This window comes from Pleurodeles waltl, chromosome 5, assembly GCF_031143425.1.
Source record: "Pleurodeles waltl isolate 20211129_DDA chromosome 5, aPleWal1.hap1.20221129, whole genome shotgun sequence".
NCBI classification, from domain to species: domain Eukaryota; kingdom Metazoa; phylum Chordata; class Amphibia; order Caudata; family Salamandridae; genus Pleurodeles; species Pleurodeles waltl.
This window is the reverse complement of record NC_090444.1, coordinates 443,182,441-443,326,619: the sequence shown is the minus strand read 5'-3', so window position 1 is coordinate 443,326,619 and position 144,179 is coordinate 443,182,441. Positions and strand designations below refer to the sequence as shown.

Below are 144,179 nucleotides of genomic sequence, written 5' to 3'. Positions count from 1 at the left end.
CGCACAACAGCAATCTGTCCCACAAACAGTCAAAGATCAGTTGGAGAGAGGAAAGTCACCAGGACAGATATGGCAAATTGATCAGGTTTTAGGGGGAGTGATTGCTGCAGATTACCAAGGAGAATTCAAAATTATGCTGATAACTGGAAAAGAACCTGATTTATACAAATTGGAGACAGAATGGCCCAACTTGTCAAAATTGCAGTGAATGGAGGTTTGGTAAAGAAGGAGTCTGCCCCAGCCCTTCTGACAGTGCAAGGAAAGGGAAGCTGTGGTGCAGCAGATAAAACCCTCAGTGCTAATGTTTGGTTGAATCCCCAAGTAACCTTCCAGAACCTGCAGAAATCATAACAAATGGCCCCAAGATTATAAAACAAGGAAAGGAAGAGGAAGGGAACATTTCAGATGACAAATGTTATTTGCAAGAAAAGTCATACTTTTTTCTTTTGCAGATCCTACCACGACTCGCCACTGACCATGAGTGTGCTGTGTGGTCTCCCTTTGGGTGTGTGTGTGTGGGGTCAGGGGAGGGACCGAACACCCAACCTGAACCTAATTGAGTAAAGTACAGACCCCATGGATCCATTTTGCGCAACTGGCGCCTTCAGTTCAAGTTCAACTTGTTTGATTACATTCTTCCACTGGAACTAAGCAACCTTACCAGTTAACTGTCTGTGTTTTTTCGTATGGAACTCTGACTTTCACTTACATTCCAGCAAACCTTTCAGGTGGACCGTGTACCTTTACATGAGTAGAATTCATGCTACATCAAATTGCTATTTTAGAGACACTGTTCAATCAGTTATTATCCCAATCAGAGTATATACGTTTCAGTCTTTTCATTGTAGATGTATCTGATGTGAAAGGTTAGGAGATCAATATGTTAATCCACTTTCATTGCTTTACAGTGATTGCTTTGATCATTCAAATCTGATTTGCTTGTAATGTTTTTTGTGTTGATGTTTTTGTTTTTGTTTGAAATAAGAGGTATGTAAACAAAAATTCATTGGTCATAGGGTGGAATGTGATGATATTAATTGTGTTTGACCAATGACTTTGTGTTTCACCACTGCGCATATTAGTTGCTCAATGTTCACCAGTAGCACATTACATGGTGTGTTCAGTTTAGATGCCTATTGGCTTTGACATGGCATTAGACATTACATTTGGTATTTGGGTTAGCTGCCTATTGGCTTTAACATGGAGTTAGCCATTACATTCTGTATTCAGTTTAGCTGCCTATTGGCTTTGACATGGCATTAGACATTACATTTGATATTTAGGTTAGCTACCTATTGGCTTTCATGTGGAGTTAGACATTGCAGTTGAGGCATTGTAGATGAGCTGTGTTTTTCCAAGTTGTGTTTTTCCACACGGGAGACCAAGCTGTGTTTTTCACACCAGACCTTAGCTGATAAGAGCACGTAGATTTTGGGGGTGATTATGACGCCGTCCGCCAAGGTACCGCCGCCAAATGACCGCACCGCGGTCAAAAGACCGCGGCGGCCATTCACACATTTCCTCTGGGCCGGCGGGCGCTCTCCAAAAGAGCGCCCGCCGGCCCAGAGGAAATGCCCCTGCAACGAGGACGCCGGCTCAGAATTGAGCCGGCGTAGTTGCAGGGGTGCGACGGGTGCAGTTTGCACCCGTCGCGTATTTCAGTTTCTGCATTGCAGACACTGAAATACACAGTGGGGCCCTCTTACGGGGGCCCCTGCAGTGCCCATGCCATTGTCATGGGCACTGCAGGGGCCCCCAGGGGCCCCGCGGCACCCCCTACCGCCATCCTGTTCCTGGCGGGAGACCCGCCAGGAACAGGATGGCGGTAGGGGGTGTCAGAATCCCCATGGCGGCGGAGCGCGCTCCGCCGCCATGGAGGATTCCCCCGAGCAGCGGGAAGTCGGCGGACTTTCTGCTTCTGACCGCGGCTGAACCGCTGCGGTCAGAATGCTCGTGGGAGCACCGCCAGCCTGTTGGCGGTGCTCCCGTGGTCGGTGGCCATGGCGGCCACCGGCCGCCAGGGTCAGAATGACCCCCTTTGTGTTTACCTCTCAATCCAGTCTGAGAACGAGTGAGGCTCGGAGAATTGGCCACTCTCCAAGTTTCTTCGGTTCTCAAACTGAGTTTGCCTTTAAGGATGGCTCTGGACTACAGCAGAGTTAGATTGAATCTGCTTTGACTTCAGACATGGACGTCAGCTGCCTGTCTCCCGTTTGGGTAGAAAATCTCTTTCTCGCAGTTGAACGGAGTCGTCAACTTGAAGCCCCAGAAAGATGAAGCTGAGTTATAGGCCTCTACGGTGATGCAATTTTGACTTTTATGCTTTGCTTGGAAGTTATGCTATAATATAATCACATGTATTTGCTGTGTACATTGCAACTGAGAAGTTCTTTGATATATTTTGCTTTCATTGCTGCAACTACTTTTAAACGTGTGCTTCCAATCTACTAATTTCGTCTCTCAGGAACCTCGTGGTGAAGTAATAATAACAATAAGGGGGTGATTCTGATTCCGGCGGGCGGCGGAGGCCGCCCGCCGGAATTCCGCCCCCATAATACCGCTCCGCGGTCAGAAGACCGCGGAGGGTATTATGAGTTTTTCCCTGGGCTGGCGGGCGGTCTTTTGGAGAAACTCCCTTCCCACGAGGATGCCGGCTCGTAATCGAGCCGGCGGAGTGGGAAGGTGCGACGGGTGCTACTGCACCCGTCGCGTATTTCACTGTCTGCAAGGCAGTGAAATACATTTTGGGGCCCTCTTACGGGGGCCCCTGCCGTGCCCATGCCAGGCCCCGCGACCCCCCCTACCGCCATCCTGTTCATGGCGGCTTTCCCGCCATGAACAGGATGGCGGTAGGGGGGGTCAGAATCCCCCATGGCGGCGCAGCAAGCTGCGCCGCCATGGGGGATTCTAAGGGCAGTGGTAAACCGGCGGGAGACCGCCGGTTTACCCTTTCTGACCGCGGCCAAAGCGCCGCGGTCAGAATGCCCTGCGGGGCACCGCCGGCCTGTCGGCGGTGCTCCCGCCGACCCTCGCCCCGGCGGTCGAAGACCGCCGGGGTGAGAATCACCCCCTAAATGTCTTCTTTAAACTCAGAAGTGCATTCCAGAGAGGTTCTGTAAGCTCAGTTATGAGATAAGAGCAGGAAAGCAGGACACCCTTCCACCACCCGTATTTTACCCCTGCACCTGGCTTGGCCACGCTTCTCCAGAAGCATGGCTGGAAGGATCAAAAAACACCTCCCGGTCCGCTGTTGAGTCAGGGCTCTCCACGCAGGTACGGTCCTCTGGTTCCCGGCGTCCGAGGGAACCCTCCTTCACCGCCTGCTCCAGTCGCAGCGTTTCTTCCTCTGTCTCAGTTTCTCCCGTTTCTTCTGCGTTGTCGACTCCGTCTGCTGGTTCCTCTTCCTTCTCGACGTCTCTGGCGCCGCGGGCTGCTCTTTTCTGCCATCTTCTCCCCGGAAGCGCTAAGGGATTGGTGAGTGCCTGATCCCTTTCCGGGTTGGAGGCGGCAGAGTCAGCACCATTCGCCTCCCCAGACGGGCTTGACAGCAGCGGCCCATCACACCATCACATAAGGTTCATTATGCTCACCAAAAATGCCTTCAACTCCTGGAAAGCACGCTGAGCCTCTTCCACCAGCAAAGTCAGCGAAAGTAGAAAGCTTAGAACATTGGCACCAAAAGGCCCCCTTTTCCCAGGCCAAGCACAGCACTGTGTCACAGTCGAATCAATGATTCAATGAGGAGGGGAGCACAAAGCACTGGACATGAACACAGAGAGCGATGAGCACACTCCACCAGGAACCATTTGAAATAGGAGTCAGGATCAAACAAGTCGGAAAGCAATTGCTCAATAAAAAGCGCCCTTATCCTGGTGTTGGCAGACTCCGGGATGCCTACCAGACACAGATTGTTTCGCCTACTGCAGGCCTCCAAGTCCTCATTCTTGGCTGCTACATTGAGGAGTTCAGTAAAAAGCTATTGACAGTTGGATGTTGAGACAGTGTGATCTGCTTCCAAGGTGGATTTATGTTGTTCTACATCGGTGACCCGCATTTCCTGCTTTGCAAGATGAGATTCCAGCTCATCCAGTGGGCCTGTCAAGTTGTCAGTTTTAGTATTGATATGCTGAAGGCTAGCGTTCAACTGCAGCAGCAATGCATGAGTGTCTGGCTTGCCGGAGATGCTTCCATTATTCCCTATCAACCCCCTCTGATCCTCTGTTCTGTAGGTCACATCTTTACAAGGCTCAAACTCTATCTTGAGTTGTTTTGGATCTGCTTTACCCACGATGGGTGTGAAAAAGAGGTGGGGGCATAAACTCAGAAATGATCAAGGCAAGGCCCTCCCAAGCAAATGGACCAATATACAGCCAGTAGAACCAGGCAATCTTGGCAGGGTGATATGTAGGCCAACAAAGACAGTCAGCAAACACCAGGGGGCAAATGCAGCAGCGGGACACTCCCTAGCACATCCCTATAGATCGGTTTCCAGGCAGCACCACTCAGGGCCAATTCTTCGCTAGGTTTCCCATCTAATCCTGTAGTAGCAAGTGAACAGGTAGCACAACTCACTTTGATCAGAATCCTCAACACCGCAAAGCCTGCAATCTGCCAGGATCCTCAGTCGCACAAAGACAGTAGTTCAGAAATAGCAAAATCCACGGAGCAGGACTCCATCGCCACACATTCCCGAAACAAGCAGGCCAAGGGAGAAGGCAGTACCTGCAGACCATGCCGACCCTCCAGTCCAAGATAAGTGGCCACCTCCCCACAGCCATGAGGCACAGAAAGATGAGGTCAGCATCGATTAATTAGGGGCTCTCAGCACATCCTGCATGTAAAGCTTTAAGCACAAATGGCACTAGGCAGCTATCCATACCACACTAGCACTGATCAAACCCGGAAGTCAACCCCAGCCGACCCAGACCAGGCTGCACCAAGTCCACAGCCCTAGGCCAGCTGTTCCGCTGCGGTCGCCCCCACACTCTCCCACAGGACCCCCAGCAGAGAGCACCCTGAGCACCAGATATAGAGCATGGCAGGGGAGAGGGCTCCTGGAGTAAACCCTAACCTGCCTACACCTCTGCCACTGCCTACCTGAAAGCATTCTGACTGCGGTGTTGCGTGTCCCACCCCCACTCCACTCTGATAAGGCACACAGAGCAGTTCGGCAAAATTTCAATAGAAGTAGGCCGACACAGGGCCACTCCGATGCAAGGCCTGGCACACCGCACCATCAGGATTCATGAATACACAAGGCAAAGCATATTGGCTTTGTCAAGAGGTCACCACATCATTATCTGAGGCTAACCTACTGGCTTTGTCAAGACTGACCACATTAATAAACAAGGCATCAATATATGAAGGCAAGGGTGGTGGCTTTAAGAGGTCACCACAGTAATAAAATAGCAGGATGTTATGATTAAATATCAAAAATAACAGAATCCAATACATTATTCAAAATCATTTATTACTAATAACAAGCATTGTAATGTTTGCCAATAAACATTTAAAGTATTGGTATTCAAATCAACATTAAACAGGTATCAGAATCATTTTTACACTCCTGAGACCTCAGAATGCTGGCATAAAACCAACAACAAGGGGGCCCCTGCAATCCTCAGCTGAAGAACTATAGATCTAGCTCTGAGAATGTTTAAAAACACTATAACCTTTTTCTGGTGTTAACGTTGGATACACCTGAGGAAACATAGGGTTACGTTTAAGAATGATTTCTAGGGAGCGGCTGCACACCCTGCAGCTCCTCCTCCCCACAACAATTTGTAACATATTCGTAGTTCCCCTGTCCAGATGGGGCACCACAAAGCAGGAACAAATATACAAATTAACCCACGAAGGCTATTATGAGATGCTCTTTGCTGGGAGCAGTGAAGAATAAATGAACTGCCCCGGCTACTCATATACTATGGCTTTTGCGGCCTTCTTTTCTTTTGTGGGGTGGCCCAGAACCATCTGAAACACCCACAGCTTCTACATTGTTGGGGTCAGCGAGGAAGCACCAAGGCCCCCGGAGCCCCACCAGCTCCCCGCACTCAGCCCCTGTCCTCTGCGTGGGAGTCAGCAACAAATTGTTTGTGCGGATGGGAGCAGCCTTCTCTCTTGTCTCTCACCAGGCTGGAGCGAAACACAGTTTCCTCTGCCTGCAATGAGAGCAGACAGGCCACTGTACAATCACTCTGTCCTCACTCTGTAGATTTTGGCCCCGGGGGGAGGCCATGCACACAAGCGCTAGTGGGTCAGCGTATCCTTACCCTGTCATGTCATGTTATGTTATGTTGCGGATTTGTAGATCACACTATCACCCAGGATGCCATCCTGGTGCTGGGCAGGTGCGAGCCTAGCCAAAATCTAGGGACGAGCGGGACTCCCTGAAAAACCAGGTCTTTCACTTTTTCCAGAATTCAAGAAGTGAGGAGGAGGCTTTTACATGTAGTGGCAGGTCGTTGCATGCTTTAGGAAACATTTAGGAGAAGGCTTGACCACTGGATGTGTGGAATGTGTACAAGTAGGTGGTGTCTGGAAGGTTTGTGAAAGCAGAAGTGATTGCTGAGTGACGATGGGCCTTTGTTATGTAGTGCCTTCAAAGTGTGGGTAAGGAGTTCAAATTGTCCTCGTTTATGTTTGCAGAGCCAGTGGACCCCCTTCAGGTGTGGTGTGTTGTGAGTGAGGTGTGGCAGATTGAGAGTGAGTCCTGACGATTAATTCTGCAGCCTTCTGGTGAGCTTTTTGTTGATCCAAGCATTGAGGTCGTTCACATAGTCCAGCTTGCTTATGATAAGGGTGTGCATAACGATTTTCTGGGTGCTGACTGGCAGCCATTTAAAAATAATTCTCATAATCTTCAGGGTATGGAAGCATGATGTGGTGACAGTGTTGACTTGGGTGGTCATGTAGGGTTTGCTGTCAATCACGATCCTGAGGCTCTTGGCTTGGGTAGTGAGGGTAGATGTTGGCTAGTTCTGTTGGCCACCAGGTGGAGTCCCACAGTGAAGTGCTCTTCCCGAAGATCACCATTTCGGTCTTGTCAGTGTTCATGTTCAGACAAATGGTCTCATCCAGTGGGCGATTTCAGTCATGCAAGCACTGAACTTCATCCAGGTACTGTCTATGAGGAAGAGAATGAGTCAAGCATTGTTTGCAAAGGACAAGACATTGATGTCATGAGAGTGAACAGTGATGGTCAGAGGGATCACGTATGTCTTGAAGAGGATCAAGTTCAGGAAGAATCCTTTCAGAACTCCTCAGATGAAGTTGCAGGGTGTGAGGTGTACAGTATCAAGCTGCCTAACTGGGTCCTTCTAGTCAGGAAGGAGGAGATCCATCAAAGTGTGTGTCCTTGGTTTCGATGTTGTGTAGATGTTGGATGAGGATGTGGATGGAGACCTGTCAAATCATGTGGAGAGGGCCAGGAGGATGAGGGCTGCTATGTCTCCTCCTTTCAGAGTCATGCCGATGCCAAGCTTTGACAAAGACTTTTGCGGTCGAAATGCGTCAGCCAGTTCATTAAACTCATTACTGAAGCACCATCCCGGAGTGCCAGCTTTTCCTTTGTGTGAACGCGCCGCAACGGGTCCTTGGATATAATTAGCCACTTTGCCTCTGCTACCAAACACCATCCCTGCCCGTGGAAGCAGTCGGAAAAACTGCAGGACGATGTGTTTGTATAAATACATACATATATATTAATTGCACCGTGGCAGTTACCTCTGTGTAGTTATGTAGTTAGGTCAAAGTTTCCATAGGAACGGCATTTTTTATTTTGCTAATAACTTTGGTGCCATTTGATGAATCTGCACACAACTTTCCAAAAAAATAAAGTTTATCCACCTCAGGTCCTTTCTGAAAGGCTTTGAGTTGACCCATCACACAGGTCCAAGAAACAAAGAAGGTCTCTAAACATTGATTTTCCATGATAATTCCAACAAGAAACTTTGCTCTCCACCACAAAAAAATAGCTGAACAGAATTTCACAAAACTTGGCAGAAAAGATGAACTTTACTTGGAAAACTTGTTTTTCGTTATTTGGTGTGAATATATTCAGCAGTTAAAGAGGTGCTTGGGGTAGTCATGAAGGGGTTAAAAAGTTAGGTATGTCTAGATGGCTGGTCCTGCAGACATCCGTCCTACTGTTCATGTGAATGAAAAAAAGATGGCCCTTTGAGTGGCAGAGACACCTTTTTCTCCTGTTCACCATTTCAGTACATGAGAGCCCCGCCTGCAGAGGGTTGGCTGCAGGGCCTGACTGGTGGCCAGTCAGCATTACATAAGGCATCACACAACATCATTGGCATCTCACATTGCAACCTGTGATCTACTAACCCTATCAACAGATAATACAGCTCATACTTGAGCTTGACTTTGTTGTTTTAAGAGGAAGTGGGTTATCAACGTTTACACTTATCTTAAAAGGCCCTAAAAAATAAAAAAGGTTGCACATGACAAGCTCCAAAGAGCACGAGCATCTGAGAATACACAGAGAAAAGTTATTTTATACGTCCTCAGCATTCCTGTAAGTTGTATACATACAATTTATTTTTATTTTTAATTCACAAATATCTCCATTGACCTTATAGCCTCAGCAATACCAGAAGACTAACACTGCCATTTGTTCCTGAAGGTAAAGAGCACAGCTGCTGTTGCCACAATAATGCCCTCTCAGTCCAGGTACCAGTCCTGAGGTAACCCATGAAACAACACAGGTTGAAACGTCCACACTACCTCACCGTGGGCAGGCTCAACATCTTTGCATAATGTGTCACTTCCCGCAGGGACTTTTCTTTGCTTTACCCACGCCCGGTGCCCATCAAATCCTATTGGAACAACTGGATTGCAGTGATTGTGTTCCATTCTTACTGAAACTGTTTTGTACCTGACATTTAACAAAGAGTACATCATTTGGAATGAGATATGAGATTATTTTTCAAGACCTGGAATTGATTGAATGATACCAAAATGTGAAAGCAACTGCTCACAGATTGGCAAAGCACCTTCCTCACACCTCAGATAATGCACAGAGTCCTCCCCACAAGAGCCCAGGCTTGTCTGGGGTGTACCGCAAGGACTGCAGTCTTTTTTGCATATGACCTAGACATGCAGTAACTTGAAGGACTATTGGATCACAGTGGTGGAGAAGTTTAGGGGTATGATTGCAGTACCGTCAAGCGTGACAATTAAACAGTGCCTATTGAGGTTCAAATCCCAGCCTAAAAAGAGGTCACAAAATCCGAAACAGAGTTGCAGCTCTAGGATTACTGCTGGCTAAAAAAAGAACAGCTATACATTGGCTCTCCCAGGTCACCCCAAGATGCCAGTCCTGGAGTGCTGACCTGCTTGAATGGACTGTGGCAGAGGAACGTCGACTACTCAAAGTGAGAGTGGATTAAAACGTAGAAGAGCACTTGGGACCCTGGGGGAGTTGATCAATCGACTGTTGAATAACCCAAATGAACGTATCAGTAAATACCCAGTTCACTCGTTGGAGGCTCATGAGAAGCACGTGAGGAGGTGGAGCCGAGAGGGCGCGAGTTTTGAGATGAATTATGTGACTGGGTATAGATTTATTGACTAAAATGGAAAACGTATGATGTACCTGTATACCCTAATATCTTTCACCCCTACTGAAAAAAGTGCAATATCAACCAAATTGATGGAAGTTACACCGACTGATCTTATGGTACAAAGGTGGGTACCATAAGCTGGGTTTTCTTGTATGTTTTATATTACTTTGTTAATTAACAAAATTATCGATACAAGTTTTTTAACAAAACTACTTCATAGAGCGCTCACTATATACTCACTAGTGACAGTCTTCCTTCACTTTACATGGCTTAACACAATTTGACAACGTGTGATTGTTAAAAAAATGTTGATGACTTTCGATTGCATAAAGTCAATTAACGCCTTACTAAAATAATGTTTTCGAAATCATATACATGAACAAAAAGTACAGGAATGTACGATTGCCCTGACTGTCTTGGAACATTTTTTATTTGTACCACTGTTCCATAAATGTATGAAATAGTTGCTAGGGAGTTATTTTTTTCTTGTTTGTGAACATTACAACACCGCATCCCTCCTGGAGAGAGGTGCCAGAAGATGTTCCGCAGCAGGAGCAGGGTAAGACTGATCCCTGCTTTGCAATGATTCGCTTGCTTTGTTTGGTGTGCAGCAGTGTCATCTCTTGCAGAAAAAATAAAGTGCTTCTCCACCAGCAGACATGCAAGAAATATTTTTACCCAGTTCTTATCCCATTGCAAAAGTCACATGTTTGTTTTGTTGTCCCCAAAAAACGCAAAAATACAAATAAATAAAAAATTATCTTAAATTATAACAAAAAAATATTTGAAGTTCCTACTTTATTGGTTTAAAAAAGGATTAAAAAAAAGTATGCTGTCTTGTAACTAGGCTGCCTCTGAATATGCCCTTTGCTCAAATGCCACAGGCAGGCAGCCCTGATGTGCACAGCCTTCATCCATGTACAGCATGCGTTGCCCTCGTCATGGCCTACTTCCAGATCCTGCACCTATCCTTCCACAGCTGGCCAGCACCTGCAGGACACCGCCTTTGGCTGTGCACCGTGTGTGTGGACCACATGTTGTGTTCTCCAGCCAGGCCCTGGGTTCAACCTGCTGAGGGCCCCCAATCTCTGCTGTTCTCGACATTTGGACATCTGCAACAGTAGTTGACAGGAAGGTCTGGCTTCCTGCAAGGCTCTGAAGACAACCTGCTGTTGGCAGCCAACCCCCACTGTGCTTAGCCTTCAGCTAACTGCAGGAGGGATAACCTCGAGGGCCTAGTCCCCAGACATGCTCTGCACTCAATCCCTGATATGCATGGTATTTAGCCCTGCTCCCTTATATGGTTTTGGGACCTTGCCCTACATAGTGAAATGACTGCTGACAGAGTATTTTGTCTGTTGCGTCAGTTAATCAGATCAAAGTCCACAGTACCAATTCTGGAACTGCATATTCAATAGGGGTGATGTGAGAAAAGGCTCCCTCATCCAAATGGACTCCTTTATTTTTTTAATTTCTGAATTCACTGAGGATCCAAAGATCCCAAACGTCCAAGATATATAAAAATGTTAACCCTTTACAACCCATTATGCTTGTTTATCCCAAAAACTACTTGACAGTTTCTAATAGGAATCTACTTTCAAGCTAGGTTTGTTGTAAAACTGGCCAGCTGTTTGGGCTGAGGGCACAAGCAAAATTTCCTCTAGGAGCTAGTGAGCTGAAAAGAGTGTGTAACATGGTTCGTAATAATTTGAAGGTGGTGGATAAATTGTACATGAAAGTTATAACTACAGGGGTGTGGAATTTATTAAAATATCTACTTGTCTATTGGGACAGGTTGCTTCCTAAATCTACTTGTCCTGTAATAAAATCTACTTGTCCTTTTGGTGCCATGCAGTGTGGCGACACATTATGGCAGCAATGTAATTATGTAAGACCTCTGATAGCCTCTCTGATTATGCCAGGGCTACTACTATAGTAGTGCTTGAATACTTGAAATTTCAATCTCTACTATGGCAATTTCTTTATTTTGCTACCTTCCCGCAGATCTACATACTGGGGATGGAGGAAGCAGTAAGCAATAGTTCCAGGGCTAGAATGCCTTTGAGTCTGCAAAGCAACTAACTTGCATGTTTTAAGGATTTTCACAAGCTCTTCTTTAATCTTTTCCCATAATGAGAAAGGTTAGAAATTTACTCCTGACAATGGTATAAGTAGAAGTTCTTCCAGGGTTGGGAAACAAAGTGGTTGGAGGGAAAGTGAACTTGTAAACGCTCAATATATTTTCACATGAGCAAATCTACAAGTGCATATTTGCTCGTGCTAAAATACAGTTCACAAATATTTCCTAGAAGTACGATTTCCTGGTCTACTTCTGTAATTGCTTATGAATTCATGAGACAAATACCAAGGGTGCACTTTTGTGACTTTCTTTTTAGATTTGGGTCCCTAATTAGGGCTGGCATTAACAAAGACATTTTGTTTTTTATTAAACTTCTAGTTCTCTTTCTATCGGCTGGCTTTACTGTGAGTGATCGCATTCTGCTCTTCCACAAGGAGCATATTTGCACATAAAGTAGTTTTGTTCGGAAAGAGGAACTACTGTGGCAATCAGTGGCGTAACAACACTGGAGGGAGCTCCCTTTCAAAGAACATGGATGCCCCCTACAGTCTCACTGCGGGCAGATGTTGTGCTGAGGGGGGCCTCTGGAGGGGGGCTGCATGGCCTTTCTTACACCACTGCTGGCAATGTGTACTTTTTGAGACCAAAAACGTTTTTTTCTGCTAGTGTTTCTTAAAATGGTGAGGGCCTGGCAGCTCCCACAGCAATGAAGTGTTACAAAAACCATGTCAAAACAAGACACGCATTGACAAAACCAAAAGACTCACAAAAATTGTTGGATCGGTTGCCTTTGCCAGTGCTTGTTTATTTTCATGCTTTCCATTATCTTGTTGAAAATGACTACACTGATTTTCCATTAGGAATATTTTTTAGAAATACTAGCATGCATCCATACATTTTTACTAAATGATGCTTCAAAGAAACAACACCTAAAGTTTCATAGTAGCGAAACGTTTTTTCCTACTTGCATGTTTTTCTGAACATTTTATTTTGAAAGCAAAGAATCATCACTCTTTCTTGCAAGCTTATGCAAACGTTTGCATCTAATCAGACAGAATTCGGGGGGCATTATACTTATCCTCATATTGTTGAACTTTTCAAAACTTGTGTACACTTTTTTAAATTAAACTGGAGCCATTGTCAGTAGTGCAGTGTGACCTTAAAATGTGTATTTACAGCGCTCACCCTAATAACGAAGACTTTTCATTAATGGACCATAAATACAAGCTCGAAAAGCATTAACATGTGGACACTCATTACCTCAACTGCAGACAGTTCCCTTCTCTGTAAACTGGCAGCCAAAGGGTTTGTGCTGCAGAGGGTTGGGCCCCCTTGCCCCATGGACAAAATAAACATGAAAACTTGTTGCCTTGACCTCAAACAATAGGTCCCAGCCGTCAGGCGATAGGAATTCCACATCCCTAAAACTTTAGAATTTTTAAAGTCTGTCTAGTTTAAACTTGGTTTGTATTGGGAAAATAAGTTTTCCTAACTATATCTAAGCTTTAACCTTTGTTTTTGCATTGAATTCCATTTTTTAAAAATTTTCAATAAAGATGTGTTTCAAATCATTGAGTCCAGTGTTACAAGTGGAGAGTTGTTGTGTGGAGTGTTGTACAGTACAGTGAAAGAGAGTGTTGTAAAGTCTATTGTCATAGAGTAGAGTACTGTAGATTGGAAAAGAGTGGTGTGGAGTAGAGTGTAATAGCAGATCATAGTAAAGTGTTATACAGTGTAGTGGCATGGTGTCTCATATAGTAGAGTTAGGTACTTTAGACTGGAGCAGCGAGTCATACAGTGGAATGGCATGTTGAACAATAGAGTAGGGTGTTGTAGACTGTCAGAGTGGGCCAGGGTGATTTAGAGTGCAGTAGGGTGAAGTAGGGTGTCAGAGTGCAGTATTGTCAAATAGAGTGTTGTAGGATACAGTGGGGAAGAATGTCATAGAATGGAGTGCCGTGTCATATTGTGGAGTGGCGTATCATAGACAGAAGTTGTTTGGTGTGTCATCAAGTATCATACAGTGTAGTACAGTGGCATAGAGTGGATGGGCATAGAGGGAGTAGAGTGTCAAAGTGTGGCATAGAATGTGGTACAGTGTTGTAGAGTGGAGTTGCATACAGTGGAATAGAGTGCTGGACAGTGGAGAAGCAGAGAGTAGAGTAGAGTACAGTGGTGTAGAATGAGATAAGGTGTAGTAGAGTAGAGTATAGTGGAGTGGAGTACACTGGAGTGAGGTAGTGTAGAGAGGAGTAAAGTGTAAAAGTGGAGTGGCGCGTCGCAGACTATGGTGGCATGGAGTGCGGAAGAGTTGAGTGGCATAGCATACAGCTGAGTAAAGTGTCATAAATTGGAATACCATGTTGTACTGCAGAGTGCTGTGGGGTGTCGTACAGTATTAGAAAGTAATGCAGACTACAGTAGAGTAGAGTGGCATACAATCTAGTTGTTTTTTTGTACAGTAGAGTGGTGTACAGTACTGTGCTGTATAGTGTAGTATAGTGGATTGGCATAAGTGTTAAAGAAACAATGGAATTGAGTGGCATAGAATGGAGTGGCGTACAGTGGAGTAGAGTGGAGTAATGTGTCAGAGTAGTGTGGTCTAGAATGGATTGGTGTTCAATGCACTAGCATAAAATGGAGTGGTGTAGATTGGAGTGGTGTACACTGGAATGGCATTGAGTGGAGCAACATACAGTGGAGTGGCATACAGTGAAATGGCATAGAGAGGAGTGGTATACAGTAAAGTGGCGTAGACTGGAATAGCATATAGTGGAGTAGCATACAGTGCACTGGCATAGAATGAAGTGGTGTAGACTGGAGTGGGGTGAACTAGAATGGGGGTAGAGTGTGGCAGTGTACAGTGGAGTGGCGTCCAATGGAATAGCGTAGATTGGAGCAGGGTAGAGTGGAGTAGCATAGAGAAGAGTGGCACATAGTGGAATAGCATAGAGTGGAGTGGAAAACAGTGGAATGTCTTAGAGTGGAGTACTAAAGAGTGACGTACAGTACAATAGTGTTGAGTGGAATAGCGTAGAGTAGAATAACGTAGAGTGCAGTGGCATACCATGGAGTGGTGTAGAATAGAGTGGTTACAGTGAAATGGGGTAGAATGAAATAGCATACAGTAGAGTGGCGTAGAGTGGAATGGTGTCCAATGGACCAGTGCACAATAGGGTAGAGAGGAGTGGTGTACCCTGGAGTGGAGGAGCTTATAGTGGAGTGGCATACATTGAAATAGTGTACAGTGGAGTGGCATAGACTGGAACAACATATAGCGGAGTAGCGCACAGTGCAGTGGCATACAGGGAAGTGGTGTATACTGGAGTGGTGTACACTAGAATGGGGTAGCATGTAATAGAATACAGTTGAATGGTGTCCAATGGAATAGTGTAGATTGGAGTGGCGTAGAGCGGAGTAGCATACAGTGGAGTGGTATACAATGGAATAGCACAGAGTGGAGTGGCATTCAATGGAATAGCGTATATTGGAGTAGTGTATCGAGGAGAAACATACAGAGGAGTGGCATACGTTGAAGAGGCATAGTGTGGAGTTGTATACAGTGTGATAGCATAGGGTGGAGTTACATATAGTGTAACAGGGTAGAGTGGACTGGCATAGAGTGGAGTGGTGTAAAGCTGAATGTTCTACAGTGGAGTAGCTTTGTCGTTGTTTGATTCTTGCTCTAGGCAAGACTGCTGGTTTAAGGATGACAGTACTTATGTTTGTAGGCGACTATGCCAGTCCTACAACAAGTCGCAACTGTCGTCCCAACCCTCCCGGCTCACAAGCACCTCACCCAAACAGTAAAAGGTGATTTATGGCAGCATTTACACATGGACTCAAGAGTATGACATCTCAGGGAGTGTCGTGGTTAAACAGAGATTACCCCTTTCTCACATAAACACCATGTCTCAATCAAACACAGGCAATGAAGAAGATGCAGTAAGGTTTCAATAGGTTTTATTTAGCAAAACTGTAATGTGCGATAAGTTGCATGGGCTGCAATGATTAGGATAATGAACAGTGCAAGAAACAGAATGGTAAAGACAAGAGTTATTAATACAAAGACCCCCATCACCTTGCAATAACATGAAATGACATAAAGTATTAGATATGTCCTAATACCCTAGCATAATGAGCCTAACCTCTAACCTGAAAGAGAGCTAGGTATATTAAACCTAATCTGCCAATGTCATGTCCATGAGAAGAGCCCTCCACCCTTGTTACCTTGGAATTAGGTCTCTAGCTCAGACTTCGTAGGGACAAGAAGACTGGGTCAGCGTGAAGACGACATGCAGCATCGATAGCATTGATGGCATCTGGTCGGAATCCCTCTGACTATCTGTTTAATTGAGGAGTACTTATACAGATCTGCTTGGATCCCTGACATAGGTCTGTTCCCAAACAATAGATAACAAGACATGCTTGGGACAGTAATTTATGTAAACAATTCACTTGAAAGCGTGAAGAGGAAAAGTACCCACAGTTTGTCATCTTTGTCGCTTGATATTGACACTTTAGCGCTGTGGCACTGATAGCAGGAAACTAAAACATAGGCCATAACTAAAACAAGACAGCCATCTTAAAAGATATAATTAAATAAATGTGCTAAAACAGAGCCAGCTAAGTAGGGTAAAAGTCACTAGGTGACGGGGGCACGAGTCTGCAAGCCAAAGACTAAGCTAAATCCTGTATCCCATTAAAACAAACTAGGATTCACTGCAGCTTAGAGTGTAACAGTGTATAGTGGAGTAGCGTACGGTGGAGTGGCACATAATGGAGTGTTGTAGACTGAAGTGGCGAACAGTGGTGTGGTGTGGAGTGTAATAGCATACAGTGGAGTGGCATACCATTGAGTGAGGTCCAATTGAATATCTTAGAATGAAGTCGCTTTGAGTACAATACACTGGTGTGGTGTAGAGTATCATACGGTGGAGTGGCATACAGTGGAACAGAGTACAGTGGAGTGCTGTAGAATGGAGTGGCATACAGTGGAAGAGAATACAGTGGTGTACAGTGGAATGGCGTAGAGTGGACTAGCACATAGTGGAGTAGCATCCAGTGGAGTGGCGTACAGTGGAGTGAGATAGACTGGAGTGGCTTAGAATGGAGGTGTGTGCCGAGTAAGAGCGTATTGTAGTGGCGTACAGTGTAACAGAACACAGTGGAATGATTACAGTGGCGTGGAATATGGATGTATGTGAAATTTATCAGCAATGTAGATTATGGAGTGCCGGGTAATGCAAAACAGAAAAATGCACTGCCTTGCCTTTCTCCAGATTTACCAATCAATGCAGGGCCACGCATGGTGACCCTGCGTTCCTTTGTAAATCTGACTTGAGTATTGCATTGCCCATGTGACACCATGCGTGCCGCAGGGGTATCGCAATCCAGTTACACAGCTAGGCCTTAGTTATATTTTGGGCTATGGTATACACGATAACTTTGCACGATACCGTAGTACATGGCGATGACAAGCCAGTACATAATTGGGTAAAGGATGTTTTTACAAAATGAAAAGGCGGCCATATTATTTTACTACCTTTTAGCTGTGTTCAGCATTACCACTTTATTACAGTGGTAATAGGTAGGAAAATGTATTTATATGTTTTATATATTTTAAAAGAAGTTTATGGACATGAACCGTGGTAGTTTCATAAAATGTTGTGAAATTCAGCTAAAGTGCTGCATTGACAGATATCACGAAGTTTAAATGCCTTATAACTTAAAAAATACTTACCGTACTTAACTTCAGTACCCAAAAAGCATCATCTCTGCATCACAATGTATAATCCTGCCAAATGTCATGTAAATCCATTTAGCATTTTTGCACTACAACAAATACACTAGTCTATGGAAAATGCTTTGGTGGAAGAACACCTTATGGAACCCCCATTTATCTTTGCATACCCTTAACAGTTTACCAGAAAAAATTACATCATCTCAAAATGTAGAAAATGCTATTGGTCTAGAAAGTTTTGTGGTGATTCACCAAACGGATGAAAAGTTATTAGGGAGCTAATTCTGAGAAAATTACTATCTTTGTGATTACTATAACTATAGTGGCAATCAGATTTAATGTGATTTCTTTCTTTTTATCTCTTGTATTTTTTACGTATTTGTTTATTGGTTAACATAATAATGTGCCCACAGATGTGTCCTTAAGTTGTCATGTAATGATTTTGAAACTTCACATATACAGTCTAGTTTATTTTGTGGGATTCCTTGCTACTTTTACAAGGAATTTGCCACATTGAAGCCCAAAGTGAATGAAAGCCAATAGTTGTTATAAGGAATATATGTTTTTTCCCCCTAATGGCCAATTATCACGCCCTACATATAGTAGTTTGTGTAGCTCACTGCTAGGCCACTTTTCCATTTTATTGCACTGGAGTACCTAAGGAAGTTGTTTTTTGTTTGGCTTGTTTGTGCACAGTTTATTTTGCGAGCCAGAGAGCATGCAAGGAAACCTTATGTAGATAGGTTACCATTAGCACTATACCATAAACGGTTCTTTCAGTTGTTCATGCAGTAAATCTGAAGCATTACATATGCAGTCTAGTTTATTTTTTGGGCTTTCTTGCTACTTTTAGTAGCTTTGTGCTACAAGATATGGCTAAGTTGTTGGCCCTTATAACTTCACAACCACTTCAGAACATCACTTGCAATAGCAAAAAGAATCATCTACATAGTCTATTGTACATTGCTGTGAAATGTCATTAAAATCCGTTAAGCCATTTTGCCACTATGTGAAATGCATAAGTCTATGTAAATTGCATTGGATTTCAAGAGTATTTTGGAATCCCCCTTTTTTCTTTGCACCCCCTTGAGGAAATGCTGAAAAACTTTCAATCCTCTGACAATGTAACTGGTGCAATAGGTCTGCAAAGTTTTGCGGAGATTCGTCAAACAGGAGCAAAGTTATTAAGGAACAAAAATCCATTAAATCCTTCTCTCTGGTAACCCTAACTATAACTACAGAGTGTCTGCTGCCACTCTGTAATTTATCTATATATATATTTCTTGCATTGCTCCCGCCATAAGAGAGGCTTTGTATTTTTATATTTAATAAGTACAAAATGTCCGACCCTCTGTAAGTATGAAGTGGTTGGGTCCCACCCCGTGAGTATTGCTCCCCGATTGTCCCAGAGTCCACCTGAGAAGGACCAAGGGGATATATATATATATATATATATATATATATATATATATAGTGACATGGAGTGACCATACTCTCCTCCGTTAACATTACTAATAAATAATAACATATTACCCTCTGCGCATCTATGTGTATAGTTTATGCCATGCTGTTCTTTGATCAGCCTTTTTTTATAAACATAGGTGTTCAAGCCAAACCAAAGAACAATCCCATTGCATAGGTCCATAGTGTAAAATAGTGATGGCATAGAGTATGATTTAGATCCAGAAAACCAAAAAGATACTGCTCTACTTGCGATACTAAACTATTGCACTGTAGCAATAACTGTTTGAATTTGCATTCACTACACTCTCTACTAATAACATATATTCATTGGCCACATTATTTTTAGACATCACATAAATATATATTCATGCAAGCCAATCAAAATAAATGTGGTCCAGCAACATTTGGGTAGAGCAACTGTACTAATAAATGCATCTACACATGTATTCCTACACTGCAAAGATCACAATTCTTGTTATTACCACCATACAGTGAAATTAGCATGAGAAAAGAACTGTTTACTTCCTCATATGTTTCATGTTACACTGAAAAACATCTCTGATAATACTCAGGAGGCCTTTCATTCTGATTTTACCACACTACTTGAATTTAACCTCTCTCGGAATTCCTGGTACCACTCCCCCTCAACCACGGCAATAAGTAACACATGACACCATTCATCTACATACATGCAATTTATATGTACATATATTGATATACACACACAGACGCGATGCATTAATTGTATCAAAACATACTTCACTTTTTTCTGTTCATCATTGTTAACCCTATTAACATCTACAACCTGGAAGGGGCACTTCACTAGAACTTGCTTTTATATCATAGTACAACAGAAATAGACCTTTAATGTATATAAGGCCACTGGAATGTCACAGATTTTCCTCTTACAGGAGGGCACTGGAAATTCAACGTTTGTTTAAATGTCAGCAGCGTGCACAAGCAATAACATAAGGCATTAATGTCTCTTGTGGGTTACATTTTTTCAAACAGAGCTCTCTTGGACCAGCTCACCTAGTGTCGACCCCTAGATGATGGCCACTCTTCTAGTAAAATATCCCTGAACTGATAAGCAGGTTCTGGTGTCATATCTCTCTTTCCAATAACATGGACAAAGGGGTGGTTGAACACCATCCTTAAACTGCTTGGGAATGGAACTATATTCCTGATGCTCCCGGTTCACAAAATGAATACGTGTCTTGCAAGGAATTTTGTTTCACTTGGAAGTGTTTTAATGTTGCAGAGAATAATTCATCCAGAAGTATTTCAAAGTAGTTAATTTCGGTTTCATTTCTATTGCATCCACCATTAGCTAACTCGAATTTCTATTAAACATGTCGCCTTTTGTATCTTCTACAAGCACTATGGAGAAGATCGTTTAAGAAAGTTCGATACATATGGGTCCTTATTCTGTGTTGTATCCGAATACCCGTGTCATAATATCGTCTGACAGAAATAGAGGAGACATTTTAAGGTATGGGGATAGGTGGGCAGTTGCCCAGGTCTCCGACCGCCTGGGAAATGGCATCTTCTTTCTATCACACTTTTGTCTATTTCTCTGTCTCAACTGTTTATGTAGTATTCACACGTACTTGGTATCATGGGGCTTGAATAAGTAGAAATAGGTGATAAAATTCAATTTTTCGGAACAGGGCCCCTAAGATATGTTTTGTTGGGGGTTCCAAATATCCTTATGATGGCACGGATAAATATGTCTACAATACCACCTGCAAAAACGTCACCCCAACGGAGTTAAGAGAAAATATGCACATGATGAAACAATATTTTTGTAAGGAATATTTAGGACACATTACTTATGCCAGATGACATTTCTGTGCACGATATTCTAACATACAACTTATGTCATCATATTATTTATCTTGTCCTGACCTTTCCGTCTCTCCTGTCCCATTCAGTGCTTTTAGGTGTCTTTAAGGCGGCACAAATTGATATATAAAAATCCAACACATCAAAAAATGTTTGGGGTCCAATTCACAAAGAAATTAGAATAAACTTATAGGTTTACACTTAAGTTTGGATGTGTATATAGGAATTTCAGGATTTCTAATTAGTGGCCAGGAATACGTTTGGGACACTTTTTAGAGTTCTTCTTTAAGCTAATGCAAAGGCATTTCTGTTTGCGTTATTCTACTGCGTTTAACAGTATACATGCAAAATTGCCTTGCAGCAGTGCAATTGCAGTTTTTGACTTTTATCCTTCTCTCTTTACAGGCAATATGTTTTCCCTGGGGAAGCCATCCCCATTCCCGTACAACTCCATTAATTTTCCCACTCCAAACCATGAAACACACATTTACTCAGGTCATAGATAAGAGTACATTTGCACATATTTCTAAATTAGGAACAGACCAAGGAAAAGTGAGAATACCCACAATCACGTCTCCTCCCACAACCACGCCTCCCCAAACAGAAGCAGATTTACTGCATGAAGCAAGTAACATTACATATGCATGAGGGGATTGAAAAGTGTAGATTCACACGAAAGGCACTCGTACATCAAGCTATCGTTTTGATAGGTAGGTGGGAGGAGGGTGGGAGTCAAACCACGCGTGTTGTGTGGAGTAAGATGAATGAAAGTTGTCATTCATATGCGAGAACATGCAAAAACTGTGTCATGTGTACGTCGCCAGTAAAACAATCCTGACGTGTCCAGTCATGAACATAACGTTGTCTAGTCATGCTTCCTGTTCGTTGTGTATTCGGGCGCTTGTTTGCCCGATGCTGCGTGGGGGCATCGAAACACTGCAGCCGCGGCACAGCTCACGCTGAGCTGGTGTTTCACACTTTTCAGAAAGCGAGCGGGGCGCGGATGACTCGCGCCCAGAGACCCTACCGCCCCCTCAAGGCACAGCCCGGGCTCCTCCAGCTAAACAAAACAGCAGCTGCTGGCTCTCGAGAGCCGGGAGAATCGCTGTTTTAGCGAACACGCGCGCGCGCACCGCCTGGCCCGGGACTTGTTGACCAGCCTCGAGTTGTCGAATACCTCAAATAGCTGTCATATTTGCGGTTGCTGCTGTTCCAATTCAGCGGGGCTCGTTTTTTTTCCTGCTGTGTTGTAAACGGAGTGACTAGTTTTTGTCACCCTTGGTTGCCTCCCAGAGCTGCTTGAAGGGGCAAGAGACCAAGCCCCCACTCCACCCAGCTTTCCATTCCCAGGCGCCTTAAAAGCTCGGGAGCCTTGAAAACTTAGTTTGACAGCAGAAACACCGGTGACAGATGCCATTATATGTCTAGATAATGGCCGATAGCTCTTGAAATGTGCATATGTCGTGAGGTTCACGGTTTAGTTTGATATTTATTAACGGTCATGTGAACCAGGCCCTCCTCTTAAACAAATAACCTGGCAGCACAATAGCCGAGGGGAATCCCAAACCAGACACTTCTAGATGTCAAAGGCACTTGACAGCAGAGCTTCCTTGATTTAAGGGACTTGTGGCTAGGGCTTCTGTGTGTAAACTGGGGCAGTACCGGCCATTTGCAGCAGCGTTCTTGTACTCTTAACAGTGCAGCGGTAGAACTTTATTGCGGAGTTTTGAGACAGTGTCTGTAATCCTTACCAGTTTGTCCTTTCACGAGGACAATGCCGCATCTTATCTGGAAAGCTGCAGTGTCATTTTAAGGATTTTTGAGACCCCAGGCAAGATATATATTTGGAGACCATGTTCCGTACATTTTTAATTGTATTGTCCATCTTCTGCCAAATGACGCCCAATGATAGCAAACACTATTTTATGACACGTTAAAGGTTGAGCTACAGAAATATCGGTGAGATGGGGCGCGAGGAAGGTTTCTTTCCCTGGGCCCGGTGTGAAGGTGGGGGCCCTGGACAACTGATCACTTTGTTCATGCCTTAAAACGTCTCTGCAAAGCTGCTGCCTTGCTAAAGGCACAATATGGCATCTAGTCAGCAGAGCTAGTGCCTTTTGTAAATTTAGAACTCACACTCCTCAGTGCGGCTCTTGCACTATCCAGAGGGCATTGATGTCATTCCTAAGCAGCATCGGAACTTCCCAGCGAATCTGCAGTACTTTTAATGTGTAGTACTAGTACCTCTTATTCACTCTAGTACATCTTCAAGGGCGCCGAGTCTCACATCCTATGTGTTTTTATTAAAGTAGTTACATTCTTCTTGGCACTCACTGTTCAGCACAGGTGTAGTACTTTCAGTGAGTGGACAGCGGTGGTATTTGATTTCTCACCGAGTGGTGTATTTTAAACAGACCTTACTGGCAATACTTGACAATGTTTTTAGTGAAACACGAATCTTGGTGCTTAGAGAGGCTACTACGCGCCCAAATGGTCAAGTTAGCACTTCTCAGTTGAGGAGCTATACTTCCATTGGTAGAGTAAATGCACCTGGCCACCTTTGGCACTTCTCGACTGAAGAGTTGTGCTTCCATTGATAGAGAACATGCACCTGACCAACTTCGGCGCTTCTCGGTCGATGTGCTATACTTCCTTTGGTACAGTACATGCACCTATCAAACGTCGACACTTCTCGAGTGAGGCGCTATACTTCCAAGGGTACAATAAATGCACCTAGCCAACTTTGGCACTTCTCGATCGAGGAACTATACTTGTAGAGAAACCTCGCGGCAGACCTGATGTACTTTAAAAAAGAGCAGAAGTCTCGCGCTGCAACAAAGCTGTTTAAGATTGCGCAGTCCCGGCGCGTGCTAGCAGAGATGGTATGCTGCAAAACAGGGTAACTGGGCACTTCTTAGAAATGTACCTATCTTTAAGCGGGAGGGCAGCACTGGCTCGATTCGGCTGTACATTTCATAGGACAACGGTGCCACTTTTTAATGCAGTACCCGTCTCAGTACAGGGTCAGTACTTGTCGTGGGGTAATTACTGGTGCCTTCAGGCAAGGCACAGGTACTTTAAAACTGGACTTTAACTACACCACTTGGTGGCGGCCACCACGTTGAGAATGACGAGACCGGCGCTTGTGTTGTTCACACTTTTGAAAAACTCCGGGCTGGAAACGGGTGGCCGGGGCTTACGGGCACGCTGGAAACAAGAGCAGCCGCCACTTCTTAAGGAGGTGCCTCGGCGGCTCACGAGGGTTCAGCTAACAACTTGGAGGGCGTGAAAGCCTCCGCTGCCCGCCACGCTCTGCAGCAGCGGCCCCGAATTACCAGCTCCGACCTCCCGGGAGGGGAGTACGGCGATCCGCGAGACCAGGGCAGCGCGCGCCCGCCCGCCCGCCCGCCCGGGGAGAGAGGGGGCGGCCCCGGCGGCCGCCATTGGTCAGCGGAGGCGGCTCCCCGGCGGAGGGGCGGGCGCTCCCCTGTACCAGCGGCTTCCAGCGCGCGAGGGGCGGGGGCCGGCCGCGGGAGGAGGCGAGGGGGAGGGAGCGCAGACACTGGGAAAGAGAAACAGGGAGGGCCGTCGACGCGGGGCGCCCGGGGGCAGAGAGGAGCTGCCTGGGCGTCATTCTGTTCATGGCAAGTGCGGGGCGCGCTGCTCGCCGCAGGCCGCTGCCGCCGCCGCCGCTCCTCCGCCCCGCTCGCCTCCATTGTACGATGCCGCGCGCAGTCCTGCCCAGGGGCGCCGGGGAGGCTTGAGCGGCAGCCGGCGGGCAGCGGCCCCCGAGTCCCATGGAGCTGCCGCCCGAGGCGTGAGGGGCCGCCCGTCCCCATGCTCTAGCGCTCAGGTGCCGGCTGCATGCGGTAAGTTGGTCGCGCCCCCCGTCTGTGACAGTAACTCGCGTGGAGGGAGGGCTGGGGGGATGTCAGCATGTTTTACGCCTGTGCTCCCTGGTGCTGCCTGCGACCGAGCTCTGTGGGCGGCAGGGATCGCGACACACCGCGCTGCTGTCGCTGACCCGGGGAGGTAGCCCGGTTTATCGTGACAAGTCGATCCACCGGGGTTGGTGGGTGACTGTGTTGCAGGTTACAGTGGGGACTTGGCAGAATGGCCCTAACTTGGTCCCCTATGTTTTCCATCGCCCCTTCTGCTGCAGGACGCTGTGAAAGGGAGCGAGTTTGTCCGCTTCTGGGAAACTTCGGTTTAAAGGGAAATCCGCAGGCGCCAGCGCCTCGCTCTGTCACCGTGACTTTTTGCTTTTCCCTTCTGTCGAATAGCGAGATACAGAAGGTACTGCGGTCTGCTCAGCCCGCAATAAATCAAGCGAGTGGAGGAGCCGTCACGAGTGTCCGAGGCGGAGCGGCTGCCTGTGTGTTTTTTTTTTGTATTTTTTTTTTTCCTTCTAATTTCGTGTAGCTGGTTGCGGGCGTGCATCCTCCGGGCCCCCTTGGCAGGTGTGTATTGTCACTCAGGCCCATGGTGGTGCGGACAGTGGAAGACCCCTCCCCCTCCCTTCCCTCAGACGGCACAGTGAGAGCCCCCTGCTCTGGCCACGGTGGCGCCCTGTCTGCTGCGAGGCCATCCGAGGTAGCATCCTCCGCGTGTCCTCCTCCCCTTCCCGCACCTTCACAGTTCTCAGCGCAGTGTCTAGCCCACACTGCCGCTATCTGGAGAATAGTGTACCAGTACCTGGTTCTTAGCTGACTCCCCAGCGAGTAAGGAGCCCGCTCGACACCGGCGCAAGTCGGTTAAGAAGTGGTAGTTGTTTCCTGGTAGGAATCCCAGTTGACCAGTAACACGCCGTTTCTATTCTAACCATTTGAAGCTTTTTAAAATAACTTGTTTTTTTTGTATACTGCTTGATACCACACTTCTGCCATTTTTAATCACTGTTAATAAAAATGTTATTGTGTAATTTAAGGGTGATATTGTTCCACACCGGAAGAATGGACAACAGCGTGGGCTTTGCTGAAAGTAAACATCATGACTTGTTTGCGCATATTTTAGGGGTGATCGTGTAAAATCACGGAACATTTTGGCTGCCCCAGAAATAAGTAGACTTTATCAAGTGTAACTATAAGACACAGTTAAACACTGTAAAACGTTAATAACGCCACTGGCGGACCCTAAGCTGCTGCTGGAAGTTTTTCCGTTAGTGCTTGTGCCAGTGAAACTATACGTGGCTCAATAAATCATGATATTCTATTAGTGTGCCAATAAACTCTGATTCATACATTTAGTTTTACAATGCAAATATTAAATAAATAGAATATTTGTACATCTGCATACATGGATACATATTTGCGTACATACACATCCATACTCAAATACCCTCACACTGTCTCTTAAGAGTGAAGTGCACAATTGCACATGTACACACAGCAGACCAACAAAACCTTTTGGCTTTAACCCTTCCCACTTGGCTGACATGATTCCACTTCAGTTTGAAGCCTCTAGGGTAGTGTTGCTGAACTATTATTATTCTTGTAGAGCATGCACCCAGGACTTTCGTTTCATATCAGTTATCATTTATAGGCTGTTACCATTGCCACATCTAGTAGTGGGTAAAACTTGGGTTATAAATAGAATGTAAAGGGCCATGATTTACATCTATTTTCCAGATGGTTCATCAAGGTTATTAATCTTTCTGTTTTGTACTAACGTGAAGTTACAAGATGTGCAGAACATCACAGCAAGAGATCACACTGCCTGTGTTACAGCACAGCATTCACCCTCACAGCAAGGTCTTTTAGCACTGGTGAGGCCCAGATGAGGAAGGTTGGAGGAAAATACTCTCTGAAAAAAGCGTGCCTTATTCCTGTGACTCATCAAGGTGTACTGCATTAATTTCCCAAGTGCACTGTGTAGTCATTTGTACCTGGACCTAAAATCTCTTGTGAATCTCCAATTCACGCCAGATCAGTTGCTTGTTCTACAGTGGAGTGGCCCAAAGCTGCCTTCAAATTTACATAAGTTAGTGCAGCTCAAGAATAACTCACCTCAGTCCTCCATATTAGCGCCACCCAGGAGCCAGATTGATAGCTTCCAAGTTTTTGAAGGGCAACATTTTTTAACCAATGTTTATTGTTTACCTTTTACCAGGTATATATAAGTCCATGCCACAGTGCATCTGAACAGAAGAGTAAGGGGTCTCCCGTAAGTGGTTTGGTGACTTTCAGGGCTTAGGCAAGAGATTGTCATATCAGGTCATATTGCCAAGGATAAAAGTCCAAAGAGATGCTCTGGCCTTCCCCCAAATGTTCAAACACACAAATGTTCCCTGGGATGATTTGTAACATGGTGGAGCCACTATACACAACATTTTTAATGTGAGTAGTTTTTGAGGGTGTGAGGCCTACCCTTTCTTTTACTGCAAGAAACCACAACGACTGGCTTTTGCTGGAATTTATAGTGGTTTGAAAATCATTGAAGTATGTACAGTTTTACAAAGTTGTGTGATCAAGAAATAGATGTCACAACACCAGATGAAAAGATGTAGGGATAAGGGTACTGGTGGGTGCTGTTTGCATGGTGTGCATATATCATTAATACTGTATGGAGTCATCTGTTTGATGGTGCACCTGGTATAGTGACAATAGACTGATAAAAACATTTGAAAACGGATCATAGGACTAATTCACAAAGTAGTACCTTTAGGAACTGAAGTGTATGCTAAAAATGTTCTTAGAGTTACTACTTCTTAAAGACTTACAATAATCTATTGATCTGTAGAACCTAAATCTGTTAAAACAACAGGTGTGTGTGTGTGGTTGCCTAACCTAACAAATTTTCTGTTATTTTACAATGCGAGTTAAGGTGCGCTTTAGATAATTTTTCACTTGGAAAACAATTTTACATATGAAGAAATCCCTTCTTCTAGGCTACATCATAGAATAAGTACGTGTTTGGTTCTTTTCACACATACTTTGCACACTCAACCTGCTTTATTTGCCATTTGTCACAGAGTATAGGAGAAAACATCGGATATGGGGTAAAAAAAGCTTTGGCGAGGTTTGTGAACATCCTTAAGGCATGATATTTTTGAGAGTTCAGTAGGTTCTCACAAGCACTTCCTAGCCCTCTCTGTGGAGCCGTCACGTTCCCACACCTATATCTAAATTTACAATTGTGGAAAGTCTGTCATACTTATTGTTTTCACCGTTGTGATTTCTGTTTGCAGGTCCAAATGGTAGACCCTGATTCACAGAATCCGGTTTTTAAGGCATTTACACTCGCAGACGGAAATTTTAACTTTGAAAAATCAGTGGATCCTCCCCCACCCAACCTAGATCATACGTTGTGAGCTCCTAAGTCAGTTGAGTGCTCAGTTACTTTTTACATTCTCATCTGCACATATTGTTTAATTATATAGTACACACCATAAAGACAATGGCTTTTGCTCTTAAAAATAGATATTACTAGGCTTCTCAATTGTACATATTTGCTCAACCTTGAAACATGGATCATCATGTGATCCTATTGGACCTGCATTTGACAAACGAATCTCTGCTGTACACATTCATACCAGTGTACTACCTTGTCAGCTGTAGGGTATGATGGTAATGTATGGCACTGTTACCCCCAGGATGGATATCCAAAAGCAGAGATCACCTAAGAGTTGACAAGGAGACAATGGAAGAGATCTCTTAGGGGGTAGAAAAGGAGTGTTTTGGGGGTTCTCTTCAAGGGTAGAGGTTTGAGTTGTGACAAAAGTGCTGGGGCGACGAGACTTCTTTCAGATTTTATTTTTCCACATACAGTTGTAATCCTACTAACCCTTAGGGTTCCTGGCGTAGGGTCTGGTGTTTCTACGTGTTTGTGTAAACCTCAAAATTAATTGGATCTGCTTTATTTGGATACTTTTCATATGGAATCATGTAAAATTGTTTTGAATGCACCCTTTGCTTCCATCATAAGTTAATATTGTGATGGAGTGAGGAAATCTGCACACAGGCTCTGACAGCTCCAGAGGTCACGTCGCTGTCTTCTTGTAACAGATATGGAAGACTCAACATTCCAAGTAATATCTGGACAGTTCAAATATTTTAAATACGGAAGTCCAGGACAGTAGCATACCAATAAATGCAGTTCATCATGCTTCATCTACTTAAAACCATCCATCTCACTAGGTCACTTTTAACAAATAGAATTCCTGATACCTTTGAAACAGTTGCATTCAGTAAAGGCAGTATTGAGATAACCCATTGATTACCAATTCTTACTAAATGATTAATACCGCAAATTCTTTGTTTGTTTTTTAGTACAGTCCTGATGTATGTAACTAAATTTTAGGTAGCACACGTGTCCTACCTGCCTAGGTGTTATAGCTGAATGGAATCAACACTCCAAACACCACTGATAAGAAGATAACTCTGGTCACAAAAGAGGACACAATGATGACAGTGGGGGTTTGGGGCGCTACGGATATTCATTAAACATAAGCACGTCTTTTGCTGTCCTGGGAGGCCTTGCATTGCATATTTTTGGCCTATATGGTTAGGGAAAGATTTACTCTCAACCTGAAATCTCCCTTCTGGAGCGGGGCTCTCCGTGGGAATGAGGAAGAGGATACCTCTACGAGGATGTGAGGATGATGATGATGTATCTCTCCTAGGGTATGAGAGTACTCTGAGGGTGTGATGAGGATAACACCCCAAGAAGATATCTTTCTGAGGGCGTGAGGATACCTCTTTGAGATATGTGGATGAGGTATCTCTCTTCAGGAATGAGGATGAGAATACATCTTAGATACGAGGGTGGACTTCTGGATGGACCCTGGTAATTTTTTCTGCAGTTATAAATAAATAAAACCTTGGCTGTTACCCTTGTTATGTCTCCATCTGCTCCAGGGGTCCCTTCGATAGGTGGCTGAATGGGTGCATTTTCACAAAGGGACGTTATTTGCAATGCCTGTGTGGGATGCACTCTTTGTGTGGTAGTAAACTGTTGTTGATGCAGACAAACTAGGATCAGGTGCTCATTTAAGGCTTGCATTCTGTGCAGAACAGGTCAGTTATATGATAGCTATTGCTGTAAAAAACTAGAGGTTGTAATATTTGGATGCATAAGTGGTATGTACGAGCTCTGCACATTCCTAAAATAAAGCTTCTTATTGACGTACTATTTGCACTGGCCGACTATAAAAGACAGTCCTTAAAATCGTCGATTTTTATTGACATCGAGGTTTTTCTGGTTGAAGTCTCTTAGACAGTTTAATTACATGGAATTATACGTTCAGTGTGCAAAGCATTTGATTCCAAGCACCCCTCATTCGCTATATGCAGCTTTAAGTCTTCCTCAGTGTCGCACGAATTGTAAATGTCAATATTTTAATATGAGATAACTAAGATGCATGCACTGCCATTCAGCGAAGGGGAATTTCACTGCACATTTGTTTGGTCCCTTCGGTCTCTCTCCATGTGGACTGGTTTTGGCTGTCTTTTTTTATTTTTTTATTTATTATTTAATGTAAGCACACTCACGTGAATTATTGTATACGAAGCAGCCATCTTGGACAGTTTATAGACTTCCAGTCTGCCCTGGGTCACGTAAAGCAGGATGCCCCAGCTCTTCCACATTGGGACTGCAAGTAATAACGCACTTCTAGGATGCTTTTAAGCAAAACATGAGAACTCCCTGTCAGTCTCGCTTGCCCACAGCATGGGCTTTAGATATTGAAGAATGAAGTGTAAGGGTGGTGTTTACTCCCAGTACAGCGGGAAGGTACTGGTACATTCACTTTGCAAGCAAGGACGTGGTGTCAAATAAATATTATGTTATCCTAAAACACTGCAACACAGAAAAGCTTCTGTTTGTGTTCTCTCGTATATTTTGTCCCAATCCACAAGCACTCGTGACTGTCACCAGCTTCCATGCAGCAGGAAGTGTGTCATCATCAGAAATGTAGAGCTTCTACACTGACCCAGTGAGTTGTCTGCACCTGTTTCCCAGTAGCCGCACTGATGCTTAGTTAACTGATGTGTGCCCATGACTCACGCTGTTATGCAGCAAGGGCAGCCTGTGGTTCAAACTTGATACATATACACTAACTTCAAACACAATTCAGTGTAATGGTAAGTAATGACAAAACCAACAAATGTAAGTGATTAAAAATCACAAGAGGTGTTAAAGTACACCTGTAGCATCTGTTAATTTAAAGCTGTAATTGCTGCAATTATTTACTGGGTTGGTGGCTCAAAGGACTAATGAAACCACTTCAGGGATCTGTGTTTGACCTCATGGTCACAGGTTCGAATCTTCACAGGTTCACTCAGCCTGTCATCCTTCCTAGGTTGATAAAATGACCATTGAGGTTGGTAACTTTAAACTTATTTCAGCGCCAAGAAACCAAAGACTTGGGTAAAAGTGTGCTTTACACGGTGTTATTCGGATTCCTCTTATAAGATGCAGCTCATGTTGGCTGCTTGCTGGTCAAGTTTACCTCGGATCGTGAGCCGCAGCCGTACGGTGTAGTCTGACCAGTGCTCATCCACTCCTGTCCCAAGGTCTTCTTACCTTTACACCGAGTGTATCTGAACACCAATTGCGTCCAGAGGGCTCTCGGTGAATTGTCTGCTGGGCGTTTTCAATTTGTAGGGTCTATTTGGTCTCTTTCTACTATAACACAAATTCGACTCGGCTTGATCAGAAAGAAAAGTCCTACGTTTTCCTTAGTACTTGAGTGACTACAGAACCTTGAGTCTATTACAATTTTAAGGTTATGGGGCTCGGTAAGGGTCCTCTGATGCTTCCCTGGGTTCTTTAGTTTCTTATTTGTTTGTAATAACAAATGTTAAGGCGCATTTGAAAACGGGTGTACCTCATGTACTTCAGGGTGGTCTGACCTGATGCTCAGTAAGTGCGGAAGCCACATGATCGGATGGTGGCTTATTTGCCACATAAGGTAGTCATGGCGTGGGCAGAAAAGGAGGCGTGAGCTAATGGTAGGGTACCTGGATAAAAATGGCAGACCTCTTCCTGTGTTTCCTCATGGCTGAGCACGCCTGCTGTATTGCATATGCTGCTGAATGGATGAATCTTTCTGCACCTTGTTTGTGTGGGTGTGCCTGTATACTCAATTAAAAACACACAAAAAGGGCTGTTATCGTTGGGAAATTAAACCGAAAAACCAGTGAAATTCACAAGTTAAGGTCAGGACCACAATCCATAACTCACTCAAAGCATAACTTGCACACCAAATGCATTGCTCACGACCTTGCTCTTCATGAAACAGATGTAATTACAAATATTGTAAACCACGTTACAGATTGGAATACATATCACTTTACCAAGTTGACAGACGACAAAGATTGTAGTAACCTCACCGGTTTGAGTATGTGTTGTTGTTTACTTACACTTTGCTTGTAGGTGTTATTTATTGACATAAATATATTGAGGTGAACCACCCCGGCTCACCACATTAAAACACATATTGCTGCTTGCTCAACCTGACTGGCAGAAAATAACTCAAATGATGGGGGAAGGTAAAGAACCACCCAGTCTCGGGTTCAGCAGAAAAGAAATTCTCTCTATTAGAATCTAAATACCATCAGAGATGCTGCTACCAATTGATCATACTCCAGAAGCAAAGTACAAGCAGACAGCGCAACCACTGTCATTTTGTATTTCTACAAAAGAGCGCCTGATGTTTAGCGTCAGTGGTTACAAATCAAAGCGCTTGCCAACGTTCAACTAAATGCAGTACCACGTCTGCCATACCTGGATAAATGAAGAGAATTTTTTTTTTGAGCAACTTTCACTAGAATATACTTGCAGACTTTTATTCTTATGGTTATGGATTTATGGGATTGCCCTGCTTGATGTTAGATGTCATATTTGGAACAACTTTCTTTGGTTACATACAGCAAATAGACTGGGCTCTTGGACGTCTGACTATCGATAACAAAAATATTGTAATACAAAACTATTGCGTGTTGAATTGTACCATTACCAAGCTATTGTGAACATAATTGTTAATTCCCTACTTTTAACTCCACATCTAGTATGTACCCTGACGATATAGGTACTGTCAGTGGACATAGGTCTATTCTAACTTCACAACTATGTGCTTTGATGATACAGATATCATAAGGGATCTGGAGATGTGGAAATAAGAAAGGCAAAGCTCTGTTAGCTTATCTACTAATAATTTTGCAGGACAAGATTTACAACTCCGTATTCCGGTAGTATGCCCTCGTGAGCTCAGCAGACAGTAGCATTTAGTTGTTTTTAGGAGATCCACTAGGAGTGCACAAGTGACAAAATGATTGCCAATGAATCTCACTGGAGACTTTGGGCTGATATACTTCTGTATATGGGCAAACGCGTTAGTACATGAGGTCCTATGTGTGTATTTGTTGGTCACTCTGCAAACCTGACCGGATTTTAACATTCGGTGGATTGGCAGGCCCACCTGTCCTGCGCGGCAGATGTGATCGCTCCTTTCGCTCCCCACAATTGAAAACTCTCCGGCACTGGGGCGTCCCGGCCAGGTGCTTGAAGGAGCCCTGACTTCTCACTTCCTGCATTTGGTGTGAATTGAAACAGTCTCATATCAATGCTTTACCTCTGGATTTTGTCCCGTATATTTGGCCTTGTGCACATGCGCTTCAGCGCCCCGCATAGGAGCGGTAAGCGCTATATAAGTGCTGCAGTACAGTGCGGTGGCGCGACGCAGTGCTGGGATAGGGCACGCCTGCAGAATGTGATGCTGGAGTCTCGGTTACCCTGAAAGCAGTTTTCCGTCCTGGAGTAGATCGGGCCTCTACACCCTGCGTTAGTTATTCCCTGGTCCTCGGGAGCCTGGGAGGCGCTGCGGCGGCTTCCAGACGGGTGCCCCAGAGCGCGGATCCCAGGACACCTCTGTGGTGTCCAGACAGGCATCCCGCGAGAGCCAGGCTGGCACTTTCTGTAATTAGTGGTAATAACCTAGGCCTCACACATGCTATTGTTTTAATTGACACGTGAGCCCCGGGTGTGACGCTGCGCTAAAGATGTCTTCAGTCACCGGAAGCTGCTGCGGCGCCCTGCCCTTCCCAGGCCCACACCCGCGGCGACGCGACTGCGATGCTCCATTCGTGGCGCATGAAAATCGTACCATCGGGTCGTGTTATATCCCCTGTATACTGGGCAAGAAAACTATTTTTTTAAGGTTCATTTTATAAACCTGTTCAATAGTAACACAACGCCGGGAGGTATAGCTGCGCGTGACTTCGTTAACAATGTGTGCATGCAATTCTGCTGGTAAAAGTTTTGGACACACTGAATTTAAAGGGAAGTTGTTCTATTGTATGTTGGAATTATTTTATCTGAGCGCGTATTCTTTGATAAGGACTGTTGCAGACATCACACACCAGCTCTTGCACTGATGTGTACCTCAATTTCCGCTCCATTTTAATAACTAAGTAAACCCCAACTTTGGCCTGTAGCTTTGAGACGGGTCTTGGGGTGTGTTTTTACATTATACGTATTTATTTATTGAAGGTTTTTGTTTTGCACGTAACGCGTTCCCTTCCGGACGCTTTGAAACTGGTTTGTCCAGTAGCTCATTTGGCTCACCATTGTTTATGCAGGAGCCTAATAATTATAATAATGTGTTTTTTATATAGCACTTCATACTGCAAGTGGTGTAAATAACCGGTGTTGCTGTTATCTAATTTAATAGTAGTTCATATGCTGACCTCCAAAGGATGGAAAGCTGAGGGAGCCTTGTCAACAATGAAACTCCTAAGAACCGCACTTCTCAGCAGCGAGCGCCTGATTAACTAAGCCATCCTGCTTCGGATGGGTACTTCTGTTTGATGCTGGCATACTCCCCACCCGGAGGCAGAATGTATAGTATGTGGTGCACGGTTTTAAATACGCAGTCACTGTCCGTTTGTTTATGCTCCTAAAAGGATGCAAAACTAAACTTGGTCGACACTAAATACTACCAGTCACAAAATAGCCACCAAGTTTATAGCACACACAAAATAACTGCCAAATACCTACTTAACGTATCACAATAGCCACTAAAAATATCTCAAGCGTACTTTAAAAAAAAAAAAAATTAAATCTTAAGGGAACTCCCCCATTTCATCTTGTGTGAAAAATAATTTTTGAGGAGTTCCAACTGTACTGTAAAAAAAAATCCTAGTGTGTACCCCAGAGTTTGACCTGCTATTTGGAGATGTACCTGGAGACATCTTTTATACTAAGGCCAAGATTCAGTGTGTGGAGCAGAAATTCTTATTCCTACACAAACACAAGTTTATGAGACGTATGAGTTCCAAGTATTGTTGTTAAACACTGCACCTCTGCAATGTCCCCCTTATAGAGATCTGCAGGTCAAACTTGCCAAAATATAACAATTGTTGAAAATGTGTGGGTAATCTCCAGTAGATTATATTGTATTGTGGCATTCCCACAGTGCTTTTGCGAAGACTACAAAGTCCTGTCCAACTGGTCCAGCATGTGGTTAGTCAGTATGCCAGTGCATGCAGAATTTAGTGTGGTTGACACGGATTCTGACTGTATTTCTCATTTTTTCCCCCGCAAATTTGCAGTAAGGGTCATTTATTTACTTCATCCATTAAATAACTCATCCTAGGGTATCAGCATTTGGGTTGTGCAGGAAATGCTACTTCTCATTCCAACGTAATTTCTTGTTTTTTGTTGTTGTTTTTAATACTCCTACGGCTTCTGGACTGTAGGTGTGCTGAGGTTTTTTCCAAAATGCCCAAGGTTTAAACAACTGATTTTTAGATTCCTTTAGCTTAGATGTTCTTTTCATTTTCAGAGTTGTTCCTTCTTGAAAGCCTGTAAAAGGAGGAGTCCGTTTTAGTTGTAACAGTTTATGGGCAAAAAACGAGTCTGTTCCAGAAACATCAACCTCTCGATTGCAAAGTCCAAAGGTCACTCACTACAGGAAAGAAAGGCAGAGGCCAAGGTCCACTTTAAACCGAGGCAGGCTGGCAGTGGGCACTGGGCCAGGAACAGTGTATCCTCTCTCTTTTCATAGATGGAATGTCCTCCTTTTTGCAGCTCTCCTTCACTAATTTTATGGGTGGATTCCTACAATTTGCATTTTTTATTTATTTATTATGCAAGCACGAGTTAAGTGTCGAAGCTGCATAACACAAGCCCTGAAAGGAGCGGAGGATCCCCGGACTGAAGCTGTGTCTCCTACCCAAATTGAGGAAGGCGCTGGATATCTGATTTCTCTCTTGTTGCTTTTTCTCAGAGTTTCTCCAGGAAGTAGCTCTGCAACGCAAATAAGGCTGAGTTGTCCGTGTGAGGTCAAAGGGAGGTCTTGGGTAAAAAGTATTGGTGATTTTTGAGGTTGGGCTACATACAGCTTTATTTGACCTGAATGCCGCGCCGTGAAAAATGTTTAAGAATATCTGCAAATTCTACCCTTGTGGTTCTTCCAACTAAATTACACGATTGCCTAACATCCATCAATCCCCTAAACTCCTGTTCAAGTTACAACCCCCAAGTCTACAACTGTAGAAAATTGTCTTTTCGTGCAGATTGTTCCAGGCTGGAGTGAAACGCCCGGATGCAAACTCTGATTCTGTGATTTTACATTACAGTTTCCAGCCACATTATCTTTATGCTCCCTCAAACTGAAACTAGGTGAACATATTTTTGGTGACTCGGATTATTCATATAAAAAACAATATGCTGCTCTACATATTCGTTACATTGTTTGCAAACACATTAACACATTTTAATGAAAAGTTCCATTAAATCTGTTGCCACTGAATAATCAGTCTTGTTTGAAACTAACGAGAACAGGCACTGGCAAAGCCACTAAGTTTATAATCGTAAAGAGGAAATGGAAGAGAAGAAAGAAACACAAGCACTCCCACAGAGGGCCTAAATCAAATTTGTAGGCAGCCCAGTAAGTTTCATCCAGTCAGAACACTGAGACTAAAATACTCCTAAGCGGGACCAACACAAGAATAGTGAGGAAAGCAATTGAATCAAGAGCAGGCAACTGGCTGGACTATAAAACCACCCATTCATAAGCAAGGGACTGCCACAAAGCCCACTCTAGTGTTTGTTAGGGACCAGCCCTACAGTAGCTAAGCTGTATGCTTCAGAGACCTAAAAAGAAATTGGTAATCATCCTGGCAACGTTTCCGTAAAAACACAGATACTTTCTACTCAAACAGCAATTGATACATTAAAAAATGTTCAAATGCAATTCGTTCACGGTCCTTCAATTAATTGTGGAATGACTTCCAAGCTGATGTTGATATTGGACAAAATGTCTTTCACAGATTTAAGTTCAAAAGATGCAATCCCTAACAAGGACGTGCTTCGATAGTATGTAGCTTTTAACTTTACATGAGGTTGGCCAGTCAGTTGTCCATGCTGTGAGCATCTGTAAGAGTCGGGAGTTGGTTCCACAGTAAGAATCTGTTGAAAAGTCTCATTGGTATTGGTTTGTCGTGGCTATCCTGGAATTATTTTTGTTTTAAGACTCATTTCGGAATAGGTTAGCCAGCTCTAATATAAGTTTACATAATAGTTGGCCGGCTTCACTTTAGGTTTACTTTGTCTGTTCTTTTTCTGCTTCAAGTTCATATTTAAAAATAGGAAAAAGTACCGGCTCTTGCGAATTTAATTTTTTTTTTCTACTGATTATGACCTGAAAATACAGGCCATATCAGTACAATACTGGACAGGTGTCAACCCAAGCTGCACTGCGTAACTGACTAGGCCCCAACTATATGCATGTGTACTGTTAGGGAAGATTTCCCTCAAAGGTTTAGAAGGGAGTTTGCCAACCAAACATTTTTCGGACACTTTTCTGAAAAAGGAGCTAGTATCTGCTGCTTTTTAGGTCGAGTACGCAGGCACTGTGGCATGTTGTAATCTATCTCTGGGCTTTTACCCACCACACGCCTATCACTATCATTCATTCTTGGGCTTGCCTTTCAAAAATCCTTTGTCATTGGTAAATGCTTTACGTTTGTCCCTCCTTAGGGGAGTTTTGTAACCACCTTGGCTATCGACACTGTTACATGGATAATTGTACGTTTGCCGAAGCGTTTGACTGCGAGCAAACTTCTTTTTCCTTTTGTGTCTCTTCTTCATGCTCAAAGCGGTTGTGGCGCTTTGAGTCGGCTTGCTTATGTCAGCTGTTTTACTTTTCATTTTCCATTTATGTGGCAAGAAAAGTCCAGCTAGGAATTTAGAGCACTAATGGCTCTAACTCGAGCAAACGCAAGACCCATTGCATTGCAAACGCTTGTTACTCTTACGTAATGCAAACCAAGCAGCAGATTAAGTAAGATTTTTGCTCTGCGATGTAGCGTGGAAAAGCAGCTGAGGTCCTTGGCTTGTGGAAATTCCCAAATTTAGAGCAGAATTATATGTTAAATAGAAGCCGGGCAGGAATGGCACCTTCCCCAGCACAAATAACGTAGCTGTTGTGTGATACACAATGCTGTCTGTTTAGTGGTATCTTGTGTGGCTTTTGTACTCCAGGCATAACCTAATGTACAGCTGTCTTCACAGAGGCGATAGCTCAGATATTGCATAATATGTACTTTTCATAATTGTTACTCGTTTTAAGATATGAAGCTTCATTGAGTGTCTCACTTCAGCTTTTGCCCTATGTCTGTTTTAATTTGTTGTTAGTGTTCTATTCAATGTAAAGTCTTGCTACTTTGAGTCTTTTTTTAGTAGGTAAAGATTTATGTTCACGCCTTAGTTATTTCCGTAGTTCCTATATGGTAATACTCACTTTTCCATATATTTTCAGGGGGTTCTTTCTATGTGACACACTGCCATTTGTCTCTGCACTCACACAGACTTTCAGCGTGAAAAAGAAATGCAAGATGAGTTTCCAATACCATAAACCTCGGGGGGGGGGGGTGTTAATTTTATTATTGTTATGGAATCCGGACCTCCTTTGGGGAACACGGTGAGGAAGCCACAGAAACACTTCAATAACAGAAAAGAACCAACAAGAAACACATGCCTGGCTGCAGGGCCTTGCACACTGACTTAAGCCCCTCAGTGTCAAGGTAGTCCAGCATGCTTACTATTGCCTTCCCCGATCCCAATTGAAGGTTACCAGTGAGTAATTGGACCATTCTCTGGAAGTCATGATCCACATCAAGGCTTACCAGTCACTTTCTACTGATGTACCAGTCTTTTCCTCACCTCTGGTGAGCATGTCCATTTGCTACTCGAGGCCTGCCTTTGGGCCTATCATCCTCTTTGTTGTTGTTCAAATTTATCGGTCCTCTGATGAGCTTGCCTGATCACAAGACCATGACTGGTGTACCACAGAACCCTTGTGTGCCTCCAACAAAGCTACCTCCAACAAACCTACCTCTGCTTTAACAAGATTGAGCGTAGCATTTCTCCTCCTAGCAATTGGCACGAACAGTCCCCAACATCAAGTGATTACCACAAAAACTTGTAAAATCTTACAAGTCCGCTACACATCCTTCCCTACCTTGTTGAAAAAATAAAAGTACCCCCCACTCTCACTCAAATGTATGGAGGGTAGACTGATATATTGCAATGAAGTCACCTACCAGCCAATATGCTGATGGAGATACAGTCAGTGGCTCCTCCTGCTCGAATCAATTGTGCCTGGGCTGAAAATGATCCAGGGTGGACTACTAAATGCAAAATGTTGTGCTATTTATTATCAATCCATTCTCTGAAGATTAATTACTAATATTTAGGCAGAGCATGCATTATATGTGGTATCTTACTGAACTGAATGGTGCTACTTTTATTGACCTTGGAAGGATGAAAGGCAGTGGTGCTGGAACAAATTTAAGAGGCTGGTGCTGCCATCAGTGTTGCATTACTGAAGTCATAGGGACTGTGAAAAATCCAAGCATCCCACAAAGAAGCAAATGAGCCACACCCATTCAGCTGTAACGTTGCTGGGAGCAGTCGCGGCTGGCGCTAAACAGAAGGGGTGGCATGCGCGGGGGGGAGAATTAAATAAAAAAATATTAATTACTTTTTTTTAAATACCTCCTCCGCTGCACGCCGCTTCTCTGTCCCTCTGCGACTGCAGGCACAGGCTCCCAGCCTGCCCTGCGGCCAATCCTGAGGCTGCTCAAAGCCTATGCAGAGAGCCCTGTGCACACGTGTGTTGGGCCGGCCTGAGTCGGCCAGCCAAACACACATGCGCTCAGAGGAGGAGTGCTGTGCACTCCCCTTCATTGCTCGTCACCCCCAGCCCACCCCTTTTCCCAAAAAACAATCCGTTTATGATCGTTTTTTGGGAAAAGGTTTTCAGCTGCCACTGCTGGTGGGAGGCCAACACTCCTGCCCTTATGGAGGAGCCGCCCCTGCCTGGGAGTAGTATGTAGCAGGTGGTGCACTTAATATTTTACAATAGTGTGGTGTGGTGTGGTAGTGCATTGTCATTTAAACAGCACATTTTCCATTGAAATAGACACAAAATTCGCACTGACATGCAATTTTACTGATAGGACTATATAGTGCTATAGTGCACAAACATTTGTGGAAATTAGGTTTCGGCAAATATTTATCATCTGCACAGCACATCAAGTTAAGTGACTTGGTATGTTGTGAAATTTTCAAAATCTTTGTTTTCATTGCACTTTGGAATTTCAAAAAAGTGCTTTGCTCATGCTTTCCTAACTGCTGATATATTTGTACATTTCATTTACTGGTATTTAAATATGTGTTAGAAAAAAGGTTGACATCTTATAGAATTTTCATACTGCCTGTACCCTAGCAAAATTGCCAGAATGTTCACTTTGCAAAATACTCTAACCTTGTAGTCGGAGAAAGAAAAGTAAGCCCATATCTCCTCCATGTTAAAAAAAAAAAAAAACGGAAGATGCAATTTGTGAGGCAGTCTTGTGACGTGTGACCACTGTTTTAGAACACACGGCACACATGATGAGAGAAAACCTAAATGTAAACGCATCTTTATTGCTGATTCAACCTTCTGAACTCGTGTGGTTGTTTTGGGGGCGACGCAGCCCCAATGATGAAAGGTGGAGTCAGCTCCATTCGCCATGCGAGCCTCGGACCTACAAAGATCTTTTCAGCAGGACCTCATTACAGTGCTTCCTTACACAGGTTAAAGATACATATTTTTACAATATTTGTAACAAGTTGATGCTTCGGATGAAATGCGCCCAGTGAAGGGAGCTGAACTCATTCAATCTCGTCTGCTTTGAATCTTTGCTGTTCTTAATTGATATTACCTGCTAGGATTAACTAACGCGCAAAACATTTTTCTCTCCTATGGTTTTAATCCGCGGCATGAACCAATTGTGCCGGGTCGCGGGGGTGTCCAGACAGCACTTGTGAACACTGCTGCCTCTCCTGCAGTCCACATTGATTCCAAATCCTCACGCTTCTGGGGTTAGCTGAAATGTGGGGCGTGTTGTCGGGGGGGGGCTGCCTCAAAGCCCGCCTTCCCTTCGCTGTGGAAGCACGCCGGCGGGAGCGTCAGGCGCCGCGGGAACGCCCCCGTGACTGAGAGTGAACCGCGTGGGTCGGGATACGTGTGGACGACAGATAGAAAGCAAGCAGCCCGGCTGCTACAGCTGGTCTAACTAGTTTTAATGGCCCGGGGCAGCTTTGTCTTCGGCACTGTAGCTGCAGATCCGAGGCCTCCAGTACTCCAGCGGCAGCGCTTACTGTCTTTCGGGACAGGCGCACAGCCACATTTTGTTTCGTTTCATTTCTATAGTGAATCACTGGATAGGCTGCGTATTGGTAAATATTCCTTTTAAGTGACTGACCTAAGCATGTCTCCTGTTTTAAACTTTAGTTTTGCCATTTTTCCTAATTTTACACCATATAAGTAAGTGTGTGTGTAATAGCTAAGATATGCTGCAGTGCACTTCACCCCCTTCTTGCAGCTGCTTATCATGTCACTCCATATGCAGAGAGGTTCAGCAGCAGAGCCAGTGTCCCCTCCACCCCCTTAAATTAGCCAGCACTCGTCTGAAAAACACTACATTAGCTGGTAGCTCCACCTGCTTCCGAAAAAGGCTTCGCAGTTGGGTTGATATTATACTGCAACGCAAAACCAGACAACCATTGCCTGAGGGACTAATGAGGTGCTCTATGAAGGGCCAACTGCAGAACAGCCACTGAACTCTGAAAATATTTCCAGTTTTTACTCTATTTTGGCTTTAGGTAAAGTGGAACAATCCAATTGTGTTCCCTATTTGCAGTAGTGTTGACGTATTGTTCTTTACATTTCTAGCTAAGGCTGTTTGGTCCAGCCTTTCTTTTTAGAAGTGCATGTGGAGATTGCATAGCAGAACAGCCCAAGACTGTCTATTGCTTGTGCAAGGGGATTTTCCAAAATCCACTAGCTGGGGTGATTTCTAAAGTTTAGTCATACCTATGCCCCGTAATATCAAGTTAAGAATTTCGATGTCACCAAATATCGTGGACACAATATCAACAGGTAAGTAAGCATAGGTTTTCTATAAGAACTCCACAGATATGTACCTTGACGATATGTAAGGAATAAAGTGCTCCCTGCTTTACAATACGAGGATACTGAAAGTCATGGAAGAGTTCTGTAATCATATAGAGGAACAAGGCTGAAAGCCAGAGTTCCTTTACAAGTTTAGGGAACTTCGAGGTGACAAGCAATATCCTTATCATGTATAGGAGGGGTTACTTTATCCTATATAATACATGGTCACACCATCACCTTTCCCACAGACCACTTAAAACCTTGATGCTTAGCTCTTGCATATGAAAGAGAACGCATGTTTGCAAACATGAAGAATAAAAATAGAACCTGCACAATAAAACACACAAAAAACCTGTTAGATATTCGTTGCAAACCGATATTAGAAACAGTTCAATACACATCAGTTTTTTGGGGAAAAAAAGCTACAATAACTTGGAATTTGTAGAAGCATTCAGAAATATTGTAGCTTTTCTCTAACTATCTGAGTGCCAAAAATAAACATCTCTCTTCTTGTGATTGTAAGCTAGACAAGCATTTACAATGCAACGGGTCTTGCGTTTGCTCATGTTAGAGCTGATCGCGTTGTAAACTCCTAACCAGACTTTTCACCTATCGGGCAAAAGTGCATTTATGTACACAACCCGAAAAAGTGAAATTAAGTATGTAAAGTGCTCGACTTCTGGCAAGCGAGATCGCGCTCGTAAATTAGAGAAAAAGAAGTCCACAAGCCCAATGGAAAACAGCGAGCCTCGCATGTTTTCTGTACTTGGTCGCTGCGCTCGAGGAGGGCTAGCCACCGGAAAAGGCATGACGTATGCTTGCCTTCGACTAATGAAAGCAAGCAGATTTTATTAGGCAAGCCCACGAACCAATAAAAAACACTGACGTGAAGTTGACAGGGCTCCGAGCCCTTTTCTAAATACAAAAGCGTCTCGCTGCGATACGCATGCCCAAGTGCATGCAACGCAGGCTCGACCCTAAAAAATAGAGCAGAAGAAAGAAAAGGAACATTTTGCTTTGTTGCTAAACAGCTGCTCCAAAATGCATCAAAGAGAATATAGTACGGACAATGGGTGGCCCCAGTTAAATTTAGAAAAGCCCCTACTTTCCACTTAAAAGGAAAATGTTGATTTTTTTTTTTTTTCTTTCTTCTTTTATGTTTGTATTAAATTGAATATATCATCACTTGTGTTTGTTTGTTTGTTGCAGTACTTTTGTGTATACTTGTGAGGCTGAACTCCTGGAAATTGCTTGAGCCGTGGTTCTGGCTTTGGTTAATAACTCAGTGGGGGCCTGGATTTCAATAATAAGGGGGAGGGCAGTCACAAAAGTCAAAAGGTTGAGAATCGCCTCTGTACATTGTGTCTCGATATTCCTAGCCTCGATTCATAGTACAGTCGTCTGTAACTATTATACTCACCAAACCTCATTTGGGGTGAAAAAAAAAATGTCAAAACTGTACAAAATAAATCAGTTGTTCAAGGTGGATTATGGCAGCCTCTGAAAGCTCCCCCCCCCCCCCCCCCCCCCCTTTTTATTTTTAACACTCCCGGAACTGCAAAAGAGCACCAGTAGCCAGCTTGACGCTTGACCCTTGACACCTGTTGTATTAGAATTGCTCTTGTATAGTACTTCACACTCCATTGTAAGGTGCACATTACTGGGTGGGTAGTATGCTACAGTGTGGGACTTTGCTTGCTACTTATTGTGGGCCTGTGTGAGAAGTGTTTTGGTGTTTTGCGTGAGTGGCCAGAGTAGTGCTCTTATGCATGGGTGTGAAATTTAATAAAAAACTTGTCCATGGGACAGGCTGCTTCATAAATCTACTTGTACTGTAAAAAAAAATATATATATTTATATATCTACTTGTCCTTTTAGGGCAATGTAGTGCGGCAACAAATTAGCAATTCTTAGCAGGGTGATTAGAAAAGATAAGAAAGAAAACATACTGCTGTTACAACACGCTAGCTGCTGTAGGTTACTCTCCATGGTCCATACTTTAAGGTGATTACTGAAAAACGTTCACATGGGCTATGGAGAACATCTTTGATTTCGTTGCATCTTCCAGTTGGTGATTAGCTTTTGATGACATTTATTTTTAGTTTGCAGTTTTATGTAACCACTTATTTTTTTCCACATAGTATATACAGTCCAATGTCAAAATATGATGCTAGTAGATAAGTACAAAATGTGGGGCGTCCAGCGGGAGGCATTGTGGCTGAATCTTTGGCACGTTTTCCGGCCTAACATATTAATCATTGTCATTGCGCATGAAAACTATTCTGAATGTAAATCTCGAAATTACGGCCTGCAGCGTCCCTTCGGGGCTGATGTTATAGACCAGCTAATATGGTCCTCTGTTTTTATTTTTGTTTTAACCAGGAATTGCCCCGGTATACTTATGTTTGGGTAGACACGCGCTTTCTGACTCCTACCGCTTTCAGTGGGCGATGGTGGTTAAACGAGCTCGCGCCGCTCTGTTGGGACATTGGTCTATGCCGTCAGTGCTGCCCCAAACAGGCGCGTGCCGCCGGGGCCCAGCCTGCCTCAGTTACAGCATCCAGAATTCCTTTCCCATGCCATGCTCGCGCTAAAAATGAGCCCGCCGCACGAGGACCCTGCTCGGAGTGCATGTGAGGAAGGCTTTCTCTGGTTCGCCTCTGCAGATGCGGGAGCCACTGCAGACAAGTGTGGGCAGGACAGAAAGTAAATATCAAAACTATTCAAACCATCCTCGACACTGGAGGAGGCCACGAGCAGAATGGGCCAAAGGGGCTTGGTTGGGTCAGCCCATCCAGGTCTGAAAGCATCCCCCAGCTTGCAGCCCACCTGGAACATCCTACAGGTGGCCCAAGGAGCAGTCCAACTATGGCCGTGGTGGTGTTCAGACATGGCACAGTGCGGTGTGTCGTTGGGCCTTCTGTGCAAAAGCGCTTCGACGCCTGGTCAGGGGTAGTAAGGGCTATATAAATACAATTACAGTTACTTGTCACTGTGCAGCACTTGCCACACTGCAGATAAAATGTGATCATTTACTGAGCGCTCGGAGCTTCCGTTTGAAAGGTGGGTTTGGGGAGTGGGGGCAGTTAGTGCCGTTCCTGTAGGCTCGTCCTTGGAAATATGGGGCGGGGGACCTCGATAAACGTGTTCCAGGAGTGACAGTGATTCAGATGTTCGAGCAAGTTCTGTAAACCTTCCAAAAGTTTTCTGTCACTTGACGTAAGTGACAAATGTAGCGGAGAAGAAGAAATGTAGGTGTTGAGGTTGGGGGGGTGGGGGGTGATGCAAGATGATGAGGTACATAAAGTTCAGTGGTCGTGCTTAGTCTGTGCCCCTGGGTGTAGGTGGCGGGCATCGTCGCTTATTTATGGGGACACGAATGTATTTGTCAACATCAGACTGAAGTAGCGCAAAAGAGAAAAAGAAAAGGGGAAATAAGGAACAGAAAGGTAGGATAGTAAGAACAAAGAGAGAAAGTGGGGATGAAAACAGCCGCACCAGCGAGATAGAGAGTCGAAGTGTAGGGTGGTGGAAGAAAAAGGCAAGAGGTGAAGTCCGGACTAGGCAGTGTTGGCAACCCTCGGGCTCCTTGGTTTATTAGTATATTATTCAAGGCAAGCACCTCACGATGGCCTCTTCAACATGCACGTAAGATCTGTTCTCCTAACATTTTCTCTGTGTGTATCTGTGCTTTGTAAAGTGTGGAAGAGCTCTGCCGTTCGTGACTCTCTGTGCTATTCTCAGCCTCGGAGTAATGCAGCTCTCCTCCGGCATTCAAGCTACTGTGGCCACTGCAAGGGTCACGGTAACTCGGTGAGCTGTTCTCCTGGCAAAAGTGCGATGATTGGGGACTTGCTTGCTAAAAAGTTTGGAGACCTCTGGGTTAGAGTGTGACATTTGCAATCACGCCGCACTGTTGCGACTGATGTTTCTCATTCAGCAAAAAAACACAAAACAGTACTAATATGAAGGTTTTCACCCTTTTATTGCCAAAGGAAGGATACATTTTGTCCACGTTTTCCTCCCACACGCTGCATTTGAAAAGTGAAGGGACATTTTTAAACATTCACTTTTTGCTAACCGGCAGAAATACGTTTATTATCCGCGTACTCACTTTTGAGCAGTTATATTTCCCCAGCTTAAATTCATGGCCTGTAAGTCAAGTCTTGATCTGAACTGTTTGATATAACATCCCACCCCGTACCTACATTACATAACACCAGGCAGTATAGGTAACTGAAAACGATACTAATAACCTGTTCTCTGTATACTGAGTGCAAGGTATTTTTGATGGGGAAACTTCATCCACAGTCCTGTGGCATGCTTAATCACTGGCGCGACCACGGATGATGTTGGAAGAATAACAATTCCAGCTTATTGCCAAGATACCTTTAACATTACCATTGGAACCAAAAATAAAGACAATAGGTCAAGGGCATCTAGGAGATAATTCTAACACAAGGCATTCTTTTGTGATTGAAATCCTATATCAAGAACTCCCACACTAGGCTCAGGCCACCCTTTTCACCAGCCTTCAGGTAAAGACTGGTCATTCCTTTGTGTCACATAATATAAATATTACGTGGTCTTAAGTATTGTATTTGGTGTGTGAGTTAAGGTATGAGAGTTATAGTTTGCATATTTTTTGTGAGATGTGGATTGGTCTAGCCATGACTTGTGAACTTCAGTTTTTCTTGCTTTAATTTGTAATCATAATTGCAGTTTGTTTTACCTGAATTTCTGAGGATTAAAAAAAAAATCATGTTTAAGGTGTAATAACCAATGAAAACTAAGTGAAGGCACTTCCTTTAGTAAAGTTCTATTTTACATGCCAAGTTTGGTTCAGCTTTTTTTTAATTTTTATATATATATATATATTCATGAGCAAAAAACCCTCTAGGTTAACATGAAAACTGCTGCTTTTTGGACACCGCCTTTATTATATTTGCATGTATGTTTTGTGCAAGTTATGGAATGTGGTCCTAACCATAACTTACATATTTGCAGTGGTTTAATCAAGGCTAACTATAACCCCACTTTGACATTTTGTGTGCATTTTTTTATTTTATGTCGTATGTAGTCACCCACGGGCAGCCAGCACCTCCTGCGCATGGCCTGAGGCTGTGTACAGTGGGGCTGCCCACATAGATTAGCCTTTGTCCAGGTCCTGCAACCAGCCTCTTGAAGGCAAACACCGCTTCGCACAGCCTTTGGCTGGGAGGGTGGCCTGCCATACACCCAACCTGTGGCTTGTGACCAATCCCTGCTACACTTGGCTTCGTACTGTGATGGCTGCAAGGTTACAACTTTTAGCGGGATGCCGTGCCTCACTGTGTGTAGTCTTCGGCCATTCACAGTCTGATGGCAGCCTGGAACTAGACTGCAGCCACGCCTTGCTCCCCACCTAATGCATGTGGCTGAAACCGGTCCTTGGCAACTGTCCATATGCAGTTGTAGTGCATTTACTTTTTTCAGCATAGGATTCATAAATGATATGATAAAAATTATGTATTGATACTTATTTTACAGCTTTGGGAAAGATCCCTTTGTGGCCCATCCCCCCCCCCCTCCCCCCCTCATGGCCATTGGATGGAGGTGCAGGGTAGTTTCACTCTGACCCCCACGCCTTTATCTTCATTTTTCCCAGCATAGTGCACCATGCTACATATTGGTGGCTGCTACTGAATTTTTTCTGTGTGACTGCCAACCAAACCGAATATGGTGGATGTGCGAATCCTCGATGGACGCTGGAAGAAAGCACTCCATGGTCCTATGGTGCACCTTTTTATTATTATTTTTTTATTGCGTTCGCAAATTAGTGGTTCAGATAACTCTGAAGTTTAACCTGTCAATGCTCAAACTTTACACTTTCTAAATAGTGTATTCTCAAACAACTGAACAGATTTACACAAATCCAAGTAAAGGCGCTTGATTGAGTAAAGTTCTCTTTGAATGTCCAGTTTGGTGTAACTCCATGTAGCTGTTGTTTCTGTATCAAGGAGCAATGAATCCCATCAGAGTTAAAATGGGAATGGACACAGGATTCCGGCCACCCCAATACTGTTAGGTTCCCGATTGTCAGATCTGCAAGAAACTTGCCACAAAGGAACCAAAGTGGGTGTACTTTTTTTTTTTTTTTTTATAAGTTTCATGCAGATTTAGTTGAATAAAATACAGTGGTATACAACCCATGTTTCACAGGGAATCATGGAATATGGAAAATATGGCATAGTTCCCTCTGAAAAATAGATTTCATCTTCAAAGTTACGCACACACACGCCACTCTGCAGATCATTACCATTGTCATGGCTACTAAAATTATGCAGCAGGGAGTGCCAAATTAGTTGATGATCTATGACCACCCCCAAAAATATCTAAGGAGGTAAAAAACCTTGGAATTACTATCGATGCCAAACTGTCAGTGGCTCCATAAGTGGACAAGGTAGCCAAATAGAGCTCTCTCACAATGAAAACACTGCAACACATCTCCCCCACACCTTGGATTGCAATACAAGGTTCAAGCTACCATCTCTGTTGTCTTATCAAAAGTGGACTGCGCTAATAGTCTGAATCATGACTCAATTTCGTCTACTATGAGAAGACTACTAAGAATTCAGAACACTGCGGCTAGACTCCTTCTACATGTAAAGCCTCAAACACACATCTCCCCTACTTTGAGGGCACTTTACTAGTTACTATTCGCAAGAAGATCCTCTTTCAAGAACATCAGCACATACATAGCACAAAGGTACCAATGCTCAAAAATGGCTCCCCAACTCTTCATTCCTATAGACCAGAAAAAAAAACCTGGGTGAAACATCTTTCTCTTTTTAAGCAGACAAACTGTGGAATGTTCTACCTTCAAACATAGGATCTACAAGCCATTTCAGAAGACAAGTCAAGGGCTAGCTCTTTCCCACATAATGACTATTCTCACAATTCAAGAATATTTCAGACTGACAAACTGTACATCTCACAGGATGGAAAAAAGCTGTTGTTATACAAGTACATGTCATTGCACTTCGAACTAAGCCTCCTGTTTATTGTAGGTATATTAATATAAGGGAAAACTATATATTACACCCCAACATACATGTGTACATCAGACCATGTCAAAATTGCTGCTTCTGGCTACATATAGGTGCATCAATGGAGGTTTACGCCAGATACTAATAACTACAATAAGTGGCATGTGTATATATAAGATAATTACAGTTACTTGAAACCATAAAAATGTACCACAAGATAAATGTGGACCGCAAACCATGTAATTATTGCCGCTTCACAATGTACATACGGGAATTTATAAGGAGTGGTTTAATGAAGCAGACATAACCAAGGGGGTGGGTGTGTGTGTGTTTTTGTCCTCAAACTTTTACCCCTCCATTTTAGCCATGCTACCCAACTAACAGGCACACACAACCACTGCTTACAAAAAAAGTACTACTTCCTTTTTCAATTCCATTTATATCCCTATTCCAAAATCTACTAAACACACATGAAATCAAAAGCTCAAACCTAACACAATTAATGCACAAGGGGGAAATAAATGTGCTAACTACTAATCTTGGGTTTTGGAGTAGTGTGCTACTCTCTGAAAAAGTGCTTTAGTGCCTTGTCAGGAGTTGCAAGCGCTATATAAATAAATTTACTATGCAATACAAGAGTGGCTGGAGGGTTGGATAATTTTAATGACCTAAGTAGCCCATATATTCCTCTAGAAACTGTGGAAGAGGTAAAATACAATCTACATCACAGTTACAGGATGTAACAAGAAAGTTTCTTACTTTAAGCAGGTCAGAACCTCTGTCGCCCCAGTAAGGAGGCAGAAGATCGTAGAATACCCATTGCCTATTTCACCTCGTCAGGTTCTTTGACGCTACAACCAATACACCAGAAGGTAACTAATGAACAAAAGCAGAGTCCACATATACAAAACGGAGACTCCGCCTTGATGCAACAGTTCTAACCAATCTTTTCACCCAAATCCATAACTGAGGCACAAACTTTGTATGGGAGATACTGGGAAAAATGTTATGGGTTTCTTTGTCTCCGCCCACACGAGTGAAGAACAGTCTGCATTTTAAAGAAAGACCAGGTGCTCCGTTATTGCAATTTTAAAATACACTAATCACATTTTATGAAAAAAATCACAATTGTATGTAAATCCTCACTACATGATCCGTTTAGCAAAACGGGAATGTGGGAGAAGACCCTAATAACAAGGTTTCTTTTAAGAAATCGAGCATTGCAGGGATTTAGGCATGAAATCAATAGTTGATGTAACATTCAAGGCATTTTACAGCACAGCTTCTCGTTATAGGGAAAGAGGGGCAAGATATTGTAGCTGACAAAGGCTCGGCAGGCTTTAAAAAAAAAAAAAAAAAGTTGAATTAAAAAAAAATATATATATATATATGATTATCCACTTCCAAAAGCCTTGCCCTGAAACTTTGTGACCTAACTTAAGAAACTGCAGCATAGTTCATTTTTGAATACAAGGTAAGTTTTTATTGCCTAGTCAAGTACCTAAAATGTCATACCAGTACTGACCAGCCACAGCAAGGAATTTTAGGGCGCAACGTGCACCTACATTTCAGGGGATCAGATTGCTCCCGTGACTAAAAATGTCTCTGAACTAAGGAGCAATCTGAGGAAGTTGCAGATCTCTTCCCATTAGCCATGTGGTCATCTCTAACCGCTAAGCAAATGAAGTAGCGAATAAACGGTCAGTATTTAGACAGGTGTTCAGAGTATTGGTCTCCCCAATACACACATAACCCAGAGATACTAATTGTTCCTATAATTTGATGGAGTAGACCAGGAATTCCTCATGATTGATTGATTTGCAAAGAATGCTGCAGTTTCTCCCTTTTAGGTACAAAGCGCTAAGGCTATTTTTTCCTATTTCCAGACATCTAGGGCCATATGTACGAAAGCTTTTTCCCATAGACACAGAATAGGTAAAATCCTTTGGTACATCTGGCCCTAAGAGCCTTGAAAACGTGCATGCTTCTCAATATTCAGAGCCCAGACACTTAAGACAGGCAATGCTTCATAAGACACAACCTTTATTGAAGCAACTGCCGGCAGGGCAGTGTCTTTGCCTGCTGCAAGAGGATGTGAGTGAGGACCGCAGTCTAGTGCTGGATTAGGACGACTGGGAGGAAAGATGCATCCGAGTTTAGCAGGAAGGAAAGAGTACATTGTACCAGGAACGGGGAAAGCCAGACCATATCACTTCCACGCACTCCAGTCAAACCAGGGAAATGAGTAAAATTAGGAAGATTAGCAAATATGGAACAGTGCGGCTAAAATGCTAAACTTCCTAAGAAAGAGGTTTGCAGTGATGCACAGGTGGTGTTGTTTCTTGGACATGCGTGGGTGCTAGAAGATGTAGGACCGCACTTCCTTCTTCCTGTGCCTTCGAGATCCCTGACTAATGGTGTGAACTAGATATCTGGGGCCAGCAAAGAAAGTAGGCCGTGAGCATAGAGCTCTAAAATGTGAACACAGATGAGATTCACCAGACGCATATATGGTGTTCCAAAATTCTGCTGATATTCAAATATCAACTTCCACTTATGTCAATACCACAGTATCGACTGCTAATGTATCGTCAAGGTGTGCAGAAATGAAGCTAGAATAGCAAATCTCTGTTTCCCCATATGTGCTCCCTTTGATTGTCTTCTCTTAGTTTACATTGTGGAGTGGATGTATCTCCAGGTTGGCGCCTTGACCTCCATATTGTGACATGTAGTCTGTCCTTTTCTACAATGAATGTGTCCATATATATTGGTGTCCTGGTTACTGGTGTTCACCTTGCAACAAGCTCTGTCCTTTACAACTAACTTGCATATTTATTGCTAATAAGAGCTACAAGTCCCTACCCCATCTCCCCGCTCCTCTACCTTTTTGGCAGTATGAGATCACGTGGTTCCTGTGTGTGCCCCAACATTGTCTAGGATGCTTGTAAGGTATTGTATGAGAATATCGAGGTATACACATCATGCTGCTAAAATGTCATAGCACAAATATCAGTGATGAAAATCTTAACATGGTAAGCATATATAGAAGTAAATGTGGGTCTAGTAAATGAAGTATAGTAAACCTACATTTACTATATTTCGTTCTACATATATCTACATACATATTTTATACGTATATATAGTGTGTGTATATAAATCTTCAAAGTACATAGATAAGGAGTTAAGATAAGTAACTAGATATTTAAATCTATTGAACTGGTCGATATTTTGGATGTTGACTTTTGTGCTACAAATTTTTGGTAGCACAATATTTAACATTCGGTAATCTTACCTAACCTTCTTCTAATGTGTACGCCCTCCACGTTCAGATGTGTCTGCGCTCGAGGATTCTCTCCATCCTACCACTGAAGGACTCGGCACCACAGGTACATTTGGCCAACTGTTTGCAGTGGATTCTGGGCGTTACTAGTCTTCAGCTGAGACTTGCGTTTGCGTAGCGGTGTTTTATGATTGCTATGCAGTATTTTGCAGTATTTCTGTTAAGTACTGCGATTCTCCCTGTAAAGTCTGAGCCCCTAAAGCCTGTACCCCTGCATCACCTGTAGAGTGCTGTGCTCAAGCAGGATCATGGTAGACCCTTTTGCGCCTCCCCTAGCCCCCGCCTGTGCCCCTGGATCACCTGTAGAACGTTGAGGGGCGAGGGTTGGTGCCCGGGTACCTCGATCGCCTGTAGCAAGCTGGTGGACAGCGCCAGTGCAAGGTCAGGGGTCAGGCTGCGGTGCCTCGACGCGGCCTGACAATTTAACAGTGTGCCCGTCTATTTGACGTCCATTTGGAGAAAATAGCCACAATGAAGTGTTCATTAGCAAATTGAAGCGCGTGCGGGATATTGAGTCAATTAAATACGGAGATGCTGTAATGGCTCGCGGCAGTTACTCGCGTGATAGACTTGATTGGTGGTGGGCATAGTATATACAGCTTTAAAGAGAGAGGTTGCAAGGACATTTCCTCCCAGGATGGTCTCGAGGTTGTATGTTGGTTGTGAGAAGCAGCAAAGCTTCAGTATGTTTTTTTAATCAAATACTGGGAAACGGGTGTCGGTTCCCACTTGGAACGCGATGGGCATAATTTAATTTACTGAACATTTCACTACCTGTTAGTCTTTTAAGCTGCGGATCTACCCCTCACGCAAGACGCCGTTACGCAGGCACTTCACATCAGAAGTGCACGTCCAGCGTTTCCTATCCGACTACCCTTGCTGCCCTCACCTGTCCTTAAACCCAGTACTTGAAGTGGGCAAGCAGTGAGTACCTACACCCTTAATTTGAAAGGGAGACTGCCTGCACTTCTCAGCACTGTCACAATAGTTTTAGTGGAAGAATCTAGCACTTCGCAGGGGCAAGCTGGTACTCTGGGGTAGCACCTGAACCTTTGTCCATTTAAAGCACTACTTAAAACTATCCTAATAGTGGCGCCACAAGGCTCTACTAATGGCAGACTGCGCACCAGGGTGATCATGTGTTGTACTTTAAATGCCAAGATTCTCAAACCCCTCTTGTGCCAGTCAGTAAGCACGAAATGGCCCAGGCATTCTTGTGCTTGCAGAGAGACACAGAATTGTCGTTTAGACCAATTTTTTTTAAAAATGCACCTGAGAGGTAATCATATAGGTATAACTGTTTTTCCACGCATCCGTGCGCTTATAATACAATTGTTGTATAGCACGTGCCACAAACCTAATTGATGGCTTGATACATACTCACTGTATCGAATTGCTAAAGGTGAAAGGCAGATTTCTCTCTCCTGGGACTTGAGACTTAGTCCCTGGATCTCAGGACTAGTTCTCAACCCACAGAAATGTTTCACCGGCATGTAGGCTATCACACATTCAATTTTGTAAGTTTCTGGGTATTACCTTATATCAGAATGAATAAATCGTACTCTGACAGAAAAAAAACACCATCATTTAAGGCTAATATGTTCTCTAAATTATGATCAAGTACTATCCTTAAGTTCACATCTTGTGTGCTGGCATCTACATCTATGTAGATTAACATTTTTAATTTGTCAGACTTCAGACAGGTGACAAAAAGAATTTTAAGAAATTGGTTTCTAAATTAAGAATTGGTCACCGAAACCAACTGATCTTTAAGAGTCTATCATTAATTCACAATAATGCATATAATTGTGTGTTGGTATTCATGTAGCATTAACCTAGCTAAGGAGAAACTCAGCACTGTATTTTAAGAGGATGTGAGGGAGACTATACAAGGTTGTATACATAAAGTACGGAATCACACACTTGAATTACACAGTTATGGCGCAATCTGTTGCAAGAAATTAGATTGTGGCTTTCCAAGAACATACAGAGGCTTGGAGCCAACCCATTGCCAGACTTTCCTGACACCAAAATTTGCCTGCTTCCTATTTGTGTCCAGTCTTGTCAGTCTTGTGTTTATCCGTCCCATGGAGCATTGCCTCTTTACCATGTATTTGTTTGGCTGCTATCTCAGCTACCACTACTTATTTTTCAAGCGCTACTTTCTAGGGTCGAGCCTGCGTTGCATGCGTATCGCAGTGAGACGCTTTAGTTATTAGAAAAGGGCTCGGAGCCCTGTCCACATCACGTCAGTGTGTTTGATTGGTTCGTGGGCTAAAATCTGCTTGCTTTCATTAGTGGAAGGCATGCACACGTCATGCCTTTTCTGGTGGTTAGCCCTCCTCGAGCACAGCGACCAAGTACCGAAAACATGCCAGGCTCGCTGTTTTCTGTCCGGCTCGTGGACTACTTTTTCTCTATTTTCCTAGCGCGATTTCGCTTGGCAGAAGTTGAGCGCTTTACACAGTTAATTTCACTTTTTCGGGTTACGTACATAAAAGCACTTTTGCCGATAGATGAAAAGTCGGGTTAGGAGTTTACAACGCGATCAGCTCTAACATGAGCAAACGCGAGACCCGTTGCATTGCAAATGCTTGTTTCTTTTGTGTTGTGTCATGAGAATGCATGTGTCTGTGAGCTGACTTCCTTGTGTACTTCTTTCCCCCTGAATTCTGTGTTCATCTGTGGCCCATGTGCTTCTCCCGCCCCTTCTGTCCCCTGCTGCGCTTTCCTGTGTGCTTCTCCCCGCTGCTTTTCCCATGTCCTCTGTGTTGCTTTCCCACCCGTGCTCTGTGTACCTTTCCCGTACCTGTGTTGCTTCCACCTCAATCCTCCCTTGTGCTGCTTCTGCACGACCCCCCCACCTCTCCGCTGTGATGTTTCTGCTTCCCTTTTGTTCCACCTCTGTTGCTTCCATTTCCTCACCTGTTTTCAAAAAAACAAAAACGCTTTTGCATCCTTTTTCTTTTTAGTTGCTGATCTGACTCCGATTAATAACTAAAAATAAAGAGCCTGTGCCTTTTTGTAGGTCTGCTCAGACGTACTGCTACAAAATGACAGTCACATCAATTTTGTTATTCTTATATTAATTTAGCCATGCTGCACCACAGCGAGGATGATGTGCAGCATGGTTAAAAACATCATTGGCAAAGCCAATAGGTCCCAAAGGGTTAAGCCTGTTGGCTTTGCCAATGCTTGTTACATTTCCTTTTTCACATATTTACTAGTTTAGACAACGGGAGATTAAGTGATTGGCCAGAATCACACGAGTATGAATCAAGCGCCGAAGCCGGGATTGGAATCGGGGGTTCCAGTTTGCTATATTTGTTGCTTGGTGAGGCACAGTGGCGGTGAATTATAATTTTAAAAACGTCACTAAACTGGCCGTGGCGAGTGGTGTCAGTGTTAGTCACAGCGAATGAGCACACCCGGCCCTTCCGCTCCGGGGTGTTTCTGTGTCCGGCCTGTACCATGTTTATCAGTTGTTCTGTTTGATTTCATGAGGCCCGGTCTCTTTATTTCGGACTCTTCCATTTGTTTACGTCTCCGACCTACGTAGACCGTCAAAAGATGACACAAGCGCTGGCAAGCTGAACTTATTCCTCCTTGCAGGAATCTTTGGTAATTGTGCTCGCGAGGAAACAAAACATAAAAAATCCCGCAGCTTGAACCTAGCCAGTCTTGTTCCAAGCAACGAAGAAAACTAATAATTCCTGGCCTGAAGTATCAAGATCAGAACAATGCCTGCACCAGCCCCTGATAATATTTTTAGTAAAACCGTAGTGTCTACGAGGGGTATGCACTCGAGAGTCCCCCAGCCTGGCTCGGGTGAGGCTTCCCAGAATGCCACGTGTTGTGAGCCGATTCAGGGGCGAGATTCATGTGGATAAACTGTGAATGTCACCCTACTCTGCTGAACAGAGCCGTAAATCACTATTTATTGATTCCCATATCAGTAGTTGTGTATGCTCCCTTTACCTTGCAGATCTGACAGTCATTTTAGTACAGGGGGATTAATTACATCACAGGTACGTTTTCAGTACTTTACATAGTAGGTAATTTATGTTTTTTTTTTTTTTTTTTTTAAAGCTTGAAGTTCTCTATATAAACAGTTCGTATTTGTATTTGCAAACAAATGTAGAAATATATATTTAATTACATTTACACATTTCAAATGTTAAGGTGACTTTAAGCTTTATTTAAAATGTATGTCTAAAATAATTGATGGCCAAATTAAAGTTCATACGTATATTTAAATTAATGTATTAATAGAATGTAAAGTTATTAAATACATAAACTAAGATGGAACTGAACATAGGAAAATAATTGATAACTATAAATTGATGTTAGGTTAAAATATGTGACTTAAAATATATGTACGGATTTCTCTTTTTCTTTTTTTCTTGTTTAATTTCAGGTTTAGGTTTGTAACGATGGTGAGGGGATTGTAGGCTGCAGGGAAGGGTGATGTTAAGTGGTAGTAAGTAGTTTTTATAGGGTTCAAAGAAGGATAGCTTTAAGGAACAGTAAGTGTTTTATGGATTAGGTGTGGGTTATGTTTAGATGTAGCAAGGATTTTTTACGGTTTAGGGGAGAGGCGTAACATGGGTCCACTCAGACCATGTGGTATGGGGGTGGCAACCCTTCTGGGGCTCATGAGTATCCTAGGAGGGCCCCTTCAGCCCGAAACCAATGCATATTGGTGAGAGAGAGAGGAGTCTATTGGCCTCTCCTTACATTCTAAAGCGAGTTCATGATTTTGCATTATGCCACTGGTTTAAGGAATAGTAGTAAGGAGCTTTTAGGGTCCAGGCTTGGGTAGATTAAAATTAAATTATATTAAGTAAAAATATTAAAACATTAATAAATATTTAGATTTAAAATTCTTGTATTTTTTAAAATACTATTAAATGTAAAAAAGATGTGTTAAGAATTAATAAAATACACATAAACATATTTATCGCAACAATTGCATATCTATATAAAATGTGTGACTGAGGTTAGAATTAATACTCCTCACCTTACCTTTAAAGCAAAGGCACTCCGGATGTAAAGATCATGATGTAAAGGTACCTTGTTAAGGACTTCCATTGTAATGTCTTGTGATGTACCATCCGATATTGCACTGGTTGCTGTATGCTTGCATGACAGTTTGCAAGACTGGATCTCTGATAAGCATCCTGCCCACCACCCCAATTTTTAATTCTAGTACATACGTTCATAGGTGCTTAGATAACATTAGAAGAACTCTCATGGCTTAGCGTGATGCGTGTGTGCAAAGCGCTTCTGCACCTTGTGGAAGGTAAGACTTGCTAAATAATCGCAACTCTTATTTAAAGAAACAGTGACATCACATCCCACCAGTTCACACTACTGTATTGTGATTGAACCCTTTCTCTCCCCCCCCCCCCCCCCAAAATCTCTGCCTCTGTCCTAATTTTTATTAAAGGTACAGCATACATACACATGATTTTGGTTTCTGCTGTGCAGCAGCAAAACATATACAAAGACTGCAAAATACAATGAAATATATATTTTTCCCCAAAAAACTTACCATAACCTTAGCATGTCGCACTTAGCATCTTTTGCTAAGTGCTAGAAAAGCTGGTGTACACTATTTCTGTTATTAGCTTCATTTGTTTCTCATGGGTAATGTGGGAGGTACAAGTGTTGTGGATATGAGCCAGTTAGATATTGTTGATACATTGTCAACATTCTCATCCTCTACACGATCTCTATTCAGGGAAAACATACTTTTGTGCCTAGCACTGCATTTTACTTTGCAAATCCTTTGCCTATTTGTAAAGGCTGCAAAATAGGAAAAGTAATACTTTCCAACTGAAGTCAGAAAAGGAAAAATAAAACCTTAAAGGAAATTGGGTGTGATTATTGTGCCTTTTGGTATTGTTTTCAGGTAACTATAAAACTCTTTTTGTTATGGCACAATGAATTATGGGCAAGCTAATTACCTTCACCCATAAAATGAGAAGTAAACAGGCAATATCCATTGGTAAAAAAGCTTAGGAAACCTGGCTTGTCCTCTGGAAAACATTTTTGCATAAAGATCTAAACATCCTCGGCACTGAAGATTAAAGCTCTGTTGAGAGAAGAAGCCAACAACCGTTCAGACGACCATACTAAGAATTTAACTGACTTAACATGTCTTCGTTCCTTTAACTATTCTACATAAGTAAGATTTAAATCTGCCATTTAAGAAGATTTTTGGTGTGTTACATATATATATATGTAAGATTCAAATCTGTTCATTTGGAAGATGTTTGGCATGCTATAAATTCATAAAAAAAGGAAATTTGGCAATAAGAATTTTAAAGGCAGTGAAACATTTTCCATTATTATGAATAACTATGTCCGTAGCATGGAAAATGTAGGTGCCATTGTCCTGCCAACTTGAAAAGTTTTATGTTATTCCAGCTTGAAATTGTAGTCCTTGCACCCCACCTGAGCTACTGAGACCTGGCTGAAAAGTAAGCCCTTCTGGTACCCAGTAATTCCAAGATGAGTATTCAGCCTGTCTGCATGCAGCACATCAAGCAAGCACACAGAAAGGCCGGACTTATGTTCAATGCGGAATGTGGTAGTTGGTGAAATTCCCGAATTATCTAGAAAACCATTCCTGAATTACCTACTAAACCAATATGCTACCTCCTTGACTTTCCTGATCTGCCAAATGAGAGCTTGGTAAATTGTCCTTGGGTGGTACTTTGCCTATTTTAGAGTGCTTAAGAAGTGAACTTATTCTTCAGGGGGGCTGCTGATGGAGAAGGATCCTTCCACTGGGTCTACAGCATTGTTACGTAGTTGAAGCTTTTGGGGTGTTGGGTTTGGAGACTTATGGCCACTAATTGATGCATCACTGCTCGACACTCATCAACCCAGACAGCCTGCATCTGATTCTTTCGCCATCCTCGAATTTAAGTCAAAAGTCACATAATCATTCCGTTCTAAATTTTGTTGAAGCCACCGAATCATCTTGCTGTGTGATTTCCTTGGTTTAGTTTGACCCAAAACTTCGTGGATGAGACTACTTCTTGGTGTTTTGGCAGTAGATCCTGAATATAAAAATAAAGCAAACCTAGAGAAATAGCTTTAATTGAGCTGAGGGGCACCCTTGTGGCTGTGGCAAATGTGTTGTGGGGAGATTTGAGAAGACGCTAGTCTCCCTTAAATACTCCTTTATGTGCTTCTCTCTGGGAAGGTTTAATGAGGCTTGTGTATTTTCAACCCCAAGACAAATCAGCTACTGCACTGGTTTGAGAACACTTTAGGGTCCATTTATCTAAAACCTCATTAGTTCCTGAAGTGTTATGGTTGCATTCATGCCCTTGACTTGCTTGTACTTCGAAGCCATGAGGCTGAGCCCCTTCACCTCGAGTCAGGTCACAGCTACTTTCAGGAATTTAAGGATATCAGTACAAAACCAGAGTCCTCCCTACAAGAAGGTCACCCAGGTTTGGATTTACTCATTAACTGGATTTTAAAAGGGCATCCTTCCTGAAATACATTTTCTACCACCTTAAATTGATTTATAAACTAGCACCCTACTAAGGTTTCTCATATTAATGACTGGGCGTCTTGTCTTTGACACTTTCACTGAAAAAGCAAGGGAAACTGCGCTACTTTCAGAGCTTTTGTAAGACTTGTTGTTGAATCCTAGTTCTGAGAGACAGAAGTAAAAGGATCTGAAAATCCAGTTTGTACCAATGGATGTCATGAACAATCAGTGGATCTCTAGTAACCTTGGCCCCGTTGTGCAGGTTGAACTCTGTACAACCCGGTGGAGTGTCTCCTTGGGGCAAGGCCGTCCAACCTGTGGCGGGAACAATAGAAAAAACTAAAGATGTAGTTGGGCTCGCCTGCTCCTCTTCCAGACAAGACGAGTGATAAAGATTGGTTGGAAGTAGCGCTGGTCCCACCTACCAGCCTCTGCCATTTGTTAAACTTCCACGTTGCCTGTGTACTCTGTAGTTGCTGAAGAAATCACAGGTTTGGAAATGTGTCTTAGAAATGAACTATTCTTGTTTGGAGTTACAACCCCTAACCACTGGACTAGTGGAAAGCATGTCTAAGTGAAGATTTCCAGATTACCATTCCTGAGGAATCCTGGTACCTCTGTACCAAGTGGCTTATATATCCCTTGTGTACCATGATCGATGAGGTCATCAACTGAAAAATTTGTGTGAGACCACATCTCACCTATTTTTACTACTCAGTGCGGAGAGATGTGCCATGGCCATTTTTTGGAACATTTCACAGCTTCAGTAGAAACAATGAAAAAATCAGAGTGTAAAACAATGTCCTTCATCTGAATTCAAGGGCACTCTTTTTTTCATTAACAAATATTCATAACAAACAATACTCATAACAAACAATAACAATTCACAAAGGCATCTGGATTGTGTAAAGTAGTTCTCCTTTACATACTGTTACATAACTTTGTGAAATGACCCCAAAACAGCTAAAATAGGAACAAAATTGGACTATTCGAGGAATACTCATTTACATTTAGTACAGATAAAAAACCGTGCCCTCTTTGCACTTTTACTAATACAGAGTTTTTGAAGTTTCAGGGCCAGATCACAAAGACAAGAGTACGTAAGAGTACTCCTGATACCCCTGTACTCAGAACAGCTTTTGTGCTTTTGCTCCAGGTGTGTAGCTATGTGACTTTTCTGAGGCATGCATCTAAAATGTTATCGTAAGGACATGGCCGCCAAACTCCAGTGGTAGGGTGTCTGAGCCGTTCCACAGAGGGGAAAAGTAGGCTCCTTGGGAATGCTGGGACTACTACCCTTCTATCCGTTATACTCGCGGCCACCGGAATTATGTGGCAGCGGCGGGCCAAATTATGCGCAAGGTTGAGTAAATTATACAGCAAGAAAAGGCAAATTATGCTGCATAATGCGGCACATTTTGTGATACCATTTCTCTATTTTGTCATTTTCAAACTTGTTAACATTGTTGGACCTAATTAATACCAGTTTAACTCCCACATATAGCAACTTGGCAACAAAATGTAACTTGGCAAATGGCCTTCCACTGACTGGCAATGCACATGGTCCACTTTTAGGAACTTTTGAACCGTTTGAGCTAGAAACAGGTTTTTTTTGTTGTTAAAATCGGTAGATGATAGATGATCATGTGGCAAATCTGTAATTATGTGAACATTACCACAGCTGCATAATCGCATAATTTCATGAAATATTGAAAGTCACCCTCCTCTGCATTCCGTCCCGTGGAGTATTGTGGGTATTAATGGGGACCACTCAGTGAAGGCCTGTGCCTTTTCCTTACTGCACCCTTCGTGTGCAGTGGTCTGCTGAGGGTGGGACTCCCAGATGCGGTGGGTCTACCACTCCAGGAGCTTTGGTCTTTGGTAGGCTGGCTGCAGGAGAGCGGCCAGCTGTGCATCTTTTTGTGTGACACAGAGGTGGCACCCTTGCAGAATCTCAGGCTGCCACCTGCCCAGGGCATGGTGACGAGAAGGGCAAGCTGCAGCCATGCATCAAGAAAGTAGCGTGGAGCCGGATGGAGGAAGTAATGGCGGAGTGTGGAGGCGCAGGTCTGCCTATTCTTTGCCCTTTGTATGGAAATGATCTCCAAGTAGTGACCGGAGGGCATGCGTTACCTCGTTCCTCCTCTGACGGGGTTAGGAGGCCCAGATGTGGAGGGTGAACGTGAATCGCTCATCACATGGAAGGGGAGGTGGGCTGGGACCAAGGCCCTATTTTGGAATAATTGTTTGAACGACTGAGGTGAGACTCCCTGCCAGCCTGCAATGGGAAGAACACAACTGCAGCGAATTTCGCACCTTTTACCCAGTATGTTCCTGGAATAACTGCATAACTCTATAAAAATCTAGATCTCCTGAAAACATCTATAACTTTACGATAAACCTAACCCCGGCGGCCACACAAAGATCAGACAAGATTCGCAGTAGTTCCTAACAATTCCCCCTTAAAAAATGGTTGTGCTTACCTGAAATAATTTCGTTCTTGGGTGTTACCAGTAGTCACAACATCTGTGACTCCGAGTGCCCCTTCACCATTAATCACAAGAACAGTGATTGGCTGAGTCAGCCGCCATGATTCACACCTGTGACTCGGGGTACTCGCATCTCAACCCCAGGCACAGCAACCTCAGACCCATCGTGCTGGGTTGTGTGGCACATACACAGGCGAGGGAAATATATTTGTTTTTTCCTATTGGGTAGGAAGGTGTGCCCACTCAAATGCAGGGCAGACAGAGGATATCCGGGAAGAGGTAGCGCAAGCCAAGGGGACGCCGAAATAACGCTGCAATGTTTAATCTACGTGAGGTTAAACTTGTCTTTACATTGTAAGACCTATTTGGATTTGAAATTATGTAAAATGCTGTTTACACTTTCGATTTTTAAACCATGTAGGGCATTCTGGCCATCAGTGGCAAATTCAGAAGCCACTGTAAAGTCGCAAAACGTGGTATTGGTGGAAATGCCAAGTGTGGCCCTCAGATTCTGTTGTCAAGTAGGCAGTGCAATCCTGCACCTAGGCGTTTTTTTTCTTTCTTCAAAATGTGGCATGGGCTCAGGGTGTATGTGCCCTTCTGTGTTTTTGTTTTTTTTTCTTTTTTCAAAACGGAACAGATAAATTGCAGTAAGAATTGTTGTTCCTTCATTTTGATCTCATTGTATAAGACGAAACGGTATTGAAGAACAGCATGTACAGACCTGTGACAAATATAACTGGACCTTAAGCAAAAAGAGTTTATTAATTGAGGTAATTCTATTTTTTAGCATTAGTTTTGAATAGCAGTGGTGCAGTACAGGCAAAGCCGCGCCACCCTTTGTTAGCAGTGCGTTGTTCCAGCAGCTTGTTTCGTTTTCCTGCCACGCTAGGTCATTATGAAACTCACGAAGTCAGCTTTCTTCCTCTGGCCTCAACCGAAGAAACTCCTCGGCTGTATCGGATGCAGATGTTTTTCTGTCAAGGACACGTTTGCCCGGATTGGCTCTGAAGGGGGTTTGCTCCAAACCTGGACGGCTGCTTTGCCATTTAATAAAAGTTATTATCATAACCTGCTTTTAGCTCATGAAAACTGGGTCACAGCCACGAGCTTACACCAGAGCTTGTGTGAACCTTCTAATCACGAATTACAACTCTGTCTAACAGAGTCTGTGATTAATCACGCTGCAAAGGAGATCTTTCGAGTTCCACTCTCTCAACCTGACACAAGGCCGCCATTTTACTGCTGCTAGAGAAATCTCACCTTTCATTTCTCCGTTCTTCTGGTGCCCCTCGTTTTCATAATTCACCCCGGGATCAGTTACTGTGTTTAGCACCATATAAATTGCCCCTCCCTCCACCCACCTACCTAGTGCAAGGTTCTGTTAAAATTTCCACTTTCCTGCAAAGACTGTAATGGGTTTCTTCCAACCGTCCTTTTGGCACCAGTCGCCAAGTGCAGCTCGCGAAGAAATCCTTTGTCACTCGAGGGAATTCCTTGGCAAATAACGACTTGCAGCTTTGATCCAGATGGCGGAGAGCTCTGCTAAACCCATGTCACACAGTCCTCCTTCTCAACCAACCTCGGAATCTTAACTTTTCCTTTTCCATGCATCGCTTCTTCTGTCTTTAGGCTGAGGGAGCACCACGGGACAGCTTCTCGGCGCACTAGCGTGGCATTTTCTCAAAGGATGGGCTTCTTGAAGATCCTGGTCTGCTGCTGCCTGTGTTAGTGTAGTGCAGATTCCATACAATGTATTGTTTCTTTACACTTATGTTATTTAATTTTCCTATTGTATAAAATCCTAATAAAACACTCTTGAAATAGAGTAGTGCCGCTTCATCCTGGGAGCCAGATTCACCATGTTATTGCTAGGACCAGGTCGAGCAAGCAGTTCTTTGAGCAGGTGAAATGAGGAACATGTCCCGCAGCATACACTTATTCAAATGCACGATGCTGAATGGAAAAGACCGGGAAGGAAAGAACTTACCCTAACTCAAGAACAGTAAATAAGCACTTTGTCCATTTTGTGTACTGCTAACCTACTAGTGATGGGCGCTCTAGCTTGCCACATACTAAATGAGACATGCCTTTTTGTGTACTGCCAACCAACTAGTGTTGGACGCTCAGGCTTGCCACACATTAAATGAGACATGCTTTTGAATTGCAGCATTGTGTGTCCGAGATCCTACTGCAGTCCCTTTTAGGAAGGCCGGTCACTCTTTCATGCCTAGTCTTTCAGAAAGCAGACATCTAGCAATTCAAGAGCTTTGCTTATGTCGGGTCAGTAAACAGTGTGAAAGGTATTGGCCCAACCATAGGACTATTCTGATAAATTATTGGTGGGACTTAAACTCCACATGCCCTGGTGGTCTGCAGCCGATAAGCTTGAGACGTGATAATGTGTGTTGCCTCGAGCAGAGCAGAACCAATACAAATCTTTTGTTGTTTGTGTTTGATGCATGTTAATCATGTCATCCTTAGTGCTTCCCCGCCCGCACAACCTTTTGCCTTTCTTCTCTAGTTTTTCTGACCTTGTTTTGCTGGTATTAGGACTCTGCGCACTTAACCACTGCTAACCAGTGTGAAAGTGCTAAGTGCTTGTGCTCTTTCCTCTAAACATAGTAATATGGGATAGTCTCCAACTGGCATATTTAATGTACTTATAAGTCATTAGTACAGTGCACTACATGTACCTAGGGCCTGTAGATTAAATGCTACTAGTGGGCATGCAGCCCTGGTTGTGCCACCCACTCAAGTAGCCCCTTTAAAACATGTCTCAGGCCTGCCATTGCAGAGCCTGTGCGTGCCGTCTACGCTGCCATTTCAACTTGGCCAAAAAAAAAAAAAAACTTTTATGAGGCCCAAACCTTCCTTTTTAACACATATGTCACCCCTAGAATAGGGTCTGGACAGCCCTGAGGGCAGGGTGCAAAGTATTTAAAAAGTAGGTCATGTAAGGTTTTATATGTTCTGGTAGTGGAAAACTCTTAAATTCGTTTTTCGCTACTGCAAGGTGTCTCTCTTGCCCATGGGATAACATTGGAGATACCTTATTTCATTTTATAAATGTAACTTCTAAATGGGAAGAGATGACCCCTTTGTGTTTGGGTCTCTGGAATCACAATTTATAAAACTAACTTATTGTGAAGTCATATTTTAAATTGCCATTCTGAAAATACCACTTGTATAAAATTGGCATTTTCCGACCTTAGCCATTTCATGCCTGCAGCCTGTCCCTGGTCACATGACTGGGTGTAGTTGTCAGTTGGGCTTTGTGTATTCCTCCTAGACAGCAATACACAGTGGGAGCTTAGGAGTGACTTGATGGGCCATCCGGGGCAGGATCGGAGAGGAGCTGGACGCATCTCCCTGACTGTACAACAGGTCCCGGCCACCAGACTTCGTATTGCAAGCCCTGTCGACATCATAAGACCTCGCACCGCAGTCTGACTGCATCTCGGAACAGACGCATTGCCTCAGCTGTGTGGTGCATCTTTGACTCTGATTCACGCAATGCTCTGCAAACCAGAATTTAAGAAACTTTTGTTCCGCTGGCGTAACTGGGTCCTTGTAGCCAGTCACCACTCCATCGTGGTCGGCCTGAACTTGTGACTTTTGCCCAGTCCAGCGCAACTAAATATCCCCAGTTGGCGTTTTATGCTTTAAAGTTCTAGTCTATAGCTAATACTTTGAAAAAAATAATAACTTGAGAGCTACCAATTGGATTTTTGTAGTTTTGGTCTTGTTTTATTTAATAAATTAGGATCTATTTTCCTAACTCTGTGGCTACTTTTGTGGTGTGTTTTCACTGTTACCGTTTCAAGTGTTGCACAAATACTTTACGCATTGCCTTTAAGTTAAACCTTACTGTTCTGTGCCAAGCTACCAGAGGGTTGAAGACAGGTTAATTTGAGACTTGCCTAAGCCTTACCCTGACAAGGATTGTGGTTGCTACTTGACCAGGGCTTACACCCCAGTCAACCTACAACCCAATTTCTTACAATGCAGAATCTACAGACGTTTTATGGCTGGACAAATAAGCCGTCTGCCTCGCCAACTATAGTGACATTTAACTTTACACTAGAATCTGCACACAAATAATCTTTATACCAATTCTAATGGTGTTGCATGACATACTAACAGTAACATTTACAACTAGCAACAGAAACTAACTCTGGCTCTGCGGAGTAGCTTGCTCCCCCTACACTAAGTATGTATTAATTCATCAGGCAAAGTAAGCACTATGTAAAACTACAATTCAATACATTAGGCAGCATGCCTGAAGCATTACCCTAATCTTAATCTCTCCTTTAAGAAATGTTCTGGGGTTTTGGGAGCCTAACAGACAGTTACCCAGTGTGCAGGGTGCATAATGCACCACTTAGAAGGTGCACACCGTTGGTAAACCACGTGAGGAGTGCCTCACACTGGTAGTTGACCTAGGAGATTATAACATCTTAGGGAATGCTTTGAGCATGAAAGCGATTGCCGAAAAGAGTGCAGTAGCATACATCACATCATTTCCTCCCTTTCTTCATATGGAATCCAAAATTATCCATACGAGGAGTCATGCACAGGTTTACTCCGAGTATGAAGTTTTTGCCCTTTTGGAAAATGTTGCCACCCAGTGATAGCATTATGGCACAACACTATATTATTGTGCCATAGCATCTAGGCTGTTGTTCAATATCCATGCAATTTGGGTCTTTAAAATCGTTTTTGCTGTATCATTGACCAAACCTTGAACCATGCGTTAGACAGATAAACCTGACAACTCAGAGCTTCTTGCTCATCTTGTGGTCCTGAAAAGTAGTGGTCAGCGTCAATCCACCCCGACACTGCCCCTGCCAACAATTCCTGGACCCTTCACTTTTGTTTTCACCAGTCGCCCACCCAACTCGAGAAACATGGACCAACACCTTAGCAATCTTGTTTCCATGGTTAGAGAAGACTTTTCTGTTTCAGCGCCTTGAGCCCTCAGGCCCTCCAAACAGGTGCCCTCACATGACTCCCCCATGTTAAAGTTACACAGCAAATTGTCAGACATAGCCTGACATTTTTCCTTTGTCTCTGAGGCGGCAAATGGAACAATACAAATAAAGAATTTAAAGGCACCTTTATTACTTTGACTTTTGCGACCCACAAAAATAGACTCACGACTCGCCCACCATTTGGGAAGCACTGCTATAGAGCTTTGTTCATTTGTTTCCTACTTTTTAGGACACCGTGTGAAGGTTGTTGCGACGCCAGAAGGTCTGTCAAGCTCACGTCTTCATCATTCCTTCAAAGAATAATTTGGAGCAGAGCTTACCGCTTTCCAACAATGACACTTCCGTAAAAAGTACCAATTTTCTGACACAAACCTTTTAAAGACATGGCTTCAAACATAGTTCCAGATGACGGAACCAGGAGCCAATAACCAGAGCGGAGAGATGTTCCCCTCTTACTGCTGGTCTGTGGAATGGACACTGGCCAATCACATTTAAAGGATAGTCGCAAGGTTTTTTTCCTTGATTTTCCCCCCACTATGGCAGGCTGTCCTCAGGTGTCCTCAAGCACTGGAGCTAGCCTCTTTGTGAGGGCTGCATAAGGGAGTGCAGCCTTATAAAACCAAGGGCGCCATGAGTGGCAGGTGTACAGGTGTTTTAGCAGAGTCTGCTGTCATTGGCAGGAAGTCCCCTTATCAGCCTGCTAGTGGCTGCCAGCGGGGCCTTTCGGCCAAGACCTTGGGACTGGAGGGCAGCTGCTCTTGTTCATCAGCAAAGAAGAAGAGGTGGTGGGCGGTTTCCATGGGTTTCTTGGTCAGGAGAGCACCGGGGTGTGTGGCCTCTGGCCCTAGGTGGAAGAGGCAACTTCAGTTCACCTAAAACAGTTACCATTACTGTTTTTCCAGTCTTTTTTTAAACATATTTTGCTGCTGTTTTAAGCATTTGATTACATGGAATTGTACTCTGTTAGGAGCCTCCATGAAATGAATAAAATAATTACTGTAGAATGACAAGTAGGTGAAATAAGTTGCTTACAATGATAATTACGCATGCATAAACGTCAGAACATAGGTCTGTGACTCCTTTCGGCAATGAGGTTCTGCATAAGGCTCACCTCCTACTGTCACATGAAGTTGTTTATGTACCAAAAAGGCCATTTCCCCTTTGGGGTCCAATGCATAAGGGCATAGAAGTATTGAGCCTTCATTCGCACAACACATCTCCGTTTGGTTGCAGGTGAGTGTGCAACTCATCTGACCAATGCGATCACTAGTCCAGGTTTACTTGATGTTGATGGATGATTGGCATTGTTTTCCGAACAAACCTGTTTAGTTTGTATCTTCTGAACTTGCCCTATTCACACCGTGGGTATTGTGACATGGCTGTCATAGCATGGCTTCTGAAAATGTCCACGAAATATAACTAACTCTATTTGTAACGGCTGCTTACACCTGTTTGCAAATTACTCCCTTTTTCTAATTCACACTCCTTTCTTTGACTGTGATTCACAGAACTGGAACGTCCACAAAGCCAAGTGTGGAAAAAAAGTTAAATATACAAAAATATTCTTTTTTCCCCCAAATGTGAAATTGTTCTTGGTCTAGAAAACACTTTACTACGAAAATCCACAATAGCTTAGAGGGTTGAAATAACTCTATATTATCACCCAAAAAAATGGTAGCAAATAGTGCTTCTGATTTAGGAACAGTTAACTCCGCCTTGCAACATGCTATTTTTGTTAGTGTTCATCAGCTGTATTGTCTACCACTGTCTGCGCTCCAGGCATTTGCTAACTTCTTTGTAACGTGCATGTTTGTGCCTACATATTTGTAGGATACAACGCGGCCATGAAATTCCCACTTAGGCACATGAACTTCATGTCACTCAAGCAACCATTTATGGAGTGCAGCAAATTACCTGTGAGGGTCTCGAGGAGTTGTATGCTGCTGCATAGAGGGATGATCATTCGAACAGCCAGGTCTTTAGTTCTCTTCTGAATAGCTGGAGTGACATGGTGATCCTGAGGTGCAGGGGGAGGTTGTTTCAAGTCTTGGCTGCCAGGTGCCAGAAGGAGCCTCCTCTGCTGTTGGCCCGAAGGATCCGTGGGATGTCTGCAAGGGAGAGAGAAGCTGATCGAAGGTGTCTGGTTGATTTGTGGAAAGCCAGGCATTTGTTGATTTATGCTGGTCTTTCCTTGTGCAGGACCTTGTAGGCAGGGGCAAGCATCTTTAACTTTCTGAATCGGAAGCAAGCGTAGTTTTTTAGGTTAGGAGTGATATATGAGTCCTTCTGGAGAGGTTGAGTAAGGGTCTTGCCGCTGAGTTGGGTATTGTCTGGAGTCTCTTCAGGATGCGTGCTGTGATTCCTATGAGGAGCGCCAGTCTGCTGGTGATGAGGGCCTGCCTGAGGGTCCTTCTGGTGTCTTCTGGGAGTTACCTGAACATCTTGCAGAGCATGTGAAGGGTGTGGAAGCAGGCGGATGGGACTGCATCAACTTGATCTTTATGGATTTTCTTGCTATCCAGGATGATGCTGAGGCTGTGGGCGTGGTCTATTGGGAGAAAGGGGTGTGCCGAGGTCTGTGGGCCCCCATGTGTCAGTCCATGGCGAGGCGTGGTTCCCAAAGATGAGGACTTCTGTTTTTTTGGTGTTAAGCTTGACAGTTGTCCTTTATCCAGTTCCCTATGTTCATCATGCATCTGTGGAAGTTAGCTTTTGTGGTGGAGGGATCTTTTAACAGTGAGAGAATGAGCTGTGTATCTGTGTAGGAGATGATGTTGAGTCTTTGTGATTTTACTCTGATAGCCATGGGGTTATGTAGGTGTTGAATAAGGTCTGGCTGAGGGATGATCTTGGGGAACTCCACAGATGATCTACGTGTGCTCTGAGGTGAACAGAGGGAAGACTTTTCCTTAGGGTTCGGCCGAAAGGTACGAGGTGATCCATTTGAGGACGTTTCTTTGAATGATTATGTGGTGGAGTCTGTTGATCAGGATGTGGTGGAAGACCGTGTCAAACGTGGCAGACAGGTCCAGGAGGATGAGGACTGCTGGTTCCCTTTGGTCCAGGAGGGCTCTGATGTCATCTGTGGCTGCAATCAGGGCTGTCTCGGTGATGTGGTTAGCTTGAAATCCAGATTGGGAGAGGTCAAGGAGGTTGTGGTCTAGGTGTTGTGTGAGTTGCTGGTTGGTCGCTTTCCTGAGGACTTTTGCTGAATAGGGGAGCAGAGAAATGGGCGGGTAGTTCTATAATTAAGCTGGGCTGGTGGATGTTTTTTCAGGAGGGGCCTCATTTCAGCATTCCTTTTTCTTCTGGTTTCCAGTTTATTTTGCTCATCATTTTTTTTTTCACAGAGCATTTTATTAGGTTTGTATTACTTTTGCTGGTGCTTAAATTGCACCTCTGTTGCGGGTGTGAGTACTCTTAGAAGCAAATTCTACTTTTGTAACTGGGTAACACACTCAGTGGCGCTCGATCACCACTCATCATTCCTGTGATGAGTAGATCTTTTGCAGAACGCAGGCCTATTCCGAGACTCATTTTGATTCTCGTGCAGTACTGGGTGGTAAATACGCACTTGATTAATACTAATACTGTCTGGGGTGATATTTACTGAATGCACCATTACAGCATCACAGGGTCAGACTGGCTGTAAGGCAATCATGCAGTGCCAAAAGGGTTGCTCTGATAGATCAGTGTGTGAACCAGTTTTGTGGGCTTCTTGTGGGTCACTTTTATGGTCTGGTGGGCAGGATTTTACTGTTGATTTCCCTGATATTAAAACAAACATTGCCTGCAGCAAGCTCAAATCCCTGCAGTCTTCCATACCTTGCCAAACACTAATATTGTGTGTCTTTACAAGTTTAAGGCTGTCCCAATTTGTAATGGTGGGACACATTTTTGCTTTGCAGTGGTTTATTTTCTGTCCCAGTCTGACAATGCAGCATCCGTTCCAATTTCTTACCTCCAGATTTAGGTTAAACAGTAATACCATGTGCCCTGTCTTGAAATGTTTGCCGGTGGTAGGTCTGTGTGAAATTAAGTTTATGCCACATAGTTTCGCTTAATTGAGCTTGCATTCGTTTAAAACGTCCTATCGCTGGTGCGCGGAAACAAACACAAATGAGCATAACGTGATTCGTCACAGGCGATTTCGTGTTTTTTTTATTAGTTTATTTTTTGCGTGAAATTAGTCCCTATGCCAAACGTACCCTTGTAATAAATCTGCATAATTTATTATAACTTTATTTTTTATTTTTATGAATTTCGCATACTTTCTCTAAAGGAAATTAATCGAACTCCTCACAGGTCCAGCTGTTTGCCCACACTAACTGCAGGAGACTTTATCGGATAAAGGGTGCAGGCAAGTATCCACCTCGTGCACGAATACCACACCTCTTTTAAACTAGATTCGGGGGTAAAGGGTAGTTTACACCCGAATCCGGCTTTGCACCAGAATACGAATCATTGCCTAAATATCGGAATTGTGATTGTTTTCGGACGGATTCTAATCTAGACATTATAAATGCAATAACATTTCTGCTTCCTTGGATATCGTATCTTCAAACCGCTCTGGGTAGATGTTTTTAATTGATAGGGTTTAGAATGCTTTTAAGTTCTAATGAAGTGATTTTAGAGTCCGGCGTGGAGTACTACCGGACCGGCTTGCAATACCGTGCAAAATCTCTGGGCTCGCGGGACTGCAGCTTGGCTGCAGCAGCAACTTGATACTCGGTCTTAAGGGCTGCGACAGAAAGCCAGGGCGCTGCCAAAAACATATCTCCTAACTGCTATTTTTTAAGACCGTGTTTATGATAGGCCTGTAATATGAGGGAGAAAAACAACGCACCTTTTGGGACGAGATAGTGCAAATGTTAGTTGAAAACAAGGGTCGCAGCCAAGAAGTTATTAATAGAATTTGGAGAACAAAAGTCTGCATCGTAAGACTTTTTTGCTTCGAGAGATGCCTGTCTCGGGCAGTCCGACCTATTCAGCCTCATGTTCGCGGAGAGAGGAAAAAAATGCAGACCGATGAACAAAGGGTGTCCAAATGTTCCTGCCCGCTCAGTTCTGGAGCGAGGGCGGAGGTGGCGGGGCTAGGACTCGCCATCTGCCGCTGTGTGCAGCTCAGATTTTTTTTTTATCCCCCCTTTGTAATAACGCTTTGCTGCCCGTGATGTGCGTTTTCGAAGTGCAGTGAAAAGTTATTTATTGTTTGTTTCTGTTTGACTCCTTATCAGTCGCGGCTTTGGTACCAGAGGCTGTACAGTTCTGAGGAAGAGGTCAAAGGCCTTACAAGTAGACACACGTTACATTTCTGCATGTTTACAAAATGTGAAATCTTTGAGTCGAGGCTGGGGGGTTCCTGCTCAGTTTCACCCGTGTGACAATAGATCACTTTCTTCAATTTTAATTTAAGACTTGCCGCTGGAATGGGGTTGGTGCTGTGTCCACTGGTGTGACCGAAAAGGCGGCACCTGCTATATTTGGTGAGGGCCTGCAAAATTATTTTACTGGCCTGCCCTCATTGGTAGGCCGAGGGCAGGCGTATTGTACTGTGGGGTCTCCAGAGACCCGCCAGGTCTTGGTTTTCTTGCTGCTTCCAGTCAGAAAATCCTAAGTAAATGGACACCGCTGTTACAATATGGGGCATTTTTGTCATGTGTGTTGGTAAATGTGTGCATCGTGCCTGGAACTTCAGTTAGCTCCCGCCTTTCTTGTTTTTTTTTTTTTTTTTTTCTTCTCCAGTAAGGCAGCCAAATGCACCTGCACTGATTGCGGGGTCAGTCAGTAAGACTCCCGCCTCAGGGATACCAGAGGCGCGGGAAGGGTCGAGGGTGGTGGGCGCAGACCTCGGCATGTGGAAAGCGAAAGGCTCCCAGAGTGCGCCCGGTCACAGCAGCTGACGGAGGCGGCCTTTCTCCTCAGGGCCCATCTGGCATGTCTGGAGCCTGGCTAGCCGCTTGTCACTGCTGCCCTGCTCCCAGGCGCGCCAACAATAGGTGTGGGTTAAATACAAATGATGTTACTGTTAGATGGAGCGGAAAGAAAGAGATCAGCTGCAGACTGACGGATAATTCTGTACGGATGAACAATGTGTTTTGGGAAAGGCTTTGTTGTGCTGCACAGGTTATTTATGATGTGACCAGCAACTGGCGCGAGAAGCGCCTCGTGCGTTTTTTCAGCGCACAAGTATGCTGCTGCTTCCGCTAGAAATCTAGGGTTCAGCCCTACGCGTACATTTGCAGACCTTATGCCAAGCAGTATGCATTTCTAAATGTTAGTGTCAAAATGAGACCTTCCGTACATCCTCGCTTCATGTCTTAGCAGCGCATTCATTGACGTATGAGCCTTGCAGCCTCTGCGCCCCTGTTAAGGGATTGCTTGGCTCCATCTTGCTTGCAGATGCTCATGTCATCAGTTTGATGCAAGACCTGTTACTGGGCGTCTAACTGCGCATCAGTGTAACCACACATGACCTCCGTGCAACTCTCTTCTTCACCGATGGCGTTAATAGAGGGAGTTCATTTTTGAAGAATAAATGGTGCAAGTCTGCGTATCCCTGACTTTCTGCTGCAGGGTTCCCTCGATTGGATTATGCATCCTGGCGGGCGGGGGAGGAGCGTACCGCCATTAGTATCCCTGCTGAAGGAGGGGACATGGAACCCACCCTGATTCAGGCCCGGCCCCCACTGTGGCAGCATTATGGTACGACCTGCATGAAAAAGAGGTGCTGTCTGGGCGTACATTGGGCTCTTTAAGCTCACATTAAGAAACGTGAACTGAGTTCCAGTATCTTTCTTAGCCTGGGGCCTCGCCCTATTTCTCTCCATGTAGGACCCGGGCTTTCAAAACTTCAGTTACTTCCATTCCTAGATGGATGCTCCTTGAAATAATTAAAACGTATTTTCAATTGATGTTGGGCCATTCAAGATCACTTCATTATTTTAAAAGAAGCTGCGAATCCATTGGGTTATAGGCCGATTGCATGGATGCCCATTGTGGCTTGAATACTAGAAAACTCTATACCCTCTTTCAGAAATATTTGCATACTAAGAACATTATATATGAACAACAATCAGTTTGGGCCACAACATGGCACGGAGACTGCTGTGATTCAAGCCTGGGATTATGTACTTAGTGAGTGGGGAAAGCTGCAGGACATCGTAGTCTCGCTGCTTTTGTATGAAGTCTTTGATACCGTTGATCGTGAACACCCTACTGCCGAAGCAGTCATCGATAGTAAAGATTGTAGGAAGAGTCTTAAATTGTTTTAGGTAGTTCCTGAATAATGCAAGACGATATCAGAAAGCGTTGTTCGTGTCATTCAAAACCCTGAATGTTAACCTGTAGTTTCATCACTGCCCCCCCCCCCCCCCCCCCCCCGTTCAACATCCGTTTGACTCTATTTGCCTTCACAATGATACCATGTTATACCTTTCTTATTTGGTAACCAGGAGTAATTCTTAAAGTCCACCACTCGTCTTTCACAAATTCAGTGGCACTTAAAAGCGAAGGTTGCCTTTAGTGGGGGAGCGATCAGTATCATTTTCATGAACTGCATAATTGTTTGTTTTCAACTGTGGGACTGGCTGTTTAATTGTTTTACTTTAAAACTGCTTTTCCCTCAACCTGTGACTGTTTACATTTATCTCTTAGTTTCTGTGCAATTTGTACTTTTAAAACTGCTGATTTATTTCTACCCATGACTGTAACTTCTCTCCTAGTCTTCCCCTGTGCTGTGTTAAGGCCTCTAGAAGGCAATCCACCCTTTTTACAAGCTAAAAAGGCAAAATACACCCCAGAAGCTAACCAGAGTGTGTTTAAGAGACTTTAATCTGCTTTGTGGTTTAAATTTTGTTTGGAAAGTGTTTGTAGCACTCGTTTTTGGCTAGAAAAAGTGATTTGATTAAGTGTGCGAAAAGCAATAGTTTTAGTAGCCTTAGATTTGGGTCTTGCCTGCAGGGTTGATCAGGAGCTGCCAAGTGTGGATTGACCCTCTCTGTATCCAAGGAGCTTAAGACTTTAAGAGCACCTCCCTGACCCCCCTGCACACCTGTTTGTGTTTAAGGTCCCTTATATACTTTTCTTACCTGTTGTTGCATCTGTACTCTGACTAGCTCCTAGGGCGAGGGTTTCTGTTGGACCTAGGCGTTGACTTTTGATTGATTGTTAGGGTTAGGGCTGTGATTGTTTGGGTCTCCCATTGGTCCTCAGGTTTAGGGCTAGTGTTCCCATTGGCTAAAGGTCACCTGACCTAGCACTATTTAACCTTAGAGCTCAGGGTGTCTCAGCCTGGGTGTTGAGGTTAAGGGCAGAGAGTACAAGTGCAGTTGTCTGTTTGGGCCTGTGTGGGTTAGGCCTAGGGCCAGAAATGCACCCCAATGTACAATTCACCAGCCACCACCTTAGCCAATCCACATCAGCAAACTTACTAACACAGTATCAGCAAATGCACAGTACCCATTTAAAACCAACAAACCTTAACTATGCTTCAACGTCTCAACAACCACAACAGAACACCACAAAGCACATCTATACAACCTTCTACCCCAACTGCCACACAAGGATGCCTTCACTCTCGCACAAAACACCACTCTGTCCTATACCACTATCACATCCACCCATCACCAACACAACACAAATACACTCTATACTCAGCCTTAATCCCTACAAACACACACTTCCTTTTCATACAAAACACCAGCTCTACCCTCTATGTACTCCTAATACTCCCCTTTACATCACCACCAAACCTTTACTTAACCCGCTGTCATATCCACCACCATCATCCACCTCTTTCTACCAAAAACACACAATCCTTACACTCCACCCCACATATGACCTCTTCCTGCTACCAAATCTAGCACAAACACTCATAAAACCAGGCCATCCCCTCTCGCACACCACATATGCTCAGCTCACATATGAACTGGAGATATAAACAGGCTATGTAAGCATTTCATTTTTTGGGTGGATAATGCAAACCTCTCTCATTTGGTTTAGTACTGCATTATGTAATTGCTTAATTATGCTTCATTATGTGGATAACATGCCATTAGAACTATATATGTTTTCACCTATCAGATGTGGATCATTTTTTGTAAAATACATTTCCAATTTTCTTCTAAATTTTTTCTTTATGTAATTTGAACTACGTGTCCCAAGATGCCTCATTATGGGCAGAATGTGAAATAGTATTCAATGAACATTAACAAAGGACTCACCAGCCGTGATCAAGGCTCTTTGTAGTTGAAACAGGGTGTTTGTTGGCGTGGATTAAAGACTGTTATTTTTCAGGAGAAACGGTGTGCAGCGATGACCTTTGAGCTTGGAATTATATTGTGAGGGGGATTGGTCTACCTCCTACCGCTAGCACCAGCAGCTTGAGCGCACCGTGCCTGACTTATGACCATTTGTTTTGCTTTTACTTACTGCAACACATGAAAGCCTGAATTTCTAACTATCTATCCATACTTGAACATATGGAACTTTATGCAATACAATTTTATATCCCTTGTATTATTTTCCTTATAAACGTATACCCTTTCTATGTAGTTATGTACATATACATATATATATATATATATATATATATATATATATATATTTATTATACTCCTACTGTAGAAAAAAACAATTAAACTCCCTCTATTGCACTATTCTGTCTCATCCTATATCGGTCTATCCTCTACCTCACTCTGACTCACCCCAAACCTCATTCTGCTATGATCTCCGTACTATCCTTTAACTCTTCCCTCCTGAAATCACCCCTTGACTCGCCCAAGCCTCATTATACTACTATGATCTCCCATATAACTCTTTCTAGAATCTTCCCTCCTATATCCCTATTTTATCCTATTAAATCAAACTAACACTCGCATGTCTACCCCCTCAAATTAACATCTTATATTTCCCTATACCAATCCACTACTAATTCTTTGGTTTTTGGAGTAGCGTGCTACTTGCCAAAATCGCTTCAATGCCTCGTCGGGGTAGTTAGCGTTAAATACAATTAGAATCAAACAGATGTAAGAAGAGTGACCTTTATCTTGGAAGTCTGTTCATCATTATCCTGGATGTCTGTTGTAAATATAAACTATAATCACTTTTTGTGCCCTGTTGCGAACCACTGTGATTGGCTGCTAAGGAAGGCATGGTGGCCTTCTAGGGACAGCAGATCGCCATTCCTTTGTTTGCTTTCCAAACAACATCTTTTAAAAGCAGCCCATGTTCCTTGCAGGGACAGGGGATGCTTAAAAGAAAAAGTTTCTTGTTTGTGTAGATGTTGGTGGGGTGTAAGCACTGGTTCACTGACCCCCGCCTGCTCCCCACTGCTTCCCAACATTCTCCATTTCCTTGTAGCTTATCTTGGGGTAAGCATTTCCTGTTCTCCTTGTGGCGTCTGACCTGCATATTTCCCCCTGGTTTCTCTGGGTGCATTTCAACACCATGTGAAACCAGTCCAGAGTTTTTAGACATAGTGGTCCAGAAACACTGGGCCACTCAGTAGCCCAGAGTGGTATCGCCACCCTCTTCCCCAAGATATTGCTTGGAGCAACTCTTAAGGGGCCAGGCAGTTCTGCACATTTTGTAAAGAAGTCTGACTGGCAACTAAGGCTGCTGAAGCATGGCATCAGTTGCACCCGTCTTCCTCTTTAGATAGCTTTATGCTACATTTTGTTACCTCTGCTTCATCCAACCCCACTTTGAAATGTCTGCATTGACCAGTAAAGCTGCACTGCGTTAAATAGATCAACACCAAGGTGTATTTATCTTTGCAAAGGTGCTATATAAATGCATCAGTCTCTCAGATGTACTCTTCATTACTTAAACAAGTTCTTCTTTCTTCATCCCTCTTCTGCAAGAGAACATTGCATCATAGGAATCAGAAGCCCATATTAGGTTATCATTGAGAAAAGTGAACCGATTGCATTTATGTAGGTGTCTTATGCCGTGCTTGAAAAGAAAACTTTTCCTGGTTTTTAAATTTTGTTTTTATTAGGTTTTTACGATCTTAGAAGTTGTTTATTTGCAGAGTACAGTTGGCACGTGTTTATGTACAATACAGAGCTGTTTTTATAGTGCCTTCATATCCTTATTTTTCACGAGCACTACATCTGTGTAGTGTACATCTTAAATTGAATCAGCTTATTTTATAGAACTTAAATTGCAGGTGAGGTTATCGTTATCACACAAGAAAATATATAGTACTGTATATTTTCACATTAGCAGGGTAAGTGGTTGAGGGATCTTTAATAAAGCTGTCACAAATGTCTTTTACAGAGGTGTGTGCTTATACTACGTGTTAAATTCCTGGACCACGGGGAGGGTTGAAATTATAATTAACAATTTTGCAGTTTTTGTACAGTCGGTGTATGCTACTGATACGTTATTTGCTGGAAGTCAAGGCAACCTATCTGCATTTTCATTTAAGAGCACTTAAAGGAGGTTGACCCATTAGCGAGCTCCCGGTTGCTTTGTCTGCCCCCTTCTCTGTTTCCTGTGTAAGGTAGGACTTCGTGCCTTAGCTCAAAGGGGGCAGACGATGCCATCTGGCAAGGATTGGATGATGGGGGGAGTTCTGGTCCCTTCTACACCATTATTGCCCTTCTCGCTAATAGCAATGCCAGGGCGAGGGATTGTTTTTTCGGCTTTTAATCCTTTTGAGCGATGGAGAAGCCCCAAGGTGCTTCGCTCTACGCTGTGTAGGGCTGTGTGACTCGATAGTCTAGTATTTGTGTAACACCCTTCTCCATAGCCTACAACTTCAGACATACACACATAAGGTGTAAGAACCCAGCTTGTGTCGATGTCTGGGTTCACAGATGAACAAGAAGGTGACCATAGTCTCATGGCCTTAACCTGGGTTTAACACGTACTTTATTATATGTTGCATTACTCAGTGGAAAACATTTTGAAATGGCTCAACTGATTTCAGTCGTTGGTAAATGATCTAATGTTAGTGTGAACTGTTTTTTTTTTTTTTTTTTTTTTTTTTTTTATGCGTCTCAGATTTATAGCTGACTCCATGTTGGCTCACTGATTTCCCTTCCCCGCCCGCTGAGCAGTAGTTTTTTGCTGTATGTATGTGGTATTAGTGTTGAGAGAAGCAAAAAATAAGGATAAGCAAAGCCAATAGCTATCGCCTATGCTAGAGCTATTGGCTTTGAAAATGTCTTTTAGCCATGTTGTACAGCAGCGCATCTGCTGTAAAGCATGGCTAAATGTTATTTAAAAAGTGCTTTGACTTGGCCAGCCCTGGCCGCACCACTGCACAACATGGCTAAAAAATAGTGTCAAAGCCAATAGTTCTTGCATAAGTGAAACGAGTTGGCTTTGCAAATGCTTTTTAGCCACGCCGCTGGTCAAGCCCATATCACCTTCACTTCACTTTTGAGGTAACCGTTCCTTTGCTGTTTTTTCATTACTTTGACTCCTAAAAGTGGTTAAACTGTAGATACGTAGGATTTATTTTCGGGCCCTGGTAACAGCAGTTGCTAGTGTATTGAGAAGTAAGTGATGAAGCAGAGTGAAATAGCCACGTCATAGTTTACATTTGTAACCATTCTTCGTGTTTTACCCAGTAGCACTTTGCACATTAGGGTGAGTTATGCAGATCGCCTACCTTCAGGAGCAAAACTACAGTTCCAAGAATGCTACTGACTCAAAGTGCCATGCTTGACATCGACTAATAAGCAGCTCTATGGAAGCGTCCTGTGAATTAATGGGCTTGTGAACCACAAGGTAAATAAGTGACCAAAAGGTAAATGGGACATTTTCCACAGAAACGCAGGATCTCCCAGTTTCACACCTTATCCTTCTCCCAATAAAATGCATCCTGCTTACCTTCTGGGTGAAGCTCTGATATTCAGTTGCAGATAGTAGCCGCTTCTGGAGTCCATCTGCAGCTTGTCCACCATGTCTGGGTAGTTGATCCTAGCACTGAGGTCTGACACCAGAAACAAGCAGGGAACATTTTCCTTGTTCTTGTGGGAAGCGCTTAGTAGTGGTCCTCAATGCGCTCTGGCCAGAGGAAGTAGACCTTCAGAAGGAATGTTATTGGAGACCGAGGCAGAGCAGCCAGGAGACTGTCCATTGATTCCCCATACCGCCCAACCCATGTCGGGTACTGGAGGCGAAGCTCCCAGCACCCAACCGACCCCCGAAGGGGACCTGATTCCAGTGCAGTGTTCAGCCTGAGTACAGCCTTTCGTGTCGCTACGCTGTGTCACAAACTTAATTTCACTTCCAAACAAACTTCCCTGATCCCAAAAAAATCACTCAACCACAGGAAGAGGGCTGGCCCAGCAACTAATTGACCAAGCATTGGTAAGCCCAATAGATCTTTCGGAGGTGAGACTTACTGGCTTTGCCACTGCTTAAGAAAATAAGCTGGCTGCTTCATAGTGCTTTTTTCTGGTGGGGGAGAAGGGAGGAAGGGTTAAGCAACAACAGTGGGAAAGGGGGCAGGAGTATGTGGCAGCCAAATACGGGAGGGGTGCAAGAGGGACAGATAAGCAACAATGATACGAGGGATGAGGAATGGGAGGCAAGCAAAAAGGACGGGAGGGAACAAGGAAGTGAGGCAAGCAACAACAGGAGGAGGGCAAGCAAGTAACATAGAGATGGTGGACTTGTCAGCCAGATGGGTGGGAGTGCAGCCTGTGAAGCTTTTTAACCAATGCAACAGTTTTGAAGGTGCGCCCAGCTAGAGGAGGCTGCGATGTGATCATATTTCTTGAGGTCATGGATGAGGTGTGCCATGTCATGTAGGATATCTTTCAGGAGGGGCTGGTATGGTGTACAGAAGACCACAAAGCGGCACATTCCACCCATGTAGATGTGAGGGTACCAGGGCTTGAGCAGCGGTGCTATAGTCACATTCTGGGTGACTCCATTTCACTTTATTCAGTTGAGAGAGCTGGTAGGAGGCTGTCATGGTTTTCTTGGAAATGTGTTCCTTGATGGTGCAGTTGATGTCCAGAATGAATCTAAGTGACTTGCCATTGAGTGAAAGTTGATGTTGGGAGCCATTAGAGGGAAGTAGTAATCACAATTATACATAATCATATTTGTTTTTGTCAGTGAATTTCAGGTGGATAGTTGTACATACATTCTCTTCTCCTTTCAGTAATTTTGGGATGTTGATTTTGTTAGTCATCCACCCTGGGTTTTATGTATTTTTATTTTCAAGCCAGGTGTTGTGGTATGAGAATGAGCAGGAGTTCTCGATTCGACCATGTTGAATTAAAGAATCAAATCTGTTTTCTGGATTTTTGGCGACTATTGTGAGAATTCGTCTCCCCAGTATAGTGTGCCCTCACCATTACCTCCCTCCTCCTGTCGTCCCATCTCCCACCTGTGGCTGAGGTGTTCTCACCTTACATCCCTATCAAGCAGCAATGATTTTATTCATTTTTAGGAATAGTTTGGAGCGCCAACTGACCAGTTTCTCAAGGGAAGCCGCGTAAACGACGACGGCTGAACGAAGATGGGTGTTGTCCACGAAAGCGGAACAACACTTTCCTGAACAACGACCCAGTTTTCCTCGCCTCAACCACGCATGTCTGAACAACGAACATGCGTGACTAAGGTAGAGGAAAACAGACTCAGGATCGGAGAGGACACGGTCTGGTAAGTGGGGCTGGGGTAGGGTTACGGGGTGGTTTTCGGGGCAGGGTGATGGTAGTTTTAGTTTTTAGGGGTGGAGGTGGGATAATTTCAGGTTTTAAAGGTGGGGGTGACGGGTCGGGGTAATTTTAGTTTTTTGGGGCAGGGGTCGTGGTAGTTTTAGGGGTGGGGGTTGGGGTAGTTTAGGTTTTAGGGACTGGGGAGGGGTCAGGGTATTTTTAGGGTTGGGGGTCTGGGGTTGGAAGTTTAGGTTTTAGGGGCGGGTAGCTGTAGTTTTAGGGGTGGGGGTAATTTTAGTTTTTAGGGGCAGGGTGGAGGGGTCGAGGTAGTTTTAGGTTCTAGGGGCAGGGTAGGGGGTCGCTCTAGTTGTTTTTTTTACGGGCGGTGGTGGGGGGTCGCAGTAGTTTTAGCTTTTGGGGAGGGGTGGGGGTAGTTTTAGGGGTGGGGGGTCGTAGTAGTTTTAGGGGCGTAGGTGGGGGTCGTGGTAATTTTAGCTTTTAGGGGCGGGTTGGGGGATCGCAGTAGTTTTAGGTTGTGGGGGTGGGGAGTCGCAGTAGTTTTAGGGGCGGGGTGGAGGTATGGGGGTCGCATGCTGGAACCATGCATGCCATTCCACGCATGCCTTTACCAGGAATGCCTTTACAACGACAAATTGTTGTTAAGGCATTTGTGGTATAGGCATTAGTGGTAATAACTCTGTTGTTCCGACCGCGTTGTTCAGCCATGCGTGGTTCCAGCATGCGGCGTTCGACGTATATTCGTTTCTCAAAGCTGTTAACGAGCATTGCTCCAAAGCCCATTTCTATATGGTGTATTGTGTAGTATATCGTATAGTCAGTGTTGTGTGTTTTGTTGTTGTTCGTAGTGGTGAGATTGGGGTCTTGTGGGTTAACAAGAAAAGACAACTGTAAGCAGTCCCTAAATAGGCCCTACCTTGGTCCAAGTTCTACCTAAATGCCAAGTATGGAGTAAATCTGGTCATTTCCTGACCAGGAGGGCATAATGATCTTAGGGGTTTCTGTTTGAAGTAAAAATGTAGCCACGTTTCGAGTCGGCTTGTGGGCTCCATATCAAGATCTACACGATATATGATGGGAAAAAATCAGAAGTGGTCAAAAATGAACTTTAAAATGTTGTACACATTCGCTGACGTAGCTAGAGCTATTATACAGCCAATAAAAAAAGCGTTTCGTATGCAAGCTCTTAAATTTAATACACACACTCTCTCTCTCGCAAAGAGCGTTTATATAAAAAATTGATAGAAGGGGGCGTTTTGCTTTTTTTTCTTGCTGGGAGAGAAAAATGTCTACCCGTGACAAATGTCTCATACTAACAGCATTAGGTTCTGTTTCTCGTTTAACTTGGGCTTCTAACAGCCTTTTGCCAGATTTGGAAGCTTGTTTGTGCTTTCTTAAGAATATCCTAGTAGTGTTTTGTCGAGTTGATGAAAGTTTGTTGCGTTAATGAAAGTTTGTTGCTTTAGTATTCCGCGCGTTTCTCAGCTGTCGTTAGACATAAGCTGGGTTTCCCCTTCACTGGCCTGCATGTTTTGCAGGAACTGTGCTGGAACTGGTGTGGGTGGCGGTGCGCGCGCAGATCGCTGTCGAAAACCCAGTGTCTGCCTTAACATTAATAAACCTACAAAAAAGGGGGTTGCCCAACTTGCCTTCTAGAGTCTTGAGCAAAAACTGTTATGAATGCCAGGATATTGTCTATAGAGGGACAGATCTATATGACCTCTTATCGACAATAATAGCTTAATTGTTATTGGATCATCAGTATTTTATTATACTTTATCTTAACAAATCATCTATCTATACACTAAAATATGAACAGGTTCGGTACAAGAAAACCGAGCAACGACTTCCCTCAATTTGGTCTGTGCGGTGAGCAGCAACAAAACGCCACCTAAATATTTACACACTAAAATGACACTTTTTCACACGTTCCTCATATCACAAATTATCAATGAAGACGGCCAAATCCACATAGTCCGTTTTTGGACTACTTGGATTTGGCCGTCTTCTTTGATACGTTGCTGGTCACGGTAGAGACCTAATCGAGGTAGGGCGTCTCTTTGTTTTCTTATACGGAGCCTATTCATATTATGGTGTATAAATGAGATTTAAAGAAAACAAAGTAAAAGAAAATACAGATGATCCAATAATAACTAAGACATTATTGTCGACAAGATTCCATATAGATCTGCCCCTCTATAGTCATCGTCCTTGTCTTCTTAACATTAATAAACGGCAAGAGCTGGCCGTGCCCTGTGGGCCTCAAATAGTTCAGAATGCAACAAGGGACTGCAGGCGCGAGCATGGAAACAGTAGTATCGGGTTACAGTTTGAAAATATCGCTGGAACACGTTGGCTGCTGCCACACTATTAACTGGCTGCGTAATTGCACTGCTTATTTGTGAAAGACGATTTTTTTTTGTCTGACTTTTCCAATTAACGTGGGTGTAGCTGCAGGGACCTGGGCACTTGTGTGCGCAGCGTGTAACCCGGGTTAAAACTCCTGCGACTAATGCTTGTTTTCAATCGCATAAAACCGTTTATTTTTAACCTCTCTCTTAAACGCGCGTCCAAGAATGTTGTAGATCTCTATGGATGCCGCTACTTCGTGCACAAGGACGTCTATTCACCAAAACACCGGGGGAAGCGGAAGTGACATCAAATGCACTTTGACCTCTAACAACATCACAGGGGTGGGTACCAACATTAGAGCCTCCACATACCTTTTAATTTGCTGTCCAAGGTCTAGAATAAGAGCAAAGAGTAGCAAATACAGACCGTAAACAAGAATCTTACTGCTTCATAATGAGTGCAGTACGAAATGTGACGCAAAAAATCGTACCACACTTTCGCCTCCGTGTATTTGGGAATTGCCATGCAAATAAACATGGGGCTCGAAATCTGTGTGGTTCCAAATTGGAGACGCAATTTTAAGTCGTAGGCAGAAATATTAGTAATTTTAAGGGTATTTTTAAATTATTTAAACTGTCACAAAAGGATTACCAAACAGAAGCAGAATTTACATGCTAAAAATAGAATACTTTCTTAAAATCTTATTGAAATATCACCCCGAGCATTTCTATATTCTCAAAACATAAACAAGGGTCTGTATAGTTCTCTAAGAACGGTGGCACCCTCGGTTCCAGGCATGTAGCAAGGGCAGTGGTTGGAGTGCCAACTGACAAGCCAAAGTAAGCATGTGATAAATGACATCCATGGAACAGTGATGGTTTTTTGAGATTTTGGAAAGGAGGTGCAAGTAGAACTGGTGCAAATTCTCCATCTACATGTTCAACAAGCAATTTCTCCCTGTGTGTGCGGTAACTTAGATGTAACTAAGTCAACAGATGTTTTTGAGATGTTTGGTACCTACATATTCTTTATATTTTTTGTTTCAGATATGAAAAAATACTGAGTGTGCAGCGTTTGACAGTTTTTTTTCACTGTATTTACGAGAAAAATACTTTCCATGGTGCAATTGAGACAGCGCTATAGGCGTAGGGAGGGCTCGTGAGAGTGTGTAAGTTGTGCAAGTGAAAATATGCAAATGTTTGTACCTAATTTAGTAATTTCATGGCTCGCGGGATGAACACGTTGTGGATAAATCACACATATTGATGACTATTTTCCTCGTACTGCAGTTGCATAGTGTTTGGAAAAAAGACAAAATTAAATAATACGTTTACATTTTTTAAGTGCCAACACTTTATATGCACAATTTTCAAAATCTATATTAATTTGTGCTGTTCATTGCAGGCTTCACACATCTCATGTTAGGTACATGTGGATATAATTTTGTGTAGCAATTTCATCCTACAACTTTTGTTAATGTCCAGAAAGTTCCTTGGCATTGCCCTGCAATGCCTAGATGAGGCCTTCTAAATCACAGCCTACGATCTCCTGGTTGGGTACACGCCACTGCTAGGAAAATAATTGTAGGGCAGTGCCCCCTGGCAGCCCTCTCTGAGGCGGTATCATCCCGGAGAACAGGCACGAGCGGAAGCTAATGGCATGCACGTGCTCACTGCCTCTTCGACGGCGTCTTTACTGGCTGGTAAATCCACCGCCGGCAGGGCAACCCCTTTCCTTCAGGCCCGACTTTTTGTTTTTTCTACTCCTTCTTCGCTGACCCCTCCCCCCCCGTTCGGAATGGGAAAGCAAGGACACTTTTCCTGGAGGTGTCAGCTACGACTTTTGGCCGGCTTCATTGACCGTGACCATGCAGTGGACTGTAAATCCGGGCCCCTGAAGCGTTCCTTCTAGGCTCGCCTCCAGCCCAGAGAGACCCTTTTATGTGCCCGGTCTAGAATTCTTCATCAGAGGGTGCATAGGCATGCCAGTACACCATGTTCTTTCAAATGTAAGGCTTAATAGGGGGTCGCGGAATTGAAAGCACCAGGAAGAACGTTTTCCAGGCTGAAAAGACGATCAACTTTTAACAATTTTAGTTGTAAATTTTTTTCTTCAAAAAGAGACGGACAAGTAAGCTGGAAGCCTCTATTTAGCTAGCAAACTGGAACGCACTGTGCAGATACCGGATAGGATATCTTCTCTTCCCTGGACGACTCCTTGATTGTAATTGATTGAATCATGAAGTCATTTAGCAGCAAGAGGGCGACCATTTTTTTTAAAATAAAAGAATAAATTGCAATAATGGGTATTTTTAAGGTCCTTAGTGACCGTTTCCTCTACTTTAGTAAAGATAAGTTCTTGTAGAGTCTCATCTCGCTGATTTGCATGTACGGTTTGGTCTCCGTGACTCTTACCTGATCTGGCCAGCTTCTAACACCATGTCATCGGCGAACACGGTCAGGAAGCTACTGCTAACATTTAAAGACATTTGCAATATAAATGTATATTAAACAGGTCTATAAGCTTGCAAAGGATTTTATTTTGTAGATTTCAGTGTTTGTTTTGTAACTTTTGTTCTTCATCCCGGATGCTAAAAGCATATTTCTGATGTAATTGTATTTATATAGCGCTTACTACCCCTGACGTGCCTTATCTACTTTCATTGACTCTACGTTCGAGTCACAGGGGAAACATATAGGCAGCTTTTCATCGAGTTGAGAAGCAAAGGTATGGAATCCCATTGAAACCCAAAGAGATGATTTTCAAAATGTTCAGTTTTTTCCAGTCCTTAAAATCGTGACCATCCAATAGGTTCAGGACGCCTAAAAAGATGTTCCTCAAATGGAGAAGTGAAATGTAAAAATGTAGACATCTCCTTGTCGATTCTGGAACCTGGTCTCCCCCTGCCCGATTTATCCAGGTAGCAATGCATTGATCAGTTTCAGAAGACAGTGACGGTCCACGCTGTACTCAGTCCAGATTTTCTGTGTGAATTAAGATCCAGGAGATCAAGGTAGTTGGTAGCGAGAGAGATTTGCAGAAGGAGACAGTTTGCTACATGCATGTGTGTCACGCTCTTCAATAACTTCTCTGTGCAAAAAAGCCCTAAAAGGTTTACAGACACACTATGGGCCTCATTTTGACTTTGGCGGTCCCACCACGGAACTGCCAAAGCCGCAGGGAGCACGACACCACCATGGTGCCCCCCGCCCTATTACAGTGTTCCCGCCGGTAAGACTGGCAGAAACAGTGCTATGAGATGGCATTCGGCTCCCTTAAAGGAGCCGAGTGCTATCTTGTAGCACAGAGGTGGCTAACCACCACCGTCCAAAGGCACACTATCTGCAAAGCAGTCAGCGCACATAACGATGGTGCTGGCCAAGGGGAGCCTTGCACTGGCCATGGCATGGGGATTGCAGGAGCCCCCCTGTGGCCCCCAGCACACCCTCACTGCCAGGCTTTCCAGTTCAGCGCTGCCCTGGCTGAGTACATCTCTGACCGTGGTCATGCCATCGGGAACCATATTCCTGCCGGGGACAGCAGTCTTCTGGTGGATCCACCTGCAGGGTTGTAATTGGGTTGTCGGACAGCCTAGAGTGCGACAATCCGACGACCATCACAGCGAGAATGGCGATCCTCGGACTGCCACAGTCGTAATGAGGCCCTAAGACTTGCAGGCATTATAACTTGTGCTCATATTTAATAACATATTTTCTCATAGTACTTGGTACTGCTGTTTTGTCGTTTTGTAGCACTTTAAATGTCAGTGGTACTCAATGAGTTGGTTTTGAAATATTGAAAGACTGGGTCAGCCCTAGCGGATTTGAACCTGTAACCTGCAGGATACGCAGATCCTCACAGTGTATTCTTCACTCATAGTACAATCTTGAAGATTAAAAATGGATGGTACAAGGGGAAGCGCAAGGATGATGGTTCTTACCCAGGACTTAAAGGCCAGCTACTCATGCCATTAGCTGTGATAATTAAGTCTATTATGAATGGCCTCTAAATTCTGATTGGGCCGTTAGCAAGAGATAGAGGCCCCTATGACATTTTGCAATCTGTGCTAGGTTTGCAAGAACTAGTGTCTTTCTCCAAGAGACATTCCAGAGAAATATCTTGCACATTTTAGAAATAACCAGGGGAATCACATTCAGAATTACCGATTTCCCTGGTAATTTCTCATTTCTGAGTGGACCATCGGGGCTCTGCTTATACTACCTGGTAGCTATCCCTCCCCCTTAAGTTACCAGCACCTGGTTCTAATTTGTAGGTAGACTTTCTATAAAATGGTTAAAATTGATTTGAAGGTATACATTTTTCAAATGTTAAATAAAGCTCCCAAGCTAAAATTCCATTAGCAGTATCTTTCCAGAAAATCAAGTGTTCCTTGCTTGGAAGCCTCCACTGCAACAAAACCACAGAACCTTTATTAACCTTGTTTAAGAATAGATTTCCTCTTGGGCAACCGAGCAGCAAATATTGTGTAAGATGAATGTTATTAAGAACGTGTAAAACACCCTATCATTACTTTAAGAAAATGGTATTTAAAAGTGACAATATTATTCGCATATCTGTATGGCGACATGGAAAGTTTAAAGTACATTGAACACATCACAGACGAGTTTCATGTCTATGACTCAAGCTATCTGGGAACTCCTTGCCCGCATCTGAATCAGATCTTGCATTCCCCCCATGGAATGTCAGCCCTGTGGACACGACAAAAGCTTGCTCAGATCCACTTCGACTGATCTGTCTGCAGGCAGGCTTTTGTTGGTCAAAACATATCCAGCATCTCCCTCAACTCCAGAGCATTACACTGTCTCTCCACTGAGGCCAGAATCAAATTCAAGTTGTCCTGCATCTAAGGCCCTTGCTTAAACAAGTAAAACTCCGTTGCTCCACACTCATTCTTTCTCGTAGTGGACCTTTTTAAACTGAGCTCTCTGACGGAGTAATAGAGATACATCGAGGACTTGTATCTGCCGAGGGAAACAAAAAACACGTCATGTGTTTGTATTATATTTCGACTAGTAATACTACTCTTTAATTCGTCCCAGTTTTTCTCCACTCATTCTGTCTAATGCCTTTGCTGTGCTTTTCAGAGTAACAGGCTACAGTCGAGGTTGAGTTTCCCTGTGCAGTTTGAAAAACATATATTTGGAAAAATATTCACTTTTAGTTTCTAAAGATAGGATTTATAATGGACAAGCTTCAGGCTGTATTTTCGCTTGTTCTCCTGGTTTAAAAAGACTACCAAAACTGTCTTTAGTTCATTTTTTTCCCTTAAAACAAAGGCTGAGGTTTGGGCTGGGGGCAACCTTCTTTCATGCCTCCATAAGCTCTTGTAAGGTGGCACACCATTTCAGGGTCCACCGATTGGTGAACATTTCCAAACACAAAACAGACGAAATCCTATCACATATAAACACAATCAAAATGTGTAGTAGTTTAGTGAATGGCCCATTCAGCTCCAGGTGAATAGAGTGTGGAGGTGAGTATTAGGAACGATTTAAATTAAAATATTCCTACAATTTGGGCATAGTTTTAATGTTGGGGGTCACAGACAGACCAATTGTGTTTGTGTTTTTTTATTTTATTTTTATTTATTTTTTTAAATGTGTTTACATATTTGTATTCACAGGCCTTCTGAGCTCACATATCTGTACTTCAAAGAACATCTGGCAAGATGTAGGCAGCACATCCTTCACCTGCCGTCTCCTGCACTTCTTCACCTGATTCGGCTTGGTGCCCAAAAAAGCCAAGGAGCAGACTGGCCTGAAAGTAAAGTAAGTGAAGGTTAAACGACCCATAAGCATCCTTGTTTCCTTCCATGCAGAAATTAATTGACATGTTGAGCAACTTCATGGTGATAAATAAACATCTATTTCTTTAACAAGTAGGCCCAGGGTTTTTATTTTTATTTTGAACAATTGTGTTTTGAGCATAAAGATGCCTCTTGTGAATGGCTGTGGGAATATGGTAATGTTGGATGTGGGAATATGGTAATGTTGGATGGAGGCGCCGTGCTGGAGCGTGTTACTGGGGTTCTGTAGAGTGAATGAGCAGTGGTGTGGAATAGTACTGTGGTGCATGGATGTGTGATAGTTGTATGTTGGGAGTTGTGTGGTGATGGGAGTTGGCATTGTTGTGCAAGGGAGGGGTGTGCCCTGCCGGTGGATGGTGGTAAGATGGAAACCAGTAATGGTGTTGTAGTATTTTGGTGTGAGAGGACAGCGGCATTTGAGGATGGCTGTGTGGTTATGTAATGTTACTATTTCCTCCAGAGCATGACTGTTGCCCTATTGGGCGCCCTGGCGCTAACCTCGTCTGATTCGCGACATGCCACGGGCATATTACTTTAATATGATGGTTTTTAGAGCTTTCCTAAATGGCATGCACCCAGACTTAGATTTCAGGGAACGAGAGGGGTTGTTTCAAGATGTCTGCCTGATAAATAAAAGCACGACTTCTGCTTGGAGATGAGCGAAAACGAGGACGTTTTAGGTTATGTTCTAATACAAAATGAAGAGGCTGAGTGCTACTGTATACGATAGTTTTGTCCTGCAGATTAGTAGGGTTTTTTTGTACATAACTTGTTGTACCAAACGTAATGCTTTATATCTGAGTATTTTATCTATTGGGAACCAACAAAGTGCCCATCTGTATGTGGGGAAATGTGCGACTCTCTTTTCAGGTTGAACATAACACGAATTGCTAAATTCTAGAGCTTCTTGAGCTCTGTATAGGAACCCCCCCCCCCCCCCCCCCAAGTAAAGATTATTACAATAGTTAATCCTGGGGAGTTACAGGCACAGAGGGGTTTCCACACGATTTTATGTACCCGTAGATACCACGACACTTCGAATCCCGTTTGCACATTCCCGTTTGGTAATCCTGTTCTGGAGTTATCGGCCAGAATAGGATTACCAGCTAACTATAAACCAGCTCGTACCAGTGACTTCTTCGTAAATACAATTCCACAGAGTCCAGTTTGTGACTCGAGATGTGGATTTTTTGTGCGCAGCTGCTGCTTTTTAGCAAGTAACAGCGGTTTTCACAGCATCCATTATCACCAGTGTTCACATCCCTGGGTTCCATATTCGCTTCTAGGCGCACACAATTTACTCTTGCTCGGCGCTGTCTTATTCAGAACGACCTTTTCGGCTTTATATTAATTAAAATGCAACCAGGTCTTGTTATGCTCCTTTCTTTAACCTACGACACACCCAAATAGCTAGTAATATATTTTGTCTTTGTTCACAGATACTTTGAAAGCAGTACATCGCCTTGTAGAATGCTGCAACTGAATAATTAATAGCAACTTCGAAAGGCGTAATTAAATGAAGCTGGACAAGGTGCTTGGTGCCTAACTGGATGCAAGGGAATCCCCAATCCAGTATTCTTAGGACTTGATTTTAGCTGCCTACCAGCATAAGGCCCGAAACAGGAAAAAAACATAAATTTACATCTTGCCCCTATTTTTATTTTTTTTTCTTCATTATTATTCCCCAATATTCCCAGTAGTATGCCTGGTAAACTGCACCAAGTGCATGTTTCTCGGCATACTGCTGGGAATGTCATGTAACAGCTCTCGCAGTCTCCTTCTCCATCCTGTGGGGAAGTCCACATAGCGTAGACTAAGGCATGTGAAATAAAGCCCGCTGGACAAATGCACATTTTTTTTCCTGAGTGAAAAGATTTTTCCCCCATAGAAAAAGCTCTGTCATCGGATCCCCACCTTCAATATCTGAGAGTGGTCTGTCTCCTTTCCCATCCGGAAGCGGAAGTTACTGCAGCCCTTGGTTGGAGTAAATTTCCAGCCGTTTCCTGGGATGGAAAGGCTCACATTGGAGTTTATGAACACCCACAAACATGCATGTCGGTGGACGTTCACAAGCTTACAAGGCAAACCGTGCTTTTGCTCACTTCCCACAATCTGCATGAAGTTTATTACCATGTATTTTTCTGCACTCCCGACTGATAATTCACAGTACTAAAACCGTTTACTCCTGCCCGGAATTCTTTTGTGAATTTCTGAGAGGTGGAAATGGAGGTACTTTTGGCTGTGAACGTGTTTATGGCCAAAAATACTATTGTGAATCGGGCCAATTGTTTTCAGTACTTTTAAAAAACATAGGGTGTTGGTTTCTGCTGAATGCTCCAAGTGTTCTCATCTCTGGTTGCTCTCTCTTGCTGTATTTCAGCTGTACATATTAATTTAATCTATTGCTAAATTTTTCTTTGTACACTGCACCATTACCCTGTGACTATGGTGCACTCAGAACGCACATAAAACATACATGCCTTGATTCTGAACATCCTCAGACCTGTTGAATAAAGTATAATTCCCTAATCTCTAGCCTCTTCACGGCTTGATGTTTTGCCCTGCACATTACAGTTTGGTTATCCAGTGGTTGCCCTCTTATATGGTAAGTACATTTTTTACATCGAGAACACCTGCAATCTCACCTTTGATATTTTGCTAAGTTGTTACTGTAACTTTCTTTAGCAACCCCAAAAGAATATATAAATTGACCCAAAATTGAATTTTTAAATTGGATTGCTTTGTCCTGTAATGAGGGTCATTTATTCCTTATAATACATGGTCACTCCTTTATCCTTCCCACAAACCGTTTAAATCCTAAGTGTTTTGCTCTTTCATGTTTACTGCAGCAATGAAGAATACAAGCAGAATCTATACCATGCAAGTAAATACACCAAAAAGCAGTTAGTGATTTTTGGAAACACATGTTGGGATCAGTTTCATGCATGACAGATTACAAAACTGCTGCTGCTCAGATTTTATACAGATGTTGTCTTTTCTGTAATGACCTGTAGCCAAGGCCATTGGAATTACGTAGCAGGGTTGGGTAAATGTTGCAGCAAAAAAGGCAAATTATGCAGTGAAATGCAGCATATTTTGTGATAGTATTTTATCATTTTTACACACGTTAACACTGTATGGGCATCAGACACCTCATTTTAACACCAACATATAGCAGTGAGAAACCAGTGAACCTTTTCCAAATGGCCTTCCACTGCACAGCAACATGTTTTGCTGCATTTTTTGTAACTTTTGAACCGTTTGAGCTAGAAACAAATTTTGTTTGTTAAAATCTGCAGATTGTGCAGCAGATGAATTGTGTGTAAGGATTCCGAATGGTATTTATTTAACATTTCAGTCTGTATACTTCCATATTTAATTTTTGGCCATATTTTTGGTATTTATTCAGTGTTTTGAGAATTGAGTCATAAAATGGTATATTTCCATATGTGTTTAATAACCATGCACTCAAACTATGATGCTTGTCTCATTTTAGCAAATTAAGCAGGCAAATATAACAAAACATTACACCCACAGATAAATATTAGCACTGTATTCAAATGTCTATAGTTAATGAAATCTCATCCTGTTTTAACTCCCCATGCTGCCTCTGCTTTGCGGTCGGTTTGGAATTGATAAAGGACAACATGGCGAGTCTTTCAAGAAAGAACAATTTTTTTTTTGTATTTTTCCACTTTTAAAATAAATACAGACTGTAAGCACATTGTTTTATGTCTGTATTTTGCTGTAAAAATCGGTAACATGGAAAACTAGGAGCCTTAATTATGTGGCAAAGGCAGCTAATCTATAATTAAGCGGCCACACAATTGTATAATTCAAGTGGCCTTGCCTGTAGCGTGGAAACAAACTAACATGTTGCCTAAACACATCCTTTCTGCTGATCACCTTTTCTTTTAGAAAAAGCTGACCAGAAGTAGTTTCTGTGTTCCTTGTTTAAACTGCAGCTGTAATTCGTCCACAAGGCATTGGAAGTAGTTTACAACTTGTCTACAAGCATTTGATTATCCTTGTGAGACAAAAACAATCATTTGGCTTTCATACTGCGGGTGGAATATACATAATTGAAGGAGTGTCATAGCACCTATCCGAGTTCTGAAAGTTAATCCTTTGGGGACGTTTATTGCAACACAGCCAATGAATAAAATGTTTTTATACTCGGATTTAGGATGTGCTGTAGTAGATTTTAGTACGTTTAAGCTCCACCATGTCTGCCTACAGGCTCTCATTTTTTTTCTTCCGTGTACCAGGAAGTAAACAGGATTTTCTGTGTGTGAAATAGTAAATGCAGTTTCAATATCTTCAGCGGGTTGTAGCTCCGTCAGCATTAACTTCACACCTAAAATAAGCTACTTTGTACTCTTTTTTGAGTGTAGAATTGTTTGTTCTATTGCAGGAGGGGGCCCAGAAGTGTCTTTTATTTACTCTGGGTGTGTTCAGTTTTTGGTGGAGCTGCACAGTCAGGCAGATCGCGCCAGAAGTCTAGAGCCCACAGTGCCGCTCCCCTTACTTCAACCTTTGGACTCTAGTGACTAAAGTTTTTCAACCTGTGAATTCTTGAGATTACTAGTAAAACCTTAAGGAAACAAAAAGACTCCGCGTGGCCTTTGAGGGTGGGATTTCTAACCTGGACGAATTAGTTTGAATTCGTTTTTACCTCAGGTTGTTGCGTTTCCACCTCTAGCAACACATTTATAAACGTTTCTTCTAAAATATTGTAATGTGTTTGAACGACAATGCAGCGCCGCACAACAGTAAATGTTGCTTTGCGTGGTTTTCGTTCCTAAAGTGGTATGTTCTGTGGTCCATAAAGGAGGGCAGGTCCGCCACTGAGAGCAGGTTGATCAGAAAGTAACGCTCAATGCATATAACTAAGAGTTCTCATACTTTGTGTACCCCAACGTTGTACTCCAACTTAACCAAGTGATATTTTGGAGTGGGCACTTGTAGTTGTTATGATAGTAGATCATTCCCACAAAAAAAAGTAAGCTCCACTGCCCGTGGAGGTGTGGACTGAGTAGAAGGCGGGTCATATCTCATTTCAGTATAAGTTGGAATGATCATCATGTTGACATCCGAAATGCTAGTCCTGTGGGCAATCCAGCAAGAACCCAAAATGCATTTCATGCTCCTCGATTGATGAACAACTGGACCCAACAACATGGTGGACATGCTTGTGGGTTTACCGTATCTGACCACCTATATGCTCCTGTTGACATGCGCCACCACATAATAGCAGCTCTTTGAAGCCTGAAGAGTTGTGATCATTGGTGTTGAATGCAAGTTTCCTACAGCCTTCAAGCTGAGATAAGTAGTAGTTTTGGAAAGAGATGGAAACATGTCCTCCAAGCTGCACCAGCTCAGGGGTAATGGTTCCTGGGCCAGGTACCTACCAGCTTATAGAATGCAGAGATGCCACAGCTCTTTGCTTATCCACTCATACTTCTCCATGTCGCCTCAGCTTTAGGTCTCCACCCCAGTCTTTCTCCCCAGCCCTTCGTTTACCATGCCCTAGAGGGCCTAGGCCTCTGTGTCAGTGTAGTGGTGATGCTCACAACAGGCATGCCAAGTTGATATCTTTCATGCCTGGAAATTGCCTTACCATTAGCATTATCCAAGTGTCCGTTGCGAGTGCAAGCTTAACTGTAAGGAAGACATTTATTTTGAGATGCACTGACTATATATAATAAGGCTGGACGCTACCCAAGAGTTTATAAGGTCTGTTATCTTGTACCAGCCTGATGTTATCTGACAAGGATGTTATATTCTTGTTGGCATCCAAGTTGCAGCAAAAGTTGCATATGGAGGTGCCTCCAGCTCACGTCCCTGCTCACCCACCCCTCACACTCTGCATCAGACAGATGTGGAAGGCTTCTCATAACCTCTGACCTGCAGAGGCAGCAAATGACTGCTTTACCACCGGTGCCTGCGTACAACACCGAGTGTACGATTACATCCTTTTCATAACGCCGCGGTGCATTTTAGTCTACTTTATAATCTATAATGGTTAATTTTATGTAACATTATAGCTCTACTAATCAGTGTGATATCTCTTTCCACTCAATTGCAATCTCCTGAAATATTTGAACAACACTAATGGCAGTAAGAGTTCTTGTTGCCCAAATACACTCATGGCGTGGAGCAGTCGCTCACTTTCTGCCCGCCTTTAGCGCGGACATTGAATTTAGGAGTGAGGCCAGCTCAGTAAAGCTGAGGTGACATTAGCCAAAGGCTTATGTGGGATAGGGATAATCTGGAATGGCGTTTTTTGTGGAAGAATGGATGGCAGATCCAAGACAATGTGTTAAAGCCGAAATTCGCACACTTAGATACATGAGGGGGACAACTTGGAAACCGAGCAGGGCTCAGGCATGGAGTGAGTTGTTGCTGTGCCAAAAAGGGACCAGCGACCTACTTGAACTGAATGAGATTGGTCCTGATATAAGAAAGGGCTTTGACTGTATAGTTATCACTGCATATTGCGAGAATACTGTTTACGGACAACAACAGCTCCTAGTGGAGCATGGGGTATATATTTGTTGGGAACTAGTGACGTAGCAAGCACATCCGCAAACGGAATTGTAACGCAAGTAATCTGTGATTAAAGAGACTCAAAAAGCTTGAACAGGAAATAGAAGTGCTCTGGGGCGACGCTGTGTTATTGTTTTCTTTAATGTGTCTGTATTTCTGAACAGTAGCTACTGCAATTATCAAAGAGAGGAAAACTGGCATAAAAATGTCAAACATATATTTTTTAAAAAGTGCATATCTCTGAACTCAGTCTTCAAATTCCAACGAAAGAGTAAAAATAACCACAAATGTTCCCAAAATATTTCAAAAATAGCAAGACACTCTGGGTTGACTACCTTGTAATAAGTGGGTAGTGTCTTACAACTTTGTTACACTACGGAAGCTGATTTTCTATCATTACCACAGTGGTTTGGATTTATTTTTTTTGATGTTGATTTTTTAATTTTTTTTTACAGGCTAGTACTTCCACCAGTTAATGCAGTACATCGTCTATTAATGCTTCCCAGCCCCTGAATCCTAAACCGTCTAGTGCACTGGTGTCACCAAACTGACTTGTACCAGCTCCCATCTAGAACCCATTTCCTTCCTGCACCCAAACATTGAAAGGTCCCCTGCAGAGATCAAATCAGTTGCCAGCCTATCCACCTTTTAAAAAAGCACCTTTCCTTACCTTAGGCTACTTTACTGGACTTTTCTTCTGTATTATAGGTAATGTCTCCCAGCAGAAGTCTTGTCTACTAGAACCATCATCACATCTCTACAAATGACTCCTTTTATCCCTCTACACTGGCATTTCTTTTCTGAATCCCGAAGCTTGCCTTCTGCAACGTGTCTTGCTGCATAATACTCTTTCCTTCGAAGTCCCTCTCCATTTCAAGTTGTTGTCCTGACACAAAGTCCTTTGGCTCACTTGCAGACTCTCCCAAAATAGAACATACCCAGTGTCTCTGGCCACCCTCACCTGTCCTGCTTTCTCCATTGGATAACGGGCATAATTGATGAATGTGTGCCCTTCCAGGCCTTCCTGCAATGCCCCGAGAAATAACTATTGATGACTTTTATACCTGCAGGCCTCCAACGTATTCCTTATCCCCTCCTCCCCCAAAGGAACAATATATTGTGTTGTTTAGTCCAACTTGAAAATTCCTGTCATAGTACAACACAGCCCAACATAAAGTTGGCATACTGGCGCACCAGCTGCCTGATGACTTGATCATGATTTTGCTGTTTTCTGCAGTGGCTGGCTTGTTGAGCCCTCCAATCTGACCATGTTTCTGCAGCATGTGACCTATTGCTTCATCAATCACAATTACATTTATGAATCCATTCCTTTGGATGTTGTTAGCCTTGGGCCAGCCCACCACCATCCTCATCCACCCGAAGATGAGTGTAGGAGAGGGGTAGATTGCAGGAGTCATTTACCAGCTCCTTGCGTAGGAGGCTACCTAATTCCCCATGCCATTGTCTGGGCAGGCTTTCCCTTCACTGCCCCCACAATCGTGATCATGAACATTTGTTAAATAATAACGGAACAGAGGGTCTTACCCTTATATACGAATATACAGAGTACCAACACGAATAGGAGTCGAACAAGAAATTCTGGCTGAAGTCTGGCTGAAGCTAGCTTTTTGGTCCTGGATATTCTAGTCGTCATGCAATAAGGATGCTCTGTAGCCAACTTCTTTGGTAGTTATGCAGGAAGAGGGCACTCCCTCGGAACAAATTAAACAGAACTTATCTAGCTTTCTCCGTACTCCTCTTAGCTACCAGACAGCCCTCCTTCACGACTCCCACGTCTGTCTCTGCCAGACTTCTCCCGAACTAGGGCATGACCATTAAATTGGCCTATAATGCTTGAAGAACAGCAAATCACCATACCGCTGATACCCAATGCGCAGTCCATTTGTGCTAGCAAACAATACTTTACTCTGTGTTGCACCAAAATACATTTCTGCCACAGCTGCTGGACACTTTGTCCCAGCGAATGGCATATTTGCTAAGAGGATGAGTAATCTAAGACCTAATTATGGTCATATTCTCATGCAAAAATAACCACGCGGTGTTGCACATTTGTTGTTCTGTGTCACAAATATGAATATTTATTTTGTGTAACAGTGGCAAAGCGGCCATATTGCCTGGCACAAGGATGAGCATGTCTTGAGGGCACACTGGTTTGCACTAATTTTCGCAGTTGGTTGAGACTTTGAGTTTTTTCATCTTGTGAGTGTTCGGTTTTCTTTTCTCCAAATAAAAAATTTCTATTTAGTGAAATATGTTTAGCAGTTGGGTAATGGGAGTCATCAGAATAAAATGGACCCCTGTGTGCATGGAGTTGCACTAGAGATTTCTGTGTAGGTACCTGTTGCTTGCCAAGTTTCCAACTCCTCTTGCCACTCTTGGTGTTAGGACAGGTTTTTTCAGATTAAGGCCTTCTACTTGTATTGCTTATTTTTTTATAGCGCACCAAATGACATCTAGTAGGAACTTGAGGCTAGTATCACAGCATTGACGGATTGGGTCATCCTGGCTGATTTAGTTGTTATCGGGCAAGGCAGAGCAGAAAACACAAAGATCTCCTTGAGAGAGTAAAAGTCTGCTTTATTAAGGCAGGTGTCTGGTCAAAACAAAATAATATAATATATATATATATCACTCATTAGCCACCTCACTAATATAAAGTACATAACCTAACCCTATCACATCCTTAATCTACCCAAAACCGTAGCCCGCAACATCTCACTCCTACCCGAAAGTCAAACACTCCCCATCAAACCATGTCTTCTGCTCCCTCACAACATCCCCTTGTAGTGAGCCACAACTCCTCTCTACCCGCCTCCTAGCTGTATACAACCACCCTTTGATGTTCAAACCCTCTTCTAATTTGTGTCTCCTCTCCTCTCCTCCTCCTCCTGCCACAATCTATCCTAATCAGCAGAGTCCCTGCAGGCCCATAATCCCAAGAAAGCAACCGCTAGTCAGTCATAATCCAGAACTCCTACACCCCAGTGGCATGTTGGCTTACAAATACCTTGATAACTATACTTGTGTTAGCTCCACACCCAAACATGTCATAACTATCCAACTGAACAAAACTGACTCCTGCCAAATTGCTAGAAAAACATCACCTTAATCGGAAAACAGTCTGTCCACCACACCCAATAAAACAGGGGGTGGGGAAAAAAGGTCCTTCAACTAAGTGCTCCCACAGGATCAAAGGTCAGAAGCGGCCACCCGGTCCCAGTATGCTCCAAAACTGCCTCCTGCTTATGTCCCCGTCGCATCCTACCCATCACTGTCTCCGTGTGGGCCCCTACTTGGGGATCGGATGGAGGCGAGATTGTCATCTCATTACAATCTATTCCCTTCATTCCAGCCTCATTGTTGGTGCAGCCCTTGTAACATCCTTGTGTGTGGACGGCAACATGTTGAGAAGGACCCTAGCTCTGGAGACTTCCCAGATGCGTAATGTTGTAGCTTCCACAGAGCATCCCCTGTTGCTCAGACAGGGAAGATGACACATTCTTTGACCATCAACCAGATTCCTCTAGTAGGGGCACTTATGCTGTGGCAAGATGCCTGACTGAGGAGAGGTTTTCAGGCCTAACGAGATAAAAAAATTAATTGATCTCTCACCGACTTGCCATGAGGTACGGGGCCATGGACTCTACCCCCTGAGAGTTTCCTGTCCGTGCCGTTTTTATCTCCTTTTGGACTGGTAAATTATTAGGGTACAGTTGAATTTTGGAGGCCTTTTTTGATGTAGCACATGCAGTAAAGGATGGCAGGTCAGCTTGTAACTGTGCACAGTATTTTGATCTTTATCCACTGGGGCCCACAGGATAGGTTTTAGGGCTGGTGACTACTTCGCCTGGCTTTCTGTGGGCAATGGAGGGTGTTTTTTGCATAATCCATTGATGCCACTATTGGAGAATCAGCCAATTCGAACTCTTTGTTTTTATGTTGAGTGCGCAAGCGTTCTGGCCTGTTGCAATCCATCTGAGCTTTTAACCACACCCATCACTATCATTCGTTCATGATCTTGCCTTTCAAAAATCCTTTGTTATCATTGGTAAAAGCTTTACGTTTGTCCCTCCTTGGTGCAGTTTTGATACTACCTTGGCCGTTGACCCTGTTACATGGATAATTGCACTTTTGCCGATAAGGCTGACTGCGAGCAAACTTCTTTTCCCTTTTGTCTCTCCCCTTCGCGCTTATGCTCATGGCGGCCGTGGCATTGAATCGACTTGCTTATGTCAGCTATTTTACTTTTCATTTTCAATTTTTGTGGTAAGAAAAGTCCAGTTCGGAATTTACATCGCTAATATCTCTAACTCGAGCAAATGCGAGACCCATTGCATTGCAAATGCTTGTTTCTTTTGTTACACTTCTTAGATTCCGGTTGTGTCCATCTACTGCCTCCCTTCTCCTCACTGACACTAACCTACGAATGGAACTTCTGTGTCTAAGACAGCTTAAGATCCATCAGGATTTGGGCTTTTATTTTCGAGAACTAAATCACCCATCCAGGGGAATACCCTGCAGGGAGCCGTTTCTCACATACCTCGATCTATCCCAGGTTTTTGACAGAGGTCACCTTGAACATTGACGTCCTCAGCCAGATTCAGACCTGCTGGCTGCAGAAGAGGCTCCTCCTGAAGATGCTCTTGCGCATAGACTCCTGGGAGACCGCAACTGCTCAAATCGTTGTCAGCTGAAACTCTGACTGTTGCCAACTGTTCGTGAAGTTTCATGGGCATCAGCACGTCAAAGTTCTCGGCTGTTGGGTCAAATTTCAAGTCCATTTTTCCAGCGGCAAAAAAGAGCTAAAGTCTTCTATGCCTCTAGGTCTTACATTCTTTCTTCTGCTTGGTGAAGCTTTCTTTCACGCTCATTTGGCATAAAAGGAATAATGCGTCCAGTGCAGTGGAGACACTTCCTGGAATCCTGCTTCAGGAAAGTACATTGTACAGCCCGTTTCTTTTCATCTGCTCTTCTCTCGCCTTTGATGGAACATTGCCCAGATAAGCTACCTTCGGGCAACATGATGGATATTTTCATACCCACTGAGAGAGGCTCTGTTACTCTTGGGATTTATAGTAGCGTAACTGGTGGGACTCGGGTGAATTCAGCATTACAATTTTGTACACATTAAAAGTGTACTTTTCAACGCTACCTACTAAAGGCTGCAATATTTTCGACCGGAAATCAGAGTTCATTTTAAATGTTGTATTTGTTTTTATTGCTTGGTTTGACTACGGTGTGGAATTGTTTCCTACCTGTACCAGAGCCGAACTACATCTAACGTTTTTATTTTAGCATATCGGTCTGCTGTAGGCATGTTTTAGGTGAGGTGTCAGCTTGAATCAAGCAGGTCTCGTGTGGTCCATGCTGTAGTTCTTTTTAATAAATCTATTAAAAACAGAGCATCCCGTAAATTGCTTGCATAAGGAGTACTGACACTACTGTCAATCTGACACATTCTGTAACTGGTTACCTGCAATGCATTGTAGGTGAATTCCGTGGAGTTTTCAGTGTTTGTTATTCCATCCATAAAGAGACAATCTTCTGTCTTCTATAGAATTCTTGCATTTTCACTTTCTTCTAGTATTGTAGCACCCTCTTCCTCGGACATATATTTTCCTAGCGATCTCTCCTGCTGCAGAGAGGCCTTAAAAAGACCAGGCCACTGGAAGTATACGAGCTTGCAGCTACTGTGTTTTCCATATAATTATTGATTTTACTTATATGCCACATAATCCAGGAGCAGCATACACTGCAGATTTTAACAACATTTTTTAGTTCAAATTGCTCGAGAGTTACTAAAACCTCAGCAACACCTGTTGCTGTGCAGTGGAAGGCTCTTCACTTATTTTGAGTAGTCCCCTCTCTGCTGCTTGTTGCTGTATTCGCAGTCAAACTGATACTCATGAAGTGAAACATTTGCCCAGGTAGTGCTAACGTGTAAAGATGACAAAATGTGAGGCATTACACCTTCTACACCCGACCCAGCATCTCTGCTCCACTGACCTCGCAACCCTCCCACGTTTCCGCAGAACTACAACCGGCAGTAGATCATTCTTGCACCTCGCCGCCAAAATGTGGAACACTCTTCCCACCCACCTGCGCCAGACCAAAGACCTCCTTACCTTCAGGAAACTTCTCAAGACCTGGCTGTTCGAGCAGTAGCAGCACCCCCCTCTCCCCCAGGGTCTTGAAACCCTCACGGATGAGTAGTGAGCTTTACAAATTCCTGATTGATTGATTGACCGCATACTTTGCCTTTTCTGAACACATAATTTAGTCAACTCTGCCTTATAATTTGGTCCGTCTCTGCTCCATCATTCCAGTGGCCCCATCTCAGACAGCTGTTTAATAGAGCACCCTGGAGACGCAATCATTGTATCCCAAAAACCAGCACCCACAAACACAACAGCTGCCTGCAGCACCAGATCTGAGGCTCCGCCATGGTGTGCAGTGTGTGCACACAATGGCAGCCTCACAAGTAGAGATACATAGTGCAGCAAATAGGGCACTAAAACAGAGTGCAGCGTTTCACAGACCATTGTGTCCATAACCGGATGCTGGCTGGATGTTCACATTCCACAGATTCACGGATCTCCTATTAACAGGACAAGAAATCTCATTTGAAGGGAAATCTTGACAGGACTGCGAGAACCGTGTGTGTTTTCAACACTTTCCTACTAGGGGGCAGAGTAAAAAAGGCAAACACAAAAGAGCGCGAATGGGCTTAAGGGAATCATTGGTGAATACTATGTGAGAAATCCCCTGCTCTGGGACCCTGAAACTCGAAAGGGCCGGTGCCAGGGCCCACCTTGGGCATGGGCGAGCTTGGACCAGGGCGGCAGTATTCCAGGGGGCGCAGCAGGGAGCTGCATGACTTAATGTAATGAAAACAGAAGCTCGTCCAACCCACCTGGTCTCAATCAGGTCCCATTAAAATGTTGGTGGTCAGCCCTTAATGTACCTCAACATAATTGTTAGCACCACATGAACCCCCTGCCCTCCTCCCATCTTCCTCACACCTCCTGCCATCACACAGCAAAAGCCCCTACCCCTACAACAAACACCACATTTTCTTTCCGCCCAAGGCGCTGCGCTGGTCAATCCGATCTAGGACTGGCCTGGGCAGAGCCTGAAAAAATCAGGCCTCAGAAGGATGTCACATGTTTTATTTAAAGTAGCAGAACTAAGCCACTGGGAAGGAGACGCGACAAGAGTATACCCCCAAAAAGACGATATAAAATAAAGCCACACTGAAAAGACTCTGATTGCAGATTAAAACTGCACGTAAAATGAGGAAACCTTGCTGTCCTGGGAAAAATAAATAAAAAGCACCTTCACCTGATAATTGGAAATGATCAACCATTCTCCTTTGAGTACAACGCTTTTCAGAACGGAAAGGGAAGACCCTCTTATTGTTTGCAAATAGGCTATAACGTCTGCATTGGAAGAGAGAACAATACACATACAAATTCAATTTGTGTCCTTAACCTTCAAAATACAATGTTGTCTACTGGAAGCGAGACATAGCCTGTTATTTTTCTATAAAGTGCTCGTTTTGCCTTCAGTGACAATATTTGTACTAGGTAAGAGACGATGAGTAAACCGGCTTTTAGGTGTGCAATGCTGTAACCTTGATTTTTTTTTTTTTTTTTTTTTAATTTAATTTTATTATTTTAGTTTCATTAAGAATCGTGTCCTTGAAGAAATCATTCTTGACCATGCAGTCTTTTTTTTATTTGAGAATCAAAAGAATGCTTTAAAGGCCTCGTTTTCTTAACCACTTCTCTGTGTAAAGTATGATTTGGTAAAAAACAAATCACCTTAAGTTGGCGATGGTGCTTGTCTCACTGCCTCAATTCTTTCTATTAAATTACTAAACAGGGTTTCAGTTATCTGGGATACCCTATATTCAAGACTTTTAAGTTCCTTGATAAAGGGCTTAAAAGTAAATGTATGTATGTTGTCTGCCATGCAGAGAATGGATGCATTGTTGAACCTACAGCTGTGCTGGCGGAACTCAGATCATCCTAAAGTTGGGTTAACCAGACACCCTGGGCTAATGCATCAACAGGTGACTACTATATGTCAGGCACCCATCTCAAGCTTAACTCATCCAAAACCAAGCCCCTCAAATGTTGGACCATGTACCAAATCACCATCTCCTGGTCTAAAAAACCTGGACCCCTAGAGACCTTTTTGATGTAAGTGAGGCGCCAAGGAATGATCATGTACTCCATCCTCTCCCTAAAACCGTAATACCATGACAAATTTGTGCCACATTTTTTTCCACGTTTGAGGTTCCCACACAGAGTGCATGCTATCATCATCCTGATGAACTATTTTACATCTCAAAATTAGACGAAATCGTCAAACATTAAAATTTTTGTTTTGTTTTTTCACTGCAGCGTGCTCTTTTGAAAAGTTTTTATTAAGACTCACATTTATTATTTTTATTAGGACCTTAAGACCTTTAGATTTTACTACAACTGTATTATACATACTTACAAAGGCTGTCAGCGAACCCTTTTCATCCATTGGTCTGTTATTGTATAACTCACATGTTTCTTGCACTCACTACAGCTTACAACATGGTGCAGTGAATCAGCACACGTCTTCAGCCGTTGGCTACCTTCAATGAGTGACGGCATTCTGCATCACCATAAGGAGCACATAAATATCAAAGTAGTTCTCGCCAGTGCCAGGGACTACTATCCCACTGTGTGATTTTGAAGGCCAAAATTATATTTGCTTTTAGCTAATGTGTTTTTTCTTAGATTGATGAGGGCCCTGCAGCTTCCCAAACAATAAAGGTTAGCAAAAACTAGGACAAAACAATTATCAACAAAGTCAAAAGACTGGCAGCCGTGCAGACCTGTTGGCTTTGATAGTTCATGTTCGCACTGGAGTGCTCTACCTACACTGATACACGAGCTTTGGCAAAGCCAATAGTTTTTGTTTTATTTTAACAACTCCAGCATGCACACAAGCTGTTTGCATACATTCTCAGAATAAGGCCAGACCTATTAGCTTTATCAATTCGTGTTTGTTGAAGCATTTGGTTCTGAGAGTTTCTTCAATGAGAGCTCAGCAATGAACGGCCACCCATAAACCCTTGGAAATCCGAATGATTTCATCCATCTGAAAAAGCACACGAGAGGCAAAATCTTTCTATGTGTATTACATGTTCCTCAAGCATTGTCAGGTGATTTTTAAGCAACCTGATCTTGCATCGCTACATGTTTTCTTTAACAGTAGATGTGAACTATAGGTCTGGTGGTGCCTATGGATTCACAAGACCTGTCACTTGATCCGCCAGCTTTATTTGCAGGTTTCAATATGAAAAGTTAGTCGGTTGCTAATACGCTGCAGGTAGAGTGAAATACATTGACACTTTGCAAATGTTAACTGGTCACTAGTCACCCCTCAGTTGTTGTATCTGACATTTAAAAAGGGAGAAATGTATTTGTATAGGTTTAATATCTTCATTTGATTGACTGGATGGAACACCCCCATTTACAATAGGAGAAAAAGTCTAAAACTGTAGGTTAGAAAGAATGATTGCTTCAGGGATCAGAGATGGGTGTCATTTATACATGGTGAGGCATTGTTAGGGAGCAGCGATGGATGGTGTTTAGGAGTGGTGAGGGTTCAGCAAATTAAAAACATCCAAAGTAATTTTTTGACAAAGTAAAAGATATAAATCTGAAATAATGGCCCCGGACATGAAAGATTGAAACACCTTCAACAAAAATGTTTCTGAAAGTAAGACCTGCATCCATTTCATTTACACCTTAAAATAAGTATACAGAAGCCAATTTCTATGAAATGCTAAAATCCATTCATCCTGAAAGTTTCTTTTAAACCATTTAGATGAAACGTTTCCATTCAATTGTTTTTCTATCAAATCACATAAGCTGAAGTTTGCGACCACTTTTACCAAATTGATTCTTTACACGTGAGACCCTAAACCCCATGCAGGACCAACAAGACCAGTTTGTTTCCTATTACCATCTGGGAAAGATGTGATTTAGTGACTGGAGTTTGAACTATAAATTACAGGGACTGGTGTAAAGGTTTCTTGCATAGGGTAAAAGATGCGTTTGTTTCCATGAAACATTGTAACTGAAAACTGTCCGCTTTTTCTAGGAATTTTGACCAATAGGGCAGCATAGATTAGGTTTACAATTGGACAGTTCAGTCTGGTCCTGTGATGGTTTCTTTTAGAAGTGGGTATACTGTAGCATATTTAAACTTGCTTAGAACCTGACCCTTAGACTAGGAGGATTTTGGCATTTCACAGATGGGTGGGCTCTCTTGTTCTTTGATTATGTCCTTGAAGAAACCCATGATTGGATCAACTGGAGAGCCAGGTCAGATATTTTCAATTACGTTTTCATTTTTAGTAGTTAATATTTTAAATTCAATGCACTGCGAAGATGTGCACGTCATCTGAGGTGGTATCTCCTGGAGCCTCAGGGGTGTGTGATTTAACTCTCTGCTGAGAAAGTGAATACTCTGGCAAGGGTGAGTGATAGTTCTGTTGGTTGTGGCAAATGAGATATATGTCTGCTGTTTGATGCAGCTCCAGTTGACTTGGTGCAGGTTTGATGGGAGATCTCGGGGAAATGGCAGATTCACAGGGGCACAAGACAGGGCCGTCCACTGTCACACTTGCTTTTTAGGGTCTAGCCTGCGTCGCATGCGCTTGCGCATGTGCTTCTCTTGAGAGACGCTTTAGTAGTTAGTCCATGTCATGTCAGTGTCTCTCATTGGTTCGTGGGCTTGCCTGTTAAAATCTGCTTGCTTTCATTAGTGGAAGGCATGCATACGTCATGCCTTTTCCGGTGGTTAGCCCGCCTCCAGCGCAGCAACCAAGTACTGAAAACATGCGAGGCTCGCTGTTTTCCATCCGGTTTGTGGACTACTATTTATCTTTTTTTGCAGCGCAACCTCGCTTGGCAGAAGTAGAGCGCTTTCCATGACATCGACCCTGCTCGATAGTTAATTGCACTTTAGCCTGTTACGTAGATAATTGCACTTTTGCCAGTAGGTTTCACTACGAGTGAACTGTAGCAGCGCAATCACGCTGTTTTTTTTCCATTTAATGTGGCAAGAAAAGTCCGGTTGGGAGTTTACAACTGCGAATTGCTGTAACTCGGAGAAATGCGAGACCCGTTGAATTGCAAATGCTTGTTGTCCTTGCAGTGGAGCCCCTGGCATGTGTAGTGTGAGCTCTGGTTGAAGACACAGGCTGCAAATGGTGGTACACAAACACATTTTTTCTTTATATATGGATAACATTCTGATTTACTTGAGCAACATCACAGTGGGACTAACAACAATCCTTAGACTTCTGGACTCCTTCGGTGTGCATTTGGAACTCAGTCCTGAGTTTTCCCCTTGTTGGACTCTTGTGCAACCTTTCTGACAGGGTCTGGACGCTATGCGATGTTGTTTGCTTCAAATACGTTCAAATATTTGGGTTTCTGGATATATACGGTCATGGAGGACGTACACAAGTGCAATCTGGGAAAGGTGGTTGCCTTTCTCCACTCGTCATTGCACTGCACTGGTGAAAATAGTGGCCATGCCCGGACTTCTGTATCTGTTTGCCAACATCCCCATGCTACTGCCTTGTGCTCTGTTCTGGGACCTTTGTGGTTGTCTCTTCAACCTGATCCGGGCTTCGGACAGCATTGCGTGGCCTTGGAGAATTTTGTTTGCCTCTGGCAGGATGGCGTCTGGCGGTTCCGAACTATTAGTTGGGTCGCTGCCCACAACGAGCTACCATTGGGCGAGATGGACCAGACTTACAGCTGATTTAAGAGCAAAAGGCTGCTTTTTTAGGACAGGTTTCAATTTAACTTTATTACAATACATAAAATTCCCAACCTCACTAATACAAAAAGACGACCTAACCCCTCCCACCCATAACCCCAACCCACATATCGAAATTCTCTCCCATGATCCCAGCATTCGCCCAGTTCTCCCTTCTGTTCCATTCACCGTCCTTTCACACCTGACCCTAAACTCACTCTCTTGACTTCCTTCTGCCAGGCCCCCCAGTTAAGGCCCCAACCCTTCCAACCTAGTGTATGAGCCCTCCGCTTGACTGCACCTGCCCAAAGCTAAAACCGCAAACTGGATACCCAACAAAGCAAGCCTGATATAACAATACTTAAATTTTAAAAAATACCTATTAAAAAAAGAGAAAAGGAGGGTGACAAACTACACTGCCTCACACAGGACCACACCACAGCACTGCTAACTGCCGTGAGTCATGTCATGCATCGCTAACTGTCCCTAATGCTCCTCCCACTCCGTAAACTGACCTATCACCTAACTCTGTGCTCTGGCCTGTTCTTCCTGCCTGAACAACGCCAGGGGAGAACCTTCTTGCAGAAGGATGCCCCAGGGCCCAGTGGGCGAGATAGACCAAACTTGCAGCTGATTTAAGAGCAAAAGGTTGCTTTATTAGGACAGGTTGTGGTTTAACTTCATAACAATACAATACATAAAAATCCCAATCTCACTAATATAAGGAAACAACCTAACCCCTCCCACCCTTAAACCTCTCCTACAACATATCAAAATTATCTCCCACGATCCCAGTATTCGCCAAGGACCCCCCCGTCAAGGCCCCAACCCTTCTGTCTTAGTGTGTGGGCCCTCAGCTTAACCGCCTCCCAGGACAAACCTGTAAAACAAGTCTTCTTCAGATCTTGGATCAAAGATAATAACAGAGGTTTTGTAATAGGTTATTTTTTCTCTCTGTTTCTTCTGTTATTTTGCCCAACCTTGGATCGACCTTCTACCCATCTCCCCCATGCTGGGCTCATATACCTAAAATAATTTTCCATAAACTGCAACTCCTGACAATTTGCCAGTAATGGTGTTAGCGGACCAACCTTTCTCCGTATTATACATGGTAAAATGAAGCATGTCTCTTCTCACTTCTATACCCTGTAAATCTACACCTCTCCTTACAGCACTACAATCCAGAAATTCTTTCCACGCTTGATTATATGCTGACCTTGTGCTGTTTGCAATAGAATTCTCTATGAGCCTTAATAGCTTTAGTCTCCCCATTCCCAAACTTCCTTTGGTACCTGTGTATTCACTGAATCTGCTCCGGACACCAAACCACAGAATCTCTGCCACTGTGAATGAGTCAATGTGTCTGTGATGTTATTGTTCACACCTGGCACATGTTTCACCCTAAACACAATATTGAACATAAGACAGGCCAGCATAAAGCATAACAACTTCAGCGGCTTCCTATCTTTCACTAAGTCTACTATAGTCTGGTTGTCCACATTAAAAGTTACAGTCCTGTTAGCCAGTTCTTTGCCCCAAAATGCCAGTGCCACTAGTAATTGACAGAATTCCAAAAAGGCAATGCTTCTCCTTTCTTTCACCCACTTTGAAGGTCACCTATCTGAACACCAAAGCCCTTCCCAGAATAGTCCAAAACCATCTGCACCTACAGCATCTGAGTAGATCTATACAAGCCAAGTGAAATCTACGTCCAAAAAACACATTTTCATGCCATTAAAATTCCTCAAAAACATTGACCAGACTTCAAAATACGCTCTCACTTCTGCTGTGATTCTAATCTTGTGATGTGGGCGTGTGACTTCTATCGTGATAAAGCCTATTCTCATTGAAAAAGCCCTAGTAGCCCTTACCGCTTTACAAGCAAAATTTAAGTGCTGTAAGAGCTTCTCTACTTGCTGCAAGGATAGCTTTGGTGAGGATATTGCTTCTTGTAGCAATATTCGTTTTTCTTGTATCTTACTCTGTGGTAATTTGGCTTCCATTGCAATTGGGTCTAACTCGATTCCTAGGAATGTTAAGGTCGTGTTTGGTCCTTCTGTTTTCGCGGGAGCCAAAGGTACCCCCAGTTCATCAGTTCGTGCTTGGAAATGTTGTAGTGCTCTCTCTCACATTCACCTGTGCCTTCCTTTCCCAAAAACAGAAAATTATCTAGATAGTGTGTTACCAATTCTTGTCCTGTTTGGAACTTAAAATACCATTGTAAGAAAGAACTAAACGTTTTAAATAGCTTACAAGGTATAGCACAACTCATTGGTAATACTTAATCCAGTTATATCTTTTCTTCAAATTGTAAACCAAGTGATGCAAAGTCTTGTGGGTGTACTGGAAGAAGTCTGAAAGCTGATTTAATGTTCCACTTCGCTAACTGTGTACCCGCTCCACACTGTCTAATCAAGGCCATTGCCACATCCACTGATGCAGATTACACTGCGGTGTCTTCTTTAGCAATAAAGTCATTCACCGAAATACCCTCTGGCCATGATAGGTGATCTATCATTCTGAATTCTCCTGGTGCTTTTTTAGGAACTACACCTCGAGGGTAAATAATCGGGTCAGGCAATGGCTGGAAATCAAGCAGACCTGCCATTCTTCCTTCAGCTACTTCTTTGGACAATTTGGCACTTTCGGTCTGCTAAGGAACTGCCCAAAATTGTAAGTTATCTGCAAATCTTCTAGTTCTGGGCCCTTGGTAACCTAGTTTAAAACCTTCTTTGAAACCCCTTTCTAGGAAAACTGCACTCTCTGTCAGGCTAGAAAGACAACCAGTGAAGAAGCACATCCATCTTAATTGGTGTAAAAGCCTTTGTTACCAGAATGTTATTGTCCACCCCTGCCTCTCCCTGTGTTAGTGTATTTTGGAGTGCTTTGCTCCCCAAAGCATTGGAAGACCATGTGTTTGACTCCACAATTGGCCCATTAGTGTTTGTATTTGCATGGATTGCATGGGCAGAAGCCCCTGTTGAAACTCCAGCATGCCATGGAATTAATGTTTTGGCCTCTACCCCATGACCCTCTCCCGCCCTCCCCCAAGGGTGGGATGCCCTTGGAAAGACTGATACTGAACCGTTAGACCCCTTGCTGTGTGTAGCTCTGGGGGAAAGATGGGGACAGAGAGGGGTCTTGGAGGGGGGGAGAAGAGGGGGGTTTGCCGAATACACCCATAATTCATTATCCACCTCCCCACATGGTTTTACCTGGTTTTAAAAACAACTTTGCTCGGAATTCTTGGTCATAATGCAGACACGCCATGCCCCCAAAATCCATTTGTGCTTTTCTTATAGTGTCCATGTATTTAAATATAGATGCTGAGCGTTCTGGAAATTTTTAGCAGTAAACGCTTGCATATATGAGGAAAGGCAAAGTCCATGTGTCTGTATTGGTGGTAATGTGAGGGTGCCTAGCCAATTGCCATGCTTCCTCTCTTGACCCTTCTTTTGACTGCACTTATCTGTGAAGCAATTTGTATACATCAACAAATTCGCCCTTCCAAATTATTTATTTTGTCTTATTTGCCAAGTGGGCACCCAGTGGCATGGATGCCACCATATATAACAATCTTTTGGAGGTGTCTGCTTTGTTACTGTTTTCATCCTCTTTAGTTTTACTTTCTTTATCCTCTGGTTTTGCCTCAGTGTCTTTTGCATTATTATCCTTTTTACTTCCCATTGATTGTTTATTTTCTTCACTACTTACTTTTGTCACCAGCTGTTGTCCTGTAGCCACCCCTAAATCTATTGACATGGGACCAACCCGTTTCACCACCATTGTTATCCTTTGTTTCCCTCGTCCCTTATCTCAACATAGCCAGCAAAGTTGCTCATCTGATTGTAATTGCTGCTTCTCCATCTGCAACCTTTCTTGTATCTCCCCCTGCCATCTTCTCCTGCTCTGCCCTTATCTTTTTCTGCTCCTCGTGACCAGGCTTTTGTGACCTCAAAAACACTGTTCTTGTTTGTACTGTTACACCCCATTCCCTTCTGTTCTTCTTTTTTTTTTTCTTCATTGTACTTTTCTTCCCAAGGTGGAATTTCCCATTCTTCAAGCTCTTCTTCATCTGTGTCACAGTCCATCTCACATATCTCCTCATATTATTTAGTCATCTGTCCACTCATACCTTGTCATTCTCCATCACCCACTCCCCCATCAAAAAATGTCCACTCAAAATGTTTTGGTTTCTCAAGATGTGGTTCCTATTCTTGTTCCCTCGCCGTCAAGAAGGTGGAGACAAATCTATCCCTCCGTTCAGTCCAACGTTCACAGGTCGTTTGTAGCCTGGCTTGTTGCTGTTCACTTTTCTTGTTCTGGTTTAACAAGATCTTCCCACGGGTGTCCTTTTGGTTGCCACAACCAGAGGGACCTGTGGTTCTGTATTGCGACTCTCTTTTTGGCCCTTATCATCCAGTAATCGAACCCATTTTCCCCCCACTGCTGCCTCCGTAAAAGCATCCTCCTTCCTAACTGGTATGCCTACTGAAAACGAATCCGCTCTATCTTGCTTTGCTCTTACTGTTTCTGATACACTACTGCCTTGTGACACCTGACATTCTTCTTGTCTTCCATTTTTAGCTTTGTCCCAATTAGTCTCCTGTCTCAACAAAGAGGCGATTTTTTTTTTTGTTTCCCCTGTACATGTACTGTAGACAAATTCTCATTTAATCTGTCCTCGACTGTGTGTTTGTTTTCGACCTTTTCTTGGTGTGTTACTTTATTTACCCTTTCATTTCCTATGTCTGACATATCTTTTTTTGTGGCCTGTGTTTTTATTCCAGCCACACACATTATGTAACTCCTTCGCTTGACACGCACGATGCTCAAAAGCCTTTACCCGTGGAGGTGCTGATTTAGCTCTGGGGGGATTCCTCCTACGTCCCCTGCCTCCTGCCCTTTCCCATGGGGGGCCTTCATGTTGCCTTACTAAGGAGAGCAGTCTCACTCTTCTCTTGCCGGCGTTCTCTCGAGTGTTTCCTGCTTGAACGCAGCCCCCTGGCAGGCCTGAGCTCCCTGCCACCCGCCTTCTCAAACGCTCCTGCCGTGGCCCACCAAAGTTTAGATTTTCCTGATTTCTTCTTTATCTATGCCTCGAATATATACTTATTGAAACTGTGACTAACCTTTTGACAAATAAACTGCACTGGCTCTCACAGGGATACAGCACTGCTAACTGCTGTGACTCACTTCACGCACTGCTAACTGTCCCAACACTCCTCCCACCCCATAAACTGACCTACCACCTGCCTCCCTGCTCTGGCCTGTTCCACCCACCCAAACAACGCCGGGGGCGAACCTCCTTGTAGATGACGCCCCCGGGCCCATAGACCTAGGGTGAGTTGAATGCAGGTGCTCTGGGACGTCGTGGGGGCAGCCGCCGTTGGCGACTAGTACTTCTGCTCCGGGTGATTAGGTATTTCTAATGCTAATATCTCTGATGCCGGTGCAGCTGGGCAGCGTGGTCACAAGATCTACCTCTGGTGTTTGCACGACCGGGGTTGTGGAACGTCTCACTGATGGCAGTGCAGACTACCTTCTATTGTGACTAAGACAGCTGTTAGCAGGTGCCAGGAGGTCGTACTCTCCTTTGAGGAGCTCTGCGATGCGTACGCTCTATCCCAGGAGGTCATTTTTGACACATGCGGTTCTTAGATGGTGTGGACAACTCAGGAGTAGAGCCCTCCTCGGGAGCGGAGCCCAATACTGACACTTCGCCGCACATCCCGCTGATGTGGAGTTCCAGGAGGCACAGGATCACCAATGTGTACAAAAAACTAGGACAGGCAGAGAGGCCGGTGCTGCCCAGACTTAGACGCCGCTGGAGTCAAGACTTGAAGATTGCCCTTATGGCTGCAGACTTGTGTTAGGTTTGGAGTTGCATCCCACACACCTCAAGGAATACGTGTATGAAATTGTTATTTTATTTATGTTCACCGCACATACTTGACCCCTTCACGGTTACACAGGATGTGCCACATACATGTCCCTGCTGAGACCACACAGATGTTTACCACATGATGTGGCAGTGAATGCCACTGTGCGCCTTCAGGACTGAAGTTTGTGACTGTCACACATACAACAGGCAGACGCCAGATCAGCCCCCCAAAAACTTGCTTACAGTGCCTGATGACCCTCCCCTAGATGGACAAAGCCAGGAGTAAGTTGATGGTCTTGGCTCTCGCCTTGGCATGGCGAGTGAGCATGATGCGTCGGAAAGCCACCTCTCCCCACTCAAAGTTGGCCTGTAAGCACGAGCTCTGCCACAGGGTGGAATGTAATATTAGGGGCACTGGAGCCCGATTTGGACTTGTGGCCGTCATGACTGACTGGCACTAGACCACGCTTTTACGCACCTTCAAGCAGTCCTGATACGTGCAGCTCCTACAGGCAATAGTGTTAACCCCTGCACTATGAACCCACTGCGGTTGACACATACCCTTCACCCTAAGAAGCGCTCTCTGCTTTCGGTGGCACTGCCAGGTTGCCCCCACTTGATCAGACTGTGACACGCAATAGGCCTCTAGAGTGTCCCATTCCCCATATTCTGCCCTCTGAAGATGCACTTTTTCCATGCATTTGCTCTTTGAATGAACAGACTTAACTGTCCATGTCCCCTCTGGCCCCTGCCTACTGTGTATACGATGTATAATTGTATGACTCATTGTACACTGCTTTCGGTATGTGCATGAACCGAAGTGTTGATTTTCATGGTATGCAGAACTTTCAATAAAGTACAATTTAAAAAAAAAAAAAAAAAAAAAAAAACTCTTGTCTGAGCTGAGCAATAAATATGTCACAGGGGCATGGGATGGTTCTACTGTCCGTGGTAAATAAATATCTGACCTATTGCTCCCACCTCTGGATGGGTGATTGTTTATTCCCTTACCCAGTGATGGTTTGATCTTCGAACTCTAGGTAGGGGAACTGTAGGGAGAAGCTGGCCTTGCTGCTCCCTTTCAACAATCTGTACACTTACCTGCAGGACAGGCAGGCATTTTTGCACCTGTTCACTAACTGATATAATCATCTTTAGAACCCATAGTTGGAGAGAGGACTGATAATAGGGAGAGGCAGGGGAGTGCCAATTACTAATTTCCTTGAAGACTGTTAGAGTCTGGGAGGATATGGATACCTGGTTTTGAGTTGGAGTCCAATGTTGGGTTTGGGGGACTGTCCCTAATAGTCCCTGAGCCCAGAGCAGCAGGGCCAAGTTATGCAACAAGCCCCCACGGAAAACAACCAACAAAACTTTAACAGCACACACACACCCCATACTACGAGGAAAAAGTCCCACAAGAAACCATTTACCAACAACTGAGGCATCATTATGGCGTGACAGTCCAACTTAGTGGTAAGTGTGTGTAGAGAACCCTTGAAAACTAACTTCCGTAAAAGTGCTGTGATCTGTCAACTAATTGTTTGTTACATGACGTAAGAACCTGAACCCTATTCAAAATAAAGAGTAATATGAAACCATCTCCCGATTTTGAATGTGCGCATAGCCACCAAGAAAAAGTTATTGGACCAATTCAAATTGTGTTTCGTTATCTGGGGGATATCCTGCCAATACAGTGAAAATCCCCGCAGGAATATGTCAGTCGCAGACAGGGAGAGCGGATTACATATTCAGTCTTTTTTCTAATACATGCACAAATACGTGTCCATGCTCCTCCTCGGGGGCCAGTATTCTCTGAGCCCATAAGAAGGATGCGTAGCACCTAACCAGAGACCGTATAGCGATTGAAAAGTCAACTATTTACGTTAACTCCATAACGATGTTGAATTGTCGAAGGATGAGAACCTTTGTAGAAACTTTCTGCATAAGCCACCCTACAAAAAAACAAAAAACCTTGCATGCTATCACAGTTCTTAAATCAGCGCGATGAAGTTCTCTGCCAATCCTAGGGTGGCCTTTTTATTAACAATTTTAACAACTTCAATTTGCATAAAGGATGCCTTGATAACACGGTTTGTAAAGAATGCCAGTCTGGATTTTTTGGGCACACCTGTCTGTTTTGCGAGCTTAGATATGCAAGCATTTCACGAGGACAACTCCTAATTCTTCCACCGAAGTGTGCTCGGCACTGCTCGGAGTTTTCCTTGCCTCAAGCCTGTTTAACAGAGTCGGCCTATGCTCAGATAGCGCCCTGGGCAGATGGAAATTTGGCACCGTCCCTGCTGCTGGTGAATAAAATGAGTCAACAGGGAGCCCAGTTTGTGTTCACACGTCGGTGCCTGGCTGACTACCACAGAGCAGGTACAGGCCTCGGAACACAAAACTTTCCCATCATTCAGCAACTCGCCGGAATCGCCCACCTATTAGCACTGTCAAGCTGATGCCAAGGTGTTGGTGCTGGTGCCAGGGGACGAAGGGGAGGAGGAAGGGAACGATAGGGGTTAAGATGTTATATTTAGGGTGGCCAGAGGTTTAAGGCTAAAAACAGGGACAATCCACACAAAATAGAAGAAGGACTACACTTTTATTTGAAACGAGCGCGCAGAATGACATCGCTCATCAGCACAGAATTACAGAACAGGCACTAAATATAAATAAAGTGAATTTTTTAAAAGCAGGATTCTGCCTTTCAATTAAATTACTTTCTGATAACTGTCTCTTCTTCGGAAAACAAAAAAAATTACCTCCCACTGTTTTCAGGCAACTGAAAACCGGGACATAAGCTAAAACAATTCCCAAAAGCTGGTAAAATACAGGGACTGTCCCGGCAAATCCGGGACGTCTGGTCACCCTCGTTATTTATGGGGAAACAAGTGTCCGTGGTTGTGTTTAGAAAAAAAGTAAAGAGAAAAAAGCAACTTAAAATCAATTAAAACTGAATCACTGGTGCCAAGTAAGAGGAATGCGGCTCCTACCGGATTGCGGGCTGCTCGGGGCGCCCTGAGACGGTTTGCACCTTAGGCTTGGGCCTAGCTCACCTATTTGTTTCCGACTAAAGGTCTGAAATGCTGAGATAGCCCTTGTCTCATCTTTCAGAAACGCTAAGAGTTCCAAAATAAACAAACCTGGACCGAAGGCTGGCCGTCCTGCTTCCGGTAAAAGAACTGGGGCGAGGTGATAATTGCGTATTAACTTAATGCACTATTCTGGATGTGTTTTTTATGGTGGCGAGGTTGCTTTCTTTGATGGAAGGAATAGCACAGATATGATATTGTGCTACAGAAAGGCTGCCCGGCATGCCCCTTCAGCACAGTTATTTCGTCCTGTGATGGTCGCTCGACAGCTGCAGACATGTTTGCAGAGACATCCCGAAGAAAGTCCACGCCCTCGGGCCAAAGCAGGCCTCTGGGAGGGCAGAACCTGTACAGGTCCACCGAGACCCAAGAAAAAATACCGAAATGTACCGCTTAAGTGCTTCAAAAATATGTTGATGACGACCAATAGAAAATTGCCTGCTGAGTCTAGACAGCCTTTCGTGTTCACTGTAAATTCGGAGTCATTTTTACACATCACAGGCACGCCCAGAAGTCTCCTTGGAAAATCACAGGACGTTGTTCCCTTATATCCATAATTGTGTCGCCCATTTTTCTCTTGTTGAAACCGATTTGTAAACCGCAAAAAATAGAAAATGAAGTCCCAAAACTAGCAGAATCCGTGCTTCTATTGGTCTCTGCCGTTTTGCCAACTTTTGTGTTAAGGGCGCGCTCTAAGGAGGCCTGAGGTGTTTGAAGGGCAGCGTAGAACGTGCCACTCCCAGATGTATTTGTTTGGATGTTAGTTAGATCAGAATATATTTTTTGTAGACAACAAACGTGAACACAAGTGAGGATGTAACCTTACCAGCATACAGCAGCCAGGCTTGTAATTGCTGATAGTGGTGTTTGCTTATGTTTAGGAAGCATATATTCAGAATCCCCCTTACGCCCCCCCCCCCCAAAGAAAGACACCAGTGTTTCTTAAAACTGAAAGACCTGACCAAAACAACATCGATGCACTATATTCACTATTCATATGTAGGTCGCATCTCCCAACGTGTTGGGAATTTTAAAGGTACCCTAGATTTGTGGAGTTGCCTAGAGCAGTGGTTCTTAACCTGTGGTCTAAGGACCCCCAGGGTGAGCGACTCTTTAACAAAAGTAAATATAATAATACAATTAATACATTATATAAAAATAAGCAACATTGAAGATTTGAAAACATTTAAATATGTTTGTGAATTACAAACAAAATTCCAATATTTGAGCATTTGTTTTGTGTGTGTATGTATATGTGTGTGTGTGTGTGTGTGTGTGTGTATGTATATATATATATATATATATATATATATTTTCTTTTGTTGTAATTATGTGTTTTTGCCTGGACGTTCAAATCCTAGAACTTGCTTAGGTCTGCTTCCAGTGACTCGGTGGGGGACCCCTGTATTCCAGTGCTGATTCGATGGGCGTCCACAGACATCAAAAGGGTTTTCCCTAAAATTTGTATTAAGTAAGGTCGCCCTCTTCTCACCTTTCAGAAAGAGGCAGAGTTCTGGGGGGAAAGGAAAAAAAAACATTTTTTTTTTTTAATCAGTTTTACTAACTTGCATTTTGTTGGGCAAAGAGGTTTAAAACCCAGGAGTGGACTCTAAAAGATGTACATTTTTGAAAAGTAGACATAATTACGAATTCAACGAGCAGTCAATTGTGTAGATCATGTGACAATGTTTTCATCTGTAATTCTTGAGTTTAAGAAGAGTGGTTATTCATATGGCTATGAATTTGTGACTACCTGTAAACTCCTGCTACTCGGAGGGCGTTTCGCAAAATATATTCTTTCTTGTAAGCCAGCTTAACTTTTTGAGCCAAAAATGTAGAGAAATGCAATAATAACACGTTTTGCTGTCCTGTATTGCCATATTTCTCATGACAGAAATGCAACCCAACTCGCAGAGTCGGACTGGGACAAAAAATAGTCCTAGGCATCAAAATAACTGGCCCCCATTAACAAACCAGATAGCTGAAAAAATGGCCCACGTTTGTAAAGCAGCTCAGATTAGAACTGATAAGATCACTCTGTATAGGAATTTTGCATGGTATGGGCGACTGCATGCGTTTGTGTTTGCTGCAGGTATTGTTAGTGGTGATATCCAGGAAATCAACAGTAAAATCTAACCCACTTGGCCATAAAACTGACTTATAAACTGCTGAAAAATTGGCCCACAAACTGATCTGGCAGACCAACACATCAGGCACTGTCTGATTACCGTACAGGCCGGGCAGACACTGCCAACATGTGGGTGGGCCTGTTGGCCACAAAACAGAAAAGCTCCAAAGTGAAAAATGGGTAAATTCAGCGTTTTCATTGGAATGTCAGCCTTTCTGGGGATGTGGGTTGGGTGAGGGTCAGGAGATACCCTGGAAAACTTACCAACCGCAGACATTTTTGAAAACTGAACAAATGGAGTCCATACTTGTGTGAAACTCCACAACCTTTTTTTCTTTACCTAGAATGCCTGTAAACATTGAACTTGGGAGAAATAATAGATTTTGTTCTGACTTCTGAGACTAAAAGTTTTGGAATCTGTAGGGATCGACAACTGTCACCACTTAAGTTCCCATACATTTCCCCATAAGAACAGTACCCCACTTGAGTGGGGAAGCCTCTTGCTGCGAGAGGGCGGCCCCAAAATACAACAATTAACCTAAACTTAATTTCAGTCATTATTGCAATGTAGGAAGCAGTAGACGTGGGCCCAGCGTTGGCTGGTCCCCATGGAAACCTACCAACTCCAGATATTTCTGAAAATCAAAAACATGGGGGAGTTCAGGTTGGTGTGGCTTGTGTGGATCCAACTACTTTTCTTACCCAGAATGTCCTGCAAGTACAACCTAGAAGTAAAATCACAATATTTCCACCCATTTCTGTGAAAAATATGTGGAATTGACAGAATCCATGCCACTCACCGTTCCCACACTTGACCTGATAAAAATGGTACACATGTGTTGGTGGGTCTGTCACCCTCAAAAGGAACCAGACTGAACTGGGACTGCGTAAATTCAGTGTAGGGTCAATGTGTTCATCATATGGCTACAGTTTTGGTCCATTCTTTTGACTTGTATTGGGTCCATCCACAAACAGAGTAAGTATTTTTTAATAGGGAGAAATGTGTGAAGGCAGAGTGGTAAGTGGTCGCAACAACAAAAGGGACAGTATGAGTCATTGAACTCAAACACTGCCCATCATTTGCTTTTAACCTTACCAACAGACACCACAATTAAATGTGCGAAGGACCTTGGTCATCTTGTAGATAATTTTAATTCTTAACTGGATCCCTGAACTATCCAGAGTAACAACATTTGAGTACTCCCTCTAGGAAGCCCAGACCACAAGGTTGAGTCTGCCCTGGTGGCATTGTCCTACCAGTGTGGGGATAGGTGGTTAAATGAAGAAGCATGACACATGTGTGAGACCACCTATTCCGTAAAGGGAAGACCCCACGTGTAGGTGCCATACTGACGGTCTTCACAAACAGTAACTTCACCCCTTACTATTTTTTGTGTTGTGGCAGAAGTGGTAAGGCAGTTGACTGGAAGTGCCCAAGGTTTCTGTCACATTAATATGAGTGAAATAGTATTTGTAATTCATGTTTGAAGGCCATTCTGGGTAGAAAAACATGCTGGGACCAATGCAAGCCACACCATCCTGGATTACTCTGGGTCGATAAGTTTCAGAAATGCCCATTGTTTGGTAGAGTTCCCTAGGTGCCATCTGACTCCAAGTGTCCACACTGCAGCTGTTCTCTACGGCAAGTAAGAGGGCATTATTTTATCAAAGACACTGGCACAGTGGCGTAAACCCCCCTTTTCTGACTCCCCTGGGGATCAAAATATTGTCTAGTGCCTTGGGTTGGGCCTGGTGTTGCCCCCCTCCAAAGTGAGGCTGGCAGGGCTTTCTGGATTATGTGAAAGTATCCAAAGGTCACTGGGCGCCCTTCGGTGCATGGTTGAAAGGTTGTTGGTTGCAGTAGACTTGTATAAAAAATGCTTGATGTGCAGTGGGTTTATAGGCAAGAACTATTGGATGAGCTTACTAGAACAAGGGCAGAGTTTTGCAGTGTTGTAAGGACAGATGCAGCAGTGCATGCAAGTACTTGCCATCTTCGTGTAGTGACTGTAGCTGTTAATAGTGTTTTGTATGTACCACAGGTTGAGGCATACTTGGGCTTCACTTGACTGTTAGAAATAAGTGGTAAAACCATACTCTAAGTATGGTCTAACCAGTTGTGCTTGGTATTGCCTTAACACTTCTAAAAATAGCACTTCTCGATAGTTCTAAAAACAAATATTGAAAAAATGAATGCATTTTAATGTGTTTGTTCCCAAAATAAAATGAAATGAGGAAAATGTGGAATGGGTTAAAGGCAGAGCCACTGGAATTATGCAACAGGAGAGCACCTGATTATGTGACAGGGTTGACTAAATTATACAGAAAGAAAAGGCAAATTATGAGGCCTAAGACGGCACATTACTTTTAAAACTATTGCTTCTTTATTTTGTTATCTTTACACATGGTAATTCTGTCTGGGCAGCTATTTCACCTCTTTAGTACCACTTTAACGGCCAAATACACAAATAAGCAACCAAAGGATTACCATTTAACCTTTGCAAAGGAGCTTCCACTCCACACAAGCCCACTTAGCCATGTTTTTAGTAACTTTTGATCTGTTTGAGCTAGAAACAAAATTTTCTATGTTAAAATCTACAGATTATACAGCAGAAGATGCATTATGTGGCAGATCCATAACTATGCAAAAAACAGCGACCAGGAAGTAGGGTTTCAGGTGTATGGTTACAAGCTGAGGATTTAAGGGTTAGCAGTTTAGGGCAGGGGTATATGTTTAAGGCTAGAGGGTTTAACAGTATGGGCGTAAGCATTTAGGCATAGCGATTTGACATTTAAAGTTTTGCTGCGCAAATGTTTTCTGGATTCACATGCTGTGCATTATTATGCCATCTAGTGGTTGGGTCCAGAATAGTCATGTAGTCCTTTTATCTTTCTGCATTGATGACCATTTTGTGTCTTTTCCTTCCCCAACAATGTCATATGTACGCCCCTCAGAAGCCCCTTGTGAGTGGTTGGCATCTTCAGATTTTGTTTTTTCTCACCGTTGGGTCAGGAATCAAGCTGAAGAGCTGCAGAAGGGACCTAGAAGATCTGCTGACAGATTGTCGAGCATAACAGAGAAAATCTGTGAATAGACCAGCAATCCAATGAAGTACATTGAGAACTTTGGATAAAATCAAATAATATCAAATCCTTCAACAGGATCACTACCTTAGAAGCCCAACTACATGGTCAGAAAATGTGCGCCCTAGTACCATCAAGGGAGATGGAGAATACTCCCTTTAGTTTCTTCCCGAAGTGCATTCCAAGTTTGCACAGAAGGACTTGCATTAGGTCTGCAACCTTTGTGTCCCAAAAGATCATAGCACCAAAGGCTAAGAAGGATGTGTTGAATTCCAGCCAAAAACCCTATAAGCCAGAGAAAGACAAAGGTGAACACAGTGCGAGATAAAGTTGCAGCAGGAGCAGCCCTCCCTCACAGAACTGGCTATCTAGCGACAGGGAGCAAAACATTGAAGAAACTGAGTTGGCACGAGGGATCAGATACAGAGGATTGTCCCATTGATGATGGGGGCTGGGGGGGGGGGGGGTGGGGAGAAGCTTCACAGAAGTCGTTGAAGGAAGGAGAAGGCACAAAACTGCATCAGGTAACACCTCAAAGTCACAGTGGGAATGAGCCAAGAGTATCAAACTTTTAAGTTTATGAAGACCTCACCAATGCTGGAACATTCTGAGGCTGAAGGCTGGCAAAAGCAAAACAAGTTCATGGATCCAGACAAAAGGGCATTGTACTAGACAAACCCTCAGGAATCTGTGTCATGCCAAAAAGTGACCAAGGGAGATAGAAGGGGATGAAGGAAAAGGAGACTCCGACTCTGAAGAGAAAGATGCCACTGATACTCAACACTGAACAAGAGGCACTAGAGGGCCAAAACGGTGGTCCTTTTACAAATTAAGAGAGACCCTGATATATCACTCAAAGGATTTTGCATCCCAACCAGACATGTAGAGTCAAAGAGCCAGGAAAAATGTTGCACCAAGGAGGAGCCCCAGACAACACCAGAACTCCACAACAAAGAGCAAAAGGAGTTCTTGTTGAGAGGAGTATCAAGGCAAAAAGGTTCACAATGGAGGTTGGGAGGATCTCAACATAGACTTGTCGCAAGTGGGAATGGAATCTGTTAGAAATGGGGTCTCTAGTTGGCATAGGTATACACCCTTGTTCAAGTAGGGACCACAAATCCTAGTCAGGGTAAGTTACAACACAATCCAAATTATCCTGTGCCCACCCTCTGACAGCTTGGCACTGAGCAGTCAGATTTAACGTAGAAGGCAATGTGTAAAGTATTTGTGCAATAAATCGTACTGCATCACTGTGAAAACACCACAAAAATACACCACACAGGTTTAGAAAAATAGTTAATATGTATCTGAAAAAAATAAACTAAAAACGACAAGAATCCAATAAGCACAAGTTGAAATATCACTTTTAAAAGGTTTAGAAGAGTTTAAATCCTTAGAAATGAAGAGTGGTTTCTTTGTTACACACAGTACCTGGGATATGTAAAAAAATAAAGGCGCTCTAACCGCAGAGGAGGAGATGCATGGAAAAATAAGGTGCTGAATTGAATTTTCCAGAACGGCACAGATGATGCGTCATTTCTTTCCATGCTGCAAGGGTTTGCTTTGTTTTTCAGTGCATAGTCTTGGTTCCTCACTGCAATGCGGGGATATTTTGCAGCCCAGAGACTATGCTTTGAAAATCTTTGATGGGCTGTAAGAAGGAGCAGGCACTGCATCGATCCGCTAGGCAATGCGCCAAATTTTCCGTCTCAAGGTAGGAGCTGCATCGAACTTCCAGTGAGGAAGTCTGTCCTGCGTTGGTCCCGGTCGACTGTGCGGCGATTTCTTAGCCGCAATGCAGGTGTTGTGTCGATTTTCAATGCACAAGGAGTTCCTTGAAGAAGTGAAGCCTTTGTTGGTCCTGAGACTTCAAAAACAGGAGACAGGCTCAATCCAAGCCCTTAGAGAGCACTTTTGGGGAAGGAAGAGCCCTTCCAGCAAAGTCAGAGGCCAGCAGGGCAGCAGCATGGCAGCAGTCTTTTCCAGCAATGCAGTCCAAAAGAGTCCTTTGGGCAGCCAGGCAGCTTCTCTGACAGTGTGCAGGTGTAGGTCCAGAAGTTTTCTGAGTTGGTGGGGTCAGAGACCCAGTTTATATACCCCAAAATGCATTTGAAGTGGGGGAGACTTCAAAGAGTAGTTTTGAAGGGCATAAGTTCCCCTTTCAGCCCGGTCCTGTCTGCCAGGGTCTCTGTGGGGGTTATCAGTCCTTTGTGTGAGGTGTGAGGTCCTTTGAAATGTGAGTGTCAGGCCCACACTTCCAGCCCAGGAAGACCCATTCATTATGCAGATGACTGCATATGTGACAGTGTGTCCTGTGTTTATGGTTGTCTGGGTGAAATGCACAAGGGAGCTGTCAACCAGCACAGACCAGACGTTGATTGGAGACACGCTGTCAGGCGCAAATGGTCTTAAGTGCAGAGAAATGCTCACTTTCTAAAAGTGGCATTTCTAACATAGCAGTATAAAATACAACCTCACCAGTAAGCAGGATTTTCTATTACCATTTTGGCCATACTAAATATGACCTGGTTACCCCTTTCTGATCAGAATCTACTACTAAAAAAGTATATGAGGGCAGTCCTAATGCTAGTCGATGAAAGGAGCAGGCCTCACAGTAGTGGAAAATGCATTTTGGAGTTTTTCACTACCAGGGAATATAAAACACATAAGTACATGTCCTGCCTTTTACCTACATAGCACCCTGCCCTAAGGGTTACCTATGGCCTTCCTTAAGGGTGTCTTAGATGTAGAAAAAGGGGAGTTAAGGCTTGGCATTCACTTTTAAATGCCAGGTCGAAATGGAGGTGAAACTGAACACACAGGCCTTACAAAGGCGCGAGACATAGTCAAGGAGTTTCTTATATGGGTGGCACAGTCAGTGCTGCAGGCCCACTAGTAGCATTTAATTTACAGCCCTGGGCACATGTAGTGCACTTTACTAGGGACTGATAAGTAAATCAAATATGCCAACTGGGGATAAACCAACATTACCATGTTTAAGGGGGAGAGCATATGCACTTTAGCACTGGTTAGCAGTGGTAAAGTGCACAGAGTCCTAAAACCAGCAAAAACAGAGTCGGAAAGGTGGAGGGAGGGAGGCAGGCAGAAAGTTGGGGGATGACCACCCTAAGGCTGTCAGGTCTAACATAATCATATTCCCTGATACCTTGGCTGCCTGATGATCTGGCAGTCTATAATGCACTCTTTAATAGGGCGGGAGACACCTGCAGGCTATCACTGAAAGAAGAATAGGCAGAATCATGTTTTCTACAAAAAACATAGATGACGTCCCAGAAGAAAGACCGTTACCTGTCTATGCTACCAAGCAACCTGGACCAAGGAAGAATGCCTTCAGAAAAACAGCTTCCCTGAAGGCAGTGACCTCCGGGGTAAAAAAGAAACATCAGTACTCTCCAAGCCCCTCCCCCCCCATGATCAAGAGGAATGCAGTGGCAGACTCCATTACTATGACAACAGTAAGCAAGAGCTCCAACATATCTTCATCAATGGGACCACCACCAGACAAGGAGAATAAGAAGGTGGAAATAGGGGACAGAGAACTGGAGAGAGTTCAGTCACAAAATGGAGGATTGCAAACTTCAGTGCTCTCCAACTGTTAAGACCATCAGCAATGGGAAGAAATCAACAAACTCATGCAACATCTTCCCGAACAGTATGAAAGGAGGGCAAAAATTATCATTCAGGTGGGAAAGACCATGTTTAACACCCACCTTAATTTTGTATTGGATATGGCAGACACCACAACCTGACAGTTCTGCACTGTAAGAACCCTCAGGAACCTCACAAAACTGGTTGAGATTGTCAGGCTTGAAACCAGAGGTCCATGCTTCAGTGATAAACATGTCATTCATACGGGACAACTTATTTTGTGTTGCAGAGGACCAAACACTGCAACAAATCAAGACAACAGCATTTATGAGGTTTCAGTTTATAATAGGTTTTAGAAAAGGAGCCATATCTGCCAGGAGATCTTCAGGTAGAGGCAACTTCCAATCAAGCACTTCTCAAACATCTTTCTTGTACTGGCAAAGCATTGTAGTGGATTGTGTTCGTTTTATTGGGACTCAGGAGTTTGCAGGCCTGTGCCCCCGTCACCTAGTGACTTTTAACCTACTTAGTTTGCTCTGTTTTAGCCCATTTATTTTATTTATTTTACAATGGCTGCCATGTTTATAGTTAGAGAAATGTTTTGATTTTGCGTTATCAGTGCCACTCTGTGAAGGTGTCACTATCAATGTCATAATCAAGTGAGGAACATAGGTAGGCACATCATGTCCCCATCTCACTTATGGATGACAGGAACATAATGTACAATTGTCAGGCATTGTTTACGTAATTGCTGCACAAGTATGCCTCCCTATCTGTTTTGGAACATACATGCATCAGGTGTCCTACATGGTCTGTATAAATACACCTCACACAGACAGGGTAATCAGAGGGATTGCTACCAGATGCTGTCAACGCCATCTATGCTGCACGTCACCCTGGTGCAGAAATCAGCCTTCGTGTCACCGCATAGTCTGACCTAGAAACCTCATTTCAAGGTAACAAGGGTCGTGGGGTGCTTCTCATGGACATGGTACTGGCAGATTAGGTTTTTCACACCTAGCTCTTTTTAGGTTAGGTGTTAGGTTCTCCCTGCTAGGTATTTTACATTTCATTCCTAGTGCAAGATGGTGGGGGTCTTTGTATTTGCGACTCATCTGTACAATCATGCTTTTTTTATTATACGTTATCCTGATTATTGCAGCTCATGCATTGTACCGTAGATTGCAGTCTTTTCAATAAATATATTGAAAATTCTACTGCATCTCCATCATTGCCTGTGTGTGACTGAGACTTATTGCTAACAAGAGAAAAGGTACCTTCCATTCCACCATGACTCCCATGAGATGTTGCACTCCAGAGTCCATGCGTAAGGCTGCCAGAAATCACCTTTTACTGTTTGGGTTTTTGGTGAGGTACTACTTGTGAGCCGGAGGGTTGGGCCAGCAGTTGCGACTTGTAGGATTGGCCTAGTCGCCCACAACAAAAGTGCTGTCATCGCTAAACCATCAGTCTCGCCTAGGTGCGAGAGTCCAACTATGACAGCATGCAAAGCAAGCCACCACAAAGGCCGTACACATCAGTGACACACTAGTCCTTTAGACAGAGAGCAAGGGCACAGGGCCCACAGTTAAGTGAAAAGTAAGCACCCAGCACAAAACACTGGTAAAATGTAGGGGGTTTTCTCCTGAATTGGAGAGTGGAGAAAAATCACCTCCTATAAGTGTGTGTTAAACATTATACAGCATAGCTGTTGCATAAAACTGTTGCAAAAACCAACACTTTCACTAATATCAAGAGGCCTCAACAAAAAAGAGCTAACTCATTTGAGGCACGAAGCACAGTAACTTATATTAAAAGAAATAGAAAAGGTGCCCAAAATGGAAATCAAACAATTGATGTGCTCAGTTTACTTGCTAGTACCAAAACCAGATCAGACACGAAGAACTATTTCTGGCCTTAGCTAATTGAACAGGTTCATAAAAACAGAGATTCAAAATGACCACAATCCAAGAGGTCATTCTCCTCCGGAAAAAGAAAAGAGAGACTAAATGATCACCATAGACCTAAAAGACACCTCTCTGCATGCACAACAAAAACAAATCTCCTGAGGTTTGTCATGGGCAAAGTACATTATCAGTTAAAGTATTACCTTATAGAATAAAGCCAGCAGCAAGAGTTTTAACAAAACATCTAGCTGGGTTGCAGTACATTTGAGAAGCCAGGGATACAAGTATACTTTGACCTGGATAATTGGTTGTTAAAAGTAAGCTTCTGAAAGCAATGCCAGGAGAGCATCCCCAGAGAAAGAAGATGTTAGGAGCCCCGTGACATCCTGCATCCCCCATTGCCTAGGTTAGACATGCAGCCAACCTAAGAATGACCTCAAAACCAGTGGTCATGGGCAGCTGGGAAGATCTAGTGATTGTCACAAAGAAGGTGCAGAAAGAGATACAGAGGTGGAAAACGAAGAACATTGCTAAAGGCAGGCCTTTCAAACAACCAGCTTCCTTAGTTACCATCCCCACAGACCCCCCTCCTGCTCTCCCCTCTACGGGATGGGGGAGCACACAAGAATAAACTGAACATCCACGGCTTTTGGAGCCCAAAGGAAGAAATAAAACACACGTGTTCTTCTTTTTAGCCCTCAAAGATTTTCACACATAAATAGAGGGGAAAGCAGCGCTAACATAGACAAATACAATTACAATGTTATTTTTTTTTTTTTTTTTTTAAGAAGAGACAAAGTCAGAAAACGCTATCCAGAGTAGTCCAAGATATATGCAGATGTCCCATTTTGAAGAACGTAACCTTAATAGTCCCACATCTGCCTGGAGTTCAAAATCTTAAAGCAGAGAGGCTAAGCAGGTATATCACATGGACACAACCCAGTATCCACCAGTCTAGTGTGGGCCTTTTTCCTGATGCACTAATTTGCACTGTTATGCAGCCTGATGGGGATAACAGTCTGACCAGTGTTTTTTATGTTAATTGTGGAGCGGTGGTATTTAGGCAGGCTCACTGGGCAAGCACTTACAACATCTATCTTAAATCCTCTTGGTCAAACAAGATGCCTAGGTTGCAAACTTTGCTTATTGTTATTTGTAATGGTTCCTAATTTAAAAAAGGAAGTTGCATTAGATTAACCATACTAGCCAGTGACGATAACGTGTTTAGCCACATTCAGTGACCGCCACTTTTATACAATAACACCTGAATTAATGAATGAACTACACTTAAATGTACAGTGACATCAGAAGGTATTCAGGTGCTTTAATTTAAGTATTAAACATCAAGAATTACTGTAACCCTAATGCAGAGGTGGAGTGGGGAGGGGAGACAACTTGCTGGTGCGGTGACACACGATTGACATTAGAATGCAGATGGGAATGCGTGCTGCGCCACAGCTTGCCCTGATGATAGAAGTCTTACCTCCCAAACGCTCATGTCTAACTTGGAGCAGTACAAGTAGGGAGACAGAAGATGATCTGAGCTTACAAGCTAGTGCACATGGAAGTAAAAGGGAACAAAGAAAAGGGAACTAAAGTTGTAGTCTGCATTATGGCATATGTACAAACTTCTTAGGATCTTCTTAGATGGAGCAAGTCAACTAAATTTAACCACATCATCTAAGATGTGTTCTCTGTGAGGCAAGCCAGGAACTAATCTGCCTATTGCATTTTGGATACGATGAACCTTAGTAAACAAATATTTTTGGTAGGCCTTGATAAGTGGAGTTGTTATAAAGAATTTGGGCAGATCTAATCGCTTGTATATCAGTTCTCATAGAAGATGGGCAAAAGCAGAAGAATTTATGCAGGAATGTTAGTGTGTGGAAGCAGGAAAAGAATACCTTGGCAATCGGGGGTTGAAGGGATAAGAATGTGTCAAATATGATACTTCTGATTCTGTGCTATGCAACATGGACAGGGGAGCTCAGCCATGGTCTAAGGCCACCCAGAGCTTGATCATGGAAATGGAGAACCATCAAATACCAACACCTAAGTGTTGTCAGTGTTGAGCTTTAGGTGGCTACATCAAATATCCAGTGGGCAATCACGAGAAAGTAGACGGACATAGTAAAGTAGCATGGCGGAAATAAATTGAACTGGAATTTAAAAGATCTTATCAGTGTTGCCAAAGGATCAGACACTGAAAAGTGTAGCACTCAGGGAAGACCTCTCAGGGTCCTTACATGGAAGCTGCTGAAATTCAGATTGAAGTGGAGAAACAGCTTTTCTTCAGCTGATCAAAAAGGAGTTTTAGAAGCCCACAGCATGACTCGCCCCACCACCACCACAGTGTCTGTGAACCTGGGCAATCGATTGGGGTGCAGACCACATCAAACACCGACTAAAGGTGAAAGAAGAATTATGGCAGACTGACCCCTATCATCCAGAGTCCTTGCACATGGTCCAAAGAAGCTGTAAACACAGATTAGGTTATGTGAGAAGGACAGAAGCCAGTCTTGGTGGATCGAGTAAAGCACGGATCATTAAGTAAGATAGCTGACTGTGGCTTCAGTAAGCTTAGCAGGAAACAGACAGGAGGGAGTTAAGTCAGAGTATTCAGGGTTGCATTACAGAGGCTTATAATCTGGTATTCAGTGCCTTGGAATGTAAGTTCTCAATTCTCCCGAAAGTGGTTATCTGCATTTCTTGCAATGCATTACTTGTCCAAAATACTTTATTCGATTGTTTAACACAATCATAAAAGCAAATAAATATACACACAGCACCAATCAACTTCCTCTTAACAATAAATAGATAAAATATATAGCATTATGTCATGAAATTCACTAAGAGAGTTTAAGATCAATAATTCATTAAAAACAATAAAACTAGGTGAGAAGCGATGTCAAATATATATATATTTTTTAAATAGAAAACTAATAACGTTACTAAAATCATTCTACATAGAAACCGCCTCAGTTTTATCTAAAGGTGCGATCTAGCCTTCATGACTGCACACAAGAAAATACTTACTTGTCTATTTTTAGGTCGAGCCTAAGCAGTGCCCAAGCGCTGTCTCTAGACATGTTGTAATCTACATCTGTGGACTTGCAAAAAACCCATCTCATTCCCATCACTTTCATTTGTTCCTTGGCCTGCCTTTCAAAATTCCCTTGACTTCGTAGGTAAAGCCAGTCGATAGATCAAGAAATTGAAGTTCAATCAAAACAAAATGTCTTTGTTAACGGCAGATGTAAATAGGCACCCAATACTTAAAGCCACCCATGTTATGTCTTTGAATTAGTGGCTTTTGTGAATTCACAAAAATCTACACCTGCATACCAGGAAATCATACTCCTAGAAAATATTTGTGAAATGTATTTTAGCACAAACAAATATGCATGTGTAGATTTACTCATGTGAAAATCTTTTGAGCGTTTACAAGTTCTTTCCCTCCTACCACTTTTCTCTTAGCACTCGAACTTCTCCTTCTACCATTGTCGGGAGTAAATTTCCAACCTTTCTCATTATGGCAAAAGATTAGAGAAGAGCTGGTGAAAATCCTTAAAACATGCAAGTTAGTAGGTTTGCAGACTCCAAGGCATTCCAGCACTGTAACTATTGCTTACTGCTTCCTCCTGCCCCAGAATATAGATCTACGAAATGGTGGCAAAATAAGGAAATTGCAATAGTAGGGATTGAAATTGCAAGTAATCAAGCCCTACTATAGTAGTAGACCTGGCATAATCAGAGAGGCAATTATCAGAGCGCTTACATAATGAGATTACTGCCATAATTTGTCGCCGCACTACATGGCACCAAAGAGACAAATAGATTTTTTACAGGACAAATATATTTGGGAAGGCAACCTGTCCCATGGACAAGTAGATATTTTAATAAATTCCACACCCCTGAGACCACAACCACTCTTAAATTTAAAAAAAGATAATTACAAAGACAGAGCAACAATAGTGCCCAGAAAGCTAGTGGAAAGTTGAGTTGGATATAGAGTTGTCCGAGCAAGCAGAAAATGTGAATGCAAGGAGAAAGCCTCTTCATTATCCAAAGTCAGTGTTTGCATTTAATATGTGTCAGGCCAAAGAGAAAGGCAGCAAATTCCTGATTGGTTTGGCAGTTGATGGGCTGTGTTACTGCGTCTGGGCTTTGTGGTATTGTGACTTGGATTCAGGATTATGTGGTGGCACAGGAGGCTTCTTTGCACTGCCAACCCACAGTGCCCAAAGGGAGTTACCAAAACAGACACAGCTCAACATGAAACAAGGAGCACGAGCCCAACAAAATACCACCTGTTTACGTGATCCAACAGTGATGCAACAAAAAACTGTACGAAAGATGTTCACTTTTTGTTAAGTTCAAAAACTAGAAATACTGTTTGATTCAATAAGGTTTTCTTGTTAGCTCTTGTAGGTGTTGTTTGAGCAGCTGTGCACCTCTGCTCCCCATCCTGCACAGCGTCACTCAACAGTACATCATTTGGCTTATGTTTTTACTGACCCTGCATATCTGGCCCAACTTTTTGGCCTCATTCACTGCTTGTATAGTGCATAGGTGAAGAATCTAAAACCGATGCACTAATTTATGGCAGTGGGGTACGTATAGCTCCATACAAAGCTAGGAATTTGGAGCCATAATGTGGATGTAGAATTGTATCTGACTGCACTAGAATTTCGTTTCTAATGATGTGCAATAAAATGTGCAAGTTATTTTGTCGGTTATTAATTTCAGGATATTTGCCATGGAGGATCCCGTTTCTTTTGTAAATGCACCTTTTTTGTATAAACTGTGATGTATAGCGTTTAGGGGGTAACACTTTGGACATGAATTTATTACCTGAGGGAGCCTTGTCAGACCAGTATGGGTGTGTTCTGTTACAGAGATTTGAATTGCACATATTCTACCTTTTTAGTATGGCTTCACGTTCATGATCAGAATTCAAGTATATTCACGCTTTGGCGTTGACAATTCCGCCACAGGCCAGAGTCGGATTTCTGGTTGTTTGAGTTGGGTAATCAGTAGTGTGGGTCTGTACATGATGCTGCTTTAAAGCATGGGTTTGCTAGTATGTTTGTGACTTTGGTTAATAGTGTTTGGTATGTCTTGGCTGAGATTTTACAAATTCAACTTCAGTGCATTCCATCTGGGAAAATTGGTGCATGCCGACCTGTAGTATGTATCTGAGAACTGAGATTATGATGATTTAATAGTGCCTACGCTGTCCCTTCAACAATGCTCACTTTAGTTTATTATGCGCTAGTAGGGTGGTGAGTTGGTTTCATACGCTATTGGTTGTCGTGAGTGGTATATTTTTTCTGCAGAGTGAAGTGGTTGTTGAGATCCATATGTGTGTTTGTGTACGATTTGTATTTTCCACTATTAAAAGTGATCTCATCAGGATTACACAGTACTCCTGATGATACCACCATGATATCTTTTACTTGATGTTGTTAAAGGTAACTTACATTTAAATCCAGCTTCTCTGAACACATACACATGCCTCCTATCCCTCTGTAAGCTCTCACTTTTGTGATGAATATATTTGCCCTTCTAGAGACCAAAAACCCATTGTGTTCCACAAATAGATATCAACAGTTTGTTTTCTATTTTTCAGATTTATGTTGGGTAAAGGAGGAAAGCGGAAGTTTGACGAGCATGAAGATGGGCTGGAAGGCAAAGTGGTGTCTTCAGTTGACGGTCCTTCTAAGGTGTCCTACACTTTACAGCGCCAGACTATCTTCAACATTTCCCTTATGAAACTTTACAACCACAGGCCATTAACAGAACCACGCCTACAAAAAACTGTTCTAATTAACAACATGTTAAGACGAATTCAAGAGGAGTTGAAACAGGAAGGCAGCTTGAGGCCTGTGTTCATTGCCACTTCGCAGCCGGCTGATTCTCTCGGAGACAGCTACCAGGAGGCGCAGCCGGCGTTCAGCCATCTTGCCTGCCACCCTGTTCATCCAATTGACTTAACAAACACTACGCCACTAGAATCCTGCCTCACCCCAGCCTCTTTGCTTGAGGATGACACTTTTTGCACTTCTCAGGCTTCCGAAAGCGATGGCCCAACTAAACTACCGCAGCCGCCAGTTCAACCTTTAAAAGACAGTTTCTCTTCCGCCCTGGAGGAAATTGAGGAGCTTTGTCCAGCAACACCTACCTCTGTTGAGGCAGCCGCAGATTCTAAAGGTAACTCCAATGAGCCTAGTATTCAAAAGATTGAGGGCCCCCACGAAGGCAAGGCAAGTGAATCAAAACTCATCGACCCGTTGCCTGGAAATTTTGAAATATCTGCTTCCACTGGCTTTCTTACAGACTTGACCTTGGATGATATTTTGTTTGCCGACATTGACACATCTATGTATGATTTTGACCCTTGCTCATCTGCCTCTGGGCCGGTCTCAAAAATATCTCCTGTCTCTGCAGATGACCTTCTAAAGACTTTAGCCCCGTACACGAGTCAACCAGTCACCCCGAGCCAGCCTTTCAAAATGGACCTCACAGAACTAGATCATATAATGGAGGTGCTTGTTGGATCTTAGCAGCGTGACTATTTATGCACCTTGACAGACACTTTGTAGTATTTTTGGAAAAGCTCACAGCCCTGTGCATGCATCTTTGTCATTTTAAGAAAGAACCGAACACAAATTTTTTTTCCGAGAGCGTCGGAGTGCCTTCATCCCTATATGACCACTGTCGAGGCATTTTGAGTGATTATTTAAGGAAGATCTAGTATCCCAGTATAAGAAAGATTATGCATTGTAAACCAAGTAAATATGTTATAATGACATAAATTAATTATAAATGCCAAGCCCAAGGATTAAGTTTGTGAAAGCAGTTTAACGCATGTCTTCTTGTTTTGTAAACTTTTTTCGGGAAAAGTTACTTGTTTTATCACAGAGCTAACCCTTCCTCCCATAAGTTAGTATAGCAATTTGGTCTTTTTTGAGGCATTAGCTGTGCCTCTTATACAAAGTGTTGCCTCTATGTGGCTGTATAGAGACTGCCGCCCAAATGCATTTGATATTTTTGTACAGATTCTGCAGTTTATGAAATTGTTTTTTTCTAAAAACAAATGCTGTTTGTACTCACAAAGGAGCTATTTTGATGGCGTGCGCTCAATGAATTCCTGCTCACTCCAATTCTACAAGAAATGCTGTACTTTTATACAAAGATGTAAAGTTTTCTATGCATATAGTGCATTGGAGGATATTGGAAAAAACGCTTTACCATTGCATTTCCTGGAACACAAAGTGCTTTAAGCAAGGGCTGAGAAGACTGTACATGCAGTTTACAAGTGGTTTAGTCCGTGATGCCAACTCCTTTGTCTGAACTGTTTTCCTGGGCTTACAGCTACTTACAAGCAAACCCATAAAGATGTCAGCAGGAAATAGCCGCAAAACATAGCATTAGGGTCACTACATCTCCTATGAATGTTCTAGTTTTCTCCATTTGTGATGTCATTGCGGTGTTCCACTTTCTGAAACCCAACACTATTACATAAAGCCATCCAAATTTAATTCAAAGTCATTAATCTGTATTAGCCAGAGCTAGCAAGCCAGTATTGCAGTGCCATTCTTACTGTAAAATGTGTATGTCAACTGCAGGATTCTCTTTAGACAGGCAGTTCGAGTTCTAATTTGGATGGAAGGCATTACATTTCACAACACAAAAATGGTTTGTTAGATAATTTATTTATATATTAATATTATCATGTATTCCCCTCTGCCTGTCTTAATAATTCAGTTACCAAATCTGACCACTGGCTAGTGGTGAAATGCATCCTTTGTGAGGAGCTTTTAGCTCTAGCCTTTATCTTGCTTGGAAGTACTGTGGTCCAAGAGAATTGTGGGCAAAGGGACTTTTCAGAAATCCTTGATGCACCATCCACAATAGTATTTGATACAGTTCAGAAAGTGTAAAGTTTGGAGTAATGCAGTGACTTTGAGAAGTTGGCCATTGTCCCGCAAAAGACCTGCTGCCTTGCCCATGCTCGAGGTCCTCAGGATCGAGTTCCTCATGATAACGTCATGGTTAGAGGCTCTGGCACATAGGAGTTAGACTCGTCATTCCCCAAACCTCTTAAACAAGCCCTCTATCTGCAATGTCATTTAAACTGCAGACAATGAAAAACAATATATGAGGCTTTTGATATGGCAGCCAGTAAGTGGCCACCAACATTGCTTGCCTTACACCTTGCCCCCAACAATGTTTACTTATCTCATTAAAAAATGTGTCTTGCAAGTTGCTTCACTGTGCATTCTCAGTACTTTTGGTGTTTTGTCCTTTAGTCATCTTTGATTTAAAGAGAAGCTCTAGCCATTTAAGTTGTTTGGAGAAGCCCTGATAGCTGGTGCCTTTAACTTTTTTGCACACCAGAGATCTAAAATGTACACACCTCTGGTTGTGGATCCACCTTGCACCAAGATTAGGAAGGCAGGACATCCCCTGATGACCTTTGATTGTGGGAGAGTTCGAAATGATCTAGTCCTAGTCCCCAATCGGCTTACTCACAATTTAGACCGAGTAGTTTCCTAATTGCTTACTGTGCAAGAACTGTTTTTCATCAGTGTTTTTACCATGGTATTTTACAGGGCTCGTTTTCTTGTTCAGTATGACTGCTCACACAGAATCGGTGTTGCATCCAGAAGCAGGTCAATGAACATAATTGGTGTTATAAAGTCATGCTGTTCACATAAGGTACACGGGAATAACTAAGGCGGTTGCCCAGTGTTTCCCCAGAAGGCAAAAAAGGCTCATTTTTTCATTAATAAATCCTGTCAGTTTTTGAACTTTTCAAACCGCCTCCCCCTCGAAAAACAGGCAGAAATTTACATTCTGTAAGACAGTGGAGCCAACTTACTCTGCCAAGTTCTCTACCTCCTGTAGTACTAAGATGGTTGGTATACCAATTACATCATTACTATACTACGAATTGAGATGGCTTTATTACATGTTATTGCCACTTGAATTCTGCCATTAACCCTTCTGTATGCTCAAATTTTTCCCATGTGGATTGTATTGACAGTGAATTAATAGCGATGCAATGCAAATGACTGTCAGTAGATTTCATGTTTTTAAAAAAAAAATGCTAACAAAGTAAGGTGCAACAAACTCCAAAGAATGTCAGTTTTTCTCACTCTTTAAGGAAGCATTTCATTTCACTGGTAAAAGTGCTGAAACTAGGCACCAAAAGTATTACACCCCTGACGTATTTCTTTCTTGTCTGTTGAGATTTGTTTTATCATTGATTTTGGTTTCTTTCTTCTGCAAATTGAGCTATTTACTTTTGCAATTTGGTCACGCTAATGTTTTTTAACTCCACAGTTACTGTTTGTATTCTGCAGTCAATTAGAAAATTGTTGTACTGAATCGGCAGACAGTTTTCTATGCATGTCTTTCTCCGTCACATCTGCAAAGTTATTCATTGCTGTGCCCATAGATTTTTTTCAAAGGGGTATACGTTTAATTTAAAAATATTTGCAATGTATTATGCCTGTTGCTGGAACTGCTCTGTCATTTTAGCTTTTTTAATGGTACTTTTGCTGTTAAGTGCAACTATACAGTTGGAGTGCATATGGCTTCTTTAGGAATAACTTTTATAATAATTTATTTAGGACATTTTAAATTATAGTGTACGTAATTGGCAATATTGAGTGAATTCTGCTCACTTCTTGCCACCGATAAAATTGGGTCTATCTGCGTTAGTGAAGACAGCGTTCCAGAAAGGCACTTTACGAATAATAAGTCTATTAGTTTCTTTTTTTCTAAACCTGTGTGTACCTGTGTGGGTCTTTCTGCATGTGTATGTACATACAGAGCAATACACATGTAGACAAGTTATATAGAACACAAGGAGCACTAATTGGTTGGATTGAGAGAGACGTGTTTGAAGGGGTGTGGGTGTAAATACGCGCGCACACAGATATAGCATGTATTTATGCCTTGCTGGTGAAATACATGTGGCTCAATAACATGTTATTTAGAAATACAAATTCAGACAGTTATTACTAGAGTACAAAAGTGATATTACCGCAGGACAGGGTAACTGACTTGAGAAAACACTGATTAATGGCGAAAATATTTAATTTTAGAATCACGTCACAGAAGAAAACTGGAGCAATGCTGACAAGTCCTAGTTAGTATGATGTTATCTCACTGCATGGATTTGATCTGGTCGTGGTTAAACACCTCTGTTTATAACTATTGCACATGACAAAACCAGCATGGCATAAACCAGACTTGCATATTTAAATATACTGTATAAATCGTGTGTGTGGCTGTTATTACACAAACCGTGGTTTCAAAACTTGTAATTTATGGCAGTGACTCATGCCCATTAATTATTCCCCTGATTTACTGGAATTACTTAATTCGTAGATTTGTTGCGGATTGCATCCAGAGGGAAGTTCAAACCTTTCTTCTACAATACTAAAAATACCTAATGGATAATGTCTCTCACGGTGCAGTAGTATCTCTGATTTTGAGTACTGTCACATTCTAAGTCCTCACGCGTGTATGTGTGTTTTGGTGGATGGACTGTTATGGTCCAGGCATTGCTCCTGTGCAAGTGAGTTTGTGTCTTGTACACTGAACATAAACGACAAGACAACTGGACTAAAAAACAACTGGAGCGAAACCTATCTGCTCCCATTTTTCTGACACTTTCTTTGAAACCACTGTTTATATTTCTGTTTCTCTTTTGGTCTGGGATGGAAGAGTGCCATAGACGTCGCCTTTTACTATCGCCTAATACATGAATTTTGGAGATATGGTGATATGTACACATGCTGGGGTGTTGTGTATGTTTTACGAAACCGGGAGGCTACGTTGTGTGTTTATATGCATACACTTACATGCCACAGCCACAGACAGCTATAGATCTCAAACACACTCTTCTGGCAGATATGTCTCATGAAATAAAAGATTGCTTATGCAACATAATTAACACATTTTTAAAGTTTCCTGTCCTCAGTTATAGCTAAATTATTTTAATAAGAATGTTTCTAGCTGTAATCCTTTTAAAACAATCTGATTTAGGTGAACGTACAGTTTAACGCTGATCTAAGTACTGAGAATACTGTGCTATTTGTAATATAGATTGGAATCAGCGGGACCACTATTCTGTAACTTATAGAACTGCTTCATCTTGAAATGCTAAAGTGCTGTTTATTCTTAAGAATGTTTCTAGACAACACCATTGGACAATGCTTGCCTTAATGTCAACCTTAGAGCACTATCTGACCCTCAGTGGTGCAGAAGTAAAACTGTCACAATAGTGAAACACTAATTTATGACAAACAATATCATCCAATGTTTGGAATCCATCACTTTATAGAATAAAGCCCCAATTGATGCTCGTCCAGACCTACAGTATTTGAGAAATACCATTGATAAGAACTTACATGTTATGATAGTTAGTAAGAAAATACATAGGAATGGCGCAATAGCCTATTATTCTTCACCAAAAAGGGAAAGTCTTCTTTTTTTTTATTTTTTTATTTTTATTTTTTTACCGAATGAACTGCCTGGACTTCAGTAAACCGCGGATTCTAATAGTGTGTGTGTGTGTATGTGTATATATATATATATATGTGTGTGTGTATATATGTATGTATATATATGTATATATATATATATACACACACACACCTTAGAGTTAAAATACATTTAATTTAGGAACAGTCAGCATGACGTTGAAAGAGGAACGCAGCCTACCCTCATTTTGTACTTTATCAAATATAACTTCTGATACCTTATAATGTTTTCTTTGTTAGAAACAGAAGGATAATTTGGGGTTAGAAAGCCACAGAAGGTCATTGTTTGCTTGAAAACAGGTACATCATGTTTTCCAATTATATTCCTGGGCTAACTCCTGCTGTGCTGTAGGCTATGTCTCTGTGTAGTATGTAGGACAACCATAAAATAGATACACCTTAGAACAAACCGTGCATACTAATGTGGCTGTACACGGCTACACATTGATGTGCAATGAAGTGACAAGAAAAGAGCAGAATAGAGGCGCTTTCGAGTTGAAGTGATTTTTATTTTCCTAAGTTATTTATTCCTTTTTTCTTTTTTGTAAATATATTTATTTTTGTGCCGCTAACATCTGGATTGTAATGTGTACAGAATGTATGATAGGAATGCAGTGCTTTGTAGGAATACAAGTCTGAATGAAAGATGGGGACAGGAGACTCCAAGAAGACACAAAACAAAATGGCTTCCTTTCTCTTATTGAGATGGACAATGTGCTGAATTTTTTGCTTTTGCATGGAAGTCTGTTGGTTTGAAATAAGCACTAGGTGTTTAGCTGTTTGTTTATCATCCACAGATGTGTTATGGAGCCTGCTACAGTTTGCTTGAGGTTACAGTTTAATTTACTTTGTTGTGTGAAGCACTGAAAGCGTAAACAGATGCTAATTTTTACATGTAACAAAATGCAAGAAATGCATTGGAAAGTATGACCCAAAATAAAGATGAGACAGAGCAGCAGCATCACTTTGGCTATGTGTAAACAAGAGCCTGTACCAAGGTGAAGTATGAAAGATCAATGTAGTAAATGGGCTTTGACAAGCATATTTTTTATGTTTCGCATCATAAAATACATAGTCTATAGGTAGGAACTCCCTCGTTTCTGATTTTGAATTGCACTAAAATTCCCAAGCACAGTATCTCCCAAAACATTTTCAGTCCATGGAGCAATTTCTGACAACTGGGAGATCATTTGCAAATGACTGTCCTGTGAGTAAACGCTCCATTTTTCCATCTTAATGGTGGCTTTTCTTTGTTTATTGGTTTCACATTAAATTGTAAATGTAAATGGCATTCTAGGACATTTTGCAACCCTAAGAGTCCACCTTATTGTTTTTAAATAAAACAAAAAATACGGATAGTTCATAAAAATCGTAACCATTGGTCATCTCATAACATTTCATTTTTGGGCAACACATCGTTTGCATTATTCTATACAAACATTTACTAAAATGCATCCGATCATAATACATACTGGAACCTCAAAAACTGTTCTGCTACGTTTTTATTGTGCTAAGTACATGTAATGGCAAAGATTCCTAGAAAAGAGCAGCGTATGCTAACTGTTAAATGCACAACTGTTTAAGTGTTAGTTGATGTCAAAAAGGAAGGATGCATTTCCCCCACAGACCTTTGAGCTGTGCCTTTTCTATGCAATATTACAGACAACTGAAACGCGAAATATGTATTCACGTGTAAGTATGGACTGTAATCAAAATAATTGGACAAATGTACATGAAAAATGACTGGTCTTTTGTAGTTTTATATTATTATACAATAAAGTTAAAATATAAACTGGTCTGTATGTTTTTGTAGACTACTTTCTAGGCCAGCGGACATGTGGCACTTTGCTAATATGTAGGTACCAGTATTTATGACAAATGTTTCCAGTATATAGTTTTGATGGACCAATTTTTATTATCTTCTGGAAAAGTAAATTGCACTTTTTATGTTACCTGAGGATAACAATTATGCCATTGTTATGAAATGTTAGTTGTTTGTGTTTACCTTCACATATACATCACAATAGGACATTTTCAGTGCTTCACCAGGACCATAGAGAAACAAAGTACACATCTAAACATGTACAAATAGTGCAGAGTTTACCATTTCACAGCAGCTTTCAGTCATGTTCAGAACTTTTACGTTTATAGTACAGGTACCGTATTGTATGCCGTGGAAACCAGATGTATTTCAAAGCAGAAGGAGGTAAGCATTGTGGAAAAATATATTCAATTAATAGTGTTGACTGGAGTGGGGATTTGCACTCTAGAGTGATTGGTCTAATATAAAAAATTAAAATCCTTAGCATCAAGATAGATAAAGCCCTTAAAAAAGGTGCTTACATTCTTTGTCACACTACTTTTTAGAAAAAGCTATCTTGGCCACGCTTATTTGGGTAAGCCACCAACAAATCAAGAATATTCAGGATCCAATTCACCTATGTTATTTAAAAAGTTTGAAATCTACTCGTCATAACCCACCAGCTATGATCTGAATAAGATTTAGGCTTTTTTGGGGACTCGCACAGTATGACCAAGAGCACCCTTGGGAATTGAGTATATGTCAAGGAGTACTCCTCCTCCACTATTACCTTTGAATTGTCTGAACACTTCTCCCCCTTTAAGAAATTCCTTTACCTGAAAGCCCAAAGAAGTATGCAAGGTGCTTGGATGAACGTTTCCATCACATTAACACACTGACTCCAGCCCTTATTTTAAGTATGTTTATATGTATAAGTAACAGTGAAGTTCATAAATTTCCGCAACGTTTTTTTTCTTTTTTTTCTGAGCACTGACTGCCTTACCAATGGTCACCCCACTACCCCCACCTCGAAACAAACATGTTCTCTCCTGACCCCAAAATTTAACATTACAAAAAATACAAGTGGATTTTATTTGGTTCTGAGTTACATCTATGAGTACATCTGTCTAAGGATCTTGAATCCGTACAGGAGGAAATGTGCAAGTGTATTTGGAGTGGGAAACTAACTACAAATTTGCAGTGTCAACAAACATAAAGGTTTATGGATGTTTCTGCCCTTTAATGGTTGAACCAATGATGGAACGCCCACAAACCTGTCATAATGAGCAGGTTTATTAATACACAGGTCAATATGGGAAAATACTATTTACTTGGGCAAGATTCCTCCATACCTGATTTTGTCAATTAGGAATGGCATTTTGTCATTGTCAATGCACTTACTATATACCATGTAGTATAATTTAGGGGCTCAGCCACCCATAAAGAGATTAGAATATGTTTAGAAGAGATAGCCCTTGAAACAAAGATGAACAAAACGGCTGGCTCATAAAAAAAAAAAAAGTAAAAAAAAAAAAAAAAGATAAAACGCAATGCCTGCAGTATTTTTACTGTGCGAACTACTCGCCCCATGGAGGGACACTGAGGGAACTGTAAGTAGCTTAAAACAAAAGGGGACAAGCAAAGAGAGAACAAAAAGTGTGTGGAAAAACTCTAGAAGTGTAAGTGACTAAGTGAGTCTTAATGGCCCCAGATCTCGTATGCTACTTGCAGGTGATACCACAAAGAACTTCATTAACTCTCCTAGATGCAGTTTATAATGAAAATACTCACTACAGAGAAAATTTCTTATCATTCCACGCCCCTGCCACCATTATGTTTTATGCTTTCAAATTTGAACTTCTGACAAAAGGACTATAACACCATCAACAGAACATTTTGAGACTTCATGTGTGGCAAACCAGTGTTTGATGTAAGGATATCTTTATGAATGTTTTTCCAGTCATTCTCCTCCATTCCTGTACCTAGGGAATCCTTCAATTTTGGCATGGCATGAAAAACAGTCCGCTACAACAATTTGTTTATTGCTTAGCACTTATTACTGCCGTGGAGTTCGAAACAAATCACACATTTTTGTCTTACTTTAAGAAAGGGTATGCTCCAATCATCATTTAAAAAAAACAATTTTCAAATGATTGGCCAACTCTTCGTTTAGCTTCAACTATGAAAGCTCTGTTTTTGTTTCCTTATTATATGTAAAAGGTAGTTATGTAGGTGTCCAAATATTAAAAATAGTGTTTTAATGATAAACATATTGTGCATGGGAAAAAATATATCTGCTGGCGCGGTAGTTGATTGTGGCTGCACCACAAAACCACCACCAGGCCAATATTACTTCAGTTGTCCTTTCTCTAAA

General features: G+C 43.0%; 1 protein-coding gene across 1 annotated transcript; it reads left to right on the top strand.

Moving 5' to 3' along the window:
* Nucleotides 1–24,339: 24,339 nt before the first annotated feature.
* On the top strand, nt 24,340–137,546 carry SERTAD2 (SERTA domain containing 2). Its single transcript, XM_069234253.1, has 3 exons — nt 24,340–24,579; nt 90,164–90,308; nt 134,076–137,546. The coding sequence occupies exon 3, from the start codon at nt 134,080–134,082 to the stop codon at nt 135,007–135,009; it is 930 nt and encodes a 309-aa protein (XP_069090354.1). The 5' UTR covers nt 24,340–24,579; nt 90,164–90,308; nt 134,076–134,079; the 3' UTR covers nt 135,010–137,546.
* The last annotated feature ends 6,633 nt before the right edge of the window (nt 137,547–144,179 follow it).

Bases quoted from the DNA above. Each gene is read 5' to 3' on its own strand.
- SERTAD2 (XM_069234253.1), top strand. From the start codon at position 134,080: ATGTTGGGTAAAGGAGGAAAGCGGAAGTTTGACGAGCATGAAGATGGG.